The sequence below is a fragment of the Ranitomeya variabilis genome, chromosome 4 (assembly GCF_051348905.1).
Source record: "Ranitomeya variabilis isolate aRanVar5 chromosome 4, aRanVar5.hap1, whole genome shotgun sequence".
In the NCBI taxonomy this organism is placed as follows: domain Eukaryota; kingdom Metazoa; phylum Chordata; class Amphibia; order Anura; family Dendrobatidae; genus Ranitomeya; species Ranitomeya variabilis.
In genome coordinates this window covers 712,602,263-712,746,441 of record NC_135235.1, presented here as the reverse complement: position 1 = coordinate 712,746,441, position 144,179 = coordinate 712,602,263, and the positions used below count along the sequence as shown (strand labels likewise).

Below are 144,179 nucleotides of genomic sequence, written 5' to 3'. Positions count from 1 at the left end.
TTGTTAGGGAGTTATAACGGTTAAAAGTTGACCAGCAATTTCTCATTTTTACAACACCATTTTTTTTTAGGGACCACATCTTATTTGAAGTCATTTTTAGGGGTCTATATGATAGAAAATAACCAAGTGTGACACCATTCTAAAAACTGCACCCCTCAAGGTGCTCAAAACCACATTCAAGAAGTTTATTAACCCTTCAGGTGTTTCACAGGAATTTTTGGAATGTTTAAATAAAAATAAACATTTATCTTTTTTTCACAAAAAATTTATTTCAGCTCCAAAGCTCCAATTTGTTTTATTTTACAAAGGGTAACAGGAGAAAATAAACCCCAAAAGTTGTTGTACAATTTGTCCTGAGTACGATGATACCCGATATGTTGGGGTAAACCACTGTTTCGGTGGGAGGGAGAGCTTGGAAGGGAAGGAGCGCCGTTTGACTTTTCAATGCAAAATTGACAGGAATTGAGATGGGACGCCATGTTGCGTTTGGAGAGCCACTGATGTGCCTAAACATTGGAACCTCCTACAAGTGACACCATTTTGGAAAGTAGACCCCCTAAGGAACTTATCTAGATGTGTAATTAGCACTTTGACCCACCAAGTGCTTCACAGAAGTTTATAATGCAGAGCCGTAAAAATAAAAAATCATATTTTTTCACAAAAATGATCTTTTCGCCCCAAATTTTTTATTTTCCCCAGGGTAAGAGAAGAAATTGGACCCCAAAACTTGTTGTACAATTTGTCCTGAGTACGCTGATACCCCATATGTGGTGGTAAACCACTGATTTGGCGCATGGCAGAGCTCGCAAGGGAAGGAGCGTCATTTGACTTTTCAATGTAAAATTGACTGGAATTGAGATGGGACGCCATGTTACGTTTGGAGAGCCACTGATGTGCCTAAACATTGAAACCCACCACAAGTGACACCATTTTGGAAAGTAGATCCCCTACGGAACTCATCTAGATGTGTTGTGAGAGCTTTCAACCCCCAAGTGTTTCACTACAGTTTATAACGCAGAGCCGTGAAAATTAAAAAAAAAATTCCCACAACAAATATTTTTAGCCCCCAGTTTTGTATTTTCCCATGGGTAACAGGAGAAATTGGACCCCAAAAGTTGTAGTCCAATTTGTCCTGAGTACGCTGATACCCAATATGTGGGGGGAACCACCATTTGGGCGCATGGCAGAGCTCGGAAGGGAAGGAGTGCCATTTGGAATGCAGACTTAGATGGATTGGTCTGCAGGCGTCACGTTGCATTTGCAGAGCCCCTGATGTAACTAAACAGTAGAAACCTCCCACAAGTGACCCCATATTGGAAACTAGACCCCCCAAGGAACTTATCTAGATGTGTTATGAGTACTTTGAACCCCCAAGTGTTTCACTACAGTTTATAATGCAGAGCCATGAAAATAAAAAATCCTTTTTTTTCCACAAAAATTATTTTTTAGCCCCCAGTTTTGTGTTTTGCCAAGGGTAACGGGAGAAATTGGACACCAATAGTTGTTGTGCAATGTGTCCTGAGTACGCTGATACCCCATATGTTGGGATAACCCCTGTTTGGGCGCATGGGAGAGCTCGGAAGGGAAGGAGCAGTGTTTTACTTTTTCAACGCAGAATTGGCTGGAATTGAGATCGGACGCCATGTCGCGTTTGTAGAGCCCCTGATGTGCCTAAACAGTGGAAACCCCCCAATTATAACTGAAACCCTAATCCAAACACACCCCTAACCCTAATCTCAACTGTAACCCTAACCACACCCCTAACCCTGACACACCCCTAACTCTAATCCCAACCCTATTCACAACCGTAAATGTAATCCAAGCCCTAACCATAACTTTAGCCCCAACCCTAACCCTAACTTAAGCCCCAGCCCTAACCCTAACTTTAGCCCCAACCCTAACTGCAGCCCCAACCCTAACCCTAACCCTAGCCCTAACCCTAGTCCTAACGCTAATGGGAAAATGGAAATAAATAAATTTTTTAATTTTTCCCTAACTAAGGGGGTGATGAAGGCGGTTTGATTTACTATTTTTATCAGTTTTTTTATCGGATTTTTATGACTGGCAGCTGTCACACACTAAAAGACTCTTTATTGCAAAAAATATTTTTGGGGTTACCACATTTTGAGAGCTATAATTTTTCCATATTTTGATCCACAGAGTCATGTGAGGTCTTGTTTTTTGAGGGACAAGTTGTTGTTTTTATTGGTAACATTTTCGGGCACGTGACATTTTTTGATCGCTTTTTATTCCGACTTTTGTTAGGCAGAATGACCAAAAACCAGCTATTCATGAATTTCTTTTTTTTTTTTTGGGGGGGGGGGGCGTTTATACCATTCCGCGTTTGGTAAAATGGATAAAGCAGTCTTATTCTTTTGGTCAGTACAATTACAGCGATACCTCATTTATATCATTTTTTTATGTTTTGGCGCTTTTAGACGATAAAAACTATTTTATAGAAAAAATAATTATTTTTGCATCGCTTTATTCTGAGGACTATAACTTTTTTATTATTTTGCTGATGATGCGGTATTGCAGCTTTTTTTTTGCGGGACAAGTTGCCGTTTTCAGCGGTACCATGGTTATTTATATCCAGCTTTTTGATCGCGTGTTATTCCACTTTTTGTTCGGCAGTATGATAATAAAGCGTTGTTTTTTGCCTTATTTTTTTTTTTACGGTGTTCACTGAAGGGGTTAACTAGTAGGACAGTTTTATAGGTTGGGTCGTTACAGACGCGGCAATACTAAATATGTGTACTTTTATTGTTTTTTTTTTTATTTCGATAAAGGAATGTATTTATTGGAACAATATTTTTTATTATTATTATTTATTTAGGAATTTTTTTTTTTTTTTCACATATGTAAAAATTTATTTTTTTACTTTTTTACTTTGCCGCAGGTGGGGCATCACATTTTATTGACAGATCACTGATCTGACACTTTGCTGTGCACTGTGTCAGATCACACAGGCACAGCAGGGAAGCTTACCAGTGCTTGCTCTGAGCAGGCGCTGGTAAGCCACCTCCCTGAAGGACCCGGATGCAGCCCCACGGCCATTTTGGAACAAATTTATTTTTGTTAGGAAGTTACAAGGGTTAAAAGTTGACCAGCGATTTCTAATTTTTACCACACCATTTTTTTTTAGGGACGACATCACATTTGAAGCCACTTTGAGGGGTCTATATGGCTGAAAATACCCAAAAGTGACACCATTCTAAAAACTGCACCCCTCAAGGTGCTCAAAACCACATTTAAGAAGCTTATTATCCCTTCAGGTGCTTCACAGGAATTTTTGGAATGTTTAAAAATGAACATTTAACTTTTTCACAAAAAATTTATTTCAGATCCAATTTGTTTTATTTTACCAAGGGTAACGGGAGAAATTGGACGCCAAAAGTTGTTGTACAATTTGTACTGAGTACGCTGATACCCCATACATGCAGGTAAACAACTGTTTGGGCGCATGGCAGAGCTCGGAAGGGAAGGAGCACCGTTTGACTTTCCAATGCAAAATTGGCTGGAACAGAGATCAAACGCCATGTCGCGTTTGGAGAGCCCCTGATGTGCCTGAACAGTGGAAACCTCTCAATTCTAACTCCAACCCTAACCCCAACACACCCCTCATTTTTACAACAAAATTTACAAAACCATTTTTTTAGGGACCATCTCTCATTTAAAGTCACTTTGAGGGGTGTACATGACAGAAAATACCCAAACTTGACACCATTCAAAAAACTACACCCCTTAAAGTGCTCAAAACCACATTCAAGAAGTTTATTAACCCTTTACGTGCTTCATAGGAACTGGAACAATGTGGAAGGAAAAAATGAATATTTAACTTTTTTTTGCAAACATTTTATTCAGAGCCAACTTTTTTTATTTTCACAAGTGTAAAAAGAGAAAATGAACCACAAAATTTGTTGTGCAATTTCTCCTGAATACTGATACCCCATATGTGGGGGTAAACCACCGTTTGGGCGCACAGCAGGGCTTGGAAGAGAAGGATGTTATGACCTGGTGGTTAAGGAGCAACATGGAACAAGCTCTGAGGAGATGGTATCTTTACTGACCGTAGTTCCTGAACCTAACACAACACTAGAAGTAGCCGTGGAATGTTCCTGTCACTCCCTAGACATCTCGTCACAGCTGGAGAACTAACTACCCCTAAAGATGGAAACAGGAAAGCTATCTTGCCTCAGAGAAAATTCCCAAAGGACAGACAGCCCCCCACAAATATGGACTGTGAGTGGAGAGGGAAATGACATACACAGAATGAAACCAGGATTTAGCAAAGGAGGCCACTTCTAACTAGATAGACAGAATAGGAAAGGATACTGTGCGGTCAGTATTAAAAGCTAGAAAAATCTATCACAGAGTTTACAAAAAATCTCCACACCTGACTAATGGTGTGGAGGGCAAATCTGCTTCCCCAGAGCTTCCAGCTTAACTGAATGTAGAATACTGACAAGCTGGACTAGAGCAAACACAAAATGAGCTGAACGATTAAGTCCACAGCAAGTGGACAACAAATGAACATGCAAGGACTTATCTTTGCTGAACTGGACCGACTATCAAGGAAATCCAAGGAGAGATCTGAATCCAACCAAGAAACATTGACAGCTGGCACTGGCTGAAGATCATAGCCAGGCTTGTTGTGAACACTGTTTTCGGACTCCCTCCTGTGGTCGTGAGTGGTACTGCGTGAGTTCTATTTTTGGGCTCCCTCTGGTGGCTCTTTTGTTTTTCTGCGGGTCTGTGGCTGGGATCAGCTGCCTCGTCACCTGCTATTCAGGTTTCCTATTTAACTCACCTGGACCTTCACTTTTTGCCTGCTGTCGTTGTATTCAGTGCTGGTTCAGATCTCTCCTGACTTCATTCGTTATCTGTCTCTTCAAGAGAAGCTACGTTTTTTGCTAGTTCATTTTGCTCATCTGTGTACAATATGTTTCTCAGTATATGATGAGTTCAGTCCAGCTTGTTAACATGTGATTTTCTCGCTTGCTCTTAGCTCTGGGGTGCAGAGTCTCTCCCCTCACATCGTTAGTTGGTGTGGGGGTTCTTGCATTCTCTGCGTGGATATTTTTGGATAGGGTTTTTTACTGACCACACAGATTCTTGCTATCCTCTCTCTCTATTTAGTGATTAGCGGGCCTCCTTTGCTGAACCTGTTTTCATTACTACGTTTGTGCCTTCTTCTTAATTCACCGTTATTATTTGTGGGGGGCTTCTATATTTTTGGGGTTATTTCTCTGAGGCAAGGGAGGCTTTTATTTCTCTCTAGGGGTAGCCAGTTTCTCAGGCTGTGAAGAGACATCTAGGAATTTTAGGTACGTTCCACGGCTGCCTATAGTGTGTGCGGTTAGGATCAGGTTTGCGGTCAGTCTAGTTCCCACATCCCAGAGCTCGTCCTGTGTTCTTTTCTTAGCTGGTCAGATTTGTGATCCTAAGCCACTAAGGATCATAACACAGGCTAAATAGCAGAGCAGGAGAGACGATCAGTGGAAGCAGCTGCTAAGCTAAATCCAAGGAGCAGCAGTTCCACTTACAACCACCGGAGGGAGCCCAAGAACGGAATTCACAACAGAAGGAGCACTGTTTGACTTTTTCAATGCAGAATTGGCTGGAATTGAGATCGGACCCCATGTCGTGCTTGGAGAGCCCCTGATGTGCCTAAACAGTGGAAACCCCCCACAATTGACACCATTTTGGAAACTAGACCCCTTAAGGAACTTATCTAGATGTGTGAGGAGCACTTTTAACCCCCAAGTGCTTCACAGAAGTTTATAACGTAGAGACGTGAAAATAAAAAATCACATTTTGTTTACACAAAAATGATCTTTTCACCCACAAATTCTTATTTTCACAAGGGTAACAGGAGAAATTGCAGAACAACTTTCATAGTCTAATTTCTCCTGAGTATGTCGATACCCCATATGTTGGGGTAAACCGCTGTTTGGGCGCACAGGAGAGCTTGGAAGAGGAGTTCTGTTTTACTTTTTTAATGCAAAATTGGCTGGAATTGAGATCGGATGCCATGTCGCGTTTGGAGAGCCCCTGATGTGCCTAAACAGTAGAAACACCCAAGTGACACCATTTTGGAAACAAGACCCTTTAAGGAACCTGTCTAGATGTGCGGTGAGCACTTTAAACCCCCAGGTGTATCACAAAAGTTTATAACGTAGAGCCGTGAAAATAAAAATCGCATTTTTTCTACAAAAATGATCTTTTCGCCCCAACATTTTTATTTTCACAAGGGTAACAGGAGAAATTAGATGACGAAAGTTGTTGTGCAATTTGTCCTGACTACGCCAATACCCCATATGTGGGGGGAAACCGCAGTTTGGGCGCATGGCAGAGCTTGGAAGAGAAGGAGTTCCGTTTGACTTTTTCAATGCAGAATTGGCTGGAATTGATATCGGACGCCATGTCGCGTTTGAAGCCCTCCACAAGTGACACCATTTTGGAAACTAGACCCATTAAGGAACTTATCTAGATGTGTGGTGAGCACTTTGAACACCCAAGTGCTTCACAGAAATTTATAACGTAGAGCCATGAAAATAAAAAATCCTTTTTTTTCCTTAAAAATGATTTTTTAGCCCACAAACTTTTATTTTCTCAAGTATAACGGGAGAAATTGGACCCCATAATTTGTTGGAAAAAAGGAATGTAGTCAGCTTACCGGTCTTAGAAGAAATCCCCAGACCTGCCAACGCCCAGCACGGTTCGGGGTGAGTGTCCACAGCAAATGAAGAAAAAAAGAAATGATCCAGCTGGAGATGGAGGCAGTTGCGACTTTGTGAGACTTTATTTAACAACTAAATCGATAAATCGTTCAGAAAAATCTTTGCATAGCAAACACCTGGCACACCAGTGAGGAGGATCAACGCGTTTCAACTATGAAGTCTTAGGCTACTTTCACATTAGCGTCGTGCACTGCACGTCGCTATGCGTCGTTCTGGAGAAAAAACGCATCCTGGAAAATTGCTTGCAGGATGCGTTTTTTCTCCATAGACGTGTATTAGCGACGATCTCCAGCTGGATCATTTGTTTTTTTTCCCCAAAATTTGTTGACCAGTTTGTCTTGAGTACCATGATACCCCATATGTGGAGGGGACCACTGTTTGTGCACACATCGGGGCTCGGAAGGGAAGTAGTGATGTTTTAAAATGCAGACTTTGATGGAATGGTAAGTGGGCTTCATATTGCATTTGCAAAGCTCCTGATGTACCTAAACAGTAGAAACCCCCCACAAGTGACCATATTTTGGAAACTAGACCCCCCAAAGAGCTTATCTAGATGTGTGGTGAGCACTATGAACCCCCAACTGCTTCACAGAAGTTTATAGCATAGAGCCATGAAAATAAAAAATCATATTTTTTCCACAAAAATTATCTTTTCACTCCAAAATTTTTACTTTCACAAGGGTAACAGGAGAAATTTATTGTGCAATTTATCCTGAGTACGCTGATACCCAATATGTGGGGGGAACCACTGTTTGGGCGCATGGCAGAGCTCGGAAGGGAAGGAGCGCCGTTTTGGAATGCAGACTTTGATAGAATGGTCTGCGGGCGTTATGTTGCGTTTCCAGAGCCCATGATGTACCTAAACAGTAGAAACCTCCCACAAAGTGACCCCATTTTGGAAACTTGACCCCCCATGGAACTTATCTAGATGTGTGATGAGCAATTTGAACGCCCAATGGGTCACAGAAGTTTATAATGCAGTCGTGAAAATAAATTTTTTTTTCCACAAAAGTGATTTTTTTTAGCCCCAATTTTTTATTTTCCCTAGGGTAACAGGAGAAATTGGACCCCAAAATTTGTTGTCCAATTTGTCCTAAGTACGATGATACCCCATAAGTTGGGGGACCATTGTTTGGGCACACATCAGGGCTCAGAAGGGAAGTAGTGATGTTTTAAAATGCAGAGTTTGATGGAATAGTCTGTGTGGAGAAACGGGGTCAGTGGGTGCTCTCGTCTGCTGGCCCGGCTGTCTTTAGCAAGACTGCATGGACCAGGGCTCATACCACTGAACGCCCGCTCTATCTCCCTGTGGGCAAAAAACTACACAGACAACACAGGGTTAAGGTAAAACAGTGTGGCAATACTTTATTGAACCACAACACACAATAGCATACAGAACAATCTCAGCAATTACCCCAACATAGTGCACATGACAGGGTCTTACTCTTCCGTTGTCTTGCCGGGATAATGGTAGATGTTATATCAAAGCTCCCAGGGTCGCTATTCCACCTGTGATATACACACAGAGAAGAGGTAACGACAAGCGTCAAGGGAGATGACAGAACAGTCCATAAACTCCGTACAAGGTCAGAAGCCAGTTGACATTATGTCAGAGCTCCCAGGATCGCTATTCCACCTGTGATACACACACAAAGAAGAGCTGTCCATAGAGTCCATACAAGGTCCAAAGCCAGTTGACACGAGAGACACCACCTCGCTTATCTGACTATCTCCATGGAACCAGGTGACCAGCGGGTCCCAAACCTGGCTTTCTCTAAACATATCCATGGTTCAGAGATGGTCACTGGATCAGACCTGTGTCCTTCCAACCAGAGCTGAAAACCCCTAGGTTGTTTCCTATAGAATCATAGATCAGTGTCCCTCATGATGATGCCATGATGAATTGGCTGCAGTCCTTTCTCTTGTTTGTTGGGTGGTTTGCAGAATGTCTGGCTGGTAGCCCTGTCTTACTTCAGTCTCCCATGATGTGATCTCTGAGTCTTTTTATACCCAAGGCATGTAAGCTATTTTTAAAATTACCAAAAAAAAAAAAAAATCAATATATGCGGAAATAGCATATACATTTGGACATTGGATTTCATCGACATTTGTTCAATGAGACTGTCTGCACCTGCATGGACTTCCGGGTAGGGTAAGAACTTTATTCATGTAGCAGGAGTCCTCTTGTTTTACTTGTGCTGTTCATTCGATTCAGGAAAAACGTTCCGGATCTATGTCAGAGTGCGTATTTAATTACATTTATTGCACACTGTCTTTTTCCCCATAAGGGCTAGAATCAGCGCGAATACATATATATGCTATTTCCGCATATATTCATTTTTTTGGCATTTCTTAACAATACAATCTGAGGTGGTGATTGTTGTAGTCGCAGCAGTTTCAATTAGCCCTGCAGTATTCAGCGCCACTCTTATTTTCATTTTTTATATTTTTAGAATTACCCAGGGTCCTTCAGTCCAACATCAAGATAAGGTAAACAATGGTGATGGGATCAAGTAGCACTATTAGCATATCAGCACACATCAATAAGCAAAGCTTAACACACCCTATGTACAGTCACTATTATAGACTTAAGGTACCGTCACACTAAGCGACGCTGCAGCGATAGCGACAACGATGCCGATCGCTGCAGCGTCGCTGTTTGATCGCTGGAGAGCTGTCACACAGACCGCTCTCCAGCGACCAACTATGCCGAGGTCCCAGGGTAACCAGGGTGAACATCGGGTTGCTAAGCGCAGGGCCGCGCTTAGTAACCCGATGTTTACCCTGGTTACCAGAGTAAAATGTAAAAAAAACAAACAGTACATACTTACATGCGTCCCCCGGCGTCCGCTTCCTGCAATGACTGAGCGCCGGCAGTAGCAGGGCGCAGCGGTGACGTCACCGCTGTGCTGTGGTTTCACTTTCACTTTGCGGCGCTCAGTCAGTGTGGGAAGCGGACGCCGGGGGACGCATGTGAGTATGTACTGTTTGTTTTTTTTTACATTTTACGCTGGTAACCAGGGTAAACATCGGGTTACTAAGCGCGGCCCTGCGCTTAGTAACCCGATGTTTACCCTGGTTACCAGTGTAAAATATCGCTGGTATCGTTGCTTTTGCTGTCAAACACAACGATACACGGCGATCGGACGACCAAATAAAGTTCTGAACTTTATTCAGCGACCAGCGATATCACAGCAGGATCCTGATCGCTGCTGCGTGTCAAACTAAACGATATCGCTAGCCAGGACGCTGCAACGTCACGGATCGCTAGCGATATCGTTTAGTGTGACGGTACCTTTACACAGTATGTTAGATAGTATATCAGTTGGCAAGTCTTCTTGACCCACCAGACATAAACACTTAAATTCACAAGCCAATATACAGATAAAAAGCCAATTCCTTTGGTTAGCAAAAACATGGTTGTCTGGGAAATTAAGATACAATTCCTCACAGTCTGCGGGTGTCATGTTGCATTTTAAGAGCCCCTGATGTACCTAAACAGTAGAAACCCCCCACAAGTGACCCTATTTTGGAAACTAGACCCCCAAGGAACTTATCTAGATATGTGGTGAGCATTTTGAACGCCCAAGTGCTTTACAGAAGTTTGATGCAGAGCCGTGAAAATAAAAAATAATTTTTTTTCCACAAAATAATTTTTTAGCGCCCAATTTATTTTATTTTTGCAAGGGTAACAGGAGAAACTGGACCCCAAAAGTTGTTGTCCAATTAGTCCTGAGTACGCTGATGCCCCATATGTGGGGTAAACCACTGTTTGGGCACACGGCAGAGCTCAGAAGGAAGGGAGCACAATTTGACTTTTTGAGCGCAAAATTGGCTGTTGTGTTTGGAGACCCCTGATGTACCTAAACAGTTGAAACCGCCCAACCCTAACCCCAACACACCTCTAACCCTAATCCCAACCCGATCCAAAATCCTAATCATAACCCCATCCATAACCCTAATCAGAACCCTAACCCCAAAACACCCCTAGCCCTAATCCCAACCGTAACCCTAATCAAAACCCTAAGCCCAACACACCCCTAATCATAATCTCAACCCTAACCTCAAACCTAACCCTAATCCCAACCCTAATCCCAATACACCCCTAATTCAAACCCTAACCTTAACCCGAAACCCAAACCTAACCCAGTCCCAAATGTAACCCTAACCCTAATCCAAACCCTAATCCCAAGTCTAACCCTAACTTTAGCCCCCACCCTAACTTTAGCCCCTGGTTATATCGGGAAATGGTCTAGTATCTCCAATCCCTAGTGGTGGGTTTTGAAGTAAATGGGGATCTTTGTTTATCCACCCCAACCCCCGGATTATCAGAATTACCACTGGAGCCGTCTCAGAGACCAGGATGAACTGATGCACATGAACCCGGGTGAGATCGTTCTATTACATTACACAGATGTCTTTTTTGTTCACAGGTTTATAGCTTTTTGATATTGGTTATTTTGTATATGGCATCCATACAGTGATAAAGGCTACTACTGCTGTGGGATAACTCAGGTTGCGCAAGTCAAAGGCTACTGCTGTGAGATTACTCAGGTTGCACAAGTCTACTATCTGATAGACATAAATGAGGAATTGAACTTGGGCAATCTGGTAGTTGACCGATATTTACAAGATTCTGTGTTTTGGCCCTTTTGGCGTGTTTTTGTAGTGTTTGTTGTGGTCTTTTATTAATAATACTTTAAAATTCCGAATATTGACAAAGTATTTTTTATTAGTTCACCAATACCTTGCTGCATTATCAATACTGGATTGGTAGATATCGTTTAATCCAATCCCAAACGTAACCCTAATGCCAACCCTAACCCTAATCCCAACTCTAACCCTAACTTTAGCCCCAACCCTAACTTTAGCCCCAACCCTAACCCTAACTTTAGCCCCAACCCTAACCCTAACTTTAGCCCCAACCCTAACCCTAACTTTAGCCCCAACCCTAACCCTATTTGAAAAATGGAAATACATACATTTTTTTTTATTTTATTGTTTTTTCCTAACTAAGGGGATGATAAAGGGGGGGTATTTATTTTTTCTATTTTGATCACTGTGATAGGATCTTACAGTGACCAAAATAAAACAAGAGAAAGAATCTTCCTCTGCCGGCTGGCAGATCACAGTGGGCGCACTGCGCATGCGCCCATTTTCTTACCGGAGGAAGAAGCCTGCGGCCAGGAGGGGACGCAGGAGGACCCAGGGACACCGGTAAGTATAACAGGGTCCCCGATCCCCCTATTTTTCTGTCCTCTGATATGCGATCACATCAGAGGACAGAGAATGACAGACATCGCTTTTTTTTTGCAGTCGCCGGTAAACGGTTAATTACCGGCGATCACAAAACAGGGGTAAAAAAACGACCCTGATCATGTTCTTTGGGGTCTCGGCTACCCCTGGCAGCCGAGACCCCAAAGATCCAAAGATCTGCCGGGTGCCGGCCGGCAGGCGCACTGCGCATGCGCCCGCCATTTTTTTCTCGGAAGATGGCGGCGCCCATCGGGAGCCACGAGGAGCACCGGGGGACACAGGTAAGTATCGGGAGGTGATCAGGGACAACATTTCTCTGTACTCTGATGTGCGATCACATCGGAGGACAGAGAAATTACATGGGAAATCACGTTTTTGTTTTTGCCGGTAAACGGTTAATTACTGGCGATCCCAACCCGGGGTGGGTAAAAACCGACCCGAATCATGTTCTCTGGGGTCTCGGCTACCCCCAGCAACCGAGACCCCGGAGAAAATCCAACTCTAAGGGGTGCTATACACTTAAGTACCCTTAACTGCCGCCGTTAAAAGTCGTATCGGCGGTCGTTAAGGGGTTAACAGGACCCCTAACACACATCCCTTCCCCCTCCAATGGGTCAGGTAACAAATTCCGACGACCAATTCTGCTAGAACTGTTACCTTTTTCACCAAAAAATAGCTCCAAAAGTAAAAAAGCGGTGTAGTTTAGAGGGGGAGGCTCAATAGGGAGTATGTTTATATAGATATGAAATCATTCATTGCTTGAAGACCATTAACAGGGAAAAATAGCAACATTTATACCTGACATCCTGCAAATAAGTGTCAAACCAAAGGACAGTCATGGGAACTAATATTACTTAACTGTAATGGAGGCCATTTGGTTACAAATAGGTGTGCAGCACAGCATTTGATGGGTAATGCAATGGAGCTAAACAGACCCCATCATGCAACAAATACAGTTTGCAACTAAGTGGATGGTGGTTTTGGTGCCATATTCCTCTATGGATAGTGATTCTGGTGTCATATTCATGTACTGATGGCAATAGTGGTGACCTCTTCATGTAGTGATAGTTGTTCTGGTGCTGTATTCATTTACTATTGATGATTCTTGTGAGGTATTCATGTAATGGTTCTGGTTCTGGTGCTGTATTCATCACCAGAACCATCATCAGTAGAGATGGGTGAACCCCAACAGTAAAATCTGGCGTCAGCACCTAACACCTACTGTTCGGGTACGGACACCGAACACCTACTCTTTGGGCACGGACACCGAACACTGACTTCACAAACACCGGGTGTCATGCACATGACAGCGCGGCAAACACTGCTTCTGATCAGTGGTGGAATTATCCCCGCTGGTCAGAGAGCCACAGTTCCCACACTGTCAAAACACAGCGTGAGCATTCAGCTGTGATCGGAGGTATAAAGTTTACCTCTGGTCATGTTATACTTATTTCGTATATATTTATTTATTCAGGACTCTTTACCAGATGCGATAAAGATGATTTTTCTTATAAAAAATGTAGTGATTTATTGGATTATCCTCCAAAAAGCATCATTGTAGCAAAACATAAAATAGGTGAAATAATTACAAAGAAATTGTCCATTTGTCCATATCAAAGTTTGTTCCCCATCTTTCCTGGGATCTTGAATGGTAAATGGAATCTGTTTCTGTCAAGAGCATGGTTGAAGAAACACATGTTTAACTCACATATCAGCTGTCCATCTGATGTCTGTGTGAAGTGTGAGCGAAGTGTCCGAGGAGAGCCAAGAGACCTCCCTTCTTGTGGGTCATGTGTTATATCTGTCCCACAGAGCACGTGTTCTGTCTATATGGTGTCACCATTTACTCTGAGCTAAATATACAGGAATAAATCAGTCCATAAATTCAAATGCTGATAAGAAAAGAAAGTCCATAGATGAAATGTGGTTGTAATATCTGTGCAGTGTCACGTTTAGAGACCTGGACTTACATTGGCTCGCCTTGGATATTTCTGGAATCCTCCATGTCATTCGCATTGGTCTTGGAACAGATGTGACGTATTTGGTCAGCACAGCAACGGTTAAATTGACTCTTCCTTGCTAAGCATAGCACCATAACCAGTCCTTAGTCCTAATGCACAGTACAAATATCAGGGTTGTAGCTTCCTGACAATTACCTTATTGTTCACCAGCTTTCCTGGAAGCTTTAGGCCATGTTCACACTTTGTGGTTTTTACCGCGGAACCGCCGCGATTTTGCCGCTGCGAGTCCGCTGCAGTTTCCATTGCGTTTACATTTACATGTAAACCTATGGAAACTGCAAACCGCTGTGCACATGCTGCAGAAAAAAACGCGCAGAAACACAGCGGTTTACATTCCTCAGCATGTCACACTTCTTTGTGCGGAACTGCAGCGGTTCTGCACCCATAGACCTCCATTGTGAGGGTCAAACCCGCAGTAAAACCCGCAGAAGAAAAAATATCTGCGGGTTTTCTGCGGTTTTGGGTGTAGAAACCGCTGCAGCAGGAAGTGCGGGGAAGCGGGAGGAAGTGCGTGGGCGGAAGTGCGTGGGCGGAGTTTGGCTGTCAGCATGGAGGCATATCGTCGCATGGGGATCGATGTCGGTCGTTTGATCGATCTGGTATGTATGTGTGTGTGTCTGTCTATGTGTGTGTGTCTGTGTACATGTGTGAAGTCTGTGTGTGTGTGTCCCCATGCGACGATAGTGCCACCCAATTGTGCTAAGTCGCCGTATGGGATTACTACTCCCATCCGGTATTAGGATGGGAGAGTTGTCCCTGTGTCCAGCGACTTAGCACAATTGTTAGTAACACACAAAACACAAACACATACAATACACATACAATAAACGTAACATACATGACACACAGTACATACAACATAGAATATATACTCACCATACAGCACACTGGTACGCGAAGCCCTCAGTCCCCTAGGAAAAAAAAACAAAAAAATAAACCAAATCCATACTCCCTGTCCGCAGAATCCAAAACCGAGTGTCCCACGCAGATCGCTTGCTCTACGGCGATACACTACCAGGAGCGAAGCTCCTAGCATTGTATCGCGTTCTTTACCGGAGTTCAGCGGCTCCGGCGTCTCTATTTACGGCACTAGAGCTGCGTGTGAACTTTCCCACGCAGTAGTGCCGTAAAGCGAGAGTACCGGGGTCAATGAACGCCGGTAAACTCTCGCGCATGCGCAGTAACACACCGGCAGGTGCCGGAGCACCTGTCAGTGTGTTGCTGCAGCCGTGGAGAGCAGACACATCTCCGGATGTGTCTGTTCTCCATGGCAGATCGTCGTGGGACCCTCGTTATGGGATTTCTGCGGACAGGGCCAGGGAGTATGAATTTGGTTTTTTTATTTCTTTTGCAGGTCGAGGGTCTTCAGATGGATTGAGCGCATAATAAAGGAATTGTCAAAAAGTGTGTGTCTTTATTTCATTAAAATATTTTTTCCTAGTCTCTGTGTTTTTTTTAACCATTTACTAGGATTAATAATGGATAGGCGTCTTATTGACGCCTCTCCATTATTAACCGGTGTAACAGGCCAGATTATACCCCCAGGCCAGACTATACCCGGGGTTAAAGTGGCCTAGGCTAGATTATACCCCGGGTATACTTTGGCCTAGGCCAAACTATACCCCGGGGTATAAAATAGCCTAGGCCAAAGTATACCCCTCCAGGCCAGATTATACCCCCCAGGGTAAGCTGAGGGAAAGCTGCTCATTCTTCTAGGTCACAGCTCCCCCTCCCATCGGGCACTGCTCCTTTTCAAGCTCCTCCACCTCTGGTGACGCCAGGGATCTCCCTTTCTAAGCCCCACCCCCTCCCTATAGTCACATGTGACATGAAATCTTCAGCCCTGCTCGTGCCAGCTCGTTGTCTTGGCGCCTTGGATATGCTTGGAAAAGGGCTTTGTATACCTAGGGGGCACTGACGAGCACTGAGGGGTGGGTGGGGAACCCCTTTACTGGTTGCTATGGGATATAGCATGATCACTCTATCCTAGCAACACCTTGGATACGCTTGGAAAAGGGGTTTATCTATCTTGGGGGCACCATTGCAGCACTGCGGGTGGGTGGGGAAACCTTTTACTGGTTGCTATGGGATTTTACATGATCACTCTATCCTAGCAACGCCTTGAATACGCTTGAAAAAGGGGTTTATCTACCTTGGGGGCACTCTCGCAGCACTTAAGGATAGGTGGTTAACCCCTTAGGTGGTTGCTATGGGATTTTACATGACCACTTTATCCTAGCAACGGCTTGTATACGCTTGGAAAAGGGGTTTATCTACCTTGGGGGCACCCTTGCAGCACTGTGGGGAAGCCGGGGAACCCTTTTACTGGTTGCTATGGGATTTTACATGACCAATTTATCCTAGCAACGCCTTGTATACGCTTGGAAAAGGGGTTAATCTACCTTGGGGGCACCCTCACAGCACTGCGGGGTGGGTGGGGAACCCTTTTACTGGTTGCTATGGGATTTTACATGGCCATTCTATCCTAGCAACGCCTTGGATACGCTTAAAAAATGGGTTTATCTACCATGGGGGCACCCTCGCAGCACTGCGGGGAAGCCGGGGAACCCTTTTACTGAGGAAGGAAACAGCACAAAAATTCAAAAGCTGACTTAGGCCATAGTATACCCCCGGGGGATAAACTTTATACCAGGGGGTATAAAATAGTTTTTATAGTATTTCTCTAGGCCATAATGTTATCACTTCACTGTTTTTCTCACCCTATTGCTTATTTGTTGAAAAGTGTGCAGATCTGAACTGACAGTAGATGGCGCTGTCCTGTCAGTGCATAGTTAATGATAACTTGTTTTGTATGTTCTCTATGACACCTCTCTGCTCTCTATGACACCAAATCTTTTCCAATTTTGACAACCATGGAAGATCAATTGTATGACCAGCTTTTGAGATTCTACACTGCAACAGAACAAAGGTACCCTCAGTATACCTACGATCTACCTCCTGAGAAACGTGCAAATGCCAAGTCCCAGTTTAGACAAACAGCAAAGCCATATCGAGCCCAAGGAGGAATTGTTTATCATAGGGAAAAGGAGGTTCTTACTAAAAGTCGACTGCCAAATATCCTGAAGGCCTGTCATGACAACCCAATATCTGGGGGCCATTTTGGCAGAGATAAAACTTTAGCCAAAATCTCTGACCGGTTTTACTGGAAGGGAATGAAAAATGACGTTCACCAGTATGTGAAAGCCTGTCAAAAATGTTTTGTTATAAATCCCAAAATCACAAAGGAAGCTCCACCACTCAACAGTATATCAGTGCCTGGAAAAGTATGGAGCTTAGTTGGGATTGATATGATTGGCCCTCTTCAGGAAACATCAAATGGCAACAAATATATAGTTGCTGCCACTGATCATTTCTCCAAATGGACTGAAGCAACAGCTGTCCCAGATAAGAGTGCCAAGTCAGTGGCAAATTTTTTGTACTCCGTTATCTGTCGCCTTGGCTGTATGGAGACTCTGATTAGCGACCAGGGACGAGAGTTTGTAAACTCGATCATTGACAACCTGATGGAACATTTTCAAACAGATCACCGTATTTCATCTGCATACCACCCACAAACAAATGGCCAGCGGGAACGTGATAATCGGACACTTAAAGAAGCTCTTAGTAAGCTTGTCAATGACCAAGGAAACAACTGGGATCAATTCATCCCTGGTGTTCTGTTTGCCTATCACACATCTGTGCATGCTTCAACCAAGGTTACTCCATTTGAGGTCATGTATGGACGGAAGGCCAAGCTTCCCATGGACCTTAATCCCTCAAAAGATGATACAGTGGATCCCATGCCCATTTCAGATCATGCCACCCCTGATGTGCTAAATACACTGTCAAGCATTCTTAAAAAGCTGCACTCAGACGTCAGTACCAACATCCACTCTGCTCAAGAACACCAGAAGTGTGCCTTTGATCGCCGACACAAAAGCAACAAAGAAATCACTGCTGGTACCATAGTTTATATCAAGAATCAGCGCCGTATTCAACGCATAGGTTCAAAGATGGAACCACGCTGGATTGGACCTTATTTAGTTGTGGAATCCTTGACCAAGGGACGAGTAAAACTTAAGAACAACAAAACTGGCAAGATATTAAGCAACACATACCACACCAGCAACCTAAAGATTTACCAGGATAAAGAGGCTTCTCCACCATCCGATGATGATTATTCCAGTGACTCTGCCACACAGAAAAATAAGCAAACTAAGGCTTTCAACCTACTACCAAGTTCAAGAAGGAAGTATCTTAGCACCACTCTTGGCCTTACGTTTAGTAAGGTTGTATACTGTGGATGCAGACGAGACCTTGAACAACCACGGCGTACATATAAAACCAAAGGTGATGGAAACTGCTTCTTCCGGGCCATCAGCTACATCTTGACAGGAACAGAGGACAACCATTCCCTTCTCAGAGATAAAGTCATCCACCATATGAAAACTGACTTGACAAAAAAACTACAGGACTACTTGAACCAAAATGTGAATGAATATGTGAACATCTCTGGAATCTCTCGTGATGGAGTCTGGGCAACTGATGCAGAGATCATGACCACGGCGAATCTGTTGAGTTGCGACATAATAATCTACACAAACGTCGGTGACTCCATGGATTGGTTGACATATCCTGCAAGCTTCAATCTGCAGTCAACAACTGAACATGCACTGTATCTTGAAAATAAGCACGATCATTTCAATGTTGTTATCAGTGTTTAGCTTTAAACGTTAATTTGGTAGCAAGGACATGCTAGACTAAATGTCATAATACACAGAATGACTGTTGGGCGATTTGTTGCCCCAGATAATTGCATTGCATGATAAGTGACTTATAGCTAATGAGAAATTATTGCCCCCCCTCCCACCGCTAGGTGGTGCTGGCTCTGCTTCTACAAGCTCCAACGGCACTAGCCAGGTGCCGCTCTCCTCTATGGCGCCTGGCTGTGACGTCGGCGCATGGAGAGGCAGCGCCACCTAGCGGCAGGAGGGGGACCCCGTCTACCAGGAGACGGGCAGCGGCGGTTAGCGAGGGGGGGTAATCGGGCAGCCCCCCTAAGGTAACTATAAAATGGGGGGGTATTTGTAATGCATATGCATTACAAATACCCCCCTTTACAACTACTTTTGCCATGGGCAAAAGTTTTGTATAGTGGGAGGTACTCTTTAAGAATTGTCAGTTTGGTTTCTCAATAAAATGTTGAAGCATTAAGTAATTCTTGTGTATATCACTCAATGCAAATGATTTCATTGGGGTATAATATGAGCTGAGAGGTATAAATTGGGCTAGGCAACTTTAACCCCAGATTAGTTACATAATCTGGCCTGGAGGGGTATAGTTTGGCCTAGGCTATTTTACACCCCGGGGTATAGTTTGGCCTAGGCCAGTTTATGCCCGGGTATACTCTGGCATAGACCAAATTATACCCGGGGTTAATCTGGGACAGGGTTACTTTGGCCTGTTACACCGAGGAACCCTTTTACTGGTTGCTATGGGATTTTACATGACCACTTTATCCTAGCAATGCCTTGTATATGCTTGGAAAAGGGGTTTATCTACCTTGGGGGCACCCTGCTTGCTATAGGGTTTTACATGGTGTAAGTACCTTAGATTGATCATTTGAAATCGCTTAGCAACCAGGAAAAGAGTTCCCCAGCCTCCATGCAATGCTGCGACAGTGCCCCCAAGGTAGATAAGCCCCTTTTCCAAGCGTATCCAAGGCGTTGCTAGGATAAAGTGGCCATGTAAAATCCCATAGCAACCAGTAAAAGGGTTCCCCGGCTTCCCCGCAGTGCTGTGAGGGTGCCCCCAAGGTAGATAAACCCCTTTTCCAACCGTATCCAGGGCGTTGCTAGGATAAAGTGGCCATGTAAAATCCCATAGCAACCAGTAAAAGGGATCCCCACCCACCCCGCAGTGCTGTGAGGGTGTCCTCCAAGGTAGATTAACCCCTTTTCCAAGCGTATCCAAGGCGTTGCTAGGATAAAGTGGCCATGTAAAATCCCATAGCAACCAGTAAAAGGGTTCCCCGGCTTCCCCGCAGTGCTGTGAGGGTGCCCCCAAGGTAGATAAACCCCTTTTCCAACCGTATCCAGGGCGTTGCTAGGATAAAGTGGCCATGTAAAATCCCATAGCAACCAGTAAAAGGGATCCCCACCCACCCCGCAGTGCTGTGAGGGTGTCCTCCAAGGTAGATTAACCCCTTTTCCAAGCGTATACAAGGCGTTGCTAGGATAAATTGGTCATGTAAAATCCCATAGCAACCAGTAAAAGGGTTCCCCGGCTTCCCCGCAGTGCTGTGAGGGTGCCCCCAAGGTAGTTAAACCCCTTTTCCAACCGTATCCAGGGCGTTGCTAGGATAAAGTGGCCATGTAAAATCCCATAGCAACCAGTAAAAGGGATCCCCACCCACCCCGCAGTGCTGTGAGGGTGCCCCCAAGGTAGATAAACCCCTTTTCCAACCGTATCCAGGGCGTTGCTAGGATAAAGTGGCCATGTAAAATCCCATAGCAACCAGTAAAAGGGATCCCCACCCACCCCGCAGTGCTGTGAGGGTGCCCCCAAGGTAGATAAACCCCTTTTCCAACCGTATCCAGGGCGTTGCTAGGATAAAGTGGCCATGTAAAATCCCATAGCAACCAGTAAAAGGGATCCCCACCCACCCCGCAGTGCTGTGAGGGTGCCCCCAAGGTAGATTAACCCCTTTTCCAAGCGTATACAAGGCGTTGCTAGGATAAATTGGTCATGTAAAATCCCATAGCAACCAGTAAAAGGGTTCCCCGGCTTCCCCGCAGTGCTGTGAGGGTGCCCCCAAGGTAGATAAACCCCTTTTCCAACCGTATCCAGGGCGTTGCTAGGATAAAGTGGCCATGTAAAATCCCATAGCAACCAGTAAAAGGCTATAGTCTGGCCTGAGGGTATAGTGTGGCCTGTTATAGTTTGGCCTAGGCTGTTTTACATCCTTAGGTATAGTTTGGCCTAGGCCAAAATATACCCAGGGTTAAATGTAGCCTAGGCCACTTTAACCCTGGGGGGTATAATGTGGCCTGGAGGGGTATAGTTTGGCCTAGGCTATTTTACACCCCGGGGTATAGTTTGGCCTAGGCCATTTTATGCCTGGGTATAGTTTGGCCTAGGCCAGTTTATACCCCGGGGTATACTCTGGCCTAGGCCAAATTATACCCGGGGTTAATCTGGGACGGGGTTACTTTGGCCTGTTACACCGGGCTTAATGCCACCTTACAATAGCAAGGTGGCATTAACCCCTCATTACCCCATATCCCACCGCTACACGGGAGTGGGAAGAGAGGGGCTAAGTGCCGGAATTGGCGCATCTTTTTGATGCGCCTTTTCTGGGGTGGCTGCGGGCTTCTATTTGTAGCCATGGGGGGGCAAATATCCATGGCCCCTTTCCTAGGCTATGAATTTAAGCCCACGGCTGTCTGCGTAGCCTTTCTAGCCTCAAATTATAGGGGGACCCCAACACTTTTATTGGGGGGCTCTCCCTATATTTGAGAGACAGAAAGGCTATGCAGACAGCTGTGGGTTAATATTCCTAGCCTGGGAACAGCCATGGGTATTTTAACCCCTTCCCAGGCCACAAATATTGGCCCACAGCTGTCTGCCTAGCCTTAAAATATAGGGGGACCCTACGCAATTTTTTTTTTCGGAGCCCGTGTGTGGGATCCGTATGATGTCCGTGTGTCTGCTTCTGTGTCTGTGTGCTGTGCGTGTTTCCGGGTTCGTATCCAGCAACAATTTTTAAAATGTTAACATTATGACAAGTAAAATGCACACAGACAGCACACGGATGGCACACAGACAGCATCTGTGTGCGGTACGTGTTCACACGGATCCATTAACTTTATGGGTCCGTGTGATCCGTGCGCTCCCACAAACACAGACATGTCTCCGTGTTTTGCAATCGGACACGGTGCGTGATATCACACTGACATCTGCAGAGACACATTTATTTTTATGTGTCTACGTGTTTCATTGTCTGTACGTGAGGAAACTGTCACCACACGTACCCGAGCCACTGATGTGTCAAACTGGCATAATTTCGTGTTTGCCTTGCGTGTTTGACTTTGGGTTAGGGTAGGGGTGATGTTAATATAGATCCAAATTTCTGTACATTTTGGCTGTAAAAGGTAACCTCAAACCTCCAACATGGAAGTAGAGCAAAGCCCACTGGCATCATGTGCTTATCTACCCATTCTGGTATACTGTAGCTAAGCCCCCGATGTATCCTCAAAGATGATTAAAAGAGGTTAGATTATACACACCCAGGGGCGGTACCGGTCCGACGGACGTCGCGGTCCGGTCCAGCGCCTCCCATCTTGTTATGATGACGTCCTCCTGTATTCACGCTGCGGCTCTGGCGCAGGCGAACTTTATCTCCCTGTTGAGGGCACAGCAACGTACTGCAGTGCGGAAGTGCCGGGCCTCTCTGACCTTTCCCGGCGCATGCGCACTGCAGTACTTTGCTCTGCCCTCAACAGGGAGATAAAGAACGCCTGCACCGGAGCCGCAGCATGAAGACAAGAGGACGTCATCACAACAAGATGGGAGACGCTGGACCGGACCGCGATGCCCATCGGAACGGTACCGCCCCTGTGTGAGTATACTCTAACCTCTTTTGATCATCTTTGAGAATACATCGGGGCTTATCAACAGCATTACAGAATGCATTCCAGAATGCTGTAGATAAGCCCCTGATGCTGGTGGGCTTAGGTCATCTTCGATTTTGTGGGTGACAGGTTCCCTTTAAGATTACTTAGCAGTTGGATATAGTATGTAATGACACTATTCTATTCATTGTAGGTTCGCGATATACCTGCTATATGGGATGCCGCTGATGTGTCCTACAAGGACAAATATTTCCATGACCATTGCTGGACCAAGATTTGCAGGGACCTTTATCCGGAGTGGGTTTCCCTGTCCATTGCCAACCAATTGGAAATTGGCAATTATAATGTTACCGATTATTATTAGAGTTTATTATAAATTTACTTTGACTATATATATCTATATATATCTATATATATATCTATATATATATCTATATATATATCTATATATATATCTATATATATATCTATATATATATCTATATATATATCTATATATATATATATATATATATATATATATATATATATATATATATATATATATATATATATATATATATATATATATATATATATAATTTTTTTTCTTAGAAAAACATGTCAGGCAAAGATGGAGGTCAGTTCGGGACCGGTTCAACAAATTTATAACTTCATGTGACCGGAGTGGATCATCACCAAGCCGCAAAACCTTTCCATTTTATGATGAGCTGCAATTCCTGCTCACAAGCTGGACTTTGCGGAGGTAGATTATAAACCACTAATATATATGTAGCCTCATCAATGTTGCCATGTGGTGTAGCACAGTTGGCTGCGTATTGAACGCTGTGTCCTGCCGCAGCGTTCAATACACAGCATCCAGATGTTATACCATAGTGAAGAGAGGATTTTCTGAAATCCTGTCTGCACTATGATTCCAAAGATGGAGTTGAGAGAGCTATGGCACCACACCGTGTCTATTTTTCTTGTGTTGGCACTTTGACTGCGCAAGATAACTAGCACATTGTTTGGATAGCATGTGGTGATAACGCATGTCTTAAATGAAAACATGCATTATCAGCACAAATGCAAAAAAGTGAACAGCGTTTTGGACTAAGCAGCCTTTATGCTGTTCCAAAAATGTTGCTCCTCCGCAGCGGTCATAATTAATTATTTTTTCCTTTTCTCACACAGGACTGATGGAAACCTTTCAAGCCCGCCTCTTTTGGATGACAGCTCTGAAGATGGAGCAGGCACTGATGGAGCAGGCACTTCCTCGGGAGCAGGCACTTCCTCGGGAGCGGGAGGGACAATTTCTCCATCTATTACCACAGCTTCTGCTGGTGCCACATGTCCAGCAGCTGCTGCAGGCACATCAACTGCAGCAGCTGTTGGATCATCTGGTACGGCAGAAGCTGTGGTAATGGAGAAGAGAGCTGCGTGTCCGGTGGCAGGAGAGTCCAGTAAAAAAAAAAAAAAAAAGAATGAGGATAAAACTGAGAAGATCGCAAGTGACACACTCGATTTACTAAAACAATCCTCAACTGAGGATCAATGTGATTTTTTTGCCTTGACCATTGCCCGAAAGGCACGCTCACTGCCACCGGATAGGCAGACTCTCTTTATGTCTCTGTGCCAAACGTCCCTCACCGCTCTGGAGGACCCTGCCACAATTCAGTCATATCAGGATGTATTGACGGGGGTTTTTGGACTCTTTCGCCCACCACTGAAACCCAGAGAACCTCAATCTATAGCGTCTTCCTACACCCAACTGGCACTAAATTTTTCGGGAGGAGGAAACACAAACCTGGGACCATCTGCAAGTCAAAATTTCATCACAGACCCAACTAGCTCCTATGGGTATTCGCAGGAATACACCTACTTGCATTAAGATGCAATTGTTTGTCAAAAAATGTATAGTTTCACTGGGCACGTTGCCACCAAATTGTTTTTCATATTGAAAAAATCTTTACAACTGTTTGTCAAAATTTAGTTGCTTGTTAAATAAATGAATGTTGATCAAATGTCATCTCTAATTTTTATATATTTAACGTACTTAGCGGACAAGGCCTTTATGTTGGATGGTGTCATGGGTATATGGACGCTGGACTATGGGATGGAGGTAGTGTCATGGGTATATGGGCGCTGGACTATGGGATGGAAATAGTGTGATGGGTGTGTGGGCACTGGACAATGGGATGGAGAAGAATCAATCATTAAACATTTTCTAAAAACAATACTTATTTGATTGAAAAATAACCACATTAAAGTAACAATTTTTTTTATTAACCAGAAATAAAAATTAATAATTTTTTGGTTCCCCCAAAAAATTACAATAAAAATTGAATATCGATCTTGAATTAGATCAATAGGGATCTTGACTTCTTCTAGCTTTTGGTATAGATCTTGCCATCTTTTATTGGTCGGTTAATGTTCTTCCATCCTTCTCTGCTGCTCAGGCTGCCCAACACCAGCACAGGAGTATTGCCAGTGCACGGCACCCTCTGGACTCAAAGTACTCAGTGAAGGATTCTCTCACACGCACACCCGAGTTGGAAGGCCTGCCCAGACCCACGTTGACCACTGGATTAAATACTGGCTGCTGGTACTCCACATCTACGTCAGTGTTGTACTCACGAGCATAGTTGTGGAGTACACAGCAAGCCTTAATCACAGTGTCAATGGTGTCAGTATCCAGCTGGATGGGTGTGTGAAAGATCCTCCACTGACTAGTCATGATCCCAAAGGTGCATTCCACATATCTGCGTGCACGACTCAGCCGATAATTAAAAATCCTTCGCCGGGCATTCAGTCCCCTTCGTGGGTATGGGCGCAGCAGGGTTGTCGTTAAGGGAAACGCCTCATCCGATACCATCACAAAGGGCACTGGATGTGTGAAACCCGGAAAGGTCTTGGGGCTGGGAGCGTTCCGCCATCTTGAAGAATTTCCATCCCAATTTGTGACGTTCGCAACACCCGAGAATCCCCAGTACTACCATAGGCACCAACGTCAATGGCAACAAATTTGTAATGGGCATCAGCCACCGCCATCAGGACCACTGAAAAATACTTCTTATAATTAAAGAAGCGTGATCCTGATCGTGGTGGCTTCAGCACTCTCACATGTTTACCATCGACTGCACCTATGCAGTTTGGGAAATTGGCCACAGACTGAAAGCCTGCTGCAACCTGCAGCCAAGTCTCCTCGGTTGGGGAAGGCATCACCATGGGCTGCAACTTCTGCCAGATGACGGTACATGTGCACCTCACAATTTTAGAGATGGTGGATCTACCAACCCTAAATTGGAGGTGCAGGGATGTATAGCTCTCTCCTGTGGCCAAAAATCTGCAAAAAAACCCAAAAATGAATATTAGAAATGTCACACAAAAATACAATGTAACATGTCAGCAGTTATGGGCGCTATAATATGCGTCCAGCAACTTTCATGTTTTATCTAAAGCATTCTATAATGCTGCCCATAGCAACTCGGCACTACACAAAGGGTATTAATAAATAAACCGCCAGTCACATCAGATGGGACTTGCAGGTCCGTGTCTAGCCACTCCAATGTTTAGCCAACGCCGCCGCCCTCCTGCTTGCTTCAACGCACTAATCCGGCCTGTTGAGGGCAGAAGTAAGTCCTGCAGTAAGTGAAGACAAGGAAAGGTGAGAGGCCCAGCGCATGCTCATCTGCGCACTTAGCTCTATCCTCATCAGGACAATAAAGTACGTCTGCGCAGAAGAGTTGAATCGCAAGAAGGGAGGCGCAGGACCTGGGCACAGCAAGATGGGATAACATTACACGATAGCACCCCACACACGGGTATGATCTATCTCCACTGACCCAGGGCCTTAATTATAGAATGCTGTAGATAAGGCGTAAAATACAGTGGGCACATCTGCTAGCAAGCAAAAATGGTTACAGTTTACTGGTGTGTTTTAAACATGATATATCCGGTACCGTAAAACACAGTACCTGAGATATCCATGTGTGTGTGCGGCCCATGTGCTGAATCCTTCCCGTACGGATGGCTAGCAGGGATCAAAGCAATATAGTAAGCGCAGTTAGTGGCGGCAGGTGATGAAGACAAATCCCATTCTTCCCAGATGGCGCTGAAATCATGCAGAGCAGGGAAGAATGCTGACAGCTTCTTCATCACCTGCCGCCAGGGAACAGCGCTTCCTGTAGCACTTCTTCACCAGTGCAATGCGTGTCACACAGAGGACATTTAGGTGTGTTCTCCGTGTGCACGTGTGCGGGACACTTTGTTGAACATGCAAATGTAAAAAAAGGGCATGGCCGCGTGTTTTGCCCGCAGTCATATGGCAGACGAAAACGCACTGACATGTGCATAGATGACTGTGTCTAAGTTTGTCAGTGTCTCCGGGACATGTGAAAACTTTCATCTCACATACCGGACACACTGACATGTGAAAGAGCCCTAATGACATTCAACCCAAAAATGAGTTACTTACCGCAAGGTGATGAGCAGCCTTTCCTCAGCAGAGATGGCCTTCCTCATAAAAGTGTCATGCAGTGTGAGATGGGGCGAAACTATTGCCAGAAGTCGGTCAAACGCTGGGATCGGTAGACGGCAGAATGATATGAACATTTCAGGGTATCTGAAAATAAAAAAAGAAAACAAATGCTTAAATAAAATATCATAACATTTGTGGACAAAAATTATTTGTCTTTTCATGTATTTCAACTTACTTCCTCAAATCATTGTAAAGGACATAAAAGTGGCCCTTTTTTGGACGTTCGGCGACAAGCGGGTGCACCCAGAGTCTTTTCCGTTGACATCTTCTCTCCTGCTGCTGCCTCTAAAATAAAAACAAATATATATATTTTTTAGAACAGAACACTGAAAAAAAACAAACAAACAAACAAAAAAAACGTTATAGCTTACCTGCTGTCTATGATTATTCAATATTTGCAGCAGCAACCCCAGCATAAGTATACGGTGTGGCCTGCGGAGCTGTATCTGCGGCATGCTGTGGTTGCTTCCACTCATTATATTTTCACAACATGGAGGATGAAAGAAGAAGGGGTTGGACAAGGAAATGACATTTCTTTGTTTTTTGTTCATGAAGATTGTCATGTTTCAAAAGCTTTATTTATGTCAAAAACGCAGACAATCTGCTTAAAAAAACGCACTGAAAACTGCACTAAAAACCGCACTAAAAACGCACCAAAAACTCACCTGCGTTTTCTGCCAAGAGCTGCGGATTTAGTGCAGAAAAATCCACAGGGAAATCTGCAAAGTGTGCACATAGCCTTAGAGTCCCTCACAACCTCGGTGTTCCGGCTACCAGTAATCTGCGCCAGCCAGGGAGGTAGCTAATTCACTGCTCTGCTCCACTGGTATCACTTTCCTGTGCTTTGGCTCTCCTGCACGATCACTGCAATCTGTTCTGCCTTCGGTATAATCTCTGTCCAGGAGCTGCAGCACTTTCTTGTGGCTGCACGGCCCCTCATATGTTCTTCCTGCCTCAGACTGCTCCAGTCTGCTGTCCGGCACTATCTGACTCACTTTTCTTGCAATCCACAATATATATACAGGGGAGTCACCTAGAAATAGGATCAAAAGCTCCCCCTTGTGGCCTGGAGTGTGAACATGTTGTGTGTATTGTGATTACCTGATAAAAGATATCCTTCATCGCTTCCAAGTGTGACATCACTCTCCCCATGAGGAAAGCAATGCCACTGTAACAACCAGGACCCTGTGGTGTTACACCCCCCCCGTTAAATCCAGTGTTCCCGGACTGGGAAAAGAAGAACAACAATATAAATTAGCAGAAAGACATACAAATTTTTACATGCTGTAAACAGATGAAACAAGTTAATTAATGTAAACTTTGGCTTCCCTTTATGGGAGGATTTGATGCTTGAACGATGCTAAACATATATACATTGTATGCATACTTTCAGAAATAGAACTTATCCTATAAATGGCAACTACCCTTAATGGGTATACTATCTAGATTTCTCTTTACTCAAAGTGCAAAACTGAACATTAGCTTTATTTTCAATTTTTAAACTTTTTGCTATAATATTTAACCCCTTCACCCCGAAGCCTGTTTTCAACTTCCTGACCAGGCCATTTTTTCAATTCTGACCACTGTCACTTTATGAGGTCATAACTCTAAAATGCTGGTGATTCTGAGACTGTTTTCTCGTGACATATTGTACTTTATGATAGTGGTAAAATTTCTTAGATTTGACTTGCGATTATTTGGGGAAAAAATGGAAACTTGGCGAAAATTTTGGAAATTTTGCAATTTTTAAACTTTGTTTTTATGCCCTTAAATTAGAGAGTCACATCATACAAAATAGTTAATAAATAACATTACCCACATGTCTGCTTTACATTACCACAATTTTGGAAAAAAATTTTTTGTTAGGAAGTTATAAGGGTTAAAATTTGACCAGCGATTTCTCATTTTTACAACAAAATTTGCAAAACCATTTTCTTTTAGGGACCACCTCACACTTGAAGTGACTTTGAGGGGTCTATATGACAGAAAATGCCCAAACGTGACACCATTCTAAAAACTGCACCCCTCAAGGTACGCAAAACCCCATTCAAAAAGTTTATTAACCCTTCAGGTGCTTCACAGGAATTTTTGGAATGTTTAAAAAAAATTGAACATTTAACTTTTTTTCACACAATTTTAGCTTCAGATCCAATTTGTTTTATTTTATCAAGGGTAACAGGAGAAATTGAACAACAAAAATCATTGCACCATTTGTCCTGAGTACGCCAATATCCCATATTTTGGGGTAAACCATTGTTTGGGCACATGGCAGAGCTCGGAAGGGAAGGAGCGCCATTTGACTTTTCAATGCAAAATTTGCTGGAATTGAGATCGGACACCATGTCGCGTTTGGAGAGCCCCTGATGTGCCTAAACAGTGGAAGCCCCCTACAAGTGACACCATTTTGGAACGTAGACCCCCTAAGGAACTAATCTAGATGTGTGGTGAGCACTTTGAACCTCCAAGTGCTCACAGAAGTTTATAATTAAGAACCATAAAAAAAATCATATTTTTTTCACAAAAATGATCTTTTCGCCCCAAATGTTTTATTTTCCCAAGGGTAAGAGGACAAATTGGACCCCAAAAGTTGTTCAATTTATCCTGAGTATGCTGATACCCCATATGTGGGGGTGAACCACTGTTTGGGCGCACGGCAGAGCTCGGAAGGGAAGGAGCGCCATTTGGTCTGCAGGCATCACGTTTCATTTGCAGAGCCCCTGATGTACCTAAACAGAAGAACCCCCCCACAAGTGACCCCATATTGGAAACTAGACCACCCAAGGAACTTATCTAGATGTGTTGTGAGAACTTTGAACCTCCATATGTTTCACTACAGTTTATAACACAGAGCCGTGAAAATAAATTTATTTATTTTTTCCACAAAAATTATTTTTTAGCCCCCGGTTTTGTATTTTCCCAAGGGTAACAGGAGAACTTGGACCCCAAAATTTGTTCTCCAGTTTGTCCTGAGTACGCTTATACTCCATATGTGTGGGTATGTGTGTGTTTGGGCACACGGGAGAGCTCGGAAGGGAAGGAGCACTGTTTTAGTTTTTCAACGCAGAATTGGCTGGAATTGAGATCGGATGCCATGTCGCGTTTGGAGAGCCCCTGATGTGCCTAAACAGTGGAAACCCCCCAATTCTAACTGAAACCCTAACCCAAACACACCCCTAACCTTAATCCCAAACATAACCCTAACCACACTCCTAACCCTAATCCCAACCCTTAATCCCAACTGTAAATGTAATCCAAACCCTAAAGGTACCGTCACATTAAGCGACGCTGCAGCGATATAGACAACTATGCCGATCGCTGCAGCGTCGCTGTTTCGTCGTTGTGTGGTCGCTGGAGAGCTGTCACACAGACAGCTCTCCAGCGACCAACGATGCCGAAGTCCCCGGGTACCCAGGGTAAACATCGGGTAACTAAGCGCAGGGCCGCGCTTAGTAACCCGATGTTTACCCTGGTTACCAGTGTAAATGTTAAAAAAACCAAACACTACATACTTACATTCCGGTGTCTGCCGTGTCCCCCGGCGTCCGCTTCCCTGCACTGTGTAAGCGCCAGCCCCAAAGCAGAGCGGTGGCGCTCACAGTCAGTGCGGGAAGCCGCCGGCGGGGGACGTGACAGACATCAGAAGGTGAGTATGTAGTGGTTTTTTTTTACATTTACAATGGTGACCAGGGTAAATATCGGGTTACTAAGCGCGGCCCTGCGCTTAGTAACCCGATGTTTACCCTGGTTACCAGTGAAGACATCGCTGAATCCACGTCACACACACAGATTCAGCGATATCAGCGGGAGATCCAGCGACGAAATAAGGTGCTGGCCTTCTAGCACCGACCAACGACATCACAGCAGGATCCAGATCTCTGCTGCGTGTCAAACACAACGATATCGCTATCCAGGACGCTGCAACATCACGGATCGCTATCGTTATCGTTGTTAAGTTGTTCAGTGTGAAGGTACCTTACTTTAGCCCCAACCCTAACCCTAACTTTAGCCCCAACCCAAACTTTAGCCCCAACCTTAACCCCAACCCTATCTTTAGCCCCAACCCTGACCCTAATGGGAAAAATGGAAATAAATACATTTTTTAAAATTTTATTATTTTTCCCTAACTAAGGGGGTGATGAAGGGGGGTTTGATTTACTTTTATAGTGTTTTTTGGCAGATTTTAATGATTGGCAGCTGTCACACTAAAAGACGATTTTTATTGCAAAATAGTTTTTGCATCACCACATTTTGAGAGCTATAATTTATCCATATTTTGGCCCACAGAGTCATGTGAGGTCTTGTTTTTTGTGGGACGAGTTGACGTTGTTATTGGTACCATTTTCGGGCATATGACATTTTTTGATCGCTTTTTATTCTGATTTTTGTGAGGCAGAATGAACAAAAACCAGCAATTCCTGAATTTCTTTTGGGGGGGGGGGGGGGCGTTTATACCATTCCACGTGTGGTAAAATTGATAAAGCAGCTTTATTCTTCAGGTCAGTACGATTACAGCGATACCTCATTTATATCTGTTTTTATGTTTTGGCGCTTTTTCCCAATAAATACTATTTTATGTAAAAAAATAATTGTTTTTGCATCGTTTTATTCTGAGAGCTATAACTTTTTTATTTTTCTGCTGATGATGCTGTATGGTGGCTTTTTTTCTGCGGGATAAGATGACGTTTTCAGTGGTACCATGTTTATATCCGTCTTTTTAATCGTGTGTTATTCGCCGGTATGATAATAAAGCGTTGTTTTTTACCTCGCTTTTTATTTTTATTTTTTGTGGTGTTCACTGAAGGGGTTATCTAGTAGTGGGATAGTTTTATAGAGCGGGTTGTTACGGACGTGCCGATACCAAATATGTGTACTTTTATTGTTTGGTTTTTTTTATTTACATAAATAAATGGATTTATTGGGGAAAATTTTTTTTTTTTATTTGGGGATTTTTTTAAATTTTTTTTTATACATTCTCTATATTTTTTTTTTACTTTATAACATTGTCCCAGGGTGGGACATCATTATATTAGATCGCTGATCTGACACTTTGCATAGCACTGTGTGAGCAGGCGCCGGCTAGCCATTTCACTTCAGGACCCGGAAGGAGCCCCGCGGCCATCTTAGATTCGGGGACTCCTTCCAGAACACCGGAACAACGCGATCTTCAGGTCTCTGTAAACAAATCAATATTCAAGGCAACATTTGAAACAGTTCTTTTAAAGCTTCTTTGTAAAACCAGTAGAAAGCACCTAAATAGGTGCCAACTATATACAATAAAGTTTGTGAATCATTCACTGTCCATGATTCGAATGTCCTTTAAACAATTTAACTCTTTAGTGCAAAAACCTTGGCCAGGTAAAACGAACTTTCAAACAGTTAACTTATTCACAGTCATATTCAAGCTTATCTATTTTGGCTGCTTTCAAGGCAACACTTGGCACTGATTACTTCCTGGCCTGGGAAGATCATAAGTCAAGGTTACGCCTGGAGACAGGTAGACATCATGTGTCTTGTATTCGTGTACAGTCAGGTCATGTCCTGCAATAGGAGTTTGCATGGCCTGGGTACGCGTGATCACTGGTACTGTAGCCACTGCTGTTTCAGTTGTGGTAATGGTACACACTGTGGTCTTGGTGAAGGCTTTAGGGGTTGGTGTTGAAATTGGAGCAGTAGTGGTGACCACTTTGGCTCTAGGTGGCACTGCTGGTGTCTTAGGTTGGGTACCCTTTAAATTAGAAGCTGCGTCTTTGTTTCCTTACGTTTAAGGCATACCATCACTTGTCACCAAAATGCTGAGTGAAAGTTACAATGTCTCCTGGATATAAGTCCCTGTCCGGGTGTCCTTCTCCGAGGTGAGATTCCACATCTCCCCGGTTGACAAACACCTCAGCATACAAGCCTGGCTCCTTGATGAACCCACAAACTCTTTTTAGCTTAAAGGCCACTACAGTGCCCTGCCTCAGCGGGGGCCTGGTTAGTCTGTTTGTCCTTGCAGGCCTGAGCCTTAGCGCATAGATCTTTCATCAAATGCTTTGCGACCACCCTGGTACGCCTTGTCCTTTTCCTTCCACTTATAGGCGAGCTGCTGCGGATACTCCTCCCAGCTATGGACCTCCATTATTTCTCCTTCTTGCCTTTCTGCCCCAGGGAACCCCATTAGACCTGTCCCAGGGTTCTTCCAGTGATACAGTCTGTTCGGCTTATTATCTCACCTGGCATACTGGTGGGTGGGATCGGGGCTCTCACAAGGCTTTCCATCCCATTGGCTTGGTCCCATTCCCCCAGGATATGAATCCGTCACGATCCATAACATGGTGGTGCAGCTAGCGGGCCCACTAGGAGTTCCTCAACGAATCGGTCTCCTTACCTGCTGCTGTGGTGTCTCTGGTGCCGGTCTCCTCCGCTGTCATCAGGGGCCACCGGATAGGACTCTGCTCCTACAGTTTAACTCCCAGCGCCGCCTTCCATTTGGTCTTGGCGCTCAGCTGCATCCGCAGGAGTTTGTCGCTCAGCTCCTTCACCTTCTCTTTCAGGAACTCTGGGACTTCAGGTGACAGCTCGCCGCGGCTTCCATCCTGGTGGCTGGGGGAGTCCTCACATTCCACCCCACGCTCCGGGTCCGGTCTGCTCGCCATGTCGTCCTTCATGTTTCTTGCTGCGTTCTCATCTGGTTCCTGCTCTTTCCATTGGGGGCGGAGCTTCATCTTCCTCCTGCCATTCAGGATCAGGAGGCGGATCTCATTTGCTGACAGGCATGTCCTCATGGTGCAAAAGTATTTGGAGTGGGCGGCCATTGCTTTCGCTCCCCACAGCTAGTCCCCCCCCATTATGGTGCACCTTTCTTCTCCAGCGCTCCTCGTGGCGCTATAATGGTGGCAGTTTTGGCAGCAATTCACAATTAACAGTCTTTCAGCACAAGTCTCTTAGGCACACATGACCCGATTCTCAGGGTTGGTCCATCCTGTTCGTGATGTTAAAATAAGTAACCCTCCAGGGCCTTGGGGTACCCGTTACCGGGTCCGGTGTTCACAGGGGGATGTCACGGTGGCGACACAGTTCGTGGCCCTGGGCGCCCATGTAAAAGGGAAATTGATTAAAGTTCATATTCGTGATGCCACCTGTGGTATTCTGTCAGTGGGCACCAACGCTGCTTTAAGGGGTCCTCTGGGGTGATGTTAGGGCAGCTAGATGGTATAACTTCCCACAGGTGAAGTATTCCCCAGGGCTCCCGGTGTGTAGATGGAAGATGGTGAATGGTGCAGTAAAGAACGAGGACACATGTTTGCAGTCTCTTTACCTGGTTTACTGAAGACTTCAGGCAGCCACAGTCCAGGGCACCAGATCACAGGACAGGCAGGGTCCCACTGGCTTGGAAGCGAACAGAGTCCCCTTTATCAGGTGGAGTTAAAAGCCTTCCTCATAGCGCGGTGGTGGTGTAGTCCCTTACTGCCTATGACTTCTGATAAGGTCCTCACAGTTCTCTCTGTCCTCCATGAAGGTGGGACATAAACCCATATGGCAGGTGACTCAAATCTTTTTACAGGATCTCTATCATGACCCGGGCTCTATGTGTCACTGTGCCTCCTGGGTATTAGGGCGAACAGGTGATATATAATCCAGCTGTCCTGCCGGTTTCTGCTCTCTTAGAGTCCCTCACAACCTCGGTGTTCCGGCTACTTGTAATCTGCGCCAGCCAGGGAGGTAGCTAATTCACTGCTCTGTTCCACTGGTATCACTCTCCTGTGCTTCTCTCTCCTGCACTCTCACTGCAATCTGTTCTGCTTTCAGTATAATCTCATTTAATCCCGTAGAATGTAAGTCCGCAAGGACAGGGTCCTCTCCCCTCTGCACTAGTCTGTCATTGTAAATTTGTTTACTGTAAACGTTATCTGGAACCCCTTTTCTCATGTATAGCACCATGGAATTAATGGCACTATATAAATAAACAATAATAATAACCTCTGTCCAGGAGCTGCAGCACTTTCTCGTGGCTGCACGGCCCCTCATATGTTCTTCCTGCCTCAGACTGCACCAGCCTGCTGTCCGGCACTATCTGAAAATCATCATGATGACTGTTATTTCTGTGCAGTGCAAGTGCAAGGATTCAATAAGCATAAGAAACGAAAATGGGAGTAACATGGAATCTGCAAGAAGGCCTGTCCCTCACTGTGAAGATGTGCCTGTACCTGTGTTTACCATAAATAACAGTCATCATGATGATTTTTTGGCTCTCTCCACACCATTGGAACACCAAATTTGAAGCTTTTTCTTTGTCATTTGCTCCATTTTCGTAATAATTCGATACATGCTTTGCACACTATGTGTGGTGCCCAAAACTTGTCTTGGTCCCCAAGCATAACCCCAAAATAGGCAAAATACACTTTTTTTACGAAGTCTGTTATGTTTCTTCTATGTTTTGGCAGTGTGTATTCACCACAAATGTAACAGAATGAGTCTGGACCGTTAAGACAACTTCTTCTTGAGGAGTTCATGCTTTTCACTGAAAAACAGACAACAACATAAAGTTAGTGCAAAAATCAAGCTATGAACAAACTTTTAGAACACTAATTAACACAAAACTATATTGAGAACTGCTCAGTTCAAGTACTAATCCAAAGAAATTAATGAGATGATGCGTCGCATTTACCAACAAGTGCTATAAATAAGATACCAAAAATCTCAAAAACTTGAGCCAATCTGGCAAAACTGATGACATATTCAGAATCAGCACCCCAAAAATACCCTAAATTCGATGAAATATCTTTGGCACCAAAAATGCTGTTGACCAGTGTAATGTACAACGTGGGGGACAGAGGAGAGACTGTTGGGGATAAGGGAATACTCTAATTTTACCCCATTATGGCAAAATCAGCGACTGGTGGACTTTGACAAATTTACTGGTTTCAGAGGTTGGGAATCAAGGGGAATTCAGACTTTAGATCAGTTAGTAGGAAATGGAACACTTAAAAGCTTTAACAAACTACAAAAAGAGTTTGCATTGCCTCACAGCCTCTTCTTTCGATACCTACAACTTAGATCTGCATGCCTAACTCAGTTTAGTGCTGTGGCACCGGATATACTAAATATTTACTAGACTCAATAGCAGCGACAAAATACATGACCGGCTTAATTTCAAACATCTATCAGAAACTCTCTCAGTCTCACATGGGAGACCATCCCCTGACCGCTACATTAAAATAGGAAGCAGATGTGATGCGGATTATGGAAGTTTTGAATCCCCAATGGCTGTAGATCTTGCGCGAACATTGTATCAAGCTTACAAACTTATTGCACAACATTGGCCAGATGCTCAACCACCGACAGTTAATGAGTTAATACAGGGGTCAGGAACCTTTTTGGCTAAGAGAGCCGTAAACGCCACATATTTTGAAATATAATTCCGCGAGAGCCGTACAATATGTTTAAAGGGCCATTGACAGATCAATTGCTCCAATGTTCACTTAGTACAGCAAGGAATGCTCCTCCCTGCTGTATAAAGCCACAACTGGACTGAAACAATGGTAATTAGCAGTAAAAAAATTAAATAAATAACTTACATTGTGAGCTTGCGATGCATGACATCAGTCCAGCAGTCTGGCTTCTTCTTTTTCCTGCGCATGACTGGAAGCTGGCATTCTTCCCACCTGATGTTGAGAGAATGCCAGCTTTGAGGCATTCGCAGAAGAAGCTGGAATGTTGGACATGTCACACAACGCATTGTCAGTTATGTCAATTATCTATTTTATTATTTTACAGCGAATTATTGTTTAGGTCCAGCGGTGGCTTAGTGCAGCAGAGAGGAACACTCCTTTGTGTACTAAGTGACCGCTGGAGCAATTGTATCTGTCAGTGGCCCTTTTAAAAGTGTTGGTCTTACAGAAAATGAACAAAAAAAGAGAGGCTCAGACCCATAGGGAACTAAAGCATTTACTACTTAAAGTGGTACATATGCGCTGATTTTATCTGCTATCCATAGAAGTCTATGGAGACTTGCGGATTCTGCATCCATGCCACAGTTGCAGAATCTGCTGCGATTCAACCTATTGCAGTGTCCTATATTTGGCGGAAGTCCCATAGACTTCTACGGGGCTGCAGATTGCATTCCCGTAAATATAAATAAGCATCAGCATAATGCAGTGAAATCTGCATAGAGAAAATTTTGATTACGGCAGATATTATCTGCCGCTGATTCAGCGACAGATAAAATCTGTTCTACAGTGTGAACATAGCCATTTCCCCAAATAAAACCTCTCCCTCAGGACTCCCCTGGAATTAAAGGACTTCTGCCACCTATATTTCATGCTTGGGGGCTTTTAAATCATCTCTTGGGGGTATAAGAAACTGATTTAAAGCCCCCCAAGAGTGAACTAGCAGCGATCGGTACCTGCCGAATATGTAGTTATATTCGTTGTGCTCTGCAGCTCCGACTACCGGGTTGATCCCTGCATCTTACGTCACGCTGCTCCCTCTCTCAGAGGTAAATGGAATCTGCTGGCAGCGTATGCGCACCAGTGGCAGCACGACGTAAGATGCACGGTTCAACGCGGAAGTAAGAGCTGCGGAGCACAACGAATATAAATGGAGGGGGTTATGAAGCTCATGTCTCCTCGGTTCAGCAAGCGCCGAGGAGGCAGAGCCGGCGGCGCATGCGTGCTAGAGTGAAAGTATATGCAGCGATCCCACACAGATCATCGGGTGGAATCGCTGCATTATGGGAGAAGGTAAAAACAGCTAGCGCCCCAATAACATATAGCACGGGCGCCGTTCCTGAGCGCTTTATTACAGCTCTGGGAGACCTCCAGAACTGTAAAGAAGCGCTCAGAACAGATTTTTGCCCTGATAGTGGTCCTTTAAATCAGTTTCTTATGCCCACAAGAGATTAATTTAAAGCCCCCAAGAGTGTAATATGGGTGGCAGATGTTTTTTAAGGCCATATTTTTTTTTGGGGGGGGGGGCTATATAATGGATTATGTGGGATTATTTTCAGGGGTGAAGTGGGAAGGGGGGGTTGGTGGGACACACTGTATTACACAGCCCCTTTATTGATGCAGCTCACTGCTGCTGACCATGAGGCTGTGTAACAATTTCCATGTTATAATGTTCACCTTCAAAGCAGCAGCACAGCCAGGGGTTTCTGGAGTGTCCAAGGGAGACACAAGGGAGGAGGCAGATGCCGCTTCACTAGGGGACGCAGGTGCGTGCTTGCAGACGGCGCGGCTATGCAGGGAGTTATGGGAAATGTAGTCCATGCTCCCTGCCGCTCACCACTGCCGCCAATGCTTATCAGGCCATCAAAGAACGACCAATATCAGCGTGCACCGCGGCCTGATGGAGCGCGGTGCATGCATCCTTCCCATAGACAGGTAGGAGCCCTGTCTGCGAGCCAGATACGGCCATCAAAAGAGCCATATCTGGCTCGCGAGCCATAGGTTTCCGACCCCTGAGTTAATAAATAAGCAAAACAATATTATTTGGTTGGAAATTTGACAACATCTGGGGAACCTGGTTGAATGTTCCATGTCTACCATCTGGAGTACTCCAGAGAAATAACATATGGCAATTTCTGGCTTCATGAACACTTGTAGTATCATCAATCCAGGTTAAATGAGATAAGTAGGGCGAGTACACATGCAAACTATTTATGATAACTGAATGGCAGATATTCTAATGTATACACACACCACAAAAAAATAATATGAATACAGATTTCTCTGGAGTATTATCGGGGAGGGATGGTTGTATTAGTTTGAATGAAAAAATATAAATAAATCGAATCCTTGGAAGATGACAACTTTATTATATTTTATGTAGAACAATAACATATAAGGATACCATGTAACATTGAAAATATTTGTCCTACTGATGTCTCTTTGTAAAAACTATTGTGTAATTTTCTTAATAAAAATTATCTAATAAAAAAGTGTGTATTATAGACCATGAAATATAGTAATTTCTAAAGTAATTTCCCTTTCTCATTCAATAACAAGTCTGTCTTTTATATGTTTTTGTACAATTTGTCAATAATGTATATAGTTTGAGTTATTTTTGATGGTCAACAAAATACTATTTTCCAGTAATTCATTTTTCACACTCTAGGTATGATAATGTAATTTCCTCTATGTGGGATTTTGACTTCTCATTCCTCATGTTTGGTCCTGTTAAAATATAAACACTTCTATAAACCTCCCATGCTGGCGCGGTTCCAGCAGTGTCAGCACTTGCATTTCGGGGGCTCAGGTTTTTATGTCATATGAGCCCTGCTTCCAATTAGCGCTGGCTTCACTGTTCTCACCTTCAAACGAATCGAACAATAAGGGGAAGTCAAAGAGAAGTCACAGCACTGGCTTCCAGGGTTGAGCGACTTTTACTTTTTTAGGATCGAGTTGGGTTTCACGAAACCCGACTTTCTCAAAAGTCGAGTCGATTGAAATCGGCCGATTATCGCGAAAAGTCAGGGATCGACCGAAACCCGATATAAGTCAATGGGAAATCAAAGTCTCTCTCTCTCTCTCCCCTCCGTGCAAAGCATTGGTTGTGTTGGACTGTGGAAATCGCTACATCCCAAATGGTAATATGGCAGTTATACCCCCTGTGACGCCGCAGAAAGCAAGCCGGAACCTATGTCATCACGTTGCCCACACTCCTTCATTGGCTGAAAAAATGGCGGGGAAAGCGTCATACGAAACGCGACTTTGGCGCGAAGATCGCGGACCGCATGGCCGAACCCACAGTGGGATCGGGTCGGGTTTCATGAAACTCGACTTTGCTGAAAGTCGGCGATTTTTGAAAATGTCCGATCCGTTTCGCTCAACCCTACTGGCTTCATGTTCAATACATCGAGGGCGGGGACAGTGAAGCTGGGGCTGATTGGGCACAGGGCTTGTGTGATGCAACAACCTCATGAGCCCCAGGAATGTGAGTGACGATACCACTGGAACAGCACCGGTAAGGAAGGTGAATATGATTTTTTTTTTTAATTTTAACAAGGCAAAACATGATGACAACTCCTTTAAGAAAATACAATTTCCGTTTAAAACATATCCCACATTAAGAACAGGAAAAAGGCTTCTCCCCTGTGTGGGTTCTCTGGTGGTAATCAAGAGCCGATTTCTGGATAAAACATTTCCCACATTCTGAACAGGAAAAAGGCTTCTCCCCTGTGTGAATTCTCTGGTGCTTAAGCAAATCTGATTTCTGGATAAAACATTTCCCACATTCTGAACAGGAAAAAGGCTTCTCCCCTGTGTGGGTTCTCTGGTGGTAATCAAGAGCCGATTTCTGGATAAAACATTTCCCACATTCTGAACAGGAAAAAGGCTTCTCCCCTGTGTGAATTCTCTGGTGCTTAAGCAAATCTGATTTCTGGCTAAAACAATTCCCACATTCTGAACATGAAAAAGGCTTCTCCCCTGTGTGAATTCTCTGGTGCTTAAGCAGATCTGATTTCTGGATAAAACATTTCCCACATTCTGAACATGAAAAAGGCTTCTCCCCTGTGTGAATTCTCTGGTGGTAAAGCAAATCTGATTTCTGGCTAAAACATTTCCCACAATCTGAACAAGAAAAAGGCTTCTCACCTGTGTGGGTTCTCTGGTGCTGATCAAGATGCACTTTCAGGTTAAAACACTTCCCACATTCTGAACAGGAAAAAGGCTTCTCACCTGTGTGGGTTCTCTGGTGCTTATCAAGATGCACTTTCTGGCTAAAACATTTCCCACATTCTGAACATGAAAAAGGCTTCTCCCCTGTGTGAATTCTCTGGTGCTTAAGCAAATATGATTTATCGTTAAAACATTTCCCACATTCTGAACAAGAAAAAGGCTTCTCCCCTGTGTGAATTCTCTGGTGGTAATCAAGAACTGATTTTCTGTTAAAACATTTCCCACAATCTGAACAAGAAAAAGGCTTCTCCCCTGTGTGACTTCTCTGGTGCGTACGCAAATCTGATTTATGGTTAAAACATTTCCCACAATCTGAACAAGAAAAAGGTTTCTCCCCTGTGTGAATTCTCTGGTGTTGAAGCAGAGCTGATTTCTGGCTAAAACATTTCCCACATTCTGAACAGGAAAAAGGCTTCTCCCCTGTGTGAATTCTCTGGTGCCTAAGCAAATGTGATTTCTGGCAAAAACATTTCCCACATTGTGAACATGAAAAAGGCTTCTCCCCTGTGTGAATTCTCTGGTGCTTAAGCAAATTTGATTTATGGTTAAAACCTTTCCCACATTTTGAACAAGAACATCTGTTCTCTGCTGTGTGAATTGTTTGATGTTTAAGAAAATGCTTTTCAAGCGGAAAGCTATTTCCATATTCGGAAGGTGAAAACGGCTTCTTTGATTTAGGAGCAGTTCGTTTTTTAATGCTTATTTTGTGACTTTGATTTTCCTTAGTAGTTGGTAAGGAATCAGAAGACAGGACCCATTTCAAAGGATCAGATGGCAGATCTTTGCTGTGAAGGCATGATGGTATATCTGGCGTAATGACATTCACTTCAATTGTATCCCGTGTGATCTCAAGATCCTCTGATTTAAAAATTGAAGATGAAAGCTGCCCCTCTGATCTCCTGGTACAGTAATCTGCTAAGAATAAAACCAATTATTTTTCCACGAAATATCAACAATTTAATATTTTTTGAACATTTCAACTTAAACGGTCATTAAAAATGGCAACTTATGTAATATATTTGAATTATTCACCAACAAAATGACAGTTCACAGCCTAATAGAAAACATCATAGGATGAACCAGTGGAGCGTGGGGTTCAACAGTCAGTTTGTTCATGCTGCCTCCCAAATATGGAATAAAAAGCCACCAAACAATGTTATGTAGACAAAATAATACCAATGAAAAGTTCTACTCATCTTACAAAAAACAAGTCCCCTCTCAGGTCCATCATCTGTCAATGGAAAAACAGAGGTTTCTACATTATTAGTGGCTTGAAAAGCAACATCACTTCCATAAACCAATCTAGCAAAATCCACTCTTCCAAAGTTAAATCTCCCCCTCGCTTAATAGCCTTGCAGTGTGCTCAAACCACATTTAGCATCCATGTATTTGGCATTACTATAGCGAGAAGAACCCACTTAATTTATGGTGCGTGTGTCTTCTGGAGCACAATCTGGGCACTATGTGTTGGGTAATAAAACGGTAAATTTTCCATTTTTACTCTCCAACATCCACTGTGCGCTAATTAACGGAAAGTGGCTGTGGAGTCAAAATTGTCACTACTCCTAAAGATTAATTCACAGAGGGTTATACTGTCCAAAATGGAGTCACTTTATAGGGATTTCTACTGCTCTGGTTTTCTGAGATTTTGTCATATTAGGGCTTTTACAAATGCTGTGTCCCAGCTTCTCTGGGATCTGCTCTTATGCCGTCTGCTTTTTTACTATATTCACTAAATACTAAAACTGACCTGCCAGAATGATTCTACAGATTACCACAAATTCATAGACACCAAACATGTCTACGTTCTTTTTTATCCAAGTGGTAAAAAAAAAAATCCAAACTTTGTTAAAAAATAAATAAATAAATAGCACCATTTTCCGATACCCGTAGCTTCTCCATTTTTCGTGATCTTGGGTTGGGTGAGGGCTGATTTTTTGCGCACTGAGCTGACATTTTTAATTATACCATTTTGGTGCATATATGATGTTTTGATCGTCAGTTATTGCATTTTAATGCAATGTCATGGAGACCAAAAAAAAGAAAAAAAAGAAAGTAATTCTGGCACTGACTTTTTGTCGCTACGCCATTTAGCAATCAGGTTAATTCTTTTTTAATATTGATATATTGGGTGATTCTGAACCTGGCGATATCAAATAGGTTTATGTTTGATTTTTTTATTGTTTTAAATAGGGCAAAAGGGGCGATTTGAACTTTTATATTTTTTTTTATATTTTTAAAAACATTTTTTTTCTACTTTTGGCATGCTTTAATAGTCTCCATGGACACTTCTATTTTGGACTAGAAGCTGCCATAACCCGATCGGCTCAGCTACATACAAGCGATGATCAGATCACCTGGATGTAGCAGGATTACTCACTTGTATGTGCTCCCACCACGTGCAAGCCAGCAGTGACAACCATAGAGGTCTCCAGGAGACCACTGGTTGTTATGCCAACCCATCGCTGACCCGATGTCAGAAACTGGTTAAGGACTACCACGGAGTTACAGACTCAGATAACTGAGGCAGGGTGATCCCACCACAATCAAAATATCATACAGATGAACAGGTAAAAAAATAGACAGTTTTTTTATTCTATGATACATCCCCAACAACAACGTATGTATGAGGGGAGAGCTCAAACACTAAACCAGAGCACCCATTTATGGTGAACCACTGGAGAAATTATGAGAGTCCTGTCTAGAAGAGTAGAGAAAGTATTAGTGCCCCCCATTTCAGGAGAGATTGTACATTAATCAGAATTATTGAGGATTGAAAGCCTAATGCACCGCATATACTCGAGTATAAGCCGACCCGATTATAAGCCGACCCCCCTTAATTTTGCCACAAAAAAACTGGGAAAGCTTAATGACTCGAGTATAAGCCTAGGGTGGGAAATGCAGCAGCTACCGGTAAATGTCAAAAGTAAAAATAGATACCAATAAAAGTAAAATTAATTGAGACATCAGTAGGTTAAGTGTTTTTGAATATCCTTATTGAATCAGGAGCCCCATAAAGTTTATGATGGCCCCATAAGATGCTCCATATTAAAAATATGCCCCATACAATCCTGCATAAAGGTTAATAATGGCCCCATAAGATGCTCCATACAGACACTTGCCACATATAATGCTGCACAAACCTTGATTATGGCCCCATAAGATGCTCCATAAAGATATTTGCCCCATATAATGCTGCACAAACGTTAATTATGGCCTCATAAGATACTCCATATAGACACCACTTGCCCCATACAGTACTGCACAAACGTTATGGCCCCATAAGATGATCCATACAGACACTTGCCCCATATAGTGCTGCACAAACGTTGATTATGGCCCCATACAGACACTTGCCCCATATATTGGTGAACAAACGTTGATTATGGCCCCATACAGACACTTGCCCCATATAGTGCTGCACAAACGTTATGGCCCCATAAGATGCTCCATACAGACACTTGCCCCATTTGCTGTTGCTGCGATTTAAAAAACAAACCAAAAAAAAAACACAACATACCTCTCCGTCGCTCAGGCCCCCGGCACTTTCAATTTTCACCTGACTTCGATCCGGCGCCGCTCCATCTTAAGCGTCTTCTGCATTGACATTCAGGCAGAGGGCGCGCACTAACCATGTCATCGCGCCCTATTACCTGAGCGTCACTGCAGAAGACGCTGAAGACGGAGCGGCGCCCGGAACGGGGAGGTGAATATCGCGCAACGCTGCGCTCCCCGTTATACTCACCTGCTCCTGGCGCTGTGAAGTCCCTGTTTCCCCGGCGCCGCAGCTTCTTCCTGTACTGAACGGTCACCGTTACCGCTCATTACAGTAATGAATATGCGGCTCCACCCCTATGGGAGGTAGAGCAGCATATTCATTACTGTAATGAGCGGTACCATGTGACCGCTCAGTATAGGAAGAAGCTGGGGCGCCAGAGAGACAGGGACCTGCAGGGACCGCACCAGGAGCAGGTGAGTATAAATAGACGCCACCGCTCCCCCTCCCTGCCAACCCCTGGGTATGACTCGAGTATAAGCCGAGAGGGGGACTTTCAGCCCCCAAAAATGGGCTGAAAATCTCGGCTTATTTTCAAGTATATACGGTAATTTATGATGTGGAGTGAATCCATGAAACCAGGGCTCGAGCCATGCCAACACATCTCCTGCAGGGGTGAATAAATGTACAGTACAGACCCAAAGTTTTGACACACCTTCTCATTTAAAGATTTTTCTGTATTTTCATGACTATGAAAATTGTACATTCACACTGAAGGCATCAAAACTATAAATAAACACATGTGGAATTATATACTTAACAAAAAAGTGTGAAACTACTGAAAATATGTCTTATATTCTAGGTTAGTAGCCACCTTTTGCTGTGATGACTGCTTTGCACACTCTTGGCATTCTCTTGATGAGCTTCAAGAGGTAGTCACCGGGAATGGTCTTCCAACAATCTTGAAGGAGTTCCCAGAGATGCTTAGCACTTGTTGGCCCTTTTGCCTTCACTCTGCGATCCAGCTCACCCCGAACCATCAATTGGGTTCAGGTCTGGTGACTGTGGAGGCCAGGTTATTTGGCGTAGCACCCCATCACTCTCCTGCTTGGTCAATTAGCCCTTACACAGCCTGGAGGTGTGTTTGGGGTCATTGTCCTGTTGAAAAATAAACGATGGTCCAACTAAACGTAAACTGGATGGAATAGCATGCCGCTGCAAGATGCTGTGGTAGCCATGCTGGATCAGTATGCCTTCAATTTTGAATAAATCCCCAATAGTGTCACCAGCAAAGCACTCCCATACCATCACACCCCCTCCTCCATGCTTCACGGTGGGAACCAGGCATGTAGAGTCCATCCGTTCACCTTTTCTGCGTCGCACAAAGACACGGTGGATGGAACCAAAGATCTCAAATTTGGACTCATCAGACCAAAGCACAGATTTCCACTGGTCTAATGTCCATTCCTTGTGTTCTTTAGCCCAAACAAGTCTCTTCTGCTTGTTGCCTGTCCTTAGCAGTGGTATCCTAGCAGCTATTTTACCATGAAGGCCTGCTGCACAAAGTCTCCTCTTAACAGTTGTTGTAGAGATGTGTCTGCTGCTGGAACTCTGTGTGGCATTGACCTGGTCTCTAATCTGAGCTGCTGTTAACCTGTGATTTCTGAGGCTGGTGACTTGGATAAACTTATCCTCAGAAGCAGAGGTGACTCTTGGTCTTCCTTTCCTGGGGCAGTCCTTATGTGAGCCAGTTTCCTTGTAGCGCTTGATGGTTTTTCCCACTGCACTTGGGGACACTTTCAAAGTTTTCCCAATTTTTCTGACTAACTGACCTTCATTTCTTAAAGTAATGATGGCCACTCGTTTTTCTTTACTTAGCTGCTTTTTTCTTGCCATAATACAAATTCGAACAGTCTATTCAGTAGGACTGTCAGCTGTGTATCCACCAGACTTCTGCACAACACAACTGATGGTCCCAACCAAGGCAAGAAATCCCACTTATTAAACCTGACAGGGCACACCTGTGAAGTGAAAACCATTTCCGGTGACTACCTCTTGAAGCTCATCAAGAGAATGCCAAGAGTGTGCAAAGCAGTCATCAAAGCAAAAGGTGGCTACTTTGAATAACCTAGAATATAAGACATAACAAAAAAGTGTGAAACAACTGAAATTAAGTATATAATGCCACGTGTTAATTCATAGTTTTAATGCCTTTAGTGTGAATGTACAAATTTCATAGTCATGAAAATACAGAAAAATCTTTAAATGAGAAGGTGTGTCCAAACTTCTAGTCTGTACTGTATATTACAGCCATCAGCGCCACACAGCTTAGAGATATATCATGGCACAGGTGTAATGTTTTTTATGTAGTTTATCACAATTCTCCTTGAAGTTATTTGGTTTTAAAAGAAAAGCCGGATTACTTACCGGTAATGCCCTTTTAATGAACCATGAAAGCACCCACTTGAGAGAGGGACCCGCCCATAGGAACAGGAAACCTACAGAGATAAAAAGGGTCCCCCTCTCCTCCTCAATTGTTTTTCAGAGTACGAGAGGAACCGCCGTTGTTAAATTAATATATATCCGTAAACTTTTGTACGTTTTATCTTATTTATATTCACCCATGAACAAAATATACCGTATATGCAACCATACATAACAACTAGGGTGGGAAGTGACAGGGTGCTGTCGAGGCTCATCAAAAGGGCATTACCTGTAAGTAATCCGGCTTTTTACCCTTCGCCACGGCAGCACCCACTTGAGAGATTTACAGAGAACCTTCACCTGGGTGGGATCACCGTGCTGAGGACAGCTCTCCCGAATGCCAAGTCAGATGTAGAAGATAGATCAAGTCTATAATGCTTATAAAAGGTCAAGGGTGACGACCAGGTTGCGGCCTTATATATGAGCTCGATGGAGATGTCATCCTCTGCCCACGAGGATGATACAGCCTGAGCCGAATGTGCTTTCACTCCTTCTGAAGGATTTTTGCTTTTTGATAAGTAGGTCAGACAGATGGCATCTCTGATCCAGCAGGACAAGGTAGCCTTCGTAACCCTGTGGCCTTTTCTGTGACCCTGAAAACATACAAACAGAGCCCTACTCTGTCTGCAGGACTGGGTTCTCTCTTTGTAATTTAAGACTGCTCTTTTCACATCCAACATATGTAGCTTCTCTTCCTCTGGATTTGATGGATTGTCATAAAAGGAAGGCAACACGATCTCTTGAGATCTATGGTAATAGGATGCTATTTTGGGAAGATATGATGGATCAGGCTTGAGAACCACCCTGTCCTGGTATATCATTAAGAAAGAAGGGTCTATGGAGAGAGCTTGGATGTCCCCTAATCTTCTGGCCGAGATCAAGGCTATCAATAAGGCTACCTTAGATGTGAGATTTTTTTAGAGGAATAGAATGTAAAGGCTCAAAAGGGGGTTCACTTAAAGCATCAAGAACTAGATTCAAGTCCCAGGGAGGTAAACGTGGGATATGTACTAGGGTACATCTTTTGCATGCTCTAATGAATCTTGCTATCCACCTGTCCCCCGCTATGTTAGCACTATAGAGGGCTCCTAAAGCGGACACCTGAACCCTTAACGTATTGACTGACAAACCCAATGCATGGCCTTTTTGTAGGAACTCTAGGATGGCTTTAATAGGAACCTTGCTAGAGAAGGGTTTTGTATAGAAAGTCAGGAACTTTTTCCATACTCTACTGTATATTAAAGTTGTAGATTTCTTCCTGCTTAACATTAACCCCTTTCTGTCATTAGACGTACTATTCCGTCCATGTGGGGTGGGCCCTACTTCCCAAGGACGGAATAGTACGTCCAGCACGATTGGCCGCGCTCACGGGGGGAGCGCGGCCGAGTGTCAGCTGACTATCACAGCTGACATCCGGCACTATGTGCCAGGAGCGGTCACGGACCGCTCCCGGCACATTAACCCCCGGCACACCGCGATCAAACATGAGTGTACCGGCGGTATAGGGAAGCATCGCGCAGGGAGGGGGCTCCCTGCGTGCTTCCCTGAGACCCCCGGAGCAACGCGATGTGATCGCGTTGCTCCGAGGGTCTCCTACCTCCCTCCTCGCCGCAGGTCCCGGATCTAAGATGGCCGCGGCATCCGGGTCCTGCAGGGAGGGAGGTGGCTTACCGAGCGCCTGCTCAGTGCAGGCGCTGGTAAGCTTGCTGCACTCTAAGTGAGATCGCCGATTTGACAGAGTGCTGTGCACACTGTCAAATCACCGATCTGTAATGTCCCCCCCTGGGACAAAGTAAAAAAGTTAAAAAAAAAAAATGTCCACATGTGTAAAAAAAAAAATAAAAAAAAAAATCCTAAATAAATAAATAAAAAAATTATTCCCATAAATACATTTCTTTATCTAAATAAAAAAAAAATCAAACAATAAAAGTACACATATTTAGTATCGCCGCGTCCGTAATAACCCCACCTATAAAACTATATCACTAGTTAACCCCTTCAGTGAACACCGTAAAAAAAAAAAAAAAAAAACCGAGGCAAAAAACAACGCTTTATTCTCATACCGCCAAACAAAAAGTGGAATAACACGCGATCAAAAAGACGGATATAAATAACCATGGTACCGCTGAAAACGTCATCTTGTCCCGCAACAAACGAGTTAGGGGTGTGTCTGGGTTAGAGATGTGGTTAGGGTTACCGTTGGGATTAGGGTTAGGGGTGTGTTTGGATTAGGGTTTCAGTTATAATTGGGTGGTTTCCACTGTTTAGGCACATCAGGGGCTCTCCAAAGGTGACATGGCGTCCGATTTCAATTCCAGCCAATTCTGCGTTGAAAAAGTAAAACAGTGCTTCTTCCCTTCCAAGCTCTCCCGTGCGCCCAAACAGGGGTTTACCCCAACATATGGGGTATCAGCGTACTCGGAACACATTGGAGAACAACGTTTGGGGTCCAATTTCTCCTGTTACCTTTGGGAAAATACAAAACTAGGGGCTAAAAAATAATTTTTGTGGAAAAAAAATTTTTTTTTATTTGCATGGCTCTGCGTTATAAACTGTAGTGAAACACTTGGGGGTTCAAAGCTCTCACAACACATCTAGATGAGTTCCTTAGGGGGTCTACTTTCCAAAATGGTGTCACTTGTGGGGGTTTCTACTGTTTAGGTACATTAGGGGCTCTGCAAATGCAATGTGACGCCTGCAGACCAATCCATCTAAGTCTGCATTGCAAATGATGATCCTTCCCTTCCGAGCTCTGCCATGCGCTCAAACGGTGGTTCCCCCCCACATATGGGGTATCAGCGTACTCAGGAGAAATTGGACCCTATATATTGTTATCCAATTTGTCCTGTTAACCTTGGAAAAATACAAAACTGGGGGCTAAAAAATAATTTTTGTGGAAAAAAAATATTTTTTATTTGCACGGCTCTCCGTTATAAACTGTAGTGAAACACTTGGGGGTTCAAAGCTCTCACAACACATCTAGATGAGTTCCTTAGGGGGTCTACTTTCCAATATGGTGTCACTTGTGGGGGGGGGGTTTTACTGTTTAGGTACATTAGGGGCTCTGCAAACGCAATGTGATGCCTGCAGACCATTCCATCTAAGTCTGAATTCCAAATGGCGCTCCATCCCTTCCGAGCCCTCCCATGCGCCCAAACGGTGGTTCCCCCCCACATATGGGGTATCAGCGTACTCAGGACAAATTTGACAACAACTTTTGTGGTCCAATTTCTTCTCTTACCCTTGGGAAAATAAAAAATTGGGGGCGAAAAGATCATTTTTGTGAAAAAATATGATTTTTTATTTTTACGGTTCTGCATTATAAACTTCTGTGAAGCACTTGGTGGGTCAAAGTGCTCACAACACATCTAGATAAGTTCCTTAGGGGGTCTACTTTCCAAAATCGTGTCACTTGTGGGGGGTTTCAATGTTTAGGCACATCAGTGGCTCTCCAAACGCAACATGGCGTCCCATCTCAATTCCAGTCAATTTTGCATTGAAAAGTCAAATGGCGCTCCTTCGCTTTCGAGCTCTGTCATGCGCACAAACAGTGGTTTACCCTCACATATGGGGTATCGGCGTACTCAGGACAAATTGTATAACATCTTTTGGGGTCCATTTTTTCCTGTTACCCTTGGTAAAATAAAACAAATTGGAGCTGAAGTAAATTTTGTGTGAAAAAAAGTTAAATGTTCATTTTTATTTAAACATTCCAAAAATTCCTGTGAAACACCTGAAGGGTTAATAAACTTTTTGAATGTGGTTTTGAGCACCTTGAGGGGTGCAGTTTTTAGAATGGTGTCACACTTGGGTATTTTCTATCATATAGACCCCTCAAAATGACTTCAAATGAGATGTGGTCCCTAAAAAAAATGGTGTTGTAAAAATGAGAAATTGCTGGTCAACTTTTAACCCTTATAACTCCCTAACAAAAAAAAATTTTGGTTCCAAAATGGTGCTGATGTAAAGTAGACATGTGGGAAATGTTACTTATTAAGTATTTTGTGTGACATATCACTGTGATTTAATTGCATAAAAATTCAAATTTGGAAAATTGTGAAATTTTCAAAATTTTCGCCAAATTTCCATTTTTTTCACAAATAAACGCAGGTAATATCAAAGAAATTTTACCACTATCATGAAGTACAGTATGTCACGAGAAAACAATGTCAGAATCACCAGGATCCGTTGAAGCGTTCTAGAGTTATAACCTCATAAAGGGACAGTGGTCAGAATTGTAAAAATTGGCCCGGTCCATAACGTGCAAACCACCCTTGGGGGTGAAGGGGTTAAGGTGTTAATTAGTTCTTGAGAAAACCCTCTTAATGTCAGTATTTGCCTCTCAAGTTCCACGCCGTTAGGTGAAGACCTTTCACTTGTGAATGGTAAAATGGACCCCGAGACAGTAGGTCTGGGATCACTGGCAGAATCCAGGGATCGCAAACTGACATCGCTCGAAGACAAAAGAACCAAAGCCTTTTTGGCCAGAATGGTGCTATCAGAATGATCCTGGCCTTTTCTTCCCTTATCTTCTTGATGACCAATGGAATCAGCATCATTGGAGGAAAGGCATAGGCTAGGTCGTAGTTCCACGGGTACTGGAGTGAGTCTATTATGTCTGGATGATCTACTACATTTAAGGAGGCGAACAACTGCACTTGTCTGTTTTTTCTGGTGGCGAACAGGTCTATTTGTGGAAGACCCCATATCTTCACTATGCTCCTGAATATTTGAGGATTGAGAGTCTATTCTCCTTGGCGGAGTGCATGGCGACTTAGGAAGTCGGCATTTGAATTTTCTACTCCTCTAATATGGAGAGCCGTGAGTGACAGAAAATTGGGTTCTGCTAGGTTGAAAATGTTTGCCGCTGAAGACAGACTTCCTGATCGCGTTCCGCCTTGACGATTTAAATATGCGACGGATGTTGTGTTGTCTGATAGGATTCTCATATGGGATCCTTGGAGCTGAGGAAGGAAAGCATTTAAGGCATAATTAACCGCTTTTAGTTCCTTCCAGTTGGAGGACTGCTGAATCTCTACCGTATTCCAGCAACCTTGAGCTATATTTTTACTGAAATGGGCTCCCCACACCTCTGGGCCTGCGTCAGTGGTGACTATTTTAGAGGGGATTATTGTCCATGAGACACCTCTGGACAAATGATTTTTATCTAACCACCAATGCAGTGAATTAATCACGTCTTTTGATAGGGTCATTTAAATACAAAAATTACCCTGACAATGTGATTGTGCATACAGAATCTCATGTTGCAAGGCCCTAGTATGATATTGGGCCCATTGAACCGCAGGGATGCATGACCCTGGTAATGTCGAGCCGTTGGGGTATAAAAACGATACATCGCTTACCTTTAGCTAACACCTCCCACGTAACCCATACCCTCCTACCCATAAATAAAAACTCCAACTACGTATTCTTTTGGAATAATGTCGGCCACAGCAGCCTTATTATTTATGATGTTGTTTGTATTTAAATAAAAACATCCAATAACTTTTTTGCGCTAGGAGGGGTCCTTGGAGCTCCCCATGGATCTGGTGATCAAAACACAACACAACGTGAACGTTACCAAAACCAAATTACTCCCAGCCGATACCGCCTGGCTCGGGAGCACCAAAACCCCAGAGGGTTCCCTGTTCACGTTACAATTCCCGGGGAACCGACTACCCCCGCCGGAACCCCCAAGTCACCAGATCCAAAACCAGTTTTAACACAAAATACCGGGGAGCCATAAGCCAATGACTCCCCCCAACCCAATTTCCAACAACTCCAAGGATTCCCCCCAGCCACCACAACGAGGGACTTTGAAACCTTAAAGACCCGAGACCCCACCACTCCTAAAAGCTATGGCCTTTTCCACACCTTCTTGCAGTCCAAGTGCCCAAAAATCGATTCCAACAGCATTCAGATGCACACCGTCTGCAAGCCAAAATGCCCCATCACCCTTCTCCAACTCAAAATGCCTTACGGCTACTCCACCATTCCTGGCCACAAACGCGGACACCGCTCTGTTAACCTTAATTCTGGCCTTATTAAGTTTATCCAATGACCGCATGTTCCTCCACCGTTTTCGCGGTACAATCTCCGACCAAACTACTGATATCCCTGGATATAACCGCCACAAGCGCAACAAGTCCTGCTTGATATCTTTGATTAGTTCTCTAAATGGGCGCGAACCCAAGTCATTTCCTCCAGCATGCAGCACCAAGATATCCGGAGATCTGTCTAAAAGTACCGCAGCATTGATCTCCTTCAGCACCCTGTTCCAGGCCAAACCTCTAAAACCGATCCACCGGACCACCGCTACCGACCGATCGAAACCGAGCTGTCTACCCTCCGGCCGTACATCAGCGCGTCGTGCTCCCCAATGAACATAGGAATGGCCGAAAATCCATACCAAAAACGGTAAGGAACCTAAAAATACAAAAAACAAAAGTCAATCAACCAACGAAGAAAAAACCACCAACTTCCTAAACGCACCTCTTCAGGATGAGAAACGCACACCACCCCTAACATCTAACATAGCTGCGATATCTATTCGACTGCCATCTCCCAATACGCTTGATAGCATCCACATCCAAACCTCCAGCGGCCGCATCCGTAGCTGCCCCAATCCGAAACGAATGAGAAGTAAAACGCGAATCATCCAACCCCAACAAAACAACCGCTCTCCGGAAAATCGTCTGAAACTGATATCTGGACAAAGCCGAACCGTCCTCATGACACAGTAAAGATCCCTCCCTGCGAGGCCCAAGCCCCCAAAAACCTTTTAAACAACTAACTGGGCACATCAGAGAACCAGCTACTCCACCCAGCTCAATTTTCTTACCGCGCCCCACTTGATCCGTCTTGGATCGACGCAACCAGAACTCCACACGTCCTTCGGCCAAGAGAACATCCCTTGCCAAAACTCCACCAGCTGTACTCTTATTAGGAGACACCAATTCACTAATTCTCATTGCACCAAAATACGCCCACGAGAAAGCCAAGCTGAAAAGACGTTGTTCAAACAGCGACCCACAACAGTCACCCAAAATCTCACCTAATCGCTCCAACATCGCGAAAGAAACAGGACGCCTAGAATCCAACCTACCATATTGTCTCCGGAAACCTTTTACAGCTTGCCTCACTAGGAAGGCTTTAGTCAAATCACACTGCCCCCTCAGCTTGACACCAAAAGCCAAAGCAGCCAGTAGACGCGACACCTTTGCCCACGACCAACCTTCATCAAAACCACGGCTAATCCAGGACAACAGAAGCCCAACCTGATCATCGGCATTATCTCCACCAGGGCAGGATGCCAAGACCCCTTCCCAAGAAGACCAAACCAACTGATAAGTCTCCCATGTTTTTGGAGCCAACGACGATCTTATGAGATCTCCAGCGTCCCCGATGCCACGAGCCAAAGGTCCGCTGGGCAATCCAAACCGATGGTTTCTGCTTCCGGAGCCAACGACCGAAAACGCTCGAACTGGAAACGAGAAAGGGAATCAGCTATTAAATTCCTCGCCCCGGGCACGTGCGTCGCAGTGACCTGCGAATTCAATTCCAAACAAGATAGGACCAATCGCATGAGAACCCGGACCACAGGCGGTGATGAAGCAGTAAGTCCATTGACCGCACACACCACTCCCATGTTATCACAGTTAAAGCGAATCCGCCTGTTGCGAAATTCGTGCTTCCACAAATGAACCGCCACCAGGATCGGAAAAATTTCCTATAGCGCTATGTTACGAACCAGCCCTGATGAAACCCACTCCACCGGCCAGGGTGCAGCACACCATTGCCCTTTGAAGTAAGCCCCAAAACCACTGCTACCCGCCGCGTCCGTAAACAAATCCAACGAATCATTGTCCACCGCTTTTTCCATAAACAAAGACCGACAATTGTAAGAACCCAAAAAGGAACTCCAAACCGCCAAATCTTCCTTCAACTCTGCTGACAAACGAATGAAATGATGCGGCGCACGGACTCCGGCCGTAGCACTCGCCAACCTTCTGGAAAAAACTCTCCCCATTGGCATCACCCAACACGCGAAGTTGAGTTTTCCCAACAGCGACTGTAATTCTCTCAAAGTCAATTTCTTTACACGCCTTGCTCGAGCCAAATCTTCCTTCAATCCTTCAATCTTGTCAACAGGAAGCCGAAACTCCCACCCGACCGTATCAATAACAATCCTCAGAAAACTCAAGCACGTACACGGCCCTTCCGTCTTCCCGGGTGCCAATGGAACTCCGAAACGCTCACACACCCATTCAACAGCCCGTAGAAGGCGCAAACAATGATCTGACCCAGCCGGGCCCACACATAGGAAATCATCCAGATTGTGATTCGGTGTTACACTATCAGAAACATCCTTAACCGCCCACTCCAAAAACGAGCTAAACATCTCAAACAAAGCGCAAGAAAGGGAACAACCCATAGGTAAACACCTATCCACGAAAAAAACCCCCCTCCCAAAAACAACCCAAAAGCTTAACACTATCAGGATGAACTGGCAACAGCCTAAACGCAGCTTCAATATCCGTCTTGGCCAACAAGGCCCCACGACCAAACTTGCCAACCCACGCAACGGCTTCATCAAAAGACGCGTACACCACCGAACAAAGCTCGGGTGCAATACCGTCGTTAACGGACAACCCCCGCGGGTAAGACAAGTGGTGAATCAGACGGAATTTTCCAGCTTCCTTCTTAGGAACCACACCTAGAGGTGATACAACCAAATCCTCAAACGGAGGAGACAAAAAGGGGCCCGCCATCCTTCCCAACGCAACTTCCTTCTTCAACTTCTCTGAAACCACATCCCCCTGTAACACCGCCGACCTCAAATTCTTAAGCGTCCGAGGAACCACAAACGAAGGGGCCGGAATAACAAAACCGTCCTGAAAACCTCAATGTAGTACCCCCGCCGCCTCCCTCAGGGGTTATCTATTTAGAAAGGGGGCCATCTTTTCCAGACTCACTGGCGTCACCCCCTTGAGAATTCCCTGACCCTGACTTGGACTTAGATTTTTTAAAACACTTCGAGGCCCCATGGGAAGAGCCGCTACAGTGTGAACACAAGTGCTTGAACTTGCAGTTAACCCCGAACTTACATTGCCCGTCGTTAAACTGCCAGCACAAGCCCGCTTTATGACCCCCCGCCTGACTGGACTGTCCGGCCGATCCCGCCGAACTGGATTGACTACTCTGACCGGAACTACCGGCCCCCCCCTGAAAGGAATGGCCAAATTTGTACTGCGCCATCACCCGCAGCCAAAGCCCGATATCCTTCTGATCCCAACGAAGCGTTGGTCGTATAGCCTTCCTCTGCCGGAATTGCTCGTCATACCTCAACCAAGCCTGACCGCCATAAACCCTATGTGCCTCTCCAATGGAATCCATGTAGCAAAAAAGGCCCGAACACTTCTCAGGCGCCTTCTCCTCAATCACACTCGCCAAAATGGCAAACGCCTGTAGCCAATTTGTGAAAGTCTGAGGAATCAAACGCCACCTACGTTTTTCCTCCTCCTCCTTTTTACTATCCTCCTTCTTCCCTTTGTCCAAGTTGAATTTTTCTAACGGGAGCAGCGAAAAAATTTCAACATACTCATCCTTCATGATCTTTTCTTTTACCTCCTTTTTAAGATGCGCCCCAAAGGGCCCTCAAAACAAACATACACCTCCCCATGAGCCCTATCATCTAAATGGACCCGACACTCCTTCTCTTTCTCCGTTTGTACCGAAACCGACACCGGCGCCCAAGAGCCCGACGCCACTTGAGTCGAACCTGTAACCTTCTGCGACCCTATCCACGCCGCCAAATGCCGTTGATCACTCATTCCTCTCTCCAATCGCACCAACAAATCCCTCACATTTTCCAACACCGCCCCGACACCCCCCACATCAGCCCCGACAACGCCACTAACCCCAAAACTCGTAGCCAAACCCCCTTGTGCCTCCACACGCACTGGAGACGGCAAATACTGCACAGGTAGCAAAGACATGGACAAACACTCACCAGGCTGCGGGGGAGCTGTGATCCCCCCAGCCGGAGTCCCAGGATCCAACCGCCGCTGTCCGTGGAGATCTAGTGCCCCAGGAGGCAACTGTCGCGTGGGAGTCTGTGTTGCGTCTTGCTGTGAAGATCCAGCCTGAGGTGAAAGTAGCGCAGCCTGTACTGTCCCAGCTTGCTGGTGCTGGTCTGTCCTCCAAACGGCCGGGCCCCCATCACCACTGTGTGAGGCCGCTGCTGTGTCCATCAATCCAGCTGCAGGGACAAACCCTGCTGATGCTGCCGGGGCCACACCCGTAACCGCAGGGCTACCCGCCACCGCTCCTCTCCCACGTCCTGCTGCAAGTAGGCCAGAGGCAGGCCGCGCGGAAGGAGCATCCCCGCCGTGGCCCCCTGATGTGCTAGGCCTCAGACGCTGCCTGGCTCGCGCTGGCCCCGCCCCCGCAATGCCGCGAGGTGAAGGCCTTGCAGCCGCCGCCGGACCCCGCCCGGCAGTAGGATTCCTCCCAGGCCGGGACCTACTGGCGCTGCTATTTAAGGGTGCCCGGCCTGGAGGGTCCCTGGAGGGGCTCCTGCGCCGACGTGGGGCCCGAGGAGCTGAGTCGGGCGACAGCCGGTCCGGAGGCCTTGACCGACGCGCGCACCTCACCGGAGACACTGCCGTCGTCGTCGCTGCTGCTCCCGAACCTCCGCTCCCGATGATTCCTGCTACCTGCCGTTCCAACCAGCCTGGAGGGTGCACTGCTGCCGCAGCCCTCAGGCTCTCCAGAATGCTGTCCACGGTGGCCATAGTAGGTGCTCACTTGCTGTCTGGAGAGCGGGAACTAACAGGCCCCACCCCTCTACAGCTTAATTAAACTAACCGACTCCACTATCCCCACCCCTTACTCATTAACCCCTCCCTCCATCCCATGGTCATGATGTGCCTCCCCTTACGCCACGGGGGGGAGGGGCGGCTCCAGCTCCGGCCATTACTGGAGGAGAGTAAGCCTAAAAGAGACATGGCATCTCTTAGGGACATTTGAGGATTAGACCTTGCCATAGTAACTTTTGAAATTATGGTTAATTTTTTGGATTCTGGTAAGAAACATTTTTGACTTACAGAGTCCAAGATTAGTCCTAGGAAGGACTGAAGTGTTTCTGGTTGAAGCCTGGATTTTTTGAAGTTCACAATTCAACCTAAAGCCTGCAAAGATGAAATGGTATTAGCCAAACGTTCTTTACATTGCGAGGCTGAATTTGCAATTATTAAAAAGTCATCTAGGTAAGGTACGATTAACGTATCCTGATGACACAGATAAGCCATCACCACGAGCATGACTTTTGTGAAAACCCGAGGAGCCATGGAAAGGCCGAATGGCATAGCCGTAAATTGGAAGTGACGGATCCGGCCCTGTAGGTTGACCGCCACTCTGAGGTATTGTTGATGTTCTGCATAGATGGGAAGATGGTAGTACGCATCCTTCAAATCTAGACCCGTCATGAAACATCTAGGAAACAAAAGTTTAACAGTGGACCTTATTGACTCCATCTTGAAGGTGTGGTCATGCAAAAAGGAATTTAATCTTTTTAGGTTAATTATAGTACGAAAAGAACCATTCGGTTTAGGAACCAGAAACAAAGAGGAATAAAATCCTCTCCCTTCCTGATCCTTTGGTACTTCTATAAGAACATTCTTAGCCAAAAGACTCAGAATTTCTGACTGAAGCGCTTCTTGCTGTTCCGGCGCTCTCAGTGATGTTACAATAAAATTATCCCTTGGTAGTTGGGAAAATTCTAATTTTAGTCCGGATTTTACTAGACGAAGGATCCACTGGTTTGAAGTTATGCATTCCCATTTGTGGTGAAAATATTTCAGTCTTCCACCCACTGGGATTTCATTACTGACGGTATCTACCACGTCTGGATGTTTCGGGATAACTAAATAAGGCACCTTTCTGTTTTGTTTCCTTTGTTTCCCAGCGATCCCTTTGTGGCTCATACGGCCTTCTCCTGTTAAATGGCCGTCTTCTAAGCGCTCTCCTATAAGTAAACATCACCAAAACGCAGTTAAATGCTCCCATAAAATGTATAAGTTTATTTAGAAACCAATAAAACATATCAAAACAGAGGACAGATTAATGGACAACAATGAGGGGAAATGAAGCACTATGTGGCGGTACAAGTTGCCCAAGGACTACAAGGCCTCATCCCTGCACAACCATACCAATGATTATAATTACCTTACATACTCGAGTATAAGCCGACCCCCCTAATTTTGCCACAAAAAACTGGGAAAACTTCAATAGTCACCCGCACCTCGTTCCGGCGCCACTCCATGTTCAGCACCGACGTTCAGCAGAGGGCGCACACTAACTACATCACCGTGCCCTCTGACCTGAGCGTCACTGCTGAAGACAGAGCAGCGCCCGGAACGAGGAAAGGTGACTATCGCACAGCGCTGCGCTCCCCTCCCCGTATATTCACCTGGTCCTGGCGCTGTGCAGTCCCTGCTTCCCCGGCGCCGCAGCTTCTAACTGTACTGAGCGGTCACCGTTACCGCCCATTTCAGTCATGAATATGCGGCTCCACCCCCAATCACCAATGGAGAGAAAAACCCAATCACCTTACCTACAGATCGCCCAAGAGTAACCACAGCAAGAAATTATATTGCAATATATTTTTATTTACCATATGTGGCAACAACAATACATATAAATATTCAGCAATAAAATTATATATTAAAAACAATAACTGTACGCACCACAGTTTTATCATAAAACACCGTGCAAAATACTAGAACTGTAATCTACTCCAATTACTGAAAAGTGCAATAGTGTAATCAAAATACTAAAGTGCAAATGTGCTAATGTATTCAGGTCCTGACGAAGGAAACAGTCCGAAACGCGCGTTAGGGCACGGCACCACAGGATACGGCTATCCCAAGGTATACATCCGCATATTTTATATATATGGTCTCTACCGTTTTTTTCTGCACATTGCTGCACTTTAAGCATGGAAGTTAGCTGCCTGAGTGCAGCCTGAATACATTAGCACATTTGCACTTTAGTATTTTGATTACACTATTGCACTTTTCAGTAATTGGAGTAGAATACAGTTCTAGTATTTTGCACGGTGTTTTATGATAATATTTTTTCAGCACTGTTTACATTTTGAGTTATTTAATGCTTTGTTTGCACATTTATATAGGAGCAATAGGCTTAATATAGCCTGTTCCTAGTAGGGACCTCTTTATACAGGAGTGGGACAGCCGTTATATATATATATATATTATCATTTGTCCTGTGGTGCGTACAGTTACTGTTTTTAATATATAATTTTATTGATGAATATTTATATGTATTGTTGTTGCCACATATGGTAAATAAAAATATATTGCAATATAATTTCTTGCTGTGGTTACTCTTGGGTGATCTGTAGGTAAGGTGATTGGGTTTTTCTCTCTCCACTAGGTGGCGTATGTCACCAACTTACATAGCATACCACAATTTGGTGAATTCTAGTATTGGGAATAAAATAGATGTATATATCCCCTGTATCAGTGGTATTGCTGTGTTCTAACACTGGACTAGGTGAGTATTTTTAGACAGCCCCCGCTCCCCCTCCCCTGCCGACCTCTGGGTATGACTCGAGTATAAGCCGAGAGGGGGACTTTCAGCCCAAAAAAGTGGGCTGAAAATCTCGGCTTATACTCCAGTATATACGGTAATAAATAAACGACCCATGGCCATATGAAGTAGAAAGGATCAATATCCCTATGTATGGAAGCATAATAGCAATACACCGGGGTCCGGGGTGGACTCTAGGCTTCCCGCTGTAACACATACCAGGTATTATTATTGTTGCATATTTAGATGCATGTGGCCATGATTTGTGTATTGCTATTATGCTTCCATACATAGGGATATTGACCCTTTCTACTTGATATGGCCATGGGTCGTTTATTTATTAATTATAATCATTGGTATGGTTGTGCAGTGATGGGGCCTTGTAGTCCTTGGGCAACTTGTACCGCCACATAGCGCTTCACTTCCCCTCATTGTTATCGATTAATCTGTCCTCTGTTTTGATATATGTTTTATTGGTTTCTAAATAAACTTATACATTTTATGGGAGCATTTAACTGCGTTTTTTGTGATGTTTATATATGGAGTTTTGGCACTTTTCCTGATTATAGTCCTGACATGCATGCAGGTGACATTCACAGTAAATTTTCTTCTGATAGAATATTGATTATATATTCGTACATGTAAAATGTTTGTGACTACTCTATTAACGCTCTCCTATAAGAAGGAAGAAACTGTTTAGGAAATCCCTTCCTTCTTTCTCCTGCTTTATTGAGTAGGTCGTCAAGAACCTTTGCAAACAGGAACTCACCCTGGCACGGGATTGTACATAGTCTGGATTTTGACTGTGCATCCCCCTTCCATCCCTTCAGCCAGAGGGCTCGACGAGCCGCGTTGACCAGGCCTGCTGATCTCGCTGCCAGACGGAGAGAATCCGCTGAAGCGTCCGCTAAAAATGCCGCAGCACTTCTGATCAGTGGAACTGTCTGGAGAATTTCTCTTGTGATCTTGCCTTTTACCTGTTGCTCCAGCTGGTCTATCCAACTAATAGTGACCTAGCTGTGCATGTGCCTGATATGGCCGGTTTAAAGGCTCCCGTGTTCGCCTCCCAAGATCTTTTAAGGAGAGCTGCAGTCTTACGATCTAGTGGATCTAGTAAGATTCCTGCATCTTCTACCAGAAGGGAAGATTGCTTTGAGGTGGATGCTACCGCTGCATCTACCTTAGGGACTTTAGACCACACTGCTAATTCCTCATCACTAAAAGGGTAACGCCTTTTGGAAGATGATGGGAGAAACCCTTTGCCCTGTTTGTCCCATTCTTTTTTGACAAGGTCTTTAATAGCGGATATGACCAGAAAGGCACGCCGTTTTTTCTGGCCTAGTCCTGCAAACATGATGTCCTGAACCGACCTGACCTCCTTAGTATCTGGACACCCCATAGTGTTCCTAACGGATTTTATAAGGTTGTCTATACTGTCGACTGGAAAACTTGCTCCGCCTTCATCCTCAGAAGAGCTGGGAGATGATCCTGAGGTATTGAAGGATCAGATTAAGCCCTCTTCAGACTCTGAACTGGAAACGGGAGAAAGGCCCTTACTTCCATGTTTCTTTAGGGATTTTGATCCCAGATACTGGATCTCCTGCCTTATTATGGCTCTGATATTTGTGGTCGTAACAGCCGCCTCATCCTGTAAGGTCTGATCTATACAGCTTTGACACAACCTTTTAAGATACGTGTCGGGCACGGGTTGCATACACAGGGCACACTCCTTATACTTAGATTTATTGGTCTTCTTAGCCTAAGGGGAGAGGCAGAGAAGGAAGGGATCAGCTTATAGGTAGAGGATCATAAACACTCACCCAGTGAAGCTATCATCTTCTTAATCATCATACCGGTTTTGGAGGTGGAGACACTGTGTGGGGTCTGAGTAGATCTGCATCTCTACTCCTCGTTTTACTTCTCATGTGAGTGTCAGATCCTTCCATGGAACGACCACTCCTTTTTGCCGATGATTTTGAGCCCTTAGCGCTGATTTTGACAGCGCTATCTTGCTCCACCGCTGGTGGATGCTCATCATGCGCCGGGGACAGCATACTGAGCGAATAGCTCTGTGCCCCGGCCTGCCATTTGAATTGCGCGGTCATCTGCAGCGCGCCGCCCGCCGCGAACCGGAAGTGCTCCAACCACTTCCGGTTCAATGAAGCAGCATGGACTTACCCGCACGACGCAGCCTCCGCCGCCTTCTAGCACTGCACTCCACCGCTGGTAACTGGAAGATCGGCCCCACACACATGCCTCCTCCATAGGCCGGGCTTTGTTGCCCGGAACCTGCCGAATGGTGAACAGACGAGGGGGGAGGCTGCATGCAGTGGCTCCCCTGCCGCTACTTCTGATGCCGCAGCCCCTGCTGTCATCGAGAGGACCACACAGGCGGGTGCACAGGCTCAGGTAATCTGCAGGTGCTCCAACCACCTCCATCTGTAGGAATCCAGGGATTTCCGATAGGAACAGGAAACCAACTGAGGAGGAGAGGGGGACAGCCCTTTTTATCTCTGTAGGTTTCCTGTTCCTATGGGCGGATCCCTCTCTCAAGTGGGTGCTGTCGTGGCGAGAGGTAAAATTGAAAATTCAGTATAAAAGGGAAACTGTTAGGGTATGTGTCCACGTTCAGGATTGCATCAGGATTTTACATCAGTATTTGTAAGCCAAAACCAGGAGTGGAACAGATAGAGGAAAAGTATAATAGAAACATATGCACCACTTCTGCATTTATCACCCACTCCTGGTTTTGGCTTACAAATACTGATGCAATCCTGCACGTGGACACATACCCTTACAGTACAGAAATTCACACTTGGCCCTCACTGCACATTTAATGTTGTCGATCATAAAAGCAAAGTTTGTCCAGAAAGACTGGACCTGGTCTTGTGGGGACCATATGAGCACATTCAGCAGCACAGAAGGGGAAGAAGGTAGATTCATCCAATAAGATAACAGGTTATAGGAAGCCAACAGCATCATTACCCTCCAATTTCTCTTACAGGGCCATCATAGTATTTTTCTTCAAGTGATTTTCTAACTTGTCAGCACATTCTACGTACACTGTCATTTGAGTTTACAGATCTGGGCAGGTTACGACCATCGTCTCCTAATTTCAGGGTGTAGGTTGGCCCTCCAGGCTATATATTCTATAGAAAAGGGCTTTTAAAGTCCAAAGTCATTTGAACAGTTTTGGGTGGAGGAGAATGTTGTGGTCTCGAGGCAAAATGGTGATCACACGATTGTGATCCAGCCAGACTACACCACCGATAAAGCAGCCACAGACAGTGGCTGAGAAGAATCTGTGACTTCTCTGCATTTAGTGGTTACTACTCACCTGGGTAGTCATATGTAGGAATCTCCTCTTTACACCACTCATCACCCCTCACATATGTCTCTGTAGTATTAATACGGGTCAGATCTTCACACTGAAACAAATATTGTAAAAGTCACAGACAGATGGAGAAGTCACATCTATGATCAGCTCTAATCCTGCCATCTCCACCGTTCTCATTACAAACTGGATAAACCGGATTACTTACCAGTAATCGTATTTTATGGAGTCCACGATAGCACCCACTGAGAGAGGGGATCCACCCCCAGGAACAAGAAGCCTACAGATAAAAAGGGGTAGTCCCCCTCCCCTCCTCAGTTGGATTACAGAGTACAAGAGGAACCGCCAAGAAAACATTAGAACATCTTCATAAAAACTACTCAATATGTATAAACATATACTTCAATGTATACTACCATCACCCGGAGTGAAATACATACACATCTCTATTATGTGCTACTAAGGGAGGGAAGTGGGTTCTGTCGTGGACTCCATAAAATACAATTACCGGTAAGTAATCCTTTTTTATTCTCGCCATGACAGCACCCACTGAGAGACTTACAGAGAACCATCATCTGGGAGGGACCACCGTATTGAGGACAGGTCTCCCGAAAACCAAGTCAGAAGATGACAAATTGAGTCTATAGTGGCTGTAAAAGATAGATGGTGAAGACCATATTGCAGCATTACATATCAGATCAATCGAGATGTCTGCCTTCTTAGCCCAGGAGAATGCCATAGCCCGTGCCGAATGTGCCCTTATTCCATCCAGAGGACCTTCACCCTTTGCTGAATAAGCCAGACAGATTGTATCTGTGATCCAACATGATAAAGTGCTCCTTGTGACTCCAAACCCTTTCCTGTGGCTCTCAAAAGACACAAACAGAGCCGTACTCTGCCTTCAGGGATATTTAATATGTACTTTAATGATATGTACTTTCATGCGACAAGACAGAAGACGGACCTATCAGGTGCATCAAGGACCAGATTCAGGTCCTAGGGAGGCAAGCGAGCAATGTGTACAGAGTCGCTACGCTCACACGCTGAAATAAACCGTGCAACCCATCTATCTCCTGCAATATTACGACTAGATAGGGCTCCCAAAAGCTGATATCTGATCCTTTAATGTGTTAACTGAAAAACCCAGCTCCCAACCCTCGAAAATTGCAGCAACTGGAACCTCACTAGAGAAAGGCCCAGTATGAAAATTAAGGAACTTCCTCCACACTCTACAGTATATCTTGGTCGTGGATTCTTTCCTACTCTGCAGACTGGTACTAATCAGGTTGTCAGAAAACCCCCTTAATTTCAACAACTGCCTCAAGTTCCACGCCGTCAAGTGGAGACCTCTCACCCAAGGATGACAGAATGGACTGCAAGAGAGCAGGCCCAGATCTGATGGGAAGATCCAGGGGTCAGATATGGACATGGCTCTGAGCCATGAAAACCAAGGTCTCTTGGGCCAGAAAGGAGCGAAGAGAATTACCCTTTTCTATTCGCCACGACAGCACCCACTGAGAGAGGGGATCCGCCCCTAGGAACAGGAAACCTACAGAGAGATAAAAGGGGCGGCCCCCCCTCGCTCCTCAGTTGGTTTCCTGTTCCTAAAGGGGAACCCACAGAGAAGATTCTCTGAAGCTAATGTCAAGAGGAAAACTTGCCTGGATGCCGCCTGTGCGTCTCTGCTGAGCAACAGGGGCTCCAGAGCGAGTGAACAGGGTCGGGCGTTCCTGCTGGTTCCCCCCTCATCTGTTATAGTCGGTGGTGAACAACGATCTCCCTGCTGGGACATCGTTGTAAGGGACGGCCGGTGATGCGGTGTGCCTGGGCCGACCGAGTTACCTGAAAGAAGCAGGTTTCCGGAGCCAGGTGACGATACCCTCCAGAGTGTGTGGAGCGGTCATCAGCTGTTTCCCCAGTCCCTCAGGTATGGCGGCGACGTGGGTAGAAGAAGCGCTTGAAAAGCCGGCCGGCTGGGACGCCGGCGCATGCGCAGTGGAGCCGCATCACGGAAGTAGATCCCTGCCCCCAGGAGTTCAGCAGTCTACTTCCGGGGGAACCGCCATATTGGTTTCCTCTAGGCGGTTTTCTCCTTGTCCCCCTGACGCTGCACCAATGGATCAGGTAATAAAAAAAAAAAAAAAAAGAGGGGGGTGTGTGTGTAAATCCTGCACTATAAATTGCACATGAGCGGGACAGACAGCGCGCTATCATGTCGTCCCAAGAGGAAGTCTCTGTGCGCCCTATGGAGGACCCACTGATACCCGGTGGTGATACCAGAAATAAGAATAGTGGACACTCAAAGAGGAGTGATTCCACTGTGAAATCAGGAGGCAGATCGTCCCGTTCCACACCCCAGGCCAAGCAAACCCAGCAACCGGTAGATACATGTGCTTCTGGGTGAGTGTGGTATAGCTTCAAGAAAGTTTATAAGTATTTCCTCTGCTTATGTTTTAGGCAAAGAGGACGGGGAAAACAAAGCATAAACAGTGTGCTATATGTACTGAGCCCCTGCCTGACTCTTATCTTAAAAACCTGTGTCAGGCCTGTATAAACAACACCTTGCGGCAGGAGGAGTCTGTCAAAATGAATGACATACGGCTTATAATTCGTGAGGAGCTGCAGTCGTTAGGAGGGGGCCCCTCTGTTAATGTGGAAAAGTCCTCATGGAGCGCCCCCACACCGCCGCTGGGCCGAGGGGTACCCGGCACCGGGTCTCTGAGTCTCTGTTCTGGGGTTGTCACGGTGGCTAGACCCGGTCCGTGGCCCTGCCGGTCAGTGGGGGACATCCGGTGCAATGAGTGGTGATAGTGGTGCAGTTGTGGGGTGCAGGTCGCAGTAAATAACGAGGACACCAGGTTGCAGTCTCTTTACCTCTTTACTGAAGGTCTCTGAGTCCTCAGTCCAGAATACAGTTCACCAGGCTGCGCAAGTCCGGCCGGTCCAATGACACCTCCAGAGTTCTCTTCACAGGTGGAGATCTGTGCCTTCCTGCTTGCGCTATGTGTTGTGGTCCTTCCCTGCTGTGCTTACGGAAAGTCCCCACAACTGTTGTGTCTGTTTCTTAAGTTCCCTCACAACTCGATTAGATGATGTTCTGCTAATCCTCCGTCCCTCCCTGATGTTCTGGTTGGGACGGCACCCGTTTGACGGGTAGGCTCGGAGCTCTTCCGGGACCCTAAAGTCGCCCCTCTCCACAAGTTGCCCCCCAAGACTGCATAGGTGATTTGTGTGAGACAGCCCGCCTTAGACTGACTGTCCTGCCGCTGTTTAGAGTATTGCTTGAAGCTGAACGGTATAATACTCCCTCGGCGTTCCGGCCACCGGTTGTGCGCCTCAATAGGATGTTGCCTCGGTCTTACGCACGACTCCTACTGGTATTCTCCTATCGCTTCGATCTCGTTTCTCACTCAGCACAACCTATCTCGCTTCTGATCCTTCCTTGGGCACCGCCGCTATGCTGAGCAGGCACGGTCCCGTTACGTTCGCTCAATTTGCCAAGCCTCTGTCAGGATCCCACCCCTGACAGAGACCCTACTGTCTCTTCCCCCACAACACCCTCTGCCACAAGGTGTTGTCTGGTCTAATCCAGTCAGCTTTCTCTCCTAACTTCCTGCCTGACCCCCAGTTTACCCACAATGGTGGGGAGTGGCCTAGTGAATAGAACCCTTAGCTCCCCCTGGAGGCCCGGCTGTGAAATGTATTGGTGTCTGTGATACCTGGTCAGATGAACTCCTTCAGTGCCATCAGACGTACCATAGCTCCCCTTAGCGGCGGAGCCACAGTACTGCAACGACCAGGACTCTGGGGCGCTGCACTCACCTAGAGCTGACACGTCAGCAGAGAGTGGAGAGGTGGATTCGGATGTGTCTCAATCGTCTGAGTCATCAGGGGAACAGAACTAAGTCTGTTTTCCTACTGACGGTGTCAACAACTTAATAAAGTCAGTAAGAAGTACGATGGGGTTGGCTGAATCAAAAGAACCCCAAACGCCACAGGAACTTATGTTCGCTGGTCTTTCTCAGCGGAAGGGCCAGGTATTTCCCGTAAATCAGGCCATAAAAGACCTCATTAAAAAAGAATGGGGTAAAGGGCAAAAGGGGTTTGTGCCAATACCCTGCAAGAGACGCTACCCCTTTGATGACGAGGATATGGATTCCTGGGCTAAAGTACCGAAAGTCGATGCGGCAGTAGCATCTACATCTCGCCGTTCCTCTTTACCTGTAGAGGATGCAGGTTCCTTATCCGATCCCATGGACAGGAAATCGGATGCACTCCTTAAAAAAATCATGGGAGGCCTGTGTCACTGCTTTCAAGCCAGCAATCTCAGCCACATGTACCAGTAGGTCTATGCTGGTTTGGTTAGAGCAGCTGGACCAAAATATCAGAAACGGTGTTTCTAGAGAGAAATTACGTGCGTCAATTCCCTTGATAAAAGGTGCTGCGGCATTTATATCCGATGCCTCCGTGGATTCTCTCCGCCTGGCGGCCAGAACAGCTAGCCTCTCCAATACTGCTCGCCGAGCCTTATGGCTAAAAAACTGGAAGGGAGATGCCCAATCTAGATCCAAATTATGCGCCATACCCTGTCAGGGTGAGTACCTCTTTGGAAGTGTGTTGGATGAAATTCTCACTAAGGCGGGTGAGCGAAAAAAGGGCTTCCCTAATCCATTTGTTCCTTCTTACAGAAGGGCATTCAGGAAGCCATCATTTGGCAGAAAGGGAGGCTTTAAAGAATGGAGGCACAAAGAGTTCAGGCAAAAGGGCAATTTGTTCAACAAACGTCCCTTCAAACCAGCTGAAAAATTCCGGGAACCCTATTCCACCAGTGGGCGGTAGACTTCTAGGATTTATAAATCAGTGGAATAAAATAACTGTTAATCCATGGGCCTTAAAATTAATATCCTCAGGCCTCACCCTAGACTTTATCCGAAAACCTCCGGATTCCTTCCTGCTCACCTCCCTAAAATCCAGACTACAACAGGAAGCACTGGAGATAGAAATTAAGTCCCTTCTTGCCAAACGGGTTTTGATAGACGTTCCGTCATCTCAAACAGGGGTGGGGTTCTACTCCCCCTTGTTTCTGATTACTAAACCTGACGGATCCTATAGAACTATATTTAATTTGAGAAAACTGAACACGTTCATAAGACCCACAACATTTAAAATGGAATCTGTTCGATCAGCCATTAAAAATCTGTTCCCAAACTGTTACATGGTAGTACTGGATCTTAAGGATGCGTATTACCATCTTCCTATACACCAGTCACACCAGCAGTTTCTTCGGGTAGCAGTATTTATAGACGGGCAAATTCGTCATTTACAATATAGGGCAATGCCCTTTGGCCTATCTATGGCGCCTAGGGTCTTTACTAAATTGCTATTGGAGGTAATGTCTTTTCTGCGATTAAAAGACACTCTGGTCATTCCATATCTGGATGATCTACTAATTGTGGGAAAAAACTCCTTACAGTGTGAACAAAGGTTGGAGGAGGTGGCGTTTTCCTTACAAACGCTGGGCTGGATTGTCAACTGGGAAAAATCCAGACTCCAACCCGTCACTTGTCAGAGATTCCTAGGACTCCTTCTGGATTCAGTGGACCAAATTTGTCGGTTACCTGATGATAAGAAGTCTTCTATTGTTGGCAAAGTAAGCCTGGCAATCAAAAGACGTAGTATGTCACTGAGAAATGCCATGTCATTACTAGGTTCACTGTCATCATGTATCCCTGCGGTTAAATGGGCACAATTCCATACCAGGCAGCTCCAGAAATTCATATTGCAGGAGGACATTAAAAATAAAGGACATTTAGACCGAACAATTTACTTTACATCAGAGGTAGTACACTCCCTTACATGGTGGTTAGATTGGGGAAATCTATCAGAGGGGGTACCTTGGGTCATCACCCCTTCTACCATAGTAACCACAGATGCTAGTCCGGAAGGCTGAGGAGCACATTTTAAAGATCAGGTGGTTCAGGGCCTTTGGTCCAGGTCAGAACTGGCTAATTCCTCTAATGTAAAAGAATTAAGAGCCATATATTATTCCCTACTCCACTTTCTTCCCCAGCTACGAGGCTCTCACACAAGGGTCCTCTCAGACAACACCTCGGCAGTAGCCTATTTGAATCATCAAGGAGGTACACGGTCAGAAAATCTTATGGAAATCTCATCAGACATCATGACCTTAGCCGAAAGTCATCTGTTGTCCTTATCAGCGGTGCACATCAGAGGCATAGACAACGTTCAGGCCGATTTCCTCAGTCGCCATACCCTTCATCAGGGGGAGTGGATGCTCAGCAGAAAGATTTTCAGATTGATAACAGACCGATGGGGAGTACCTCAAATAGACCTATTCGCAACAAGGTCCAACCGTCAGGTCAAAACTTTTGCCTCCCTTTGCAGACTGGACAACCCCGACATATTCGATGCCCTTCAGGTGCCATGGACATTCGACCTAGCCTATGCATCCCCTCCATGGAATCTATTACCTATAGTAATAAGAAAAATAAGGGAGGAGGGGGCAAGAGTTCTGTTGGTGGCCCCATTCTGGCCCAAAAGGCCATGGTTCTCCTGGCTCAGGGCGATGTCAACTACAGACCCTTGGATCCTGCCTCAGTCCAAGGACCTGTTGTCTCAGGGACCGTTTTTCCATCCTCGGGTAAAAGGCATGAATCTGACTGTATGGAATTTGAGAGGCACTTACTAACTGTAAGGGGTTTTTCCAGTGGGCTTATAGATACTCTTATGAAGAGTAGGAAGCCTTCTACTACCCAAATCTATGTCAGGGTTTGGAAAAAATTCCTCCAATTTCATACTGCACAACTTTCCGCTGAGGTACCTATATTTTCAATATTGGAGTTCTTACAAAAAGGGCTTGAATTGGGACTGTCTGTAAATACCCTAAGAGTCCAGGTCTCAGCTCTGGGAGCACTCTTTAGTTATGATGTGGCAGAGATAGATGGGTTTCTCGTTTTATATCAGCATGTGAACGATCAAAACCTATTCATATACCACAGGTGCCTCAGTGGGATCTATCTCTGGTTCTAGATGCCTTGACACAAAGCCCGTTTGAGCCTCTAGATGCGGCCTCACTAAAGAACATCTCGCTAAAAACAATACTGTTAGTAGCGTTAGTATCCGCTAGAAGAGTGAGTGACCTCCATGCCTTGTCAATTGACCCTCCTTATCTATCCGTGACATCCGATAGAATAATTTTAAAAACGGACCCTTGTTATCTCCCTAAGGTAGCCACTAGTTTTCATAGATCCCAGGAGATCTTATTACCTACCTTTTATAAAGACCACTCGACTCCAGAAGAAGCCAGGCTTCATACCCTAGATGTTAAGAGAACTATTCTAGCCTATTTAGAGAAGACTAGGGACTGGAGGAAGAGTATGGCTCTCTGTGTCTTTCCAGGGAAAAACCAAGGGTTCCAGAGTTACAAAGAACACGCTATCGCGCTGGATAAGAGATGCCATAGTCCTGGCGTATAAAGCTGGAGGAAGAGATCCTCCAATGCATGTGGGAGCACACTCCACAAGAGCCGTATCGACCTCCTGGGCAGAAAGGGCGAATGTGCCGATAGATCTTATATGTAAGGCTGCAACTTGGTCTTCACCAAATACCTTCTATAGACACTATAGATTAGATCTATCTGCTGCTTCTGACCTAACCTTTGGGCTTTCGGTTCTTGACTCAGTTAACCCACCCAGTATATAGTCTCTGAAAATCTCTCAGTGGGTGCTGTCGTGGCGAATAGAAAATATCGGATTACTCACCGGTAATGCTCTTTTATAGAGCCCACGACAGCACCCATTCAAATCCCTCCCTTTTCTTTATTTAGTTGCACGTGGTGTCTTAATAGGGAGATGTATATAATAGAGTAATATGGTATGAAGTTGTAAATATGTATATATGCCTAAAACCTGTTAAACTAAAAAACCTGGCGGCGGTTCCTCCTTTTTCTCTGTAAAACAACTGAGGAGCTAGGGGGGGCCGCCCCTTTTATCTCTCTGTAGGTTTCCTGTTCCTAGGGGCGGATCCCCTCTCAGTGGGTGCTGTCGTGGGCTCTATAAAAGAGCATTACCCTTGAGTAATCCGATATTTCTCTCTCGTCCCTGATCTTCCTGATGACTTGTGGAAGCACCATCATTGGAGGAAACGCATAGGCCAGACTGAAGCGACAAGGGAACTGGAGGGAGTCGACCAACTCCGGCTGATCTGCTCTGTCCAGGGAGGCAAATCTTTGGACCTTTCTGTTGTCCCTGGTAGCAAACAAGTCTATTTCCGGAAGTCCCCACAAGTCCACTAAATTCCTGAATACTTGGTGACAGACCCCATTCTCTCTGATAGAACGTATGGCGACTGAGGAAGCCGCTTTAAGATTTTCCACTCCCCTGATGTGAAGGGCTGAGAGGGACAAGAGATGGGCTTCGGCCAGATCGAGAACATCCACCACAGTAGACATCAGCAATTTTGATCAAGTTCCGCCTTGCCAATTTACGTATGCAACTGACATGGTATTGTCCGACAAAACTCTCACATGCGTCCCCCGCAGCTGTGGGAGAAAGCGATGTAAAGCATGACTGACTGCCTTTAATTCCTTTAGATTTGAGGAGTCAACCGCCTCCTCTATGGACCTCTGCCCCTGGGCCAGGTTATCGTCCATATGAGCTCCCCATCCATCAGGGCTAGCATTCGTAGTAACTATCCTGGACGGTTTCACTACCCATGGAATCCCCTTCCCTCCTGGTCTCCCGGGACCTCCACCAGGACATGCTTAGATAATAGACATAAAACCTCCAACTCAAGAGCCTCCTGTTGTGCCGGGGATCTAAGAGAGGTGATGACAAAGGAATCTGAGGGGATTCAACAAAACTCTAGTTTCAACCCCGATGTTACTAAGCCCATGGTCCAGGGATTAGAAGTGATCTCCCGCCATCTGTGGCAAAACATTTTTAACCTGCCGCCCACAGGAGGTCAGGGTCAATGGAATTTATTACTCTTCCTGGGAGAGGATCCGCTAAAATGGGCACCTTTTTGTTTGGTCACCTTTGTCACCCAGCGATCTCGGTTTTCATAAGGCCACCTTCTACCGAATGGTCACTTTCTGAAGGCCCTCCTGTAGGACGGAACAGACTGTTTAGGGAACCCCTTCTTTCTCTTTCCCGCCTTGGTGAGGATCTAATCGAGCACACTGCCAAACAGGAACTCACCTTGGCATGGAATTGTGCACAATTTAGACTTTGTACAATTTTATCCAGAACATGTACAATTTTTGTACATGTTCTGGATATAGCCGGTCTAAAGGCTCTGGTGCAGGACTCCCATGATCTTTTAAGTAATGTCTCTGCTTTGCCGTCTAGAGCAATGTTTCTCAACTCCAGTCCTCAAGACCCACCAACAGGTCATGTTTTCAGGATTTACTTAGTATTGCACAGGTGATAATTTCATTACCTCCTCAAGCATTAATTCCATCACCTGGGCAATACTAAGGAAATCCTGAAAACATGACCTGTTGGTGGGTCTTGAGGATTGGAGTTGAGAAACACTTGTCTAGAGGGTCAGATAGGACCACAGAATCTTCTACAGGCAGGACAAAATGTCTAGAAGTCGAGGCCACTGCGGAGTCCACCTTGGACCAAGCTGTCCGGTCATCTTCCTCAAAGGGACAAAGATATACCTCCTCCTGGAAGATGAAGGGAGGAACCCTCGCGCTGTCCCTGCTTGCTCCATTCCATCCTGACCAAATCCTTCACCACACCAATAACCGGGAAAGCTCGTCTCTTTTTCTGCGAGAGACCTGCAAACATAATTTCCTTTGTAGATCTAACCTCTTTCACCTCTAAAAGCCCCATGGTATTTCTAACTATTTCTAACTGATTTCACCAGGTTATCCATACTCTCTATGGGAAAAAAAAAAGATAGCCCTTCTTCACCAGATGACAATGAATCAGAAGCACCAGAGAATCCAGCCTGGTCACTACTGGAAGCAGAACTGGAGACAGGGGTAACACTCCTTGCTTTAGACTTATGTTTCTTAGGCCTGTTTGAACATCCTAAGGACTGAAGTTCCTCTCTTATCATTAATCATATATCAGCGGATCTAACTGAGGACTCCTCCTCTAAAGTCTGGCTGATACAACTCTGAGGGTATGTGCACACGTCCGGATTTCTTGCAGAAATTTCCTGAAGAAAACCGGAAATTTTCTGCAAGAAATCCGCATTTTTTTTTCCCGGTTTTTTTCGCGTTTTTTTAGCATTCTGCAAGCGTAATTAGCTTGCAGAATGCTAAAGTTTTCCAAGCGATCTGTAGCATCGCTTGGAAAACTGACTGACAGGTTGGTCACACTTCTCAAACATAGCGTTTGACAAGTGTGACCATCTTTTTACTATAGATGCTGCCTATGCAGCATCTATAGTAAAAGATAGAATGTTTAAAAATAATTAAAAAAATAAAAAAAATGGTTATACTCACCTGCAGGCGTCCGTTCCTATAGATGCCGGTGTGCTTTAGGACCTTCCATGACGCCCCGGTCACATGAGCGTTCACATGACCGGTCTCGACCAATCACAAGACAGTGACGTCACCGCAGGTCCTTCACCGCACAGCAGCTACAGGAGCTGAAGCGGCAGCATGCAGCGGTGAGGCGGGAACACTGCGGAGGACATCGAAGGTGAGTATAGGACTATTTTTTATTTTAATTCTTTTTTTTTTACCAATTATGTGGTGCCCAGTCCGTGGAGGAGAGTCTCCGCTCCTCCACCCTGGGTACCAACCGCACATAATCTGCTTACTTCCCGCATGGTGTGCACAGCCCTGTGCAGGAAGTAAGCAGATCAATGCACTCCTAGGTGTGCGGAATCCCCTGCAATTCCGCATTTTAATGAACATGTTGCTTTTTTTTCCGCGATGCGATTTTTTCGCGCAAAAAAAGGCTACATTTGCACAAAAAATGCGGAATCCACTGAAAATAATGGGAGGCTTAGGTTAGCGTTTTTATCGCGTTTTTATCACGGTTTTATAGTGAAAAAACGCGAAAAATACTGAACGTGTGCACATGGCCTGACACAGTCTTTTAAGATAGAGGTCAGGAAGGGGTTGTGAGCACAAGGCACATTCTTTGTGCTTGGCTTTTTTAGTTTTCTTAGCCTGATAGGGAGGTACACAGAAAGAAGGTGAGTCAGCTTAGTAGGCAGAGTCATGTAACACTCACCCAGTGAAGCTGTGATGTGGTACCGGTTCTGGAAGCGGAGGCACAGCACGAGTTCTAGATGGTACAGCTTACTCCGTACACTCTTGTTAGTGGAGTTGCCCTCTTGGGAGAGCCCACTGCTGTTATTGGGATTGCTGTCCGGCTGCACTTCCACCACCTGTGGGTGCACCTCAGATTCTCCTGGAGAGGACATCTTTGGGACACATTGGCAGCAGGAGGCCACCGGATCTTATACTTACTGGAAGTGAACCCAAGCAATTTCAGTTCAGTAATGTTGAATGGGTAGTGCGCATGCATGGGCTTAAACCCGGAAGCACTGCCCGATGGAAGAGAAGGCCAGCCGATGCACGCATCCCGCTCCACAAGATGAGTGCCGGTCTGGTCCTACTGCACCGCGTGAGCCAGGACAGCCTCTTCCGGATCCTGGCCTCACATCATCCACCATCAGACGAGGGTGAAGACTGACAGGCAGGGATCTCCAGACGCTGCTTCTGGTGCCGCAGCCCCAGCCGTTCCCCAGACACCTCACAGGTGGCAGGAACAGGCCAAGGTAATCTTTCCTGTGCAGGTTCCCGCAGGAACAAAAAACCAACTGAGGAGGTGAGCCCCTTTTCATCTGTAGGTTTCCTGTTACTGGGGACGGATCCCTTCTCTTAGTGGGTGCGGTCAGCGATAATTTAAAAAAAAAAAAAAAAAAAAAAAAACAAACACATAATAATGGTGGATAAAACAAAACTGAGCACAAAACCTTCACAGTTGTCTACACATCATAGGGGAGAGCTCATGACACCTCTCTATCTACCTGATGATCCTGAGGAACATTGGGATCTTCTTGTTTACAGTCCTGTGGAAGAAGAGGATGGGGACATCTCTCTGGTGTTGTCATCTTACTGGATAGATCTGGAAGAAACACATACAGGGACTGAATTTATTCTTTACATACAGATAATTATAGGCCGTGTGTATTTAGTCCAGTCCATTACCTGGTGATTTTAGGGGCTGGGGAACCTCCATCATGATGTCCTTGTACAGATCTTTGTGTCCTTCTAAATACTCCCACTCCTCCATTGAGAAATAGACGGCGACATCCTGACACCTTATAGGAATCTGACAAATACAATGATTCCGTCATCCCCCTGATCCCTTCATAGCTTTACTGTATAATGTCCCAGCATTCCCAGCAGTATCACCTCTCCAGTCAGCAGCTCAATCATCTTGTAGGCGAGTTCTAGGATCTTCTGGTCATTGATGTTCTCATGTATCAGGGGGTGAGGTTGAGGCCCCGTGATTGGGCTTAGGGGTCTTCCCCGTCCCTCAGACACAGGGTCCTGACAGTGTTCACTAGAGGTCTTCTTCACTACTGTGTAATCCTGGTTATGGAGAGACACATTAATAAATCTCACTACAGACATTTCCAGAGTCCTCACCTCTCCAGTTCTGTCCATCTGTTATTCCCATAGATAAGAATGATGTAATGTGACATCATCAGAATCTCTCACCTCTCCAGTAAGCCGGAAGAGGATCTCTAGGGTGAGGTGTAATATCCTCTCCGCCATCTTGTCTCTGTCCATATCCATCCTTGATGGGTAAATCAGGAAAATTCTCTTCTATAGTAGATCTTCACAGAGGATCGGATATTGTAGAGACCTGAATGAGAAGATGAGCCGATGTAACATCATAAAAATCCTGGCGATAATAAGGTGAAACACATAAAAAGATAAAACTTGTAGATGTTGTACTCTCTAGTCTTGTATGGACTGGAACGTATCACTGCCTATGTTGCTCACTGCTTTGGTGACTGATTGGCTGTAAGAATCATAACTTCGTTAGGACTGAGCAGAAAATACAGAGACTGGCGGGGACCCAAGCAGCAATGGTATATTTGCTATTTTACAGTGTTTAGTTTTCTTCTTTCCATCTACTAATAAAACCTATATATTTAGGCCACAGACAACAAGCAGTTTCTCCCTCGGAGTCGGCAGCTGAATACGTTCCTCATAGACTCATCTTCCATAACGCTAATTCTCGTCTCATTTACCGACACTGGAATCGGCATTAGTAATACTGCAGGAGATATTCATTACACGTGACAAGAGAATTAACGACTTCATGGTGAGGACGACATCATCTTCTACTACGGCTCTAGAAACATATTTGTCCAGAGTCGGTCACTGACTCCATCCCCACCGGCCTCTATATGAAGGTTTCCCGACAATACTGTGTGGAGGCCCCGTACTATGAGAGTAATACATGTTTCCTTGGTTCCCGTCTTTCATAGTCGTTTGTATCTATCAGCGAAAAGGAACAAAACCATTGTGATTCTTATAGGAGACAACACAAAACCCCCTAAATATAACATTTTACAACAACCCCAAAATCTGCGACTCTTCAGGGTAAATCGCTCTCTCACCATTGGATTAGAGCTGATACTATGGAGCTAAAGAGACTAAACAGACTTTCTGTCACCTCCATAAAGGGGCAGTTTTCCGTGTTTGTCAGAACTGTCCGAGGATTATTAGAGATGATAGCTTCCCCTCCAATTAGAAGGGACACCTGTGGATATTGGGGTCTTTACCTGCTACAGTTCTGGTGTGGAAACTCCACCCGCAGAGCCCCACTCCACATAGAGAATAATGGAGCCTCCAGCACCGACCTCCACCCGCAGAGCCGCACTCCACGTAGAGAATAATGGAGCCTCCAGCACTGACCTCCACCCGCAGAGCCGCACTCCACGTAGAGAATAATGGAGCCTCCAGCACCGACCTCCACCCGCAGAGCTGCACTCCACATAGAGAATAATGGAGCCTCCAGCACCGACCTCCACCCGCAGAGCCGCACTCCACATAGAGAATAATGGAGCCTCCAGCACCGACCTCCACCCGCAGAGCCGCACTGCACATAGAGAATAATGGGGCCTCCAGCACCGACCTCCACCCGCAGAGCCGCACTCCACATAGAGAATAATGGGGCCTCCGGCACCGACCTCCACCCGCAGAGCCGCTCTCCTATAGAGAATAATGGAGCCTCCAGCACCGACCTCCACCCGCAGAGCCGCACTCCACATAGAGAATAATGGAGCCTCCGGCACCGACCTCCACCCGCAGAGCCGCTCTCCTATAGAGAATAATGGAGCCTCCAGCACCGACCTCCACCCGCAGAGCCGCACTCCACATAGAGAATAATGGAGCCTCCGGCACCGACCTCCACCCGCAGAGCCGCACTCCACATAGAGAATGGGGCCTCCAGCACCGACCTCCACCCGCAGAGCCGCACTCCACAGAGAATAATGGAGCCTCCAGCACTGACCTCCACCCGCAGAGCCGCACTCCACATAGAGAATAATGGGGCCTCCAGCACCGACCTCCGCCCGCAGAGCCACACTCCACATAGAGAATAATGGAGCCTCCAGCACCGACCTCCACCCGCAGAGCCGCACTCCACATAGAGAATAATGGAGCCTCCAGCACCGACCTCCACCCGCAGAGCCGCACTCCACATAGAGAATAATGGAGCCTCCAGCACTGACCTGCACCCGCAGAGCCGCACTCCACATAGAGAATAATGGAGCCTCCAGCACCGACCTCCACCCGCAGAGCCGCACTCCACATAGAGAATAATGGGGCCTCCAGCACCGACCTCCACCCGCAGAGCCGCACTGCACATAGAGAATAATGGAGCCTCCAGCACCGACCTCCACCCGCAGAGCCGCACTCCACATAGAGAATAATGGAGCCTCCAGCACCGACCTCCACCCGCAGAGCCGCACTCCACATAGAGAATAATGGAGCCTCCAGCACCGACCTCCACCCGCAGAGCCGCACTCCACATAGAGAATAATGGGGCCTCCAGCACCATCCTCCACCCGCAGAGCCGCACTCCACATAGAGAATAATGGAGCCTCCAGCACCGACCTCCACCCGCAGAGCCACACTCCACATAGAGAATAATGGGGCCTCCAGCACCGACCTCCACCCTCAGAGCCGCACTCCACATAGAGAATAATGGAGCCTCCAGCACCGACCTCCGCCCGCAGAGCCGCACTCCACATAGAGAATAATGGAGCCTCCAGCACTGACCTCCACCCGCAGAGCCGCACTCCACATAGAGAATAATGGGGCCTCCAGCACCGACCTCCACCCGCAGAGCCGCACTCCACATAGAGAATAATGGAGCCTCCAGCACTGACCTCCACCCGCAGAGCCGCACTCCACATAGAGAATAATGGAGCCTCCAGCACTGACCTCCACCCGCAGAGCCGCACTCCACATAGAGAATAATGGAGCCTCCAGCACCGACCTCCACCCGCAGAGCCGCACTCCACATAGAGAATAATGGGGCCTCCAGCACCATCCTCCACCCGCAGAGCCGCACTCCACATAGAGAATAATGGAGCCTCCAGCACCGACCTCCACCCGCAGAGCCGCACTCCACATAGAGAATAATGGAGCCTCCAGCACCATCCTCCACCCGCAGAGCCGCACACCACATAGAGAATAATGGAGCCTCCAGCACCGACCTCCACCCGCAGAGCCACACTCCACATAGAGAATAATGGAGCCTCCAGCACCGACCTCCACCCTCAGAGCCGCACTCCACATAGAGAATAATGGGGCCTCCAGCACCGACCTCCACCCGCAGAGCCGCACTCCACATAGAGAATAATGGTAAATGCTAGAGTGTATGGGCTCCTTCCAGGTGTGACGTCGTTTCCGGGGGCGTGTCCTATCGTGAGGGGGCGTGTTCTGAGTTCACATCATAGGCCGGAGACACACTGGTGCGAGATACGGCAGAGTCTCGCTGGTTAAAAGCAAGCTGTGGCACCTGCACTCCGGAGCGGAGCGTGCAGCTGCATAGCAATACATGGAGCTGCACGCTCCGCTCCGGAGTGCCGGTGCCACAGCTTGCTTTTAACCAGCGAGACTCTGCCATATCTCGCACCAGTGTGTCTCCGGCCATAGGCATAGTCTCTTTTTACCAAGGCGGCAAATGAAAGCAGCATGACAGCTTGTGGACGCCATGGAGGTTAGTGGTTTCAGGGTGAAAAAATGCTACTTGCTGATCGCTATTGGGGGGAGGCCCTGTGGTGGTCGACCTACTTGTCTGTGTGGGGAGTGACCTGCAGTGGGATTTTGAAGGGTTCCGCTGCTGCAGGCTATTGGGGGAACCCCTGTGGTGAGATTTGAGGGCGACCTGCTTGTCGTGGAATGTGGGGAGGCGACCTGCTCGTCGTGGAATGTGGGGAGGCGACCTGCTGCTGGCTATTGGGGGGGATCCCGTGGTGGGATTTGGGGACGACCTGCTGCTTACGGATGGAACCCTTTTATTAGGGGGTGACCTGCTTACTGGGGGATCCCTTTTATTGGGGGGGGGGCGACCTGCTTATGGGTTGGGTTTGGGGGGGGCTGAAGAGGGTTTAAGCTGGGTGGGGGGGGGTGGACATCCGAAGGGGGTGTGTGCTGGGTGGGGGGGGTCTACGTCTGATGGGGGTTTGTGCTGGGTGGGTGGGGTCCACATCTGATAGGGGTTTGTGCTGGGTGGAGGTCCGCCTCTGGGGGTTTGTGCTGGTTGGGGGGGTCGGGGTCCGATGTGGGTTTGTGGGGGTTGGACATCCGATGGGGGTTGGACGTCAGATGGTGATTTGTGGGGGTTGGACGTCCGATGAGAGTTTAAGCTGGGGTGGCGTTCGATTGGGTGGGTGTCTGATGGGATTTATGGTTGGGGCAGGGGGAGTCATATTTGGATTTACGCTTGAGGGGAGGGAATGTCTGGTGGGCTTTGGATTTATCCTGTGGGGTCCGCTGGTTAAGGTGAGATGGAGGTTTCTGACTGGGGGAGTGAGGTTAAGCTCTGTGGCCCGCTAGTTAATGTGAGGTGGAGGTTTCTGACTGGGGGAGCGAGGTTATGCTGTGTGGCCATCTGGTTGATGTGGGGGGGGGGTGCTAATGCTTCATTGGGGTACACAAAAAAAAAAACATGAGTGTATGCTGCTTATGCTATGCAAAAAAAAATAAATTAGGTATTTCCCTGTAGAGGAGGCTACACCACCAACTGGCACAAAGCTAATCCTTTTTAGCTTAATGTCAGTAGGAGGCAGACATGGGTCTGGACCACCCAGCCCAGTTTCTGACTTAGGTTTTGGGGGTTTTTTTATTAATGATTTTACTTTTTCTTTTTAATTTTTTTTTTTTCAGATACGGCTTTTGAGGGCGACAGTGGAATTGTCACTCTAATCTCCCACCTAGAATTGTCACTACCTTATCATCTGTGGTCTACGAGGCAAGGCCCTAACACATCAAGAGTGTTTGTGGTTCCCCAGAGGACGGTCAATCCCCCTACCCTCTCGCCCCCCCAGAGCCAGATAGAGTAGGGAGGGAAGACGAATCAGTTATGTGCCAGCCGCCGAAAGGTCTGCGTCCAGGTTATTCCATGCCCATCTTCATCATCGGTCTGCGAAGAATGATGTGTGATCTTCAGGACAGGTATATCCTACCAGGCAGTGAGGGGGCTACTTTAAAAAAAAGAAAAAATGGAAAGGACAGGACAAATATGTCCTAGTTTGCCCCTGAGCAATATGGACGTCTCCTGAGGAAAGCTTCCTATTCATGCAGCCTCCATGTTTTCCAGAGGCTCCTGTGACCCTGCTCTTAAAATATCCAGGCTTCGGTCTAGGCCTTCTCTGGTGGCCGGTCCACACCGCCAGTGCCCTGAACAATCATGCACGCCAACTTTCTAGTGTGTCCTACTCTGCACCTATCAGTTTAAGAGTACTTCGCTTCTGCAACAGAGGACTAAAGTCTGCCTCCCAAGAGATCTGCTGTTCAATTTTGGTTGTTTTGGAAATGGTTTTGGTATTATGATCTCTGGTCCGGGACACAGAAACCTCAGACACCGGAGGCAGTCCTGGGGGGGGGGGGGCAGAGCCACATACCAACCCAACAGTCCAGCCCGCATACACAAACAGCATATTACAGTTTTACAATACTTTAGAAATGCATAAAATGAAACAAGCAAAGGCATACAGTTATTTAGTGCAAAAAAATGCAGTTTTATAAAATTAGAAATGTTTCTATATCTAATGTTAAAATGATATTTATCCAGTATTTCTATAAGTAAAAGTCTGAGATTTCTGTGGGAAATGGTAATTTGTTCCTCTTAAACCAGTTCTGAATGTAAATAAAACATTGCTCTGATGAAGTCGCCACATTGTATTTTAGCCTTTCATTTCATGCGTAGGGCAGGACAAGCCCATGATGTATCTGTGTAACACATGTAAGGTGCTATAATAACAGCCTTAGGCTGGTTTCACACCAGCATTCGGCAGAGCTGCGGATGGCAGCCTTCTTCCTCCGTTAAAGGTACCTTCACACGAAGCGACGCTGCAGCGATAGCGACAGCGATGCCGATCGCTGCAGCGTCGCTGTTTGATCGCTGGAGAGCTGTCACACAGACCGCTCTCCAGCGACCAACGATGCCGAGGTCCCCGGGTAACCAGGGTAAACATCGGGTTGCTAAGCGCAGGGCCGCGCTTAGTAACCCGATGTTTACCCTGGTTACCAGCGTAAAAGTAAAAAAAACAAACAGCACATACTTACATGCGTCCCCCAGCGTCTGCTTCCTGACACTGACTGAGCTCCGGCCCTAACAGCACAGCGGTGACGTCACCGCTGTGCTTTCACTTTAGGTGCCGGCGCTCAGTAAGTGTCAGGAAGCAGACGCTGGGGGACGCATGTAAGTATGTGCTGTTTGTTTTTTTTTACTTTTACGCTGGTAACCAGGGTAAACATCGGGTTACTAAGCGCGGCCCTGCGCTTGGTAACCCGATGTTTACCCTGGTTACCAGTGTAAAACATCGCTGGGTATCGTTGCTTTTGCTTTCAAACACAACGATACACAGCGATCGGACGACCAAATAAAGTTCTGGACTTTATTCAGCGACCAGCGACATCACAGCAGGATCCTGATCGCTGCTGCGTGTCAAACGAAACGATATCGCTAGCCAGGACGCTGCAACGTCACGGATCGCTAGCGATGTCGTTTCGTGTGAAGGTACCTTAAGGCTACTTTCACATTAGCGTCATGTGACGCATGTCTCATTGCATCGTTTTGGAGAAAAAACGCAACATGCAAAGTTGCCTGCATGATGCGTTTTTTCTCCATAGACTTTCATTAGCGACGCATTGGGACGGATTGCCACACGTCGCATCCGTCGTGTTTTGGCGGACTGTCGGCACAAAAAAAAAGTTCCATGTAACTTTTTTTTGTGCGTCGAGTCCGCCATTTTCGACTGCGCATGCGCGGCCGAAACTCCGCCCCCTCCTCCCCGGAACTCACAATGGGCCAAGGATGCGTTGTAAAACTGCCTCCGCTGCCCACGTTGTGCTACATAAAACACACTGTCCGTCAGGCCGACGGACTAGTGGGAAAGTAGCCTAAGCCCCGCTCACTGCCACACCTCTTCCTTCAGTTCCGCCTACGTCTGCATGCGTCCTGCATACCCTGTCTTTAACATTGGGTACGCAGGCCAAGCGGATGCCTCCGCATGCGTTGTTTAACGCTGCGCCGACCGCAATACAATGCAACATGTTGCGTTCGACGCAGTTCTCCGCATCGTCAAAATGAGGCATGCCTGCGTACCCAATGTTAAAGATAGGGGACGCATGCAGACTTAGGCGGAGCTGAAGGAAGAGGTGCAGCAGGGGTCAGGGCTTAACGGAGGAAGAAGGCTGCCGAACGCTGGTGTGAAACCTGCCTGAGACAGGTAAACCACTTTTGAAACAATGTTCACTTGTACAAGCTCTTTGTGGCGGGGCCAATTTTTTTAAATCTGACCAGTGTCACTTTATATAGTAATAACTCTGGAATGCTTCAACATCCCATTGCTTTTGAGATTATTATTTTTTTTTTCGTGACATATTAGACTTTATGATAATGGTAAACTTGAGTTGATATGTTTTGCTTTATTTTGTAAGAAATCAGAAAATTTTACAAATTGTAAAAAATAGAATTTTGAATGATTTTCCCTTGAAGGCCGGAGTCACACTAGAGAGGAATACGGACGAGTGCTATGCGAGAAAAAAAAAAAAAAAAAATCGAATAGCACTCAGACCAATGTTAATCTCCCATCACTTTTTTTTTTTCACGGCCCTATTATATGTGCGAGTGAAATTGCAGTATGCTGTGATTTGCACCGTATATCAGCCGAGACTCGCCAATGAAAGTCTATTTGTGCAAGAAAAACTCGCACCACATGGGCCATCAGTGTGACTTGCGAGAAATACGCAACGGTGTCCTTTGAAAGGCCCGACAATTCAGGTGCAGTGTACAGTAAAATCACACTGACAGGATACAATAGAATAGATATATATACACAGTATAGGTGTATATAAAATCTAAAGAGATACACTACAGACCAAAAGTTGGACACACCTCATTTAAAGATTTTTCTGTATTTTCATGACTATGAAAATTGTACATTCACACTGAAGGCATCAAAACTATGAATTAACACATGTGGAATTATATACTTAACAAAAAGGGTGAAACAACTGAAAATGTCTTATATTCTAGGTTCTTCAAAGTAGCCACCTTTTGCTTTGATGACTGCTTTCGACACTCTTGGCATTCTCTTGATGAGCTGCAAGAGGTTGTCACCGTAAATGGTTTTCACTTCACAGGTGTGCCCTGTCAGGTTTCAGAAGTGGGATTTCATGCCTTATAAATGGGGTTGGGACCATCAGTTGTGTTGTGCAGAAGTCTGGTGGATACACAGCTGATAGTCCTACTGAATAGACTGTTAGAATTTGTATTATGGCAAGAAAAAAAGCAGCTAAGTAAAGAAAAACGAGTGGCCATCATTACTTTAAGAAATGAAGGTCAGTCGGTCCGAAAAATTGGGAAAACTTTGAAAGTGTCCCCAAGTGCAGTGGCTAAAACCACCCAGCGCTACAAAGAAACTGGCTCACATAAGGACCGCCCCAGGAAAGGAAGACCAAGAGTCACCTCTGCTTCTGAGGATAAGTTTATCCGAGTCACCAGCCTCAGAAATCGCAGGTTAACAGCAGCTCAGATTAGAGACCAGGTCAATGCCACACAGAGTTCTAGCAGCAGATGCATCTCTACAACAACTGTTAGGGCTTGTTTCCATTTGCGAGAAAAACATCCGTATCTCGCATGTGGAAACCAAGCTGTGGCGCCGGCACTTTGGAGCAGAGCGTGCAGCTCCATGTGTTCGTATGCAGCCGCACGCTCCGCTTTGGAGTGCCGGCGCCACAGCTTGGTTTCCACATGCGACATACGGACGTGTTTCTCGCAAATGGAAACAAGCCCTTAAGAGGAGACTTTGTGCAGCAGGCCTTCATGGTAATATAGCTGCTAGGAAACCACTGCTAAGGACAGGCAACAAGCAGAAGAGACTTGTTTGGGCTAAATAACACAAGGAATGGACATTAGATCAGTGGAAATCTGTGCTTTGGTCAGATGAGTCCAAATTTGAGATCTTTGGTTCCAACCACCGTGTCTTTGTGCAACACAGAAAAGGTGAACGGATGGACTCTACATGCCTGGTTCCCACCGTGAAGCATGGAGGAGGAGATGTAATGGTTTGGGGGTGCTTTGCTGGTGACACTGTTGGGGATTTATTCAAAATTGAAGGCATACTGACCCTGCATGGCTACCACAGCTTCTTGCAGCGGCATGCTATTCCATCCTATTTGCGTTTAGTTGGACCATCATTTTATTTTTCAACAGGACAATGACCCCAAACACACCTCCAGGCTGTGTAAGGGCTATTTGACCAAGAAGATGAGTGATGGGGTGCTACGCCAGATGACCTGGTCTCCACAGTCACCAAACCTGAACCCAATCGAGATGGTTTGGGGTAAGCTGGACCGCAGAGTGAAGGCAAAAAGGGCCAACAAGTGCTAAGCATCTCTGGGAACTCCTTCAAGATTGTTGGAAGACCATTCCCGGTGACTACCTCTTGAAGCTCATCAAGAAAATGCCAAGAGTGTGCAAAGCAGCCATCAAAGCAAAAAGGTGGCTACTTTGAAAAACCTAGAATATAAGACATATTTTCAGTTGTCTTACACTTTTATTAAGTATATAATTCCACATAGTTTTGATGCCTTCAGTGTGAATGTACAATTTTACCGAAAATACAGAAAAATCTTTAAATGAGGTGTGTCTAAACATTTGGTGTGTGTGTGTGTGTGTGTGTGTGTGTGTGTGTGTGTGTGTGTGTGTGTGTGTGTGTGTGTGTGTAAAATTTGGGGCCTGTATGTATTTAATAAAAATGCTTCACTGAAAAAAATGGCGTGGGCTCCCGCACAATTTTCTGTGCCACAGAGGGAAAGCCAGTGACTGAGGACAGATGCCTAGAGAGGTACCATGGTTATTACCACCCCAGAAAAGGTGCATCTGCATGATGCGCCAATTCTGGCACTCAGCCTCTGTCTTCTCACTGCCCTGTAGCGGTGGCATATGGGGTAATAAGGGGTTAATGTCACCTTTGTATTGTAAGGTGACATTAGGCCAGCGTAGTAATGGAGAGATGTCTGATAGATGCCTCTCCATTACTAACCTGTGGGCTTGATGTTACTTGACAATAAAAAGGTGACATCAACCGCACAAATATGAACCCCACTGCTACAGGGCAAGTAGGAGGAGCGAGGCTAAATGCCAAAATTGGCACATCTATAATATGCGCCATTTCTGGGACGGCTGAGAGCTGATGGTTTTTAGCCTGTGGGGCTGCCAATATCCATGGCCTCTTTACAGGCTATTAATATCAGCCTACAGCTGTCTGCCTAACCTTTGCTGGTTGGATTTGATAGAGGGACCCCATGTCAATATTTTGTGTCTCCCTGTAAAATAGCCAGTAAAGGCTAAGCAAACAGCTGTGAGCTGATATTAATAGCCTGGGAACCTTTATGGTTATTGGCTCCTTTCCAGAATAGTAACATCAGCTGTCAGCTTTCCCTCTGCTGGTTATGAAAATTATGCGGGAGCCCATGCAGGTTTTATTTTTATTTTTTGAAAAATAAACATTGCATTTCACGCAGGTTTCTTAGTTGTTTTTTTTACAGCATATGTAGGTTAATTATGTTAATGCACCTACAAGCCTGTGTGTGTGTGTGTGTCTTTAGTTAATATTAATGAGGGTATCTCGTGAAGAGTTTGAATAAATAAAGGAATTGTGATGCATTTTCCTTATTATTATTTTTTTATATATATTTAGCGCTCACGATTTATAGAAACGCATCAAATCCGCATAAAAAAGTACAGAATTTCCACTGTGTTTTCTGCTAAGAGACGCAGTAACCATGCAGAAATTTCCTCAAGCAAATCTGCAACGTGCGCACATAGCCTTAACCATTTAGGTGCTTAAGTCACTTGACAGCAGCATTTAAGGGGTTTAAACAGCCAAGGTCAGTGCCAACACTGATTGTGGCTGATGCTTTGTCAGCTATATTGTACTGCATTCCTCGAGGGCCGCAAACAGGTCATGTTTTCAGGATTTCCTTGTATTGCACAGGTGATAATTTAACCACCTGCACAGATAATGATTCCAGCACTTTGTGCAATGCTAAGGAAATCTTGAAAACATGCATGGTTTGAGGCCCTCGAGGAATGCAGTTTGACACCCCTGTCGTACAGCCAACAGCTGCAGGGTTGCCACCTGTCTGGGGATGGTATGCTCTTAGATCTTACATCTTAGATCAGTAAAAAGGTGTATTGGTTATTAAGGAGTTAACCCCTTCATGACCCAGCCTATTTTGGCCTTAATGACCTTGCCGTTTTTTGAAATTCTGACCAGTGTCCCTTTATGAGGTAATAACTCAGGAACGCTTCAACGGATCCTAGCGATTCTGAGACTGTTTTTTCGTGACATATTGGGCTTCATGTTAGTGGTAAATTTAAGTCGATAATTTTTTAGTTTATCTGTGAAAAAAACGGAAATTTGGCGAAAATTTTGAAAATTTCGCAATTTTCACATTTTGAATTTTTATTCTGTTAAACCAGAGAGTTATGTGACACAAAATAGTTAATAAATAACATTTCCCACATGTCTACTTTACATCAGCACAATTTTGGAAACAAATTATTTTTTTGCTAGGAAGTTATAAGGGTTAAAATTTGACCAGTGATTTCTCATTTTTACAACAAAATTTACAAAACCATTTTTTTTTAGGGACCACCTCACATTTGAAGTCAGTTTGAGGGTTCTATATGGCTGAAAATACCCAAAAGTGACACCATTCTAAAAACTGCACCCCTCAAGGTGCTCAAAACCACATTCAAGAAGTTTATTAACCCTTCAGGTGTTTCACAGCAGCAGAAGCAACATGGAAGGAAAAAATGAACTTTTAGCGAATTTTTTTTTATTTTCCCAAGGGTAAAAGGAGAAACTGGACCATGAACGTTGTTGTCCAATTTGTCCTGAGTACGCTGATACCTCATATGTGGGGGTAAACCACTGTTTGGGCGCACGGCAGGGCTCGGAAGGGAAGGAGCGCCATTTGACTTTTTCAATGAAAAATTGGCTCCAATCTTTAGCGGACACCATGTCGCGTTTGGAGAGCCCCCGTGTGCCTAAACATTGGAGCTCCCCCACAAGTGACCCCATTTTGGAAACTAGACCCCCCAAGGAACTTATCTAGAAGCATAGTGAGCAATTTAAACCCTCAGGTGCTTCACAAATTGATCCGTAAAAATGAAAAAGTACTTTTTTTTTCACACAAAATTTCTTTTAGCCTCAATTTTTTCATTTTCACATGGGCAACAGGATAAAATGGATCCTAAAATTTGTTGGGCAATTTCTCCTGAGTACGCCGATACCTCATATGTGGGGGTAAACCACTGTTTGGGTGCACGGCAAGGCTCAGAATGGGAGGCGTGCCATTTGACTTTTTGAATGGAAAGTTAGCTCCAATCGTTAGCGGACACCATGTCGCGTTTGGAGAGCCCCTGTGTGCCTAAACATTGGAGCTCCCCTACAAGTGAGCCCATTTTGGAAACTAGACCCCCCCAAGGAACTTATCTAGAAGCATAGTGAGCACTTATAACCCCCAGGTGCTTCACAGAAGTTTATAACGCAGAGCCGTGAAAATAAAAAATAATTTTTCTTTCCTCAAAAATGATTTTTAGCCCAGAATTTTTTATTTTCCCAAGGGTAAGGGGAGAAATTGGACCCAAAATGTTGTTGTCCAGTTTGTCCTGAGTACGATGATACCCCATATGTGGGGGTAAACCACTGTTTGGGCACACGTCAGGGCTCGGAAGGGAAGTAGTGACATTTGAAATGCAGACTTTGATGGAATGGTCTGCAGGCGTCACGTTGCATTTGCAGAGCCCCTGATGGTCCTAAACAGTAGAAACACCCCACAAGTGACCCCATTTTGGAAAATAGACCCCCCAAGGAACTTATCTAGATGTGTGGTGAGCACTTTCAACCCCCAAGTGCTTCACAGAAGTTTAAAACGCAGAGCCGTGAAAATAAAAAATAATTGTTCTTTACTCAAAAATTATGTTTTAGCAAGTAATTTTTTATTTTTGCAAGGGTAACAGGAGAAATTGGACCCCAACAGTTGTTGCCCAGTTTGTCCTGAGTACGCTGGTACCCCATATGTGGGGGTAAACCACTGTTTGGGCGCACGTCGGGGCTTGGAAGGGAGGGAGCACCATTTGACTTTTTGAACGCAAGATTGGCTGGAATCAATGGTGGCGCCATGTTGCGTTTGGAGACCCCTGATGTGCCTAAACAGTGGAAACCCCTCAATTCTAACTTCAACACTAACCCCAACACACCCCTAATCCTAATCCCAACTGTAGCCATAACCCTAATCACAACCCTAACCCCAACACACCCCTAACCACAACCCTAACCCCAACACACCCGTAACCCTAATTCCAACCCTAACCCTAATCCTAACCCTAATCCCAACCCTAACCCTAATCCCAACCCTAACCACAACTGTAACGCCAACACACCCCTAACCCTATCCGTAACCTTAACCACAAGCCTAATCTTAACCCTATTTCCAACCCCAGCCCTAATTCCAACCCTAACTCTTATTCCAACCCTAACCCTAAGGCTATGTGCCCACGTTGCGGATTCGTGTGAGATTTTTCCACACGATTTTTGAAAAATCTGCAGGTAAAAGGCACTGCGTTTTACCTGCGGATTTACAGCGGATTTCCAGTTTTTTTGTGCGGATTTCACCTGCGGATTCCTATTGAGGAATAGGTGTAAAACGCTGCGGAATCCGCACAAAGAATTGACATGCTGCGGAAAATACAACGCAGCGTTTCTGAACGGAATTTTCCGCACCATGGGCACAGCGGATTTGGTTTTCCATAGGTGTACATGGTACTGTAAACCTGATGGAAAACTGCTACGAATTCGCAGCAGCCAAATCCGCACTGTGTGCACATGCCATAACCCTAACCCTACCTGTAACCCTAACCCTACCCCTAACCCTAGTTCTAACCCTAACCCTAGTTCTAACCCTAGTGGAAAAAGAAAAAAAAAAATTTTCTTTATTTTATTATTGTCCCTACCTATGGGGGTGATAAAGGGGGGGGTTAATTTATTATTTTTTTATTTTGATCGCTGTGATAGAACCTATCACAGCGATCAAAATGTACTTTTAACGAATCTGCCGACCGGCAGATTCGGCGGGCGCACTGAGCATGCGCCCACCATTTTGGAAGATGGCGGCGCCCAGCGAGGAGGCGGACGGACACCGGGAGCCTCGGTGAGTATAAGGGGGGGGGGGGAGATCGGGGCACGGGGGGGCGTCGGAGCACAGGGGGGTGGCATAGCAGCACGGGGGGGAGCGGGCAGGAGCACGGGGCAGCGGAGCACAGGACCGAGGGGAGCGGAGCACAGTTCAGTCGCTTGGGGGGGCGATCGGTGGGGTGGGGGGGGGGTCACATTAGTGTTTCCAGCCATGGCCGATGATATTGCAGCATCGGCCATGGCTGGATTGTAATATTTCACCAGTTTTTCAGGTGAAATATTACAAATCGCTCTGATTGGCAGTTTCACTTTCAACAGCCAATCAGAGCGATCGTAGAAGCCACCCCCCCCCCTGGGCTGAAGCACCACTCCCCCTGTCTCTGCAGATCGGGTGAAATCGGAGTTAACCCCTTCACCCGATCTGCAGGGACGCGATCATTCCATGACGCCACATAGGCGTCATGGGTCGGATTGGCACGGGTTTTCATGACGCCTACGTGGCGTCATGGGTCGGGAAGGGGTTAAAGGGAATCTGTGACCAGGTGTTTGCATGCAGCGTGTAAGTACACATTCACACTGGCCTCTTGTCACGATTCACACCGTGACCGTCACCCCTACGTCACGGATCGGGGTGACTTTAGGCCAATAGACGGCTATCACATGCGCAGGGGGGCTTATCCTAGTTATCCCTCCACTGCTACAATGTGATGAAAAAACACACACAAGGCTATTGACCTCTTAGTTTACAGCAGGGGCTTATTTTAGTTATCCCCCTGCTCTTCAATATACCACGAACTGCAGGGATTTATGTATATCCTGCTTTACAGTTACGCTTGAACTTGCAGCTCTCTGGCACCCCCTTACCCTCAGGTCAGGTTAGGTACTGCACCTAGGGTAATTAGTCGCCAGAAAGGCTGCCTGCTTTGTACTGGCTATTGGGCAAGCTGCAGCGAGGCGATATAACTACTCCCACTCAGGCAGGAACAATAATTATCAACGCTGCCGTCGCTACAGTGACTCCCAAAGGCACAGAACAAAGGTATGCTGCCACCAGCTTCGATTAAATGGGTCCGAAGCTAACCCAAAACAGTAGCGTAACTCCCTTCAGAAGACTTAGGGTACATTTTAGAACAGGAGAACGAAACTAGTATTTAGATATTTTACTCCGTAAAAAATTAATGCAGTGTTTACAAAAAGGCATATAAAGATGTTACAATATGAGACAATTGAAAATATGTACAAGGTAATTATAAAAATAACGGGTTAAATGAGACATTAACACTTACATGTGTTCAGGGCATTGCAGGCAACCAGGCTAGTGGGTGGAGTTCCCATATGTCCCAGTTCATCAGGGCTAGCAGTCAGGGCTCCTCAGGTAAAACCAACTGCTGGGGGCCTGCCAGAGACTTATAGACTGCAGCCCGTGACATCACCAAAAGGGCTGGCTTTCCCAGTCCGTCCTCTCCCTTCAAACTTACCAAATTTAACTCTAATTCTTATAAGTCTCGTATTTTCATTTCCAAACATGTCAGAATCATAACACACCCAGCATTCTTCTTATTCTACAATTGGCTTTCTAATGATACTAAATTCGGGCTCGTTGTGACACCCGGTTCCGGAGAAATCTGTACTCTGTCCCTGTTTGAACTAGAGGCTCATGCTTACAGTGTTTGACAGATCCGCCGATGGACCTTAGCAATATGTACTTATTATTTTCCTAGGCTAAATTGTTGGCCCAATATCTTACAGTATTGTAACAAAGGACTTCATGGATTTGGGGAAATTCTATACCAGTTCTAGCGGATTATAGATGGGAGGAGGGATGAGTGAGTTGCCCAGAGCCTGGAATTTACAGCTAGCAATAAAAACTTTTATACACGTCCACATCTCAGCAAACACAAACACAGAGAGAAGGGGGGGGTTTTAGCCTGCAGCATGGGTCTGACAGGCAAAGCTACAAAATCATATTACATGTCATACAATATCGTGACACCTCTGAACAGAAAAAAAAACAGACTGAAACATGATTGAATACCCTGCAGTAAATAAATAGCATAGTGCATGAAAATAATATAGGGTATTTAGTTAAAAAAAAAAAAAAGTGTTATGTAACAAAACAAAAAAAAAGCCGAAGCCATCCCACCACTTCACGGTGACCGTAATTTGGACAGTCCTAAGTCTAAAATTAAAAACACTATTTTGTCATGTAACATGCATGTGGATAAGGGATGAGAAGGATTGGGCCCACCTACTGGACACAGCAATGGAAAACCACATCAATATACACTGCTCAAAAAACTAAAGGGAACAATTAAACAACAGAATATAACTCCAAGTACATTAAACGTCTGTGAAATCAAACTGTCCATTTAGGAAGCAACACTGTTTGACAATCAATTTCACATGCTTTTGTGCAAATGGAAAATATAACAGATGGAATTGATTGCCAATTATCAAGACACTCAATAAAGGAGTGGTTCTGCAGGTGGGGACCACAGACCACATCTCGGTAACAATGCTTTCTGGCTGATGTTTTGGTCACTTTTGAATGCTGGTTGTTCTTTCACATTCGTGGTAGCATGAGACGGACTCTACACCCCACACAAGTGGCTCAGGTAGTGCAGCTCATCAAGGATGGCACATCAATGCGAGCTGTGGCAAGAAGGTTTGCTGTGTCTGTCAGCGTAGTGTCCAGATGCTGGAGGCGCTACCAGGAGACAGGCCAGTACACCAGGAGACGTGGAGGGGGCCGTAGGAAGGCAACAACCCAGCAGCAGGACTACTACCTCAGCAAGGAGGAACAGGAGGAGCACTGCCAGAACCCCGCAAAATGACCTCCAGCAGGCCACAAATGTGCATGTGTCTGCACAAATGGTTAGAAACCCACTCCATGAGGATGGTCTGAGTGCCCGACGACCACAGATGGGAGTTGTGCTCACAGCCCAACACCGTGCAGGACGCTTCGCATTTGCCACAGAGCACCAGGATTGGCAAATTCACTACAGGCGCCCTGTGCTCTTCACAGATGAAAGCAGGTTCACACTGAGCACATGTGACAGACGTAACAGAGTCTGAAGACACCATGGAGAGAGATCTGCCTGCAACATCCTTCAGCATGACCGGTTTGGCAGTGGGTCAGTAATGGTGTGGGGTGGCATTTCTTTGGAGGGCCACACAGCCCTCCATGTGCTCGCCATAGGTAGCCTGACTGCCATTAAGTACCGAGATGAGATCCTCAGACCCCTTCTGAGACCATATGCTGGTGCATTGGGCCCTGGGTTCCTTCTGATGCATGACAATGCCAGACCTCATGTGGCTGGAGTGTGTCAGTAGTTCCTGCAAGATGAAGGCATTGATGCTAAGGACTGGCCTGCCCGTCCACTAGCCCTTAATCCTATCGCGCACATCTTTGACATGTTGTCTTGCTCCATCCACCAATGTCACGTTGCACCACAGACTGGCCAGGAGTTGGCGGATGCTTTATTCCAGATCTGAGAGGACATCCCTCAGGATAACATCCACCGCCTCATTAGGAGAATGCCCAGGCATTGTAGGGAGATCATGCACGCACGTGGAGGCAACACACATTACTGAGCATCATTTCCTTGTCTTGAGACATTTCCGCTGAAGTTGGATCAGCCATAACTTCATTTTCCACTTTGATTTTGAGCATCATTCCAACTCCAGACCTCCGTGCTATATTAGTTGTGATTTACGTTGTTCTTTTTTAGCTTTTATTGTTCTCAACAATTTCCACTATGTAATGAATAAAGATTTACAACTGGAATATTTCATTCAGTGATATCTAGGATGTGGGATTTTAGTGTTCCGTTTTTATATTTTTGAGCAGTGTATATTAAGGTTTTTAATATTAGTTAGAACTGTCCCAATTAGGTTCACCAAGAAGTGGTGGGATTGCTTTTGCAATTTTTTTTTAATCAAACAAACGTGTTAACTAAGTACCCTATATTTTCTTGCACCATAGCCGTTTACTTAGTACAAGTTATTCAATCATTGTTTCTGTCCCCCCCCCATATAAAGTACAGCCACCATCTATATGCACATATATACAGCATTCTAAAATGCTGTGTATACAGGTCCTTCTCAAAAAATTAGCATATAGTGTTAAATTTCATTATTTACCATAATGTAATGATTACAATTAAACTTTCATATATTATAGATTCATTATCCACCAACTGAAATTTGTCAGGTCTTTTATTGTTTTAATACTGATGATTTTGGCCTACAACTCCTGATAACCCAAAAAACCTGTCTCAATAAATTAGCATATCAAGAAAAGGTTCTCTAAATGACCTATTACCCTAATCTTCTGAATCAACTAATTAACTCTAAACACATGCAAAAGATACCTGAGGCTTTTAAAAACTCCCTGCCTGGTTCATTACTCAAAACCCCCATCATGGGTAAGACTAGCGACCTGACAGATGTCAAGAAGGCCATCATTGACACCCTCAAGCAAGAGGGTAAGACCCAGAAAGAAATTTCTCAACAAATAGGCTGTTCCCAGAGTGCTGTATCAAGGCACCTCAATGGTAAGTCTGTTGGAAGGAAACAATGTGGCAGAAAACGCTGTACAATGAGAAGAGGTGACCGGACCCTGAGGAAGATTGTGGAGAAGGACAGATTCCAGACCTTGGGGAACCTGAGGAAGCAGTGGACTGAGTCTGGTGTGGAAACATCCAGAGCCACCGTGCACAGGTGTGTGCAGGAAATGGGCTACAGGTGCCGCATTCCCCAGGTAAAGCCACTTTTGAACCATAAACAGCGGCAGAAGCGCCTGACCTGGGCTACAGAGAAGCAGCACTGGACTGTTGCTAAGTGGTCCCAAGTACTTTTTTCTGATGAAAGCAAATTTTGCATGTCATTCGGAAATCAAGGTGCCAGAGTCTGGAGGAAGACTGGGGAGAAGGAAATGCCAAAATGCCTGAAGTCCAGTGTCAAGTACCCACAGTCAGTGATGGTGTGGGGTGCCATGTCAGCTGCTGTTGTTGGTCCACTGTGTTTCATCAAGGGCAGGGTCAATGCAGCTAGCTATCAGGAGATTTTGGAGCACTTCATGCTTCCATCGGCTGAAATGCTTTATGGAGATGAAGATTTCATTTTTCAGCACGACCTGGCACCTGCTCACAGTGCCAAAACCACTGGTAAATGGTTTACTGACCATGGTATTACTGTGCTCAATTGGCCTGCCAACTCTCCTGACCTGAACCCCATAGAGAATCTGTGGGATATTGTGAAGAGAAAGTTGAGAGACGCAAGACCCAACACTCTGGATGAGCTTAAGGCCGCTATTGAAGCATCCTGGGCCTCCATAACATCTCAGCAGTGTCACAGGCTGATTGCCTCCATGCCACGCCGCATTGAAGCAGTCATTTCTGCCAAAGGATTCCCGACCAAGTATTGAGTGCATAACTGAACATTATTATTTGATGGTTTTTTTGTTTGTTATTAAAAAACACTTTTATTTGATTGGTCGGGTGAAATATGCTAATTTATTGAGACAGGTTTTTTGGGTTATCAGGAGTTGTATGCCAAAATCATCAGTATTAAAACAATAAAAGACCTGACAAATTTCAGTTGGTGGATAATGAATCTATAATATATGAAAGTTTAATTGTAATCATTACATTATGGTAAATAATGAAATTTAACACTATATGCTAATTTTTTGAGAAGGACCTGTATATAGTAGGCCAACTGCCTGTATACCCTTATATACAGCATTTTATAAGGCACAACCACTATCTGTATGCCCTTAAGATAGTGGCATATTAGACTTGCCTAGCCCCATCCAATGGGCTTCGCTAGTCTTAATCCGGTGCCTTCTCTTCTATCACCATCCTTCTTTCTTTGAGTCGATGACGCGTCCTATGTCATCCACATGGTGTCTTCCATCGCGCTCCTTTGCAAGTGCACTTCTTTCTGCCCTTTGCAGTACTTTGCTTTGTGCTCGGCAGAGAAATGTTCCTGCACAGAAGCGTGATGAGGGAGGGAGTGTGGATGATGTAGAACACATCATCCACGGGAAGGACTGCGCCGGATGAAGACCAGCGCCAAACATAACAACGAACCGCCCCGTAGGTGAGTATATGAAGTTATTTACATTATGCACATTGGCTTACAGACATACCGTATATACTCGAGTATAAGCCGATCTGAGTATAAGCCGACCCCCCTAATTTTGCCACAAAAAACTGGGAAAACTTATTGACTCGAGTATAAGCCTTGGGTGGAAAATGCAGCAGAAACCGGTAAATTTCAAAAATAAAAATAGATACCAATAAAAGTAAAATTAATTGAGACATCAGTAGGTTAAGTGTTTTTGAATATCCATATTGAATCAGGAGCCCCATATAATGCTCAGTACAGTTCATGATGGCCCCATAAGATGCTCCATATTAAAATATGCCCCATATAATGCTGCACAAATGTTAATGGCACCATCAGATGCTCCATAGAAACTTTTGCCCCATACAATGCTGCATAAAGGTTGATGGCCCCATAAGATGCTCCATAGATTATACCCCATGAGATGCTCCACACATTATTCCCTATATGCTGCTGCTGCGATTAAAATAAAAAAATCTCATACTCACCTCTCTTCGCTCAGGCCCCCGGCACTTGCGATAGTCACCTTCCACATTCCACCGCTGCACGCTGCTCTGTCTTCCATCCTCTGCACTGACTGTTCAGGCAGAGGGCGTCGCGCACACTAACTACGTCATTGTGCCGTCTGACCTGAACAGCCATAGCCAGAGGACGGAAGACAGAGCAGCGCCCTGCGTTGGAACGGGGGAGAGGTGAATATCGCGCAATGCTCAACTCCCCCCTTCATACTCACCTGCTCCCGGCACAGTCCCTGGCAGCTTCTCACTGTCAGATGGTCTCCGGGAGCCAGCAGCGTCTTCCTATGTTCAGCAGTCATGTTCCGCCCAAAAAAGTGGGCTGAAAATTTTGGCTTATACTTGAGTATATACGGTACAGCACTCTAGAAGGGTGTGTATAAGGGCATATAGGTGCTGGTGGTACTATATATGGGGAAAACCTGGTGACAGGTTCCCTTTAAGAAACCTATTGAACTAGGTTTTGGATGGTGAAAAACTTGTAATTTAAATATTGATGGTGGCTGAACTGCAGGTGGTCTGTGTCGCTTCATAAGTTTAAGGCCGGGGTCACACTAGCGTAGAATACGGACGAGCGCTATGTGAGAAAACATCGCATGGCACTCGGACCAGTGTTAACCCCTTCATGACCCAGCCTATTTTGGCCTTAATGACGTTGCCGTTTTTTGCAATTCTGACCAGTGTCCCTTTATGAGGTAATAACTCAGGAACGCTTCAACGGATCCTAGCGATTCTGAGATTGTTTTTTCGTGACATATTGGGCTTCATGATAGTGGTAAATATAGGTCGATAATTTCTGAGTTTATTTGTGAAAAAAGCGGAAATTTGGCAAAAATTTTGAAAATTTCGCAATTTTCACATTTTGAATTTTTATTCTGTTAAACCAGAGAGTTATGTGACACAAAATAGTTAATAAATAACATTTCCCACATGTCTACTTTACATCAGCACAATTTTGGAAACAAATTTTTTTTTTGCTAGGAAGTTATAAGGGTTAAAATTTGACCAGTGATTTCTCATTTTTACAACAAAATTTACAAAACCATTTTTTTTAGGGACCACCTCACATTTGAAGTCAGTTTGAGGGTTCTATATGGCTGAAAATACCCAAAAGTGACACCATTCTAAAAACTGTACCCCTCAAGGTGCTCAAAACCACATTCAAGAAGTTTATTAACCCTTCAGGTGTTTCACAGCAGCAGAAGAAACATGGAAGTAAAAAATGAACATTTAACTTTTTAGTCACAAAAATGATCTTTTAGCAACGATTTTTTTATTTTCCCAAGGGTAAAAGGAGAAACTGGACCACGGACGTTGTTGTCCAATTTGTCCTGAGTACGCTGATACCTCACATGTGGGGGTAAACCACTGTTTGGGCACATGGTAAGGCTCGGAAGGGAAGGAGCGCCATTTGACTTTTTGAATGAAAAATTATCTCCATCGTTAGCGGACACCATGTCGCGTTTGGAAAGCCCCTGTGTGCCTAAACATTGGAGCTCCTCCACAAGTGACCCCATTTTGGAAACTAGACCCCCCAAGGAACTCATCTAGAGGCATAGTGAGCACTTTAAACCCATAGGTGCTTCACAAATTGATCCGCAAAAATGAAAAAGTACTTTTTTTTCACACAAAATTTCTTTTAGCCTCAATTCTTTCATTTTCACATGGGCAACAGGATAAAATGGATCCTAAAATTAGTTGGGCAATTTCTCCTGAGTATGCCGATACCTCATATGTGGGGGTAAACCACTGTTTGGGTGCACGGCAAGGCTCGGAAGGGGAGGCGTGCCATTTGACTTTTTGAATGGAAAATTAGCTCCAATCGTTAGCGGACATCATGTCGTGTTTGGAGAGCCCCTGTGTGCCTAAACATTGGAGCTCCCCTACAAGTGACCCCATTTTGGAAACTAGACCCCCCAAGGAACTTATCTAGATGCATAGTGAGCACTTATAACCCCCAGGTGCTTCACAGAAGTTTATAACGCAGAGCCGTGAAAATAAAAAAATAATTTTTCTTTCCTCAAAAATGATTTTTAGCCCAGAATTTTTTATTTTCCCAAGGGTAATAGGAGAAATTGGACCCCAAATGTTGTTGTCCAGTTTGTCCTGAGTACGATGATACCCCATATGTGGGGGTAAACCACTGTTTGGGCGCACGGCAGGGCTCGGAAGGGAAGGCACGCCATTTGGCTTTTTGAATGGAAAATTAGCTCCAATCATTAGCGGACACCATGTCGCGTTTGGAGAGCCCCTGTGTGCCTAAACATTGGAGCTCCCGCACAAGTGAACCCATTTTGGAAACTAGACCTCCCAAGGAACTAATCTAGATGTGTGGTGAGCACTTTGAACCCCCAAGTGCTTCACAGAAGTTTATAACGCAGAGCCATGAAAATAAAAAATAATTTTTCTTTTCTCAAAAATGATTTTTTAGCCCACAATTTTTTATTTTCCCAAGGGTAACAGGAGAAATTGGACCCCAAAAGTTGTTGTCCAGTTTCTCCTGAGTACGCTGATACCCCATATGTGGGGGTAAACCACTGTTTTGGCACACGTCGGGGTTCGGAAGGGAAGTAGTGACGTTTTGGAATGCAGACTTTGATGGAATGCTCTGCGGGCGTCACGTTGCATTTGCAGAGCCCCTGATGTGCCTAAACAGTAGGAACTCCCCACAAGTGACTCCATTTTGGAAACTAGACCCCCAAGGGAACTTATCTAGATGTGTAGTGAGCACTTTGAACCCCCAAGTGCTTCACAGAAGTTTATAACGCAGAGCCGTGAAAATAATAAATGTGTTTCCTTTCCTCAAAAATATTTTTTTAGCCCAGAATTTTTTATTTTTGCAAGAGTAACAGGAGAAATTGGACCCCAAAAGTTGTTGTCCAGTTTCTCCTGAGTACGCTGATACCCCATATGTGGGGGTAAACCACTGTTTGCGCACATACCGGGGCTCGGAAGGGAAGTAGTGACGTTTTGGAATGCAGACTTTGATGGAATGGTCTGCGGGCATCATGTTACGTTTGCAGAGCCCCTGATATGCCTAAACAGTAGAAACCCCCCACAAGTGACCCCATTTTGGAAACTAGACCCCCGAAGGAACTTATCTAGATGTGTGGTGAGCACTTTCAACCCCCAAGTGCTTCACAGAAGTTTATAACGCAGAGCCGTGAAAATAAAAAATAATTGTTCTTTCCTCAAAAATTATGTTTTAGCAAGTAATTTTTTATTTTTGCAAGGGTAACAGGAGAAATTGGACCCCAACAGTTGTTGCCCAGTTTGTCCTGAGTACGCTGGTACCCCAAATGTGGGGGTAAACCACTGTTTGGGCGGACGTCGGGGCTTGGAAGGGCGGGAGCACCATTTGACTTTTTGAACGCAAGATTGGCTGGAATCAATGGTGGCGCCATGTTGCGTTTGGAGACCCCTGATGTGCCTAAACAGTGGAAACCCCTCAATTCTAACTTCAACACTAACCCCAACAGACCCCTAATCCTAATCCCAACTGTAGCCATAACCCTAATCACAACCCTAACCCCAACACACCCCTAACCACAACCCTAACCGCAACACACCCGTAACCCTAATTCCAACCCTAATCCTAACCCTAATCCCAACCGTAACCCTAATCCCAACCCTAACCACAACTGTAACCCCAACACACCCCTAACCCTATCCGTAACCCTAACCACAAGCCTAATCTTAACCCTATTTCAAACCCTAGCCCTAATTCCAACCCTAACTCTAATTCCAACCCTAACCCTAAGGCTATGTGCCCACGTTGCGGATTCGTGTGAGATCTTTCCGCACGATTTTTGAAAAATCTGCAGGTAAAAGGCACTGCGTTTTACCTGTGGATTTACAGCAGATTTCCAGTGTTTTTTTGTGCGGATTTCACCTGCGGATTCCTATTGAGGAACAGGTGTAAAACGCTGCGGAATCCGCACAAAGAATTGACATGCTGCGGAAAATACAATGCAGCGTTTCTGCACGGAATTTTCCGCACCATGGGCACAGCGGATTTGGTTTTCCTTAGGTGTACATGGTACTGTAAACCTGATGGAAAACTGCTTCGAATTCGCAGCGGCCAATCCGCTGCGGATCCGCGGCCAATCCGCTGCCAATCCGCTGCCAATCCGCTGCGGATCCGCGGCCAATCCGCTGCGGATCCGCGGCCAATCCGCTGCCGATCCGCGGCCAATCCGCTGCCGATCCGCGGCCAATCCGCTGCGGATCCGCTGCCAATCCGCTGCGGATCCGCTGCCAATCCGCTGCGGATCCGCTGCCAATCCGCTGCGGATCCGCTGCGGATCCGCGGCCGATCCGCTCTGTGTGCACATGCCATAACCCTAACCCGTAACCCTAACCCTACCCCTAACCCTACCCCTAGTTCTAACCCTAGTTCTAACCCTAACCCTAGTGGAAAAATAAAAAAAAATATTTTCTTTATTTTATTATTGTCCCTACCTATGGGGGTGATAAAGGGGGGGGTTTATTTATTATTTTTTTATTTTGATCGCTGTGTTAGAACCTACCACAGCGATCAAAATGTACCTGTAATGAATCAGCCAGCCGGCTGATTCGGCGGGCGCACTGAGCATGCGCCCGCCATTTTGGAAGATGGCGGCGCCCAGCGAGGAGACGGACCGACACCGGGAGCCTAGGTAAGTATAAGGGGGGGGAGATCGGGGCACGGGGGGGGCGTCGGAGCACCGGGGGGTGACATAGGAGCAGGGGGGGAGCGGGCAGGGGGACGGGGGAGCGGAGCACAGGACGGAGGGGACCGGACCCCATAACGGAGCACTGGGGGGGCGATCGGTGGGGTGGGGGGGTTACATTAGTGTTTCCAGCCATGGCCGATGGTATTGCAGCATCGGCCATGGCTGGATTGTAATATTTCACCAGTTAATAGGTGAAATATTACAAATCGCTCTGATTGGCAGTTTCACTTTCAACAGCCAATCAGAGCGATCGTAGCCACGGGGGGGTGAAGCCACCCCCCCTGGGCTGAAGTACCACTCCCCCTCTCCCTGCAGATCGGGTAAAATAGGAGTTAACCCCTTCACCCGATCTGCAGGGACGCGATCATTCCATGACGCCACATAGGCGTCATGGGTCGGATTGGCACCGGTTTTCATGACGCCTACGTGGCGTCAAAGGTCGGGAAGGGGTTAATCTATGGGGCAGATCACATCTGTGATTATTTTTACATGCCGAATCAGCATACGAGAACAATCGCAGCATATATACCTGACAGGGGCCTATACAGTCTATATCTACAATAATATATACCTGACAGGGGCCCATACATTCTGATACCATCACTAATATATACCTGACAGGAGCCCATACATTCTGATATCATCACTAATATACACCTGACAGGGCCCATACATTCTGATATCATCACTAATATATACCTGACAGGGGCCCATACATTCTGATATCATCACTAATATACACCTGACAGGGGCCCATACATTCTGATATCATCACTAATATACACCTGACAGGGGCCCATACATTCTGATATCATCACTAATATATACCTGACAGGGGCCCGTACATTCTGATATCATAACTAATATACACCTGACAGGAGCCCATACATTCTGATATCATCACTAATATATACCTGACAGGGGCCCATACATTCTGATATCATCAGTAATATATACCTGACAGGCGCCCATATATTCTGATATCACTAATATACACCTGACAGGGGCCCATACATTCTGATATCATCACTAATATATACCTGACAGGGGCCCATACATTCTGATATCATCACTAATATATACCTGACAGGCGCCCATATATTCTGATATCACTAATATACACCTGACAGGGGCCCATACATTCTGATATCATCACTAATATATACCTGATAGGAGCCCATACATTCTGATATCATAACTAATATACACCTGACAGGAGCCCATACATTCTGATATCATCACTAATATATACCTGACAGGCGCCCATACATTCTGATATCATCACTAATATATACCTGACAGGGGCCCATACATTCTGATATCATCACTAATATATACCTGACAGGGGCCCATACATTCTGATATAATCAGTAATATATACCTGACAGGGGCCCGTACATTCTGATATCATCACTACTGTAATATATACCTGACAGGGGCCCATACATTCTGATATCATCACTACTGTAATACTGTATATACCTCACAGAGGCCCAAACATTCTGATATCATCACTAATATATACCTGACAGGGGCCCATACATTCTGATATCATCACTAATATATACCTGACAGGGGCCCATACATTGTGATACCATCACTAATATATATACCTGACAGGGGCCCGTACATTCTGATATCATCATCATCACTACTGTAATATATACCTGACAGGGGCCCATACATTCTGATATAATCAGTAATATATACCTGACAGGGGCCCGTACATTCTGATATCATCACTAATATATACCTCACAGGGGCCCATACATTCTGATATCACTAATATATACCTGATAGGAGCCCATACATTCTGATATCATCAGTAATATATACCTGACAGGGGCCCATACATTCTGATATCATCACTAATATATACCTGACAGGGGCCCATACATTCTGATATCATCACTAATATATACCTGACAGGAGCCCATACATTCTGATATCATCACTACTGTAATATATACCTGACAGGGGCCCGTACATTCTGATATCATCATTAACCCCTTCACCCCCAAGGGTGGTTTGCACGTTAATGACCGGGCCAATTTTTACAATTCTGACCACTGTCCCTTTATGAGGTTATAACTCTGGAACGCTTCAACGGATCTTGGCGATTCTGACATTGTTTTCTCGTGACATATTGTACTTCATGATAGTGGTAAAATTTCTTTGATATTACCTGCGTTTATTTGCAGAAAAAATGGAAATTTGGCGAAAATTTTGAAAATTTTGCAATTTTCCAACTTTGAATTTTTATGCCCTTAAATCACAGAGATATGTCATGCAAAATACTTAATAAGTAACATTTCCCACATGTCTACTTTACATCAGCACAATTTTGGAACCAAAATTTTTTTTTGTTAGGGAGTTATAAGGGTTAAAAGTTGACCAGCAATTTCTCATTTTTACAACACCATTTTTTTTTTTAGGGACCACATCTCATTTGAAGTAATTTTGAGGGGTCTATATGATAGAAAATACCCATGTGTGACACCATTCTAAAAACTGCACCCCTCAAGGTGCTCAAAACCATATTCAAGAAGTTTATTAACCCTTCTGGTGCTTCACAGGAATTTTTGGAATGTTTAAATAAAAATGAACATTTAACTTTTTTTCACAAAAAATTTACTTCAGCTCCAATTTGTTTTATTTTACCAAGGGTAACAGGAGAAAATGGACCCCAAAAGTTGTTGTACAATTTGTCTTGAGTACGCCGATACCCCATATGTGGCGATAAACCACTGTTTGGGCGCATGGGAGAGCTCGGAAGGGAAGTAGCACCGTTTGACTTTTCAATGCAAAATTGACTGGAATTGAGATGGGACGCCATGTTGCGTTTGGGGAGCCCCTGATGTGCCTAAACATTGAAACCCCCCACAAGTGACACCATTTTGGAAAGTAGACCCCCTAAGGAACTTATCTAGATGTGTTTTGAGCGCTTTGACCCACCAAGGGCTTCACAGAAGTTAATAATGCAGAGCCGTAAAAATAAAACAAAAATTTTTTCCCACAAAAATTATTATTTTAGCCCCCAGTTTTGTATTTTTCCGAGGGTAGCAGGAGAAATTGGACCCCAAAATCTGTTGTCCAAGTTGTCCTGAGTGCGATGATATACCATATGTGGGGAGAACCACTGTTTGGGCGCATGGGAGGGCTCGGAAAGGAAGGAGCGCCATTTGGAATGCAGACTTAGATGGAATGGTCTGCAGGCGTCACATTGCGTTTGCAGAGCCCCTAATGTACCTAAACAGTAGAAACCCCCCACAAGTGACACCATGTTGGAAAGTAGACCCCCTAAGGAACTTATCTAGATGTGTGGTGAGCGCTTTGACCCACCAAGGGCTTCACAGAAGTTTATAATGCAGAGCCGTAAAAATAAAACAAACATTTTTTCCCACAAAAATTATTTTTCTGCCCCCAGTTTTGTATTTTCCCGAGGGTAACAGGAGAAATTGGACCCCAAAAGTTGTTGTCCAATTTGTCCTGAGTGCGCTGATACCCCATATGTGGGGGGAACCACCGTTTGGATGCATGGGAGGGCTCGGAAGGGAAGGAGCGCCATTTGGAATGCAGACTTAGATGGAATGGTCTGCAGGCGTCACATTGCGTTTGCAGAGCCCCTAATGTACCTAAACAGTAGAAGCCCCGCACAAGTGACCCCATTTTGGAAACTAGACCCCCCAAGGAACTTATCTAAATGTGTTGTAAGAACTTTGAACCCCCAAGTGTTTCACTACAGTTTATAACGCAGAGCCGTGAAAATAAAAAATCCTTTTTTTTCCCACGAAAATTATTTTTTAGCCCCCAGTTTTGTATTTTCCTAGGGGTAACAGGAGAAATTGGACCCCAAAGGTTGTTGTCCTATTTGTCCTGAGTACGCTGATACCCCATATGTTGGGGTAAACCCCTGTTTGGGCACACGGGAGAGCTCGGAAGGGAAGGAGCACTGTTTTACTTTTTCAACGCAGAATTGGCTGGAATTGAGATCGGACGCCATGTCGCGTTTGGAGAGCCCCTGATGTGCCGAAACAGTGGAAACCCCCCAATTATAACTGAAACCCTAATCCAAACACACCCCTAACCCTAATCCCAACAGTAACCCTAACCACACCTCTAACCCTGACACACCCCTAACCCTAATCCCAACCCTATTCCCAACCGTAAATGTAATCTAAACCCTAACCGTAACTTTAGCCCCAACCCTAACCCTAACTTTAGCCCCAACCCTAACTGTAGCCTTAACCCTAGCCCCAACCCTAGCCCTAACCCTAGCCCTAATGGGAAAATGGAAATAAATACTTTTTTTTTATTTTTCCATAACTAAGGGGGTGATGAAGGGGGGTTTGATTTACTTTTATAGCGGGTTTTTTAGCGGATTTTTATGATTGGCAGCCGTCACACACTGAAAGACGCTTTTTATTGCAAAAAATATTTTTTGCGTTACCACATTTTGAGAGCTATAAATTTTCCATATTTTGGTCCACAGAGTCATGTGAGGTCTTGTTTTTTGCGGGACGAGTTGACGTTTTTATTGGTAACACTTTTGGGCACGTCACTTTTTTTATCGCTTTTTATTCCGATTTTTGTGAGGCAGAATGACCAAAAACCAGCTATTCATGAATTTCTTTTGGGGGAGGCGTTTATACCGTTCCGCGTTTGGTAAAATTGATAAAGAAGTTTTATTCTTCGGGTCAGTACGATTACAGCGATATCTCATTTATATTATTTTTTTATGTTTTGGCGCTTTTATACGATAAAAACTATTTTACGGAAAAAATAATTATTTTTGCATCGCTTTATTCTCAGGACTATAACTTTTTTATTTTTCTGCTGATGATGCTGTATGGTGGCTCGTTATTTGCGGGACAAGATGACGCTTTCAGCGGTACCATGGTTATTTATATCTGTCTTTTTGATCGCGTGTTATTCCACTTTTTGTTTGGCGGTATGATAATAAAGCGTTGTTTTTTGCCTCGTTTTTTCTTTTTTTTTTCTTACGGTGTTTACTGAAGGGGTTAACTAGTGGGCCAGTTTTATAGGTCGGGTCGTTACGGACGCGGCGATACTAAATATGTGTACTTTTATTGTTTTGTTTTTTTTATTTAGGTAAAGAAATGTATATATGGGAATAATATTTTTTTTTTTCATTATTTTGGAATATTTTTTTTATTTTTTTTTTACACATTTGGAAAAATTTTTTTTAACTTTTTTACCTTGCCCCAGGGGGGGGACAATACAGATCGGTGATCTGCCAGTTTGCATAGCACTCTGACAGATCACCGATCTGATTGAAGTGCAGGCTGCTTCACAGTGCCTGCTCTGAGCAGGCTTCTGTGAAGCCACCTCCCTCCCTGCAGGACCCGGATCCGCGGCCATCTTGGATCCGGGTCTGGAGCAGGCAGGGAGGGAGGTAAGATCCTCGCAGCAACGCGATCACATCGCGTTGCTGCGGGGGGCTCAGGGAAGCCCGCAGGGAGCCCTCTCCCTGCGCGATGCTTCCCTGCATCGCCGGCACATCGCGATCATGTTTGATCGCGGTGTGCCGGGGGTTAATGTGCCGGGGGCGGTCCGTGACCGCTCCTGGCACATAGTGCCGGATGTCAGCTGCGATAGTCAGCTGACACCCGGCCGCGATCGGCCGCGCTCCCCCCGTGAGCGCGGCCGATCGGCTATGACGTACTATCCCGTCGAGGGTCAGATAGGCCCAGGTCACCTCGACGGGATAGTACGTCAAAGGTCACAGAGGGGTTAATATATACCTGACAGGGGCCCGTACATTCTGATATCATCAGTAATATATACCTGACAGGGGCCCATACATTCTGATATCATCATTAATATATACCTGACAGGGGCCCATACATTCTGATATCATCACTAATATATACCTGACAGGGGTCCATACATTCTGATATCATCAGTAATATATACCTGACAGGAGCCCATACATTCTGATATCATCACTAATATATACCTGACAGGGGCCCATACATTCTGATATCATCACTAATATATACCTGACAGGGGCCCATACATTCTGATATCATCACTAATATATATACCTGACAGGGGCCCATACATTCTGATACCATCACTAATATATACCTGAGAGGGGCCCATACATTCTGATATCATCACTAATATACACCTGACAGGGGCCCATACATTCTGATATCATCACTAATATACACCTGACAGGGGCCCATACATTCTGATATCATCACTGATATACACCTGACAGGGGCCCATACATTCTGATATCATCACTAATATACACCTGACAGGAGCCCATACATTCTGATATCATCACTAATATACACCTGACAGGAGCCCACACATTCTGATATCATCACTAATATACACCTGACAGGGGCCCATACATTCTGATACCATCACTAATATACACCTGACAGGAGCCCATACATTCTGATATCATCACTAATATACACCTGACAGGGGCCCGTACATTCTGATACCATCACTAATATACACCTGACAGGGGCCCATACATTCTGATACCATCACTAATATACACCTGACAGGGGCCCATACATTCTGATATCATCACTAATATACACCTGACAGGAGCCCATACATTCTGATATCATCACTAATATCCACCTGACAGGAGCCCATACATTCTGATATCATCACTAATATATACCTGACAGGGGCCCATACATTCTGATATCATCACTAATATACACCTGACAGGGGCCCGTACAGTCTGTATCTACAATAATATACACCTGACAGGGGCCCATACATTCTGATATCATCACTAATATATACCTGACAGGGGCCCATACATTCTGATATCATCACTAATATATACCTGAGAGGGGCCCATACATTCTGATATCATCACTAATATATACCTGACAGGGGCCCATACATTCTGATATCATCACTAATATACACCTGACAGGGGCCCGTACAGTCTGTATCTACAATAATATACACCTGACAGGGGCCCATACATTCTGATATCATCACTAATATATACCTGACAGGGGCCCATACATTCTGATACCATCACTAATATATACCTGAGAGGGGCCCATACATTCTGATATCATCACTAATATACACCTGACAGGGGCCCATACATTCTGATATCATCACTAATATACACCTGACAGGGGCCCATACATTCTGATATCATCACTGATATACACCTGACAGGGGCCCATACATTCTGATATCATCACTAATATACACCTGACAGGAGCCCATACATTCTGATATCATCACTAATATACACCTGACAGGAGCCCACACATTCTGATATCATCACTAATATACACCTGACAGGGGCCCATACATTCTGATACCATCACTAATATACACCTGACAGGGGCCCATACATTCTGATACCATCACTAATATACACCTGACAGGGGCCCATACATTCTGATACCATCACTAATATACACCTGACAGGGGCCCATACATTCTGATATCATCACTAATATACACCTGACAGGAGCCCATACATTCTGATATCATCACTAATATCCACCTGACAGGAGCCCATACATTCTGATATCATCACTAATATATACCTGACAGGGGCCCATACATTCTGATATCATCACTAATATACACCTGACAGGGGCCCGTACAGTCTGTATCTACAATAATATACACCTGACAGGGGCCCATACATTCTGATATCATCACTAATATACACCTGACAGGGGCCCATACATTCTGATATCATCACTAATATATACCTGACAGGAGTCCGTACAGTCTGTATCTACAATAATATACACCTGACAGGAGCCCATACAGTCTGATATCATCACTAATATATATACCTGACAGGGGCCCAAACATTCTGACACCATCACTAATATATATACCTGACAGGGGCCCGTACATTCTGATACCATCACTAATATATATATACCTGACAGGGGCCCATACATTCTGATATCATCACTAATATCCACCTGACAGGGGCCCGTACATTCTGATATCATCAATAATATATACCTGACAGGAGCCCGTACAGTCTGTATCTACAATAATATATACCTGACAGGAGCCTGTACAGTCTATATCTACAATAATATATACCTGACAGGAGCCCGTACAGTCTGTATCTACAATAATATATACCTGACAGGAGCCCGTACAGTCTATATCTACAGTAATATATACCTGACAGGAGCCCGTACAGTCTATATCTACAATAATATATACCTGACAGGAGCCCGTACAGTCTATATCTACAATAATATATACCTGACAGGAGCCCGTACAGTCTATATCTACAATAATATATACCTGACAGGAGCCCGTACAGTCTGTATCTACAATAATATATACCTGACAGGAGCCCGTACAGTCTATATCTACAATAATATATACCTGACAGGAGCCCGTACAGTCTATATCTACAATAATATATACCTGACAGGAGCCCGTACAGTCTATATCTACAATAATATATACCTGACAGGAGCCCGTACAGTCTGTATCTACAATAATATATACCTGACAGGAGCCCGTACAGTCTATATCTACAATAATATATACCTGACAGGAGCCCGTACAGTCTATATCTACAATAATATATACCTGACAGGAGCCCGTACAGTCTGTATCTACAATAATATATACCTGACAGGAGCCTGTACAGTCTGTATCTACAATAATATATACCTGACAGGAGCCCATACAGTCTATATCTATAATAATATGTACCTGACAGGAGCCCGTACAGTCTATATCTACAATAATATATACCTGACAGGAGCCCGTACAGTCTGTATCTACAGTAATATATACCTGACAGGAGCCCGTACAGTCTGTATCTACAATAATATATACCTGACAGGAGCCTGTACAGTCTGTATCTACAATAATATATACCTGACAGGAGCCCGTACAGTCTATATCTACAATAATATATACCTGACAGGAGCCCGTACAGTCTGTATCTACAGTAATATATACCTGACAGGAGCCCGTACAGTCTGTATCTACAATAATATATACCTGACAGGAGCCCGTACAGTCTATATCTACAATAATATATACCTGACAGGAGCCCGTACAGTCTGTATCTACAATAATATATACCTGACAGGAGCCCGTACAGTCTATATCTACAGTAATATATACCTGACAGGAGCCCGTACAGTCTATATCTACAATAATATATACCTGACAGGAGCCCGTACAGTCTATATCTACAATAATATATACCTGACAGGAGCCCGTACAGTCTATATCTACAATAATATATACCTGACAGGAGCCCGTACAGTCTGTATCTACAATAATATATACCTGACAGGAGCCCGTACAGTCTATATCTACAATAATATATACCTGACAGGAGCCCGTACAGTCTATATCTACAATAATATATACCTGACAGGAGCCCGTACAGTCTATATCTACAATAATATATACCTGACAGGAGCCCGTACAGTCTGTATCTACAATAATATATACCTGACAGGAGCCCGTACAGTCTATATCTACAATAATATATACCTGACAGGAGCCCGTACAGTCTATATCTACAATAATATATACCTGACAGGAGCCCATACAGTCTATATCTATAATAATATGTACCTGACAGGAGCCCGTACAGTCTATATCTATAATAATATGTACCTGACAGGAGCCCGTACAGTCTGTATCTACAATAATATATACCTGACAGGAGCCTGTACAGTCTGTATCTACAATAATATATACCTGACAGGAGCCCATACAGTCTATATCTATAATAATATGTACCTGACAGGAGCCCGTACAGTCTATATCTACAATAATATATACCTGACAGGAGCCCGTACAGTCTGTATCTACAGTAATATATACCTGACAGGAGCCCGTACAGTCTGTATCTACAATAATATATACCTGACAGGAGCCTGTACAGTCTGTATCTACAATAATATATACCTGACAGGAGCCCGTACAGTCTATATCTACAATAATATATACCTGACAGGAGCCCGTACAGTCTGTATCTACAGTAATATATACCTGACAGGAGCCCGTACAGTCTGTATCTACAATAATATATACCTGACAGGAGCCCGTACAGTCTATATCTACAATAATATATACCTGACAGGAGCCCGTACAGTCTATATCTACAATAATATATATCTGACAGGAGTCCATACAGTCTGTATCTACAATAATATATACCTGACAGGAGTCCATACAGTCTGTATCTACAATAATATATACCTGACAGGAGCCCATACAGTCTGTATCTACAATAATATATACCTGACAGGAGCCCGTACAGTCTATATCTACAATAATATATACCTGACAGGAGCCCGTACAGTCTGTATCTACAATAATATATACCTGACAGGAGCCCGTACAGTCTGTATCTACAATAATATATACCTGACAGGAGCCCGTACAGTCTATATCTACAATAATATATACCTGACAGGAGCCCGTACAGTCTATATCTACAATAATATATATCTGACAGGAGTCCATACAGTCTGTATCTACAATAATATATACCTGACAGGAGTCCATACAGTCTGTATCTACAATAATATATACCTGACAGGAGCCTGTACAGTCTATATCTACAATAATATATACCTGACAGGAGCCTGTACAGTCTATATCTACAATAATATATACCTGACAGGGGCCCGTACAGTCTGTATCTACAATAATATATACCTGACAGGAGCCCGTACAGTCTGTATCTACAATAATATATACCTGACAGGAGCCCGTACAGTCTATATCTACAATAATATATACCTGACAGGAGCCTGTACAGTCTGTATCTACAATAATATATACCTGACAGGAGCCCGTACAGTCTATATCTACAATAATATATACCTGACAGGGGCCCGTACAGTCTATATCTACAATAATATATACCTGACAGGAGCCTGTACAGTCTGTATCTACAATAATATATACCTGACAGGAGCCCGTACAGTCTGTATCTACAATAATATATACCTGACAGGAGCCCGTACAGTCTGTATCTACAATAATATATACCTGACAGGAGCCCGTACAGTCTATATCTACAATAATATATATCTGACAGGAGCCCGTACAGTCTATATCTACAATAATATATACCTGACAGGAGCCCGTACAGTCTGTATCTACAATAATATATACCTGACAGGAGCCTGTACAGTCTGTATCTACAATAATATATACCTGACAGGAGCCCGTACAGTCTGTATCTACAATAATATATACCTGACAGGAGCCCGTACAGTCTGTATCTACAATAATATATACCTGACAGGAGTCCGTACAGTCTAGTGTCTTCACCAGTGAGCCGGCTAGACTGTATGGGCTGCAGTCAGGACCTGGCAGGAGCCCATATATTCTGCTGGCTTTAATAATTTATACCTTGAAGGAGCACATACATTCTAGTGTCATGTATAGGCAGCAGTCAGGGACAGGCAGCAACCTATAAAGTCTGCTATCTTCAAGAATATATACCTGGAAGGAGAACATACAGTCTAGGCTCAACCAGAGAATAATGGAGCCTCCAGCACCGACCTCCACCCGCAGAGCCGCACTCCACCTGTATGGCTGCTCTGTGCACAGGACCTGTGATGATGTCACAGGAAGGGGAGGAGTCAGTGGTCACATGATCGGGGGCCTCAGTGTATGGTAGAGGCTAAATCCAAGTCGGCTAAAGGACCTCTGCCCATGTGACCGGAAGGGGCGGTGCCTCTTCCTTCATAGAACAGACAGAGCAGACACCAGGAAGCTGTGGCTATCATGGCGGGATTTCGTGCAGGATTTGGTTGTGGAGTGTTTTGTGCAGGATTTGCCTCTTCCTCCATAGAGCAGAGCAGACAGGAGGAGGCTGTGGATGTCATGGCTGGATTTCGAGGATTTCTGTGCAAGATTTGGGGTATTCTGGGGGTCATTCTCTGAAGTCATAGATCAGGTAAGTGGGAGTCTGCCTGGGGAGAATGGGGTGGTGTTGCTTGCATGGGGCTGCTGGGGAGAATGGGGTGGTGATGCTTGCATGGGGCTGCTGGGGAGAATGGGGTGGTGATGCTTGCATGGTGCTGCTGGGGAGAATGGGGTGGTGATGCTTGCATGGTGCTGCTGGGGAGAATGGGGTGGTGATGCTTGCATGGGGCTGCTGGGGAGAATGGGGTGGTGATGCTTGCATGGGGCTGCATGGGGAGACGGGGGAGATGTTGTTTGCATGGGACTGCGTTCTGGAGGGGCCTGCCTGGGGAAGGGTGACTGCATGCTAGGGGTCTCAGTGGGAAGGGGGTCATGTTGCATGCGTGGGGGATCTACCTGCAGAATGGGGCTGATGTTACTCGCATGGGTCTGTGTCGTGTGCAGGTCAGTGTGTGTGATGTCACTTGCGGTGAGGGGTGTAGGGAAGTATAGAGCTACGTGTGTGGGGGCGAACAGGGGAGGGGATGAATGATGATGGAGATCTGAGGGATTGATATTACTTGGCATGAGAATCTCTGCCTGATGGTGAGGAGTCGGTCCTGTTATTATTATTATTATTGGGGGCACATGCTGTCAGGTTGATGACTGACCTATGACCTCTGGAAGCAAAACAGCTTTACAACAATGTCTCCAGATCCCTGGCTTTATTCTCCCCTCGCACGCTGTGCTGCTCAGTATTAGCCCGGTGGCCACTGGTGTCAGCCACTACTTGTATCCAGTTTTCTGCATGATTTTTTTTCTGTTTTATTCTAGGTATTGTGACTTTTCCCCATCCTGTGCCCCCCAGAGCAGTGACCTCCCTGCAGATGTTCTTTCATCACTGGACTTCTTTTCACCAAGTGGAAGGGCGGCGCCCCCACAATCCATGTGAGGACCCAAAGGGATGACACTGTGTGCATCTGATAATGTCAGATAGATGAGTATAATTACTAAATTGTCTCCCCCCGCTCTCCCTCTGTCTCCCCCTGCCCCAAAATCGATGGTAAGCTAAGCCCACCAGCGTCAGGGGCTTATCTACAGCATTCTGTAATGCTGTAGTTAAGCCTCCAATGTATCCTAAAAGATGAGAAAAAGAGGTTATATTATACTCACGCGGGCGGTCCGATCCAAGTCGCGGTCCGGTCCTGGGCCTCCCATCTTGATAGGATGACTTCCTCTTCTTGTCTTCACACTGCGGTGCGCAGGCGCCGGGAAAGGTCAGAGAGGCCTGGGGCCTGCACACTGCAGTACTTTGTGCTGGAGCCGCAGCGTGAAGACACGAAGAGGACGTCATCTGATGAAGATAGGAGGCTCCGGACTGCGATGCCCATCGGACAGGACCGGGACTGTCCCTGGGTGAGTATAATGTAACCTCTTTTTCTCATTTTTTAGGATACATCTTAGCTTATCTACAGCATTACAGAATGCATTACAGAATGCCGTAGATAAGCCCCTGATGCTGGTGGGCTTAGCTCGCCCTCGATTTTGGGGGTGACAGGTTGCCTTTAAGCACCACAATACAATTTTTGCAGCTAAAGCACAGTGGACTTTGGTAAAAAATGTGTTTTTCTTTTTTGTTATTAATCTGTCTTTAATGTTTAATTCATTGTTTTGATTTCTAAAACTCTTTATTATTGATTTGTATGTATGCATACTTATATATTTCTCTTTTTTATTTCTAACTATTTGTCTTGTAATAAACTTGTTTGACAGCTATGAGTTGAAATTTCATTTCCTTGCGGATTTACGTTCTATGGGATAATGGGGAAGAGACAAAAGGTCGGGGGTGCAGTAGCTCTGGTGGTGGTGAGGCGGCAGAATGGTTATTGTAGGCTTTCCTGAAGAGAAGAGTTTTCAGGTTCCGTCTGAAGGATCCAAGGGTGGCGGATAATCGAACGTGTTGAGACGTGGAATTCGAGAGGATGAAGGATATTAGGGAGAAATCTTGGAGGCGGTTGTGTGAGGAATAAGTGTGGAGGAGAGTAGGAGGTCTTGGGAGGATCGGAGATTACGTGAGGGAAGATATTGGGAGATTAGTTCAGAGATATAGGGAGGGGACAGGTTGTGGATGGCTTTGTAGATCAGTGTTAGTAGTTTGAACTGGATTCGTTGTGGAATTGGGAGCCAGTGGAGGGATTTGCAGAGGGGAGAAACAGGGGAGTAGCTAGGAGAGAGGTGGATTAGTCGGGTAGTAGAGTTGAGGACAGACTGGAGTGGTGCAAGAGAGTTAGCGGGGAGGCCACAGAGGAGGATGTTGCAGTAGTCGAGGCGAGAGATGATGAGGGCATGCACAAGCATTTTAGTAGACTAAGGGCAGAGGAAGGGACGGATTATGGCAATATGTTTGAGTTGGAGGCGACAGGAGGTGGCAAGAGTTTGGACGTGCGGTTTGATGGACAGGGCAGAGTCGAGAGTTACCGCGAGGCAGCGTATTTCAGGTGTGGGAGAGAGCGTGATGCCGCTTACCATAATAGATAGATATACAGGTCCTTCTCAAAAAATTAGCATATAGTGTTAAATTTCATTATTTACCATAATGTAATGATTACAATTAAACTTTCATATATTATAGATTCATTATCCACCAACTGAAATTTGTCAGGTCTTTTATTGTTATAATACTGATGATTTTGGCCTACAACTCCTGATAACCCAAAAAACCTGTCTCAATAAATTAGCATATTTCACCCGTCCAATCAAATAAAAGTGTTTTTTAATAACAAACAAACCATCAAATAATAATGTTCAGTTATGCACTCAATACTTTGTCGGGAATCCTTTGGCAGAAATGACTGCTTCAATGCGGCGTGGCATGGAGGCAATCAGCCTGTGACACTGCTGAGATGTTATGGCGGCCCAGGATGCTTCAATAGTGGCCTTAAGCTCATCCAGAGTGTTGGGTCTTGCGTCTCTCAACTTTCTCTTCACAATATCCCACAGATTCTCTATGGGGTTCAGGTCAGGAGAGTTGGCTGGCCAATTGAGCACAGTAATACCATGGTCAGTAAACTATTTACCAGTGGTTTTGGCACTGTGAGCAGGTGCCAGGTCGTGCTGAAAAATGAAATCTTCATCTCCATAAAGCATTTCAGCCGATGGAAGCATGAAGTGCTCCAAAATCTCCTGATAGCTAGCTGCATTGACCCTGCCCTTGATGAAACACAGTGGACCAACACCAGCAGCTGACATGGCACCCCACACCATCACTGACTGTGGGTACTTGACACTGGACTTCAGGCATTTTGGCATTTCCTTCTCCCCAGTCTTCCTCCAGACTCTGGCACCTTGATTTCCGAATGACATGCAAAATTTGCTTTCATCAGAAAAAAGTACTTGGGACCACTTAGCAACAGTCCAGTGCTGCTTCTCTGTAGCCCAGGTCAGGCGCTTCTGCCGCTGTTTATGGTTCAAAAGTGGCTTTACCTGGGGAATGCGGCACCTGTAGCCCATTTCCTGCACACGCCTTTCCACACCAGACTCAGTCCACTGCTTCCTCAGGTTCCCCAAGGTCTGGAATCGGTCCTTCTCCACAATCTTCCTCAGGGTCCGGTCACCTCTTCTCGTTGTACAGCGTTTTCTGCCACATTGTTTCCTTCCAACAGACTTACCATTGAGGTGCCTTGATACAGCACTCTGGGAACAGCCTATTTGTTGAGAAATTTCTTTCTGGGTCTTACCCTCTTGCTTGAGGGTGTCAATGATGGCCTTCTTGACATCTGTCAGGTCGCTAGTCTTACCCATGATGGGGGTTTTGAGTAATGAACCAGGCAGGGAGTTTTTAAAAGCCTCAGGTATCTTTTGCATGTGTTTAGAGTTAATTAGTTGATTCAGAAGATTAGGGTAATAGGTCATTTAGAGAACCTTTTCTTGATATGCTAATTTATTGAGACAGGTTTTTTGGGTTATCAGGAGTTGTAGGCCAAAATCATCAGTATTAAAACAATAAAAGACCTGACAAATTTCAGTTGGTGGATAATGAATCTATAATATATGAAAGTTTAATTGTAATCATTACATTATGGTAAATAACGAAATGTAACACTATATGCTAATTTTTTGAGAAGGACCTGTAGTAGGGGGGATACGCGAGATGGAGGAAAGATGATGAGTTCGGTATTGTCTACATTGAGTTTTAGGAAGCGAGAGGTGAAGAAGGAGGATATGGCTGCTAGACACTTCGGGATTCTGGACAGCAGAGAGGTGACATCTGGGCGAGAGAGGTAGATCTGAGTGTCATCAGCATACAGGTGATACTGGAAGTCATGGGACTTTGAGTTATCCTAGGCCAAGGGTATAGATGGAAAAAAGTAGGGGCCCCAGGCCAGAGCCTTGAGAGACTCCAACAAAGAGAGGGCGGAATGAGCGAATACAGTCTACTGTGCCTGCGCAACGATTGCAGAGTTGCCCAGATCTTCCCTACTGATTACCGGGTGGCCTCCCTGCTGCAAAGACAAAGTACCATTATTTGTTCCGTCACTGGAGCGGGATGGCAAAATGTGTGAATACAAGCACATGCTGGTAGAGGCACTACTGACGGCGGTCCCACCTGACAGAAGAAACACAACCCAGAGGAGGAGGAAGTCGCCAACGCAGCTGTGGCACCACCTCAGAAGGGAGGGTTAACATGGCTAAAATGTGAAAAAAAATTCATCAGCATGACACAGCATCCAGCACCACCATCTGATACGGTCTATACAACCAGGTGCCAGCGTTATAGCAACATGGTGGAAGAGTACATGTCAATGTCTGCATGTACTAAGTGATGGGTCTGCCCATTTAACTTATTGGTTTCCAAACTGGACACATGGCCTAGGCTTGTACTTTTTGACTTGGAAGTGCCGGCATGCCCCGTGGCAAGTGTAATGTTGGAACATGTGTTTATCATAGCAGGGGATATAATCACACATAGGCGCATCCACCTGTCCAAAGCCAACGTGGCCACTCTCGCATTCATTAAAAGAAACCAGGAGTGGAGTCCACAGGACTTGTCTTTGCCTTTGGCAAACCAGACAAAGGTACCATCTGCACCCAGACATTGTTATATTTTATTTGCCATTTGTTTTATTTTGGGGCCTTACCAAAAAGGAAGAGAAATAAAATCCACAAAAATAATGTTGGATACCATCAGGCCTGCCTCTTCCACCTACACTGCAATGTCCACCTACACCACCTCCTCCACTAGGACATCCGACTACTGTAGCTACATTGTTCTATTTTATTTTATACTATGTTCTTTTAAATGCTGTCCCTAAAAAAAAAAAATAACAAAAAAAAGTTAATAATAAATCCTCCAAAAAACTGTTGGATACCTCATCCCCTGCCTCTTCCACCTTCATCGCCACATTCGCCTCAAGCTCATCCACCTACTACACCTCCTCCTACATTTGGACCTATGCCTCTTTTTTCAAGATTATTATTATTACTTTTTATTCTCTGTTATTTTAAGTGATCTTACTATCCATATTTGTTTTCAGGGCTGTTGTCCTGCTTACCCCCTTTTTGTTCCATTTTTCACCTTTACCGCTTACTACCCCCATTTTACCACGCCAAAGTACGAGACCACATTGGCTGTGAGCTGGTCTCATTATGCTGGGAAGGGCCCAATAAACATTTACCTTTTCAGCCTATTAATCAGTGAACAGCTGTCTGCTTTTTCTTTGCTGGTTATTAAAAAATGGGTGGACTCATCCAAAAAATTATTTGGGGCCCCCTCCATTTTTAATAACCAGCTACGGCAAAACAGACAGCTAAGGGCTGATATTAAAAAGCTGTGAAGGTCCATGGATATTGGCCCCTACCAATACTAATAAGACTAGTCCTCAGCCGCACGAGAAATGGAGCATCTATTAGAAGCGCTAATTCTTGAGCATCGACTCAGCTCTTCCTGATTGCATGTGTGCAGTGGCAACTGGGGTAATATATACAGCTCTGGCCAAAATTAAGAAACCACCACATCAAAACCCTGTCATGGGCAGCCCATTCTCCAGACCTGAACCCCACTGGAAACCTCTGGAATGTAATCAAGAGGATGATGGATAGTCACAAGCCATCAAACAAAGAACTGCTTACATTTTTGCGCCAGAAGCAGTGTGAAACACTGCTGGAAAGCATGCCAAGATGCATGAAAGCTGTGATTAAAAATTATGGTTAGTACACAAAATATTAATTTCTGAATAGTGATGGGGTCGAGCAAATTGGAATACTCGGGTACTCGGCCAGAACAGCGAACCCAATATAAGTCTATGGGAGACCCAAGTACTTTTACTACGATCTCCCCCGGGGGTCCTTTTAAGGTCTAAAAATGATGGAAACACTGCTCAAAAGACACAGGAACATCATGGGGATCGCCCCTGAAAGAATTCCTGACTCCTAGTTCACAGCCTTAATAATTTTTTTCTGAGATTCATGCCATTTTTCCTGGTGCCACAAAAAACACATTAAAACAAAACCAAAACGGGTTTTGCTGGCCTGTAAGGCCAAATATTTAACCCCAGGCTGAAAATTTCCTCTCCCTCTTAGGCTTAGCTCAGACGCAGCGTTTTTGAAGCGTTTTTCAACTTTAACATTGCTTTCAACCACTACAAATGCATTCACTGGGAAATGTCATTGTAACATTTAACTGGCCATGTGGTGTGTGACACATAAGCAGACCCATCTTGTTTCATTTACAAAGGAGGGACTCTTAAAGTCACAGAGCCTATTTTTACTGGTGCATCATGCGGCATTAATCTTCTTAAAGGGCCAATATGAAACAGTGGGTCTCCTAAGCTGTTGTAGCCTATGCTGTGAGTGGATGGGCTGCCAAGAATTACGACGCACCACAGTACCCCTGTCATAAGATGTCCAGGGGGGACTCCTGAAAAAGTGTTGCATTGAATTCAAGGCCTGCCCTGCTACCAATTCATATGCACCCCAATAAGCCTTTGAACCCACATAGTGGATGGGCCCATGAAAATCCACTTCACAATATGCATTTTGTACTCTGTACTCCTTTGTTTTACACATTGGCGGCAAGGCCAGCCCTGCTGCATAGTCATATGCACCCCATTAGGCCTTGGAACACACATACTGGATGTGCCCATGAAAATCCACTCGTATTTTTTATGGTATGATGGTTCCCTCTTTGCAGAATTATTTACAGGAGAATTTGGCAATTGTGTTTGCCATGTTTTTAACACTAAGGTTCAGATACGGCTTTAAAAAAGTCTAATCCTAGCAATACAAAGCAATTTCATTGCAAACTACAAAATTCAAGGAATATTAAGATTGAATAGTGTGTGTGCGTACATTTTTGTATATGTTACCAATAACATACAAAAGTTAATGATTACATATAAGGATTACATAGATATACTGATTACGTGTATATATGAAGATTAACTTCATACAGTCTACTTAGATCATCACCAAGAGGCTTTTAAATATAATCCGTCTGGAATATCCGAGAAGCAACACCAAGACAGAGAACCCCTTTGAGATTACCTACACTGCATGGGCGTCCCCAATTATGCAGGTATCAGCACACTGTACATGTACAGGTACCCCAGTTTTGGTATCTGTCTTAGTCATGTTTCTCTGGTCTTATATAGTGATTTACACTATGTAGTAACTCTAGTTTCACCCAGACCTTCAAGTGGCCAGCTTTCACGGGTGTATTAAACTGAGATATCATGGAGTCATCAGACGAGTGGCCATAAACCACTAGAAAATAAAAACCACAAGGATTTAGATCAAACCACCACGGGCAGAGTTTCAGTAAACCTTAATGTTTTACAACGACAAACAGCAAACATATAGAGGCTTCAAACTGTTTCTGAAGTGAGAAAACAAACATTTATCAACATGGTGTCACTATGAGCATTGTCTGTCACATCTGTAAATGTTTTACAAGACATGCAGCTATGTGATTGTCTGAATGCATTCGGTGTACAGTATTTCAATCTTGTTTACAAATCGCCATTTGTATATTCGCCATTTGTACATTTGAGGCAGCCAAAGTTATCGCTCTCAAGGAGAGAAACTAATATAGTGGACAAAGAAATATTTGTAATAAACTACTGAGCCAAACTAACATCATTGCATTATCAAATTTATATGAAGTGTATTGTGTCCAATTTGCGCAACCAGGCAACACAAAAAGGAGCTTTTCCAGTTAGCTCTTTAAGGTACACAAATGTGAAGTGTTTGCTATCAAGGATGTGGTTTCACCAATGGGGGGTACCTTTTTTAAAAATATACTATTGCCATCACGGCCACCCATGCCCAAACTTTACGGGCCTATAACAATACAAAGCATGTTCACCCAGGTCATGTTGTCGGAGATAAGGAAGAGACATTGCAGGAGACAGTTAAGAATTAGGGCCAATGTAGTGGTGTGGGTCTCTGAGACTTGTAATGCAGTGCATGATCTGCCAAACAATTCCCCAATGGGGGTACTGTCAAGGTGAAAAGATATATCTTCATACACTTTTTGTACTGTTGTATTCTTATACTGTGAAACAATAAGTTTTTCCCATCTGCTAGCTAATGTAGATGTAATTGTATTTAAAATGGCTGCCAGTATTCACCTTTGCCCTACTTTTTGTCTCTGAGGAAAGAAGTATCATTTCTTCTTAAATTGAAACTTGAGGAATGTGAAGAAAGGAGGATTCGCCAGGAGACATCAGGACAAATCAGAAAGACTGAATACTAGACATATACTGCTTAAACCCCGCCCAATGCATTCCTTCTCCTAACACAATATAGTACTGTGTATCCGGAAATAAACGCAGTTGCTGTGATCGTGGCCGATACTGGTAGACGCACGAGCATCAACTGAGATTGAATCAGCTATTTGTCTGACTCATTCTTACCCGGTACCAAATGCTCTGCTCATACTTTAATTTGGGATGACTGGTGAATGAGGGTTATTGTCGTGACGACCCCGACAGTACCTTTTTTAAAAGTACACTAGTGCCATCGCATGCCCCTAGCCCAAATATTAACGGCCTATAACAGTACTGAGCACGTTTACCCTGGTGATCTAGTGGCAGGAACATTTTAGATTGCAGGAGACCAAGTTAAGAAGTCAGCCCAATGGAATGTCATGCCCAATTCCACAATGTGGGATCTTTTTAAAAAATATAAGAGTGCCATCAAAGCCCCCTTGGCAGGGCCGGACTGGCCATCGGGCAGTTCTGGCAAATGCCAGAAGGGCCGGTGGCAGTAGTGGGCCGCTCGAGTGTGCCGCTGTCGGCACACTCCCCCCGTTGTCGGCACACTCCCCCCGTTGTCGGCACACTCCCGGCCCCGCATTCAACTATACCGGCGTCATAGACACCGGTACAGTTGAATGCAATGATGGAGGAGAGAGCGTCTGCTGATGCTCCCTCTCCCATCATTCCCCGCTCTGCCTGCCGCTGACACTGTGGGTGCGCAATGACGTCATATCATCGCGCACCTGCTGTGTGACCGGGCGGGCAGACTGCAGCTGCTGAGACCGGAGCCAGGAGCAGCAGCGCGGGGCAAGAGGAAAGGTGAGTAGACTTTGTTTTTTTATTATTACATATCAATGAGTGATAACTGGATTGTAGGGGGGGGCTGGCTGCATTACATTCTATGGGGCAGTGCTGCATTACATGATTCTATGGGGCTGGGCTGCATTACATGATTCTATGGGGCAGTGCTGCATTACATGATTCTATGGGGCTGGGCTGCATTAAATTCTATGGGGCAGTGCTGCATTACATGATTCTATGGGGCTGTGCTGCATTACATTCTATGGGGGCTGTGCTGCATTACATTCTATGGGGACTGAGCTGTAATGCTGGATACAGCTGTAATTATATGTTATATAGTCGTGTTACACTCCCCTCACTTCTTGTAACCTACAATTGTACAAAGATATTATACAGTCACCAGGCGACAAGTGGGCCTGTGTGACTTCAAATGCCAGGGCTGAATTTTAGTCCCAGTCCGGCCCTGCCCCTTGGCCAAAATGCACCGTACAGAGCACGTTCACCCTGGTGATCTACTGGCAGATACAGGACAGATTGCAGGCGACTGAGTTAAGAAGTAGGCCTAATGTAATGTCATGCCCAATTTCCCAGTGTGTTGTCCTTTTTGGACTTAAAAAAATATTGCCAGCACAGCCCCTTTGCCCAAAATTCACTGGCCTATAACAGTACAGAGCACGTTCACCCTGGTGATCTACTGGCAGGTACAGGACAGTTTGCAGGAGACCGAGTTAAGAAGTAGGCCCAATGTAATGTCATGCCCAGTTCCCCAATGTGTTGTCCTTTTTAAAAAAAATAAAAGAGTGCCATCAGAGCATCCTTGGCGTTCACGCTGGTGATATATTGGTTCTGGAGGAGGAGGATGAGGATAAGGAGGAGCATAAGAACAAACAGACCAAATCTGTAAGCGTATACCCATGTTGGGTTGTGAAGAGGTGCATAAGAATACGCCTTCCCAAAAGAGAGAATGTATTTGAGGTTATGTTTCGCTGTTTTCACTTGGTGGTGTACAGAAGTCTTTCCCAATCCAGGCCTTGTTCATTTTTATAAGAGTCAGCCTGTCAGCATTTTCAGTTGACAGGCGGATGCGCTTTTCTGTTATAATTCCACCAGCGGCACTAAAAACCCTCTCTGACAGAACGCTAGCAGCAGGGCAGGCCAGAACCTCCAAGGTGTAGACAGCCAGTTCATGTCACGTGTCCAGCTTGGATACCCAATAATTCAAAGGCACATAGGAATCCCGGAGGATGTTTGCACGATCTGCAAGGTACTCCCTCACCATCTTCCCAAACATTGCACTTCTTGTGACAGCACCCCTTGCCTCAGTGCCACCACGATGGGAGTGTCTGAGAAAACTGTCCCAGAACTTGGCCATTGTTCCCCTGCCTGAGCTGGATTGTACGTCTGTCTCTCTCTTGCTTGGAGTCCTTGGTTGTACAACAAACTCTTGACGTCTGCTGCCAGCGTTCTCACATGGGAATTTTCTAAGTAATTCCGCTACAAGGGCCCTGTGGTACTGCAAAATTTTAGTACACCACTCTGCCTCAGGCAGAAGAGTTTGAAAGTTCTCCTTGTAGCGTGGGTCTAGAAGTGTCAACAACCAGTAATGAGTGTCACCCAAAATTTTGATAATCCGAGGGTCACGTGAAATGCAGTGCAACATAAAGTCAGCCATGCGTGCCAGACTGCTAACAGGCAAGACTTCCGTGTCCTCATCAACAGGACGACTGACGATGCTGTCCTCCTCCTCCCTGTCCTCAGGTCATCCCCACTGAACAGAAGCTAATACAGATAATAATAATAATAATTTTATTTATATAGCGCCAACATATTCCGCAGCGCTTTACAACTTATAGAGGGGACTTATACAGACAACAGACATTACAGCATAACAGAAATCACAGTTCAAAACAGATACCAGGAGGAATGAGGGCCCTGCTGCTCGCAAGCTTACAATCTATGAGGAAAAGGGGAGACACAAGAGGTGGATGGTAACAATTGCTTTAGTTATTTGGACCAGCCATAGTGTAAGGCTCGGGTGTTCATGTAAAGCTGCATGAACCAGTTAACTGCCTAAGTATGTAACAGTACAGACACAGAGGCTATTAACTGCATAAAGTGTATGAGAACATGATGGAGGAACGTGATTATGTTGTTGTTTTTTATTAATAGGCCACACAGGGATAATTAGGTTAATGCATTGAGGCGGTAGGCCAATCTGAACAAATGAGTTTTTAGTGCACGCTTAAAACTGTGGGGATTGGGGATTAATTGTATTAACCTAGGTAGTGCATTCCAAAGAATCGGCGCCGCACGTGTAAAGTCTTGGAGACGGGAGTGGGAGGTTCTGATTATTGAGGATGCTAACCTGAGGTCATTAGCAGAGCGGAGGGCACGGGTAGGTTGGTAGACTGAGACCAGAGAGGAGATGTAGGGTGGTGCTGAGCCATGGAGTGCTTTGTGGATGAGGGTAGTAGTTTTGTACTGGATTCTGGATTGGATGGGTAGCCAGTGTAATGACTGGCACAAGGTAGAGGCATCGGTGTAACGGTTGGCGAGGAATATGATCCTGGCAGCAGCATTCAGGACAGATTGGAGCGGGGAGAGTCTGGTAAAAGGTAGGCCAATTAGTAGAGAGTTACAATAGTCCAGACGAGAATGAATAAGTGAGACAGTAAGAGTTTTTGCAGAGTCGAAAGTAAGAAAAGGGCGAATTCTGGAAATGTTTTTGAGATGCAGATAAGAAGAGCGAGCCAGTGATCGGATGTGGGGGGTGAATGAAAGCTCGGAATCAAGGATGACTCCAAGGCAGCGGGCATGTTGCTTTGGAGTAATGGTGGAACCGCACACAGAGATGGCAATGTCGGGCAAAGGTAGGTTTGTAGAGGGAGAGAACACGAGGAGTTCAGTTTTTGACAGGTTCAGTTTCAGATAGAGGGAGGACATGATGTTAGAGACAGCGGTAAGACAATCACTGGTGTTTTCTAAAAAGGTCGGCGTGATAACAGGAGAAGAGGTATATAATTGGGTGTCGTCAGCATAGAGATGGTACTGGAAACCAAATCTACTGATTGTTTGTCCAATAGGGGCAGTATACAAAGAGAAGAGGAGGGGGCCTAGGACTGATCCTTGAGGAACCCCAACAGTAAGGGGAAGGTGAGAGGAGGAGGAACCAGCAAAACAAACAGTGAAGGATCGGCCAGAGAGATAGGAGGAGAACCAAGAGAGAACGGTGTCCTTGAGGCCGATGGAGCGGAGCATAGTGAGAAGGAGCTGATGATCCACAGTGTCGAATGCTGCGGAGAGATCCAAGAGAATTAGCATGGAATAGTGACCATTAGATTTAGCTGTTAGTAGGTCATTAGAGACTTTAGTGAGGGCAGTTTCAGTAGAGTGTAAAGAGCGGAAACCAGATTGAAGAGGGTCGAGAAGAGAATTATCTGAGAGATAGCGGGTAAGACGGGAGTGGACCAGGCGTTCCAGGAGTTTAGAGATGAAGGGAAGATTAGAGACAGGTCTATAATTAGCGGCACAATTTTGATCGAGGGAGGGCTTTTTAAGTAGTGGATGTATGATGGCATGCTTAAATGAGGAGGGAAATATACCGGAAGTGAGGGAAAGGTTGAATATTTTTGTTAGGTGAGAGGTGACAGCCGGGGAAAGGGACTGGAGGAGATGCGACGGAATGGGGTCGCTGGTGCAAGTGGTCGGGCGAGAAGATGCAAGGAGCCTGCTTACTTCTTCTTCTGTAACTGGTTCAAAGTCAGAGAGTGAACTAGATGCAGTGGGGGAGGGAGGACAGTGCTTGGTATGAAGAGATTGGGAAATGATTTCCTGTCGAATGTGGTCAATTTTTTCTTTGAAGTAATTGGCCAGATCGTCAGCGTGGAGATCTGTGGTTGGGGCCTGCTCTCTTGGGTTGAGTAGGGACCGGAAAGTGTCAAAGAGACGTTTAGGGTTATTGGACAGCGAGGTGATGAGGGTGTTGAAATAGGTTTGTTTGGAGAGGTGAAGGGCAGAGTTGTATATTTTTAACATGAACTTATAATGGATGAAATCTTCGGGCAGATTAGATTTTCTCCACAGACGTTCGGCGCACCTGGAGCACCGCTGCAGGAAACGTGTTTGCAGCGTGTGCCACGGTTGTCGCCGTCTGTGCCGAGTTGTTCTATGTATAGGAGGTGCAGCTTCTACAGATGTGTTTGTAGTACCATCTATAGCACATGAAAGTAGCTCCTGTTCTTCCTCCTCCTCCTGATTGCCTACCAATCCACGTTGAGAAGACATGAGGCTGGGCTGAGTGTAGTCCCCCTGTATGTTTCCTTGCTCCATGTCCTCGTGCTCCGCCTGCAATGCATCCTCTTTGATTGTGAGCAGAGAGTTTTTCAGAATGCTGAGAAGCGGGATAGTGATGCTAATTATGGCATCATCGCCACTCACCATCTTAGTGCAGTCCTCAAACTTTTGGAGGATGTTATATATGTCTGACATCCATGTCCACTCCTGAGGTCTTATGTGTGGAGTCTGACCTGAAATTTGACGGCCTTGTTAATGTTGGTAGTCAACAACGGCCCTCTTCTGCTCCTTTCCAAGATATGCAGCGTAGAGTTCCAGCGCGTGGGGATGGGGGACATCACACAATAGTCAGTGAGCTGGAATCTGAAAACGCTGCTGAAGCACGGCAAGGGCAGCTGAAGCTGTAGCTGACTTTCTAAAATGGTCAGACAGATGGCGTACTTTCACTAGCAGATCCGGCAGCTGCGGGTAGCTTTTCAGAAAACTTTGAACCAAGAGATTAAGCACATGGGCCAAGCAAGGTACGTGTGTGAGCTCACCTTGCCTCAGAGCCGCCACCAGGTTACGGCCATTGTCACACATGACCATGCCTGGCTGTAGGTTCAGCGGTGTCATCCAAACATCTGACTGCTCTTTCAGCGCTGTTCACAACTCTTCTGCATTGTGCGGTTTGTCACCTATGCAGATTATCTTCAGCACAGCCTGTTGCCGCTTGGATGAGGCAGTGCTGCCGTGCTTCCAGCTTCTGACTGATGTGTTGATTTCAGAGATGGAGGATGAATAGGAGGAGGAGGAGGTGCAGGAGCTGTAGACTGGGGGCAACCCTGATTGACATAGGGCCAGCAATCCTCAGCATGGGGAGGATGTGTTCCATCTCAAGGTCCAACTGGGTCCCCGCTTCCACTATGTGTGCCGTCATTGAGATGTACCGTCCCTGCCCACAAGCACTTGTCCACGTGTCCGTGGTTAGGTGGACTTTCCCGGTAACAGCATTGTTGAGGGCACGGGTAATGTTGTGGGACACATGCTGGTGTAATGCCAGTACGGCACACCGGGAGAAATAGTGGCGACTGGGGACCGAGTACCTTGGGATGACCGCCCCCATCAGCTTGCGGAATGCTTCCGTCTCAACAAGCCTAAAAGGCAGCATTTCTAGCACAAGCAGAAGAGAAATATTAGAATTGAGGACTGTGGCCTGTGGGGTGTTGGCTGGGTATTTCTGCTTGTGTTCCAAAGACTGGGTTATAGACAACTGAATGCTGTGCTGGGTCAAGGACGTGGACGAGCTTGCTGATGGTGCTGCTTGACTGTGGGCCACAACAGGTGCAGGGCTAGAGGCATCTTCACATGCACGGTGTACTAGGGATTGGCTTCTATGCAAAACAGTGGAAGAAGCAGTGGTGTGACCAGCATGCAGTGGTCCTCAAGCCTGGGGTTCGCCCCACAAGGTCAGGTGCTTTGCTTGCATGTGCCTGATCATGCTGGTGGTCAGGCTGGTTGTTTTGCTACCCCTGCTGAAGCAGGCATGGCAGGTGCTGCAAATGGCCTGTTTAGGGTTATCGGCAGAGTCTTTAAAAAATAGCCAGACTCGGGAAGATCTCACAGGTGGAATGGCAACTTCACTCATGTTGGTGTTACAGGGAACGGATGCACGCCTTCTGTCTGTGGCCACCACACTGCTTCTTCCTGCCTGTTGGGGGATATGCCTCCTTCCCCATTTGTGCTGCTGTCCTCGCTACGCATGTCCTCCTGCCAGCTTGGGTCATTTACTATGACATCCACCACCTCGTCTTCCACATGTGCACCTTGCTCCTCCTCCTGACTTTCTATAAATTAGGTCTCATCATGGTCCACCTCTTGTGACACTTTCCCACCATTGCCTTCGTGTGACTGGGGCTGGTCAAAGCTTTGGGCAGCTCTACATGCGATCTCATCTTTCCCCACTTCAAGTTGACCTGCAGAGATTTCTGAATCTTGAAATGGAAAACTGAACAGCTCTTCAGAGTGTCCAAGTGTGGGATCAGTTGTCTCAGGGTAAGGAATATCCTGGCCACACTCATGGCTACTCAGACTTGACCGTGTGGAAGACAAGGTGGTGGTGGTGGCGGCTAAGTGACTGGAAGCATTATCCGCTATCCAACCAACAACCGTTACACACTGCTCTGGCTTCAATAGTTGTGTGCTGCGGTACCCTAGAAACTGGGACAGGAATGTCGAGCGAGAAGATGTGGGTGTTTGTTGTTGCCCACTTTCACCTTGCCCACGGCCTCATCCTCTGGATGCACCATCACATCCACTTCCCCGTCCTTTGCCCCTTGCCTTAACCATTTTAAATGGACTACTGCACTATTTCAAATGCTCAACACAAATGTCTTTATTAGTAGCGAAATAATATCTGATCAGTATGGCTGCAAATCTATGATTTTTCAAACCCAAACACCAGGCAGGCCTCAGCCTGACCTAACAGACTGTATTCATTTTTTTTTTAAGTTAATTTATGCAAAATAGTGCTGTATTGAATATGAGTATCACACAGCCAAAAAATAAGTACACCAGCCTCCAATGCCCAAACTTGGAGCACAGAGATATATGACGGCTGTAACGGAAACACCACACTGGCAAATCTGTGGCCTTTGAATTTTTTTGATACGAAATAGTACTGTATAGAATCTGACTATCACACAGTCAAAAAATAAGTACACCGGCCTCCAATGACCAAACATGGAGCGCGCAGATATATGAGGCCTTTTTCAGTGAATTTAAAACACCAAAAAAAAGGGAGCACAAGGGTCGCACAGACAACTATGCTACGTATGCCTGACAAACTATAACTTTTCAACAGGCCTCAGTATGACAGAACAGACTGTATTTTTGGGGGGGGCGGGGGGAATTTTTGAAAAAAAAAGGAAAAATAAATATATAGACAGTAAATAAGCTACAGGCAGTTATGGAGCTTTGGGAGGGATGCAGTGGGAGCAATGGACGCACATACAGTGCCTGCAGGCCTTGCACTGATGTGGATATGCTATGCCCTGCCTACCTAGTGCTGCAATATCGGGACCCACAAATTAGCCCTAAAAAGGACTTGTGGATATAAGAGTTGCAGACCTACACTCTAAAACCACGATTCTGACCCTATCTCGGCAGCAGCTCTCCCTATTCTCGCTGAAACAGGAATAGAATGCGGCGAGCAGGGCGGCACCAGGTCTCTTATACTCGGGATGATGCTGTACGGCCCAGCCAATCACTGCACGACACAACAAAGATGGCTGCCGCGTTTCATGGCCTGGCAGACAATCTCTGCACCATGATTGGGTCTCTAAAGTCCGCTAAAACTGCTCGGTGGAGACTGCAGTTACCGCCGAATAGTACCGGAAATGCTCGCTGCTCGCCGAGTACCCCGATACTCGGGCGAGTAACGAGTAGTGGCGAGCACGTTCACTCATCACTATTTCTGAACTCTTCCTGAGTTAAAAATTTAGTACTGTTGTTTCTAAATGATTATGAACTTGTTTTCTTTGCATTATTTGAGGTCTGAAAGCACTGGTTTTTTTTAATTTTGACCATTTTTCTTTGTTAGAAAAAAATACTAAATTTATTTCTTGAAGATTCTGAGACTTGTCAGAAGTTTATAGAATAAAAGAACAATTTACATTTTACTCAAAAATATACCTATAAAGAGAAAAATCAGACAAACTGGACATTTTGCAGTGGTCTCTTAATTTTTGCCCAGGGCTGTAAGTATAATTACAACTGTGATTTGTCAAAAATCACAGCTGACATCAAGCCCAGGGTTAGGAATAGAGAGGTGTCTATGAAACACCCCGTTTACTAACACTAAGTAAAAATAAAGAAACACATGTAATTAAAATATAAAAACAGACACCCTCTTTCACCCATTTACCAAAAAACACCTGCAGGTTCAATGAGATCCACAAGGTCCAGCGTAATCCACTTCAAGGTCCCAAGACGATCCCCTGCTCCAATACATACAGAAGCCATAGTGACATCATAAAACGTGACCCCTCCCTGTGTCCGCCGTACACACTAAGGGCGGCATGGAAGCCGCCACCTGTGAGGTCACTGGAGATTACAGTTTGCGGTTATCACAGTACCCTCTGAGCTGTCAACTGTCACTTGAGGTGAACTCAAGGAGCACAGTGACCGGCAATACGCATAACCTGGTGGAAACATTGTAGTAGGTTGGATTGCCGGACTGCCCCCTGCGTGACACAGGGGCACTACAGTACGGAAGTCCGACAGTGAACCAGTGGGATCATTACAGTGCATCAGATTGGTGAATCACTATTGGACTGCGCTGCCCACTAGACTTTGTTATATACAGCAAGCTAAATCTAAGTGGGCAGAAGGACCTGGTGTTTCAGCTTACTAAGTCTGGTATTAAACCACTCCAAGGGACCTGGTCCTTTATCCCACTTGGATTTAGCTTTCTCACAGAGAGCAGGCTAAATCCAAGTTGGCAGAAGGACCTGGTCCATTTGGCCAATAATTATAGTATTAACCCCTTCACAATGCATGATGCAGTTACGTCATATATCATAGAAATATAAGAAAAAAAAATATTGCTTTTGCTCAATTAAAAAAATACACAAATTTGGAATTGACGTATTCAGAAAGGTCTGACCAATCAAAATGTAAAATAATCTGATCAGTAAACGGTATAACGAGAAAAAACTCGAAACGCCATAATGACTTTTTTTTTGTCGCTGCAACATTGCAATAAAATGAAATAAGAGGTGATCAAAACATGGTATCCGCGCCAAAATGGTATCAATAAGAACGTCCCGCCAAAATAAAAAAAATTCCCAACGGCGATGTGGATGGCAAAATAAATAAGTTATGGGAAGGAAAAATTAAAAAAAAAAAAACGGAAAATCGCCCGAGGGATAAAACACTCCTAGGTGCATGCATGGAAAAAAATCTGTGGTTGTGTGATCTACAAAAATGATCAGCAGTAAATAAAACGGGAAGCGGATCAGATTGGCGCAGAATATTGTACACACTGGAATTAAGGGGAAAATTCATGTGTATAATTGTCACATATAAATAAATGTGTAATTAGATGTCATATCTAGTCTGCGGCTCAATATTACTGCAAAAAAATCACATGACAGGATTCATATCTATCTATATACAATAAGGGTCCTTCTATCTGCTGGGATTTAGCATTCTTATATAGAGCAGGCGAAATCCAAGTCGGCTAAAGGACCTGGTCCCTCTGCCGACTGGGAAATAGCCGACTCTGTGTGAGAAAGCTAAATCCCAGTGCACAGAAGGACCTGGGCCTACAGCCGACTGGGATTTAGCCACAACCCTGATTTATCACTTGGCTGTGAAGATAATATTACATTTGTTCTGAGGCGCAGCGAGGGGTTCAGCTCAGGGGGAAACATCTGAGTGGGCTCCTAACCAGGTGTCACGGTGGAACCTCACCTGCCCTCTCAGCGCCTCCCTACTCACTATGGTCACCACACGGCTTCTCAGCATGTTGCTTCCATTAGGGGGGATTGGCCGGTCTCTACAGGAATATAACCCTGCTGTGTCCTTCAGAGATTAGGTTCCCAGCCTATCCCCTGCCGGCAGGTCCTATATTAGGCAGCTCCACCCACCACTCTGCTGAATGTTGGTTCCTAGGCAGTTCATGCTGCTGGTGGTTGGGCTGTGTTGCCTGTTGTACCTCACACTTGTGTCTCTGACCCCCGATCAGCTGCTCCAGTCCTGGGGACTATCGGCTGTCCAGCCTGTCCTCTCCACCAGTAGCTCTAGCGAAGACCTGGTGGACACCTAGTAATATAGACGCAAACAGGGACCAAATAACAGCAAAAAAGGGAACTATAAAGGGATGAAAGACGTAGGCAAAATACCGGGTGGAAAGGGTTAAGGATGAGAAGGGGGAGGGAAATATGGTTTATTAAGGAAAATTGGGAAAATGAAAAAGATTGGCCTGTACAGGATAGGCAGGGGAAGGGGTTACTGTACATATATAAGATCTTCTATATAAAACATTTAAGAGGCCGTAAGGGAAGAAAAGGAAAGAAAAGGGGAAGGAAGAACATCTGTAACAGGCGGAGGGACGACATATAGAGAAATACTGACTGTTACATAATGTGAGATACTGAGTGCTGGATCCTAATAGCGGCGCAGTTCTCATGGAATCTCATCCACTTTGCTTGGACAGTTAAATAGCAGAATTTTAATTAAAAAATCAGCAGAAAATCTGCAGCATTTACTCTACATGTGAACATGATCTAAATTTCACAGCAGAGTGGTCTTGATTCCATGAAATCTCCGCTCTCTGTGGCCTGAAGACGCTGCTGAACTCTGGGGTTTGATGCATTTTTTCTCTATAAGCTTCTTCTGAAAAAAACGTAAGAAGAGAAAAAATGTATGAAGAGAAAAAAACGCCGTTACATTTTTAAGCCCAGAATCAAAGCTTTTCTGTACTATTAATAAAGTGTTAAATGCGGCTTCATATCTGCCCCAAAAACACATCAAATATGGGGGGAAAAAATCTGGTGCGGACACACGCAGAAAAAAGCAGAAGAAAGAACTCGGCATTTACGCTATGTGTGAACACGGCCTCAGCGTTACAGTTTTATTACAGTATTTTATGGGTTTAATAGAGAAAAATATCAATTATGCCTTTTTTCCCCCATAATTTACCGATTCCTGTAAATAATCTGATCGCTGTGTTGTGCGGGTCGTTACGGTTATATTGACACAAATATGTCCAGGTTATTTACTGATTTGTTATGCTTATTATCATAAAAAAGCATTATAAATGACATTATTCTTTCACTATCAAGTGTTTTTCATTATTTTTTTACTAATTTTATAGGATGAAAAAAATCTCTTGTTCTCCTCTAGGACACAGAAACATCCATTGTACACAGCAGTGCATTTCTATCAGTATAATCTGCCTGTAGTCAGAGCCTGGAATATGGATCAAGTACACAGAATTCTGCCAGATCCTTCACCAGAGCTTGTGGCTCAGCAGCTGAAAGTACCTGTCAGTAATGTTGAGGCCGCGGGTTCAAGATCTGGGACCCTAAGGCCGGTTTCACACGTCAGTGGCTCCGGTACGTGAGGTGACAGTTTCCTCACGTACCGGAGACACTGACACACGTAGACCCATTAAAATCAATGCATCTGTTCAGATGTCATTGATTTTTTGCGGACCGTGTCTCCGTGTGCCAAACACTGAGACATGTCAGTGTTCGTGGGAGCGTGGAGGGTCACGTGGAGCCGCCGTTTACACTCATGAATATATGGCTCCACCTCCAATAGGGGTGGAGACGCCTATTCATGAGTGTAAATGAGCGGCCCCACGTGACCGCATACACTAGAAGCCGCGGCCAGACCAGGAAGCAGCGAGGGAGGCGGGTAAGTATTTTCTGACCAGCGGGGGGGCGCACAGGGGGTGGGAGGGCGGTGGACAGATAGATCTGTCTTTTAAACACTATTATTCATATCTTCTCTGCAGCAAACGCTGCTGGAGAGAAGATATGAATCGCAGCTTCAGCACCAGATGCTGGTACGTGTGGTACCCAGCACGGTGCGTGTGGTACCCAGTGGGCACACGGGCGGCACACGTGTGCCACACTGATGTACACAAGAAACGTAGGGGCACACGGATAATTCCGGTACCGATTGTTTCCGGTACCGGAATTATCTGGACGTGTGGGACAGCCCTAAAGGAAAAAAAAGCATTTTTGTAATTGCTTATTATTTTTAATACTTTTATAGGAACAAAAAATGTATTTTTCTACACATCCATAGCAATACATTGTGTATACAGTTGTGCTCAAAAGTTTACACACCCTGGCAGAATTTTCTTGGCCTTTTTTCAGAGAATATGAATGATAACAAAACTTTTTCTCCACTCATGGTTAGTGGTTGGGTGAAGCCATTTATTGTCAAACTACTGTGTTTTCTCTTTTTAAATCATAATGATAACCCAATACATCCAAATGACCCTGATCAAAAGTTCACATACCCTGGTGATTTTGGCCTGATAACATGCACAGAGGTTGACACAAATGGGTTTGAATGGCTACTAAAGGTAACACCCTCACCTGTGACAAATGCCAGGAAAATTGTTCGGGATGCAAAGAAATACCCACAAATAACATCAGCTGAAATACAGGACTCTCTGAAAACAAGCGGTGTGGCTGTTTCAAGATGCACAATAAGGAGGCGCTTGAAGAAAAATGGGCTGCATGTCAAGTCACCAGAAGAAAGCCAAATGACCCTGATCAAAAGTTCACATACCCCATTTCTTAATACCGTGTATTGCCCCCTCTAACATCAATGACAGCTTGGCTTGCGATAGTTGTGGATGAGGTTCTTTATTTCCTCAGATGGTAAAGCTGCCCACTCTTGGCAAAAAGCCTCCAGTTCCTGTAAATTCCTGGGCTGTCTATCATGAACTGGGTGCTTGAGCTCTCCCCAGAGTGACTCTATGAGGGCACCTTTCCACTTGCGAGAAACTCGTCCGTATCTCGCATGTGGAAACCAAGCTCTGGCGCCGACACTTTGGAGCAGAGCTGTGCAGCCGCACAGGAACACATGGAGCTGCACGCTCCGCTCCAAAGTGTCGGCGCCAGAGCTTGGTTTCCACATGCGAGATACGGACGAGTTTCTCGCAAGTGGAAAGGTGCCCTGATATTGAGGTGAGGAGACTGAGATGGCCACTCCAGAACCTTTACTTTGTTCTGCTGTAGCCAATGACAGGTCAGCTTGGCCTGGTGTTTTGGGTTGTTGCCATGTTAGAATTTCCAAGTAGGGTTGAGCGAAACGGATCGGACATTTTTAAAAATCGCTGACTTTCGGCAAAGTCGGGTTTCGTATGACGCTTTCAGCGCCATTTCTCAGCCAATGAAGGTGGACGCAGAGTGTGGGCAGCGTGATGGCATAGGTCTCGGTCCCCACCATCTTAGAGAAGGGCATGACAGTGATTGGCTTGCTTTCTGCGGCGTCACAGGGGCTATAAAGGGGCGTGCACGCCGACCGCCATCTTACTTCTGCCGATCTGAGCATAGGGAGAGGTTGCTGCAGCTTCGTCAGAAGCAGGGATATTGTTAGGGAGGAAATATTAACCCCCAAACCGCTTGTGCTGTAGCGATTTCCACTGTCCAACACCACCTTTTCTTTGCAGGGACAGTGGAGGCTAGATTTCTGTGCATCAGCTCTGTAGCTTATAAGGCTCCCTGATAGCGCCTTTGCGGTTTGTACGTCGCTGTGCAAACCAACTGCTTTTTTAAAAGCAAAAGTCCTGTTGCTCCTTTCTGCACAGTTCTATTGTTTATTTGTCCACACTTTTGTGTGCAGCAGTCCTTTTTATTGCTGGCTGCCACACTTGTCCTGAGATCATTGTAGGGAGATTGTTATTGTAGTACAGTCTATATCTATATATATATATATATATATATATATATATATATATATATATATATATATATATATAATCTTCCAGCCACTTTCTGCCACTTATACTGTGTAGTGTAATACAGTGGGCCTGAACTTTGCAGCAGTGTCCCACATATAAAAAGGGAGATTTATATTGCCACTAAGTGCATCTGCGTCCCTTCTGTTTGGCGTATATCTGCCAGCCACTTTCTGCCACTTATACTGTGTAGTGTAATACAGTGGGCCTGATTTTTGCAGCAGTCTCCCACACATATAGAAAGGGAGATTTAAATTCATAACAAGTTTACATGCACCTTCTACCTTGTTTTGTAGTGCCCGCAGGGCCGAGGGGTACCCGGTACCGGGCCTCTGAGTCTCTGCTCTGGGGTTGTCACGGTGGCTAGACCCGGTCCGTGACCCTGCTGAGGGGCGTACAATGAAGGTGGAGGTAGGGGATGACGATGTTATGGTGCGGTGCAGTGCTGGTCACAGTAAATAATGAGGACACCAGGTTGCAGTCTCTTTACTGAAGGCTTCAGGGTCCTCAGTCCGGAATATGGTTAACCAGGCTGCGCAAGTCCTGCCGGTCCGATGTGGAAATCTGTGCCTACCTTCTAGCGCTTGTGTGTTGTGGTCCTTCCCTGCTGTGCTTACGGGATAGTCACCACAACTGTTGTGTCTGTTTCTCGTGTTCCCTCACAACTGGATTCTGATGTTCTTCCACGTCCCCCATTTCTTATGGTTAGGACGCACCCGTATGACGGGGAGGCTCGGAGCTCTTCCGGGACTCTAGCGTCGCCCCACTCCTGTTGTTACCCCCCTGTGTCTTCCTAGGTCAATTGGGTGAGACAGCCCGCCTATAACTGACTGTCCTGCCGTAGGTTTGAAGTTTGGCCTGGAGCTCTATACTTCCTCGGCGTTCCGGCCACCGGTTACGCACCTCAGTAGGATGTTGCCTCGTCTTACAGCACGACTCCTACTGGTATTCTCCTTGTTGCGTTGATCTCGTTTCTCACTCAGCACAACAAACCTCGCTTCTTGTCCTTTCTTGGGGTACCACCGCTATATCGTGCAGGCGCGGTCCCGTAACGTTCTCTCTGGTTGCTAGGCCTCTGTCAGGATCCCACCCCTGACAGGGACCCCTCTGAATCTTCCCCCACAACACCCTCTGCCACAAGGTGTTGCCTGGTTCCAACCCAGTCAGCTTTCTGATCTAACTTCCTATCCAACCCCCAGTTTTACCAGACTGTGAGGAGTGGCCTAATGCATAGTGCCCTTAGCTCCCCCTGGAGGCCAGACTGTGAAATGTATTGGTGTCTGTGATACCTGGTCAGATGAACTCCTTCAGTGCCATCAGACATACCATAGCCCCCCTTAGTGGCGGAGCAACAGTACTGCAACGACCAGGACTCTGGGGCGCTGCACTCCCCCCCCCCCCCCGGTTAAATCCAGTACCCCTGGGAAGAAAACAACAATACATGTCAGCAAAAAGACATACAATTTTTAAAAGGCAATAACAAGTAAACTTTGACAGAGCTTCCCTTTATGGGAGGTGAGAACACTTGAACGTTACAAACATGGTTAAATATTTAAGTAGCATACTATAAATAACTTCTTTTACCCAACCGGGTATTCTACTAAGTGCAAATTTTTGAACAATAATTTAACATTGCCTTTAAGGACGTACACACTGAATCCACTAAAGACCTTCTTATAAAACACTATAAGGCTAATCAACCTTTCTGCATTCTCCTTCTTTACATCTGCAGGACCGCCTGTCCTATCTGCTCCAGGCCTACTGCCTCTCCTTTCTGTTACAGGACAGCCCCTTTCCGCCCGGGCCTACTGCCTTTCTACTACTATACACGGTATAGAACTTATCATCCATCTTTCAGTTCAGGATTACTGAGCCATCTCTGTATGGCTCCTAGGAGGACTCACTGACTAACCCTGTACGGGTTCACTTTCTGTCCTCATTCTTCTATCAACATCATTAAACATTTCTCACAATCAACTAGTTAGCTACATTTAACTTCTTCTTTCAAGACATTATTGCCATTTACCCATCTTAAGGCAACACTGTTCATAAGTGCAATATGTGAACATCCCCTTTAAGAGGGGACCAAGTCTCTATGAGGTAGTGCAACTTCTCAAGCTGCAAGTCTGTTCGCAGTAAGGACTCCGGTGCTGGTTCCAAGACCAGTGTCTTCGCAAAGAGTCCTTTCCTTGTGTAAAACCAGTAGAGAGCACCTTTAAGAAGGTGCAAACTATATACAAAAAGTTTGTAATCATGCATTGTTCATGATTCAGCAGTTCTTTCAATGATGAATAAACAGGAAACAAAAACAAAAAGCAGAAGAAGGGATCCCGGGTAAACAAAGGGATCCCTTTAAGAGTTAACCCTGATCGGGTTGTGTTAAATATTAATTAATTGACTTATTCTTGGTCTTGATGCAGTATAGAGCATATTGTTTCATGCTGACATTACAAAAGCTATGTATATAGGAGCTCAGAGCATAAGTCCACTCCATATACAGGCAACACGTGATCTGTAGAGAAGATATATAAGTGTCTCTTAGGAGGGTGTGGGGGTCTTTTGTCACGTGGGACTGTCACCTCCCATCTTCTTCATCATTCTCCATGGATGTCCAAGAAGGAAGGAACAACAGCTGTTAGCTGCCATGATGACCTTCAAATTCAGACACACAGACCGATGGTTTCCATTCAGGACTTGGGAAAGAGGGGTAACTAATGCTGTTCTCTACAGATAGACAATCCGTTCGTAACTATTTTCATCTGTTTTATGTTTTTGCTGCAAAGTGATTTTTCTATGGACAATCAATAAACCACTATACTTTTTATGAGAATATGACGACATTTTTCTTTTAAGAATAACGCACCTGGTTAAGTCTTGATTTAAATAAATGTGCAGAATAAGCATATTTAACATTGCCGAAGCCAGCCAGTTTTGATTTTTGTGCTATTTTTTTTCGTGAATTTCCTTCATTTTTGCACACGGGGGGAAGACAGAAGAGTTTGCAAGATTTTGTGCAAGTATTCAGAAATTTCACTTCAAAACTTCAAGTCACAAAGATCTCAAGAAGAACCTATGACTTTGTAAACGAACAGAGACTAACAGGTGTTAGTTGAATTGACAAGTAGTAGGAGTACTACAAGTGCCGGACGTGTTGAAAATAGACGTGCTAAAAATAGCCGTGGTCAAGTGAAGTTTGGAGCCCAGCAAAAGAACTACAAGCTGAGATTTCAAGGTAAGAACAATGGATTTGATTAATTCATTTGCTAAATCAAGTCAGATAGAATTTGTAAGTTTATACAGATCTAGTGTAGAAATATTTTGGTTATCTTTATATGCGGAATGCAGAATCGCAAATATGAAGTTAGATTCTAAACTAGTATCTAGGAAAAAAAGAAAAAGAGCAACTGAAAAATATATTACATATGGTTAATGTATTTCATGAGTTTGTTACAGAAAAGTTCAAAAAAGATTGTGTAGAAAGAATTTCTAAGGAAAAGGAAATGAATGATGTCCCCAAGATTGACTGTAAAGTAAAGAGTGAGGAAGATGAAGAGGTGACGCACGTGTCTGTTATGACCACCCAAGGTGACCTTGACTTTGTGCCTCATGATGAAAAACAAGATGGAGGACACGTAGGAGACCTGACAACTGACAAAGATGATATACAAGGGCCACTAAAAATAGAAGACGGTTCAGAGGCCCAACTCCAAACTAAATCTAGGAAGACTTTGTTAAAATTATGTAAAATCATTCCTGCATATGATGACAAAATCGATGTGTGCAGAAATTCAGAGATATTTGAAAGTTTTGCCGATAAGTATGATCTGACTAATCAGGAGAAAAATAAATTATTTAAAATTTGGCTACCAGTAAGTTTCTCCAGGAAATTCTCACTAAACATGCAGAATGAAGAATTCCATGAAGAAATGACTGATGTAGAGAGATTAAAAAATTTGATATTTTGTGGACTAAAAGAAAATTATCCAGATCTTGATATTCTTCTAAAATTGAGGATTGGCCGGAAAGAATGTACTTTTACATTCATGTCCATTTTTGAAAGGGTTTACAGGATGATCAGTACTAATTCCAGTAAAAAATCAATGATAAGTTGTTTTGTGAACAAATTTCGATTCCTAAATCCTGTATCTCGTGATATTGCTTCACAAAAAGGTTCATTATATGAATGTGCGCAGTCCATTGAATTTTTTAGAAAACATGAGAATCTTGAAAGGAAAACAAATCATACTAAGGTTTTTAAATCAGACAGAATTATATCTTATCAGAAGCCAAAATCAAAATCTCCAAAACTGACCCAAAATCAAATCTATGAAGAACGAAGAAAATTACATATTTGCTACAAACCCTATGAGTCTTCCACTGAAGCTGCACTGAAAGGGTTAAAAGCTGCAGGGTCAGATCTGTCTGTAAAAATGGCGGAAATTGACAGACAGAAACAAGTGGTGAGTATCCCCGGGCCTGCTCAACTGAACACTCCATTATCTCAGTTCATAAGTTTAAAGATGATTTTATTAAATGGTGTTTACCAACAGATTATTGACAGAGAGGTAAAATTTGGGTTAGGAATTGGCTGAAAACAATTATATGATGTATAACTGAGTTATACAATGTATTATTTATTAATATGTAATTATTTTATACAATATATTTCTGCAGTTATATATATGTTAATATAGTATACAGTAAGTACTGTAGCATATTTATAAAAGTAGAGATTATAGTAACTGTATTTATGTGTATATGTATATATATATGTAGGTATATATGTATAGTGAAATAATTAGAATTTATTCCAGTAATACTTAGAATTACATTAATTACATATATTAAATATATGCATATGTATAACATATTTAAATTATTTTGTTTTCAAATAAATATGAAATTAACCTTTATCTTTTATTTTTCCTTAGAGCTTTCATTTCAAAAACAGGAATTGAACAAAAAAACCTTTTTACATGAATTTATGTTTTATTTACACAGGAAGCTATAATAACTGCATGATTGTATATATTTAACACTTAAAAAAAAATAATACATAACTAATAAACTAAAAACTTGTTTTTTTCCTTTGCATGGAAATAATGTAGTTTTTTTCCTCCACTGCATGGTGCATGATGTGAACAGCTGTGAGTTAAAATATCATATATCCTTGTTTTAGTGTAAGGAGAATTTGAAGCTCCTCAGCCTTTACATTCAAACTGATTCAGTTGCAGACCTGTACTAAATATAACTGTACAACAAATGCACACATTTCATATGGAAGAGTCCTATCTATAGGTTAGAACATAGTGTTAAGTTAGATAGTGTTAGAGAATTATATTTGGGGAATATTAAAAAAATATTAGAATACTAAATGTAATAGTATACAATGCGCATTGATTGATTGATAATTAGGACACAATATTTTGGGTTAATATATGTGTATTCTTTTTTGTATGTAAAATATGTAGTGTCAACTTATATGTGAGTCATAGTTTGAGTGACATATGACAGATGAGCAGCTGCTAAGTGCACTTAACGCAAGAATGAAGTGTAACGTAAGGAGCGTGGAGCGTGGTACGTGCAGTATGTAAGAGGCCTCATGATTTATGGTATGTGGAGAGAAAGAAAGAAAATAACAAAAAATTTGTGTGTATGAAAATAAGATTCAGTTAAATTGCAAATGTTAAGATATATATTGAAAAAATTATTTACTCAACATATATTTACATATATTTCTTTAATTATTATTTCTTGATTTAGTAATAGTGAATAAGTGCAATCACACATCAATATGGTTTATCAAGTCTACATTTAGAATAATTTTCCCAAATTATAATTTTTTCATATTCAATGTTTTTATTGATTACATAAATGGATACCCATTTTCAAACAAATATATGGCACAAGCTGATCTGACAGTTCTAAAATTAATTATTTTTAATTTTGGTTTTTACAAATTAATTTTTTCATAAAATAATATTTTTTGATATTAAGGGGGAAATGTGTTTTTGATACAGATTACATCATCACATTTCATCAATACCTCTTTTTCACACATTTTAATAAAAAAGAAATATTAATAAGGTATTATTGGGTACAATACAATAAGTATTATAAAAGTCATTTTTTTCTCTAATGAAGGTTATTATATGCAAAGTTGCATAATTTCAATATTTTGGTAATCCAAGGTTATGACAACATCTAGATAATGGAAATATTAAAGGGAATGTGTTATTGAGACATAACCTCTGCATTTATCATCAATATGTAAAGGCCTTATTTTTATTTTTATTTTATTCTCATTTTTCATTTTTCACTATTTCTTATTTTTATTTGTTTATCATTTTTATTTTTCATTTTTCATTTTATCTTCAATTTTTATTCTCAATTTTTATTTTTCATTTTTCACTTTTTCTTCAATTTTTATTCTCAATTTTCATTTTTTATCTTAAAAAAAAAAAGAAAAATCAATATTTAATAAAGTAATGTCTAATACAAGTATATTGCTTTATCAAATTTAATGATCATATGGTTTCATTATATAAGAAATGTTTTAATTCTGAGTTAAATACAACAATTCTTTCACTTATTCATTTATTCATATATATATATTCTTATTTTGGTTCATGGCTACACATTCTTACATATTATTGGTTATAGTTTATTAATAAAGTTTTAGTAATATAAACACTTGTTACATAAAAGACACACTGACATCTATGGGTTCAAAAAAAGAAATTACACCCATGACATAAAAATGTCCTATCACATGAAGAAGATGGTTAATAATATATTATCATTTTTCATTATCATTATTATTATTATTTTATTTTTCCAAATATGAGTTCCATATTAATATTCTGATAATAATTATATGGATATTA

The 144,179-nt window shown here is 44.8% G+C and overlaps 1 protein-coding gene and 1 long non-coding RNA gene across 5 annotated transcripts; one reads left to right on the top strand and one right to left on the bottom strand.

Annotated features, from left to right (window-relative positions):
* Window positions 1-38,807: 38,807 nt before the first annotated feature.
* On the bottom strand, window positions 38,808-113,728 carry LOC143766552 (uncharacterized). 4 transcript variants are annotated; one of them, XM_077254324.1, is made up of 7 exons: window positions 113,572-113,728; window positions 76,480-76,627; window positions 76,171-76,350; window positions 75,964-76,087; window positions 75,783-75,880; window positions 63,765-63,855; window positions 38,808-41,745 (listed from the first exon to the last, which is right to left on the bottom strand). In XM_077254324.1, exons 2-7 carry the CDS (start codon window positions 76,555-76,557, stop codon window positions 40,220-40,222), a joined length of 2,097 nt encoding a protein of 698 aa, XP_077110439.1. In that variant the 5' UTR covers window positions 76,558-76,627; window positions 113,572-113,728; the 3' UTR covers window positions 38,808-40,219. The 4 variants fall into 4 exon arrangements, with proteins under 4 accessions (XP_077110439.1, XP_077110440.1, XP_077110443.1 ...); XM_077254325.1 differs by lacking the exon at window positions 113,572-113,728 and adding an exon at window positions 79,552-79,662; XM_077254328.1 differs by lacking the exon at window positions 113,572-113,728 and adding an exon at window positions 79,497-79,618.
* Window positions 79,877-82,170, top strand: LOC143769320 (uncharacterized). Its single transcript, XR_013214346.1, has 3 exons — window positions 79,877-80,002; window positions 81,172-81,459; window positions 81,605-82,170. It is a non-coding gene; the product is annotated as an uncharacterized LOC143769320 (long non-coding RNA).
* Window positions 113,729-144,179: the final 30,451 nt, after the last annotated feature.

Bases quoted from the DNA above. Each gene is read 5' to 3' on its own strand.
- LOC143766552 (XM_077254324.1), bottom strand. From the start codon at position 76,557: ATGGATATGGACAGAGACAAGATGGCGGAGAGGATATTACACCTCACC. The intron at 76,088-76,170 runs GTGATACTGCTG...TGTATTTGTCAG, and splicing joins TTGAGCTGCTGACTGGAGAG to ATTCCTATAAGGTGTCAGGA. The intron at 63,856-75,782 runs GTAGATAGAGAG...TATTTGTTTCAG, and splicing joins ATGTTCCTCAGGATCATCAG to TGTGAAGATCTGACCCGTAT.